Source organism: Strix aluco, chromosome 6 (genome assembly GCF_031877795.1).
Source record: "Strix aluco isolate bStrAlu1 chromosome 6, bStrAlu1.hap1, whole genome shotgun sequence".
Lineage (NCBI taxonomy): Eukaryota > Metazoa > Chordata > Aves > Strigiformes > Strigidae > Strix > Strix aluco.
In genome coordinates, this window is record NC_133936.1 from 30,858,868 (window position 1) to 30,980,763 (window position 121,896).

The 121,896-nt window shown below is 42.2% G+C and overlaps 2 protein-coding genes across 6 annotated transcripts; one reads left to right on the forward strand and one right to left on the reverse strand.

Moving 5' to 3' along the window:
• Positions 1-35,518: 35,518 nt before the first annotated feature.
• Positions 35,519-72,277, reverse strand: CDK15 (cyclin dependent kinase 15). The gene is made up of 11 exons (XM_074829427.1): positions 72,198-72,277; positions 67,721-67,815; positions 66,878-66,940; positions 64,780-64,903; positions 64,095-64,215; positions 58,134-58,227; positions 53,243-53,306; positions 46,182-46,230; positions 43,419-43,558; positions 37,957-38,094; positions 35,519-35,602 (listed from the first exon to the last, which is right to left on the reverse strand). The coding sequence occupies exons 1-10, from the start codon at positions 72,238-72,240 to the stop codon at positions 37,985-37,987; spliced, it is 903 nt and encodes a 300-aa protein (XP_074685528.1). The 5' UTR covers positions 72,241-72,277; the 3' UTR covers positions 35,519-35,602; positions 37,957-37,984.
• A 4,497-nt stretch (positions 72,278-76,774) lies between these two features.
• Positions 76,775-121,303, forward strand: ALS2 (alsin Rho guanine nucleotide exchange factor ALS2). 5 transcript variants are annotated; one of them, XM_074829422.1, is made up of 35 exons: positions 76,852-76,938; positions 80,438-80,496; positions 81,912-82,002; positions 84,399-84,553; positions 85,872-86,791; positions 89,063-89,423; positions 90,277-90,445; positions 90,905-91,001; positions 91,407-91,484; positions 92,411-92,587; positions 94,343-94,514; positions 94,884-95,064; positions 96,826-96,891; positions 99,437-99,599; positions 100,390-100,521; positions 100,757-100,885; positions 101,259-101,329; positions 101,695-101,761; positions 102,046-102,248; positions 102,389-102,454; positions 104,214-104,312; positions 104,917-105,081; positions 109,288-109,399; positions 109,663-109,740; positions 109,849-109,982; positions 112,052-112,219; positions 112,488-112,605; positions 113,152-113,309; positions 113,994-114,116; positions 115,148-115,324; positions 115,721-115,766; positions 117,402-117,463; positions 118,097-118,246; positions 118,538-118,634; positions 120,009-121,303. In XM_074829422.1, exons 3-35 carry the CDS (start codon positions 81,983-81,985, stop codon positions 120,045-120,047), a joined length of 4,953 nt encoding a protein of 1,650 aa, XP_074685523.1. In that variant the 5' UTR covers positions 76,852-76,938; positions 80,438-80,496; positions 81,912-81,982; the 3' UTR covers positions 120,048-121,303. The 5 variants fall into 5 exon arrangements, with proteins under 5 accessions (XP_074685525.1, XP_074685523.1, XP_074685524.1 ...); XM_074829423.1 differs by lacking the exon at positions 76,852-76,938 and adding an exon at positions 77,096-77,266; XM_074829421.1 differs by lacking the exon at positions 76,852-76,938 and adding an exon at positions 77,273-78,071.
• The last annotated feature ends 593 nt before the right edge of the window (positions 121,304-121,896 follow it).

Genomic DNA, 121,896 nt, shown 5'->3' on the forward strand with positions numbered 1-121,896 from the left:
TTGCCATCGGAATACTGCAATCAGCCCAACATCCATCACAAAGTGAGAACCTGTGTTGTTAGAAGGGAAAAGAGTATCAGCTGCTTTGAGGAAGGGAGAACTGGTGAAAATTTATGGTTTGCTCTCAAAGGGCCTGACAAGCATCTTATTGAAAGTGATGGAACAGCTGGCATTGATTATATTGAGTTCAGCTCCAGCATGAAACTCTGAGAGCACTTTGCAGTGTCTGATGATGGCTTCCTACATAACCGCTGCAGAAACCTGATCTACTTTCCTTCCAGCCCCATTCCAGTCCAGGTTGGCTTGTGTTTCTTTGTTCTCTAAAGCTCTTGTTGACTAAATCTTCTGGGACAAACACATAACTGGTGCTTAAATCCCCAGACAAAAGCAAGCACAGATGCCTTTTCTGCTTTGAAATATCCAAGGTCTTTCTCTGCATAGCAGGAATCCATGCCCTGAATGGACTCAGGGAGCGCAGAAAGGGACTTGCTGACTGTGAGGCCTGGTTAATATGCCTCTGACTGGCTGGCTTTGTGCCTTCTCTTTAGCTCCTTGTGAATGAGAATGGCCTGCTGGCAGGTAGCCTGAGGGCTAGCTATGGCTAGCTGTAAAAGGATGAGCTGGGAAACAGGAGCAGGAATAAAAGTAGGGAGTAGCAGACAGAAGAGGGGAAACCATAACCATTGACAAGTGCTTTACTACTGAGACTACATCTGTGTGTAGTGTAGCCTTCTCTCTTATTGTCTCCAGCAGATCCCTACAGCACCTGTCATCCATCTAATTGATTCTCACCTTCCTGAAAGTTGCTCAGAGGGATGTTTGGGAGCCAGTCTTGCCTTGCTGATTATTTTCTCAGCTCTCTCAGCACCCCAGGGCTGAACCACACGTTCTGTATCTGAAGGCAAAGAGTTTTAGCTGCCATGTCACAGTGGCATTGGTGGGACCCTGATCCTTCATATGGGTTGCTGACGTGTTTTCTAGTTTGGGGAGCTCTCAGTTGTTTCATTTGCATGACACACACTGTAGGAAGACTTTTCTGCTCTTTCTGCCCAGCTGTTTGCTGGCAGACTCAGGTTTCTCAGATACTAGCCACAAAAGGTGCTGAAATTTGTTCCAGTGTCAAAGGTAAATGTTATAAGTCAAAAATAGTGTCTTCAAAAGGTGTATATTCTACTTCAGCACAGCAAGTTTGCTTCCAGCTTCTGGAATTTGTGTCATAAGCCCAGTCACTACTGCTATTTTTTTTTTTATTTCTTTACATATTTTTAGTGTGAAGGCAGGATTCTGTGGATTTAGAGAAGCTCAGACTGGTTTGTAAATTAACTACTCAGTTTTCCAGGTGGCTTCTAAACCCATATTTAGGAGCTTCTCTCCTGTCTCACTCTGAAGCCATTAAGCATGTGGAGTATGTTCAGCAGCTGTCAATTATACTGAGATTTGGAAATAACAAGGGTAGAAGAAATCATCCACCAAGATGATGTAGTGAGCTACGTCAAGGTAACATATAGAAACATCCAGTGGTCATTCAGTGTTAAGCATGAAGTCTAGCATGGGTTCAGGCTGATTTAAAAAAAAGAGAAAAGAAAAAAAGAAAAGACAAAATCATTCACTGAAAAGAATGAAACCAGAGGAAATAGGAACTAGATACCATCCAGCGCCCTATGTGCACTGTGAGAGGAAACAAAGTGAGCTGTGCCTGTGTTGGGCTGTCAGAGCCAGGGACAGTGGGAAGCAATGGGGGAGGCCTGTTGTTGGTGTTGATTTATCTGATTGATGGAAAATCAGTGCAACACCTGTAACGTGTAGGAGCTGGCAAGGTAGTACATTTGCCTCAGTAAAATCAAAGGGGTCTTGGTCCCTTGGTAGCTCACAGGAGGCTTGTTCTCCTCTGCTCGGGGCACAGAGCGCTGCAAAGGATTTCTATGGCAGGGCCCCAGTGCTCTTCTTCCAGCTTGCATGTCTGTAGGAAAGAGCTGTGTGGAGAGGGTGGGAAAGTGTCGTTGGAAAGTTCCTTGGTCCTTCTTGTCTGTCGCTGTTATGTTTTTTAGTCTGAGGGGAGGTCCCAGGCATTTCATTTACAAGAAGTGTTTCAGGGAGAATTTTCTGCGCTAATTGCCATGCTGTTTACTGCAAGAGAGATGCAGGGTTTATTACTTCATGCACTTTAAAACTGATGGAGGGTGACAGGGTTTATGACTTAATCTCTAGCAAGTGTCTCTTTCATTGGGGATAGGTGAAATGTTACTATCATCTGTTCAAAGGTGGAGTGACAGTTTTGTACTAGAACTCAACTAACTGCATCCCAGAAAAATGCTGATATAATCACACATGAGAACGGATGAGATGAGACACTTTTCTCCCTGTTTCTGCAGTGCACAGTGGAAGCTGCTGATATTTGATGAGCAGTAACAAGATGCCCTACTGTGACACCCCACCAATGCCAATTGTTTATGCCACATCTGCTGAGCAACCAATGTGCTGAAGAGGCAGAGTCATGTTTAGCACAATGAGACCCAGGGCCTCGGCTACATTGCAGTGTTAATTCCTGATATCATTGTTGCTGATGAGAATTTATCTACTGTTTCAGAGAGGCAGAAAAGCTCACTCCTAAAAAGAGGAGAGTTAGAAATCAATTGTTTCTGCATGAGCTGATCCCATCAGTCTCCACATGCCCCAGGTGTGCAGATCCAGGATGCTAGGTTAGCCTTACCTCAGTGTTGCAAATTACACTTAAATCCCCCTTATCCTCAGTACCTTTATTGTTGATAACTGCTTCCAGAGAGCACCTTCAAGATGCATTACCTTAATTCATGTTTTGCCTTGCCTCTCTCAACCTCTATCTGGTGTGTGCTCTGAAAGACTCCCTGTTCTCTGCTGTGCTCCAGCCTTGCCCGACGCAGTGCAGTCCCTGTACCCCAGCACCTCTCTGCCTGGCCCTTGGCACAGGGGGCCCTGGAGGGTCAGTTCTGGGGTTGGGGACTTTGTCCTGGCACAGCTTTACATTTGGGCACTGTTTGCTTCTTGACAGGTACCTGCACTGGGACATGGCACAGGGATTGCAGATGACTGCAGATGATTCACAAAAATATCATCAGGCTGTTTTTCTGCTGTTGTATGGGAACTCATTATAAAACTCCTAATGTTTTTCCATTAGGCAATTTAAGAGCATAGGTTTCTTGCACTATGCTGAAAAAAACCCTCTGGCTTTGTGAAGAAGGTGAACCTAATGTTCCCAGGCTAAAGCCAGGTTACTGAGACCTTAGCCGTGTGTATTCCTCAGAGGAGGATCAGAGATCTACCTAAATGGAAGCAGCTTTCCTAGCTACATTTAAGGTGTTTGTATAGATCTGCAACAAAGTTGAAGAGGTGTACTTGGTCATGAAAGCACCATGTGCCCTGGAGCCTGTGTCATCTATCTGCCTTTATGGCAGCACATCATCCTTATTGTCTGCATCACACACCTGCTAGGAAGGACTCACCTGCTCTTTCTGGGTCCACACACAGGTGTCTGTATTCTGGTGTCAACCTGGGTTGTCTTTAGGTCCCTCTGGAGTAAAATGGGGTGATATCTGCTGCAGAACTTCTCCTCAGTGTGAGGTTTTTAACACTTTCCAGCTCTTCATACACCGTTTTCTCATCTCTATTTCCCCCCATATCAGGATTACTCATCCCCCTCTGCTTCTTTCTGTCAGTGCTCCATATGCTCTCTTACTCTGCAAGAAAAGGCTCAGTATAGTCTCCATGCTCTCCCTTCCCAAAGCTCTGTCTTTGGTCAGTAGAGAGTGACAAACCTAGTCAAAGCTGATGAGCCAGAAAGCTGGGTGGTAGGGCCCTGTTGTCCCTGTAACGGTTGCAGAAACATCTATACAACTCTATATTCCTCCAACAGATCAGGGGACCCTTCACTGCAAGCCTCAGAAGAACAAATTGACAGATAGCTGATCTGGAAATGGACTGCCCCTGCAAGGGGGCTGGTTACAGTGTTAGAGGAGAAGGGAATTCAGAGTCATTAAATAGGAAGGGATCAACTCATCAGATGCCCTGGACTTTTTAAGCAAACACAGCAGGAGAATAGAGTAACTGTGCCTTCCCTTCCCCCACACAAATAACTAGAGTCCTTATTTCAGCAAGTGCCACACAGCACACAGCTACGTGACTTATTTTCATTTTAAAGGCTTCTTGGTTTTTACTGTGACAAAATTCAGTGCCTGTAAAACTCTTGACTTTTTATTATCACCTTCAGAAAACGGCACACCTCTTCATTTTTTTGTCAGTGGCCTCAGACTTTTCTGCTCGAGAACTTTCTTTCCTAGGACACATTGTAGGATTTAAGGGATGGTCAAACAATCTCCAGATTGCCCAGTCTGTGCAGTCCATGAACTTCAACAGTGCAGATACAATGAATATATTTTACTGTATCAACTTCATGTGTCCTCAACACTGTTAGAAAGGCAAGGAGTGCTTGTTCTAATGCTGTTCTGCACACTTTTGCAAACCAGCCCTGTCCTCAACATACTCTCTTGCCTTAGACTTTCTCAAGGGAGAGCAGAATACTCTTCCTCTACTTCTGTTTGATCCTCATCTGACCAACAGTTCTCTGTCCTTTAGCTCTGATGTGGCTTTACCTTTCCGTAAACTGCAGGTGACCTTGGTTTAGTGTTTATATAAATCCCCCCTCCCCCCCAACCCATTCATACTCTAGGGAATCGGATTTTCTTCACCACGTCTCAAGTCCATGCTGTTCCTCACACTTGGTCTGAGACTGGGGAAGAGTAGCTCTGTCTGCCCTGCACTTGCCATCCAGCCCACAGCTCCCTTCTGAAGTGCCTGGGAGGGGGAAGTTGACCCTGGTCATGGCACAGGGGCTGCTAGTGCGGAGTCTGTCTGTGTAAGACCACACCTGATTGTAAGTACTCACCTGGTACAAAACTTCAGGACACCTGCCTGGTACTGCAGTCAGACCAGTCATTCTCTGGTCTTTAGTTTGTGCAATGAAAACCACTACCATTAGGGTCCAAAGGAGCTTAAGCTTGAAGCTTTGCATTTGTTTTATCATTTTAAGGGGTTACTATTCAATTTGTAGAAGGTTTAGGTGAAACCGGATATTGGGATCAGTCATCCAGGACTGGGAATCCAGCTATGAAGTCCTTATCCAAAGAAGACTCTCACTGACTGTGTAGCTGTCATTTTCTGATGGCCTACCTGTCCCTCCTTTTCTCTAGACATAAGAATGGTTTCAAATAAATCAGTGGATTTTTTTTTTTAGTTTGGTATTGTGGCAAGCAAACAGTAGTGTAGGAAAACTATTATCCCAAAGGAAAAAGTCTCTTTCATCTTCTAGTACACACTTCATTGCTGGAAAATAACTGGGGGGGAGAAAAAGGGTTAATTTTTGCCTAGATCATTCTGTGCCTAATTTGGATCACAGCCTATGAACTCTTCTATTCTGGCACAACTGAGGAGGCAGGGAGCTGCAACATGGCCTGGGAAGAAACAGCAAGAGGTAGAGGGTCAGGAACATCTTAATCCATGTAATTGCCAAGTATATTATGTGAGTACCTCCTAAATTCTCTAATTTGGTGGCGTCTTCAGATATGTCTGATCACAGTGTGACAGCAGAGAGAGGCAGAAACTGGTTTTTAGGAGATTTTAAACAAGCAAGAGTTGCAGAGGGCATGACTAAACTGTAGTTTTCAATCCGTAATCCCCATGAACACAAAGATCATGAGCTTTGGGGATTTCACCATGGTGTCACTGCAGAGGATTTATTCTGCTGAACACCAGAAATACATGCAGGTGGAGAAAACATTACCCTTAGGAGCTCTCAGTGAGCTAAAGCCAAGCTAGCCAGGGATGGGACACAGGTGCTACTCTAACAGAAGTGTTGACACTGGCCTTGCTTTAACTTTAATAAAGGGGATCCTTTTCTGTGACAGATAATTAAAAAGAAAAACCTCAAGGAAACCCAAAGAGCTGAGGGTCATTTTGAGTGCTGTTTTCTGCTCAAGTGCAGCAGAATAACCAGTTGTTGCTTCTGCCTGGCATTTTAGAGAAAAACTTTCTGGAGACTACATATATATATAAGGGGGAGCAGAGAAGCCCCTAGCAAGGGAACAAGCCTCTTTTACCCCAGCAGAAGTTACTGCACTATGGTGTGTGACGCAAGAGCCCATGGAGAGGCTGCCCAGCATCAGCACTGTCAGTGCTGTTCGCTCTCCGCAGCGGGGTCCCCCACCTCAGGCACAGTCCCTATGTCTCCCTCCATGTGCGCAGACAGTGCAAGGGACAGGGTGGCTGTGGTGAAGTGTGTATGTGTTAGGAGTGAGTATAATTTTGCTTTTTCTCCTCTGAAATAAAATTCACACTGTTAACTTCAGTATGAGCAGTTATCCCAGCACCAGAAACATCCACTAGCTTTTTCTCCCCTGCCTCCCTTATTCACTATTTTCACTTCAGAGTCTGTATCCCCCCCATTAACAAAGGAATAAAAATTCATCACTGCAGCTGTCTCACCACTGCTTTGCTGCTCCATGCTTAATATTCAAGCTGGAAAGTTGGTGATTTTAACTTAGAAGCAGGAGGAGAAAGACTTACACTGCAGATTTGGTAAAGCTTCTCTCTTGCCTGTGCTCCTCTCCTTCCACTATGTGCGTGAAAACTGTCTCAGATTTCACAGTGTTAATTTCTGCTCTTAATATCAAATCCTGAAAGGCTCAGCTCCTGAAGTTGTTGCCAAGTCATCACACACCCATGGGAGATTTGGCTGAGATGCGGTCCAGTGGGTGAAAGGGAAGGAGGGGAGAGCGATTATGAAAGTAAATAACAACCTGAGTGTGAGAACTGGTGTAGTTTTCATTTGCTTTCCATCAAATCATACTTATCTTGCCTGTAGAGGCTGTCTCTGGCACTGTCTTGTTTTACTGAGGTTTTTGGTGCCCAAATCACATTGAAATTGGGAACACAGGGCAGAAAATTTGCATCAAAATCTCAATATTACACCTTGGTTCAGCCACATAAATAACATTACACTTAATGTGGTGTTTTCTCTGCAGCAGACACACGTCCCAGGCTGTACGAGTGGGCAGGAAGATGGTATTGCGGCTGTGTCCACCATGGGATCTGGATTGGATCCCTAGGTCAGCCACAATTTAGCTACCTTCAAACAGGGATTACATTCCTCTGTGTCACAGGGCATTGAAGCTCCTGTAATAATTTTTTGTTGCTGATGTAGATTTTTGGTTAGAAACTCCGAGGAGGAGAAGCATTTAAGCTGTAGCACATTGCTATATGTGGAAGGAGTGCCTTAGATTGAGTAGAGGAGCCCATGCTAGGATGCTGTGCTAGCACAGTGGTGTGAGGATAGCTGTGTTTGTTCTGCAGGGCAAAAGGAACATGCCATGACACAGGTCACAGGTGTCCCACTCTGGTGTCACTTGGTCTCGGGCAGTGAGGGGTTGTGTCTTTTAAAATAATGCAGAAAAGTTGGGGGGGATGTTCAGTGAAGACCTGCATTAGTCTCTCCCACTGGTGCTCTGCAGCTTTTAATTAATCAGGTCCAATTATTCAGCCTATATCCGTTTGAATAGTAGATAATACTGGAAGGAATTCACTTTCAGTGGGATTTATGGCCTCCTTCCCTTAAGTAATTTTCAGATAAGAGTTTATAAATGTTATGAAGTCTGCATAGATCAGTGTGATCTGAGAAGCAATAGTTCATTGCTGTAAATACTGTGATGTATTTATTCAGGGAACAAATTGGAAATCAGGAGGAGAGGAGACAGTCTTTTAATTTGCAGGAAAACAATCATTTATAATTATTTTGCCTTTAATTTAGAGAACAAACACACCTATTGTTTGAGGCTCTTAATCTGATTACTGAAGCACTAGCCTTTCAGTCCAGAGTGAGCCAAGGAGACAGGCACTGCCCTGAGCCAACAGAGAGCAGAGCAGTTCTCTTTTGCAAAGGAGACTGAGGTTAGGAAACGACTGGACTTACTTCCAGGTTATGATTAGACCCATGTGCTTCAGCTTGTTTCAAACGTTCTGCTTTCCACCTTCTATTTCATGTATTCCCTGCGTGGCTCACACACCCAAGGTGAACTGGGAACCAGTCAACTGTGGGTTTATGCTGCTGGAGGACTATTTCTGATGTGCTGGGAAAGTTCCCAAAGTCTTTTCTCACCTTGCCTCCACCTCCTGCCTCCTCTGTCAACTGCCAAACATCGCACTTGCTAGTGACAGCAAAGGAGCTGGGGTGGTGTCCCATCTTACGCAGCTGATAGTGGTGCCGGGAGGCTCCAGGCAGGCTCAGGACTTCATCATGTGAAGAGCTGTAAGAACCAGCCCCGCTCATGGGAAACCTTACACTGTTCAGAGACAAGGCACTCCAGGAGAGAGCAAACGCTGCTGTCCCACCTTGCCCCAAATCTCCTCTTCCATCCTGTCCTCCTTGCAGGGGTGAGTGTGTAAAAAGGTTTGATACCCTCACAGGCACTGGGGCAGCACTTTCTGGCTCTTAGAAACACAAGAGCTACTAAAGAATCATTTAAAGACTGTAACTGCCTTTCTGAAATGGGGTGGTATTATATTCCCTTTTATTCTTCTAATGGAAACATTACTGACTGATCTGTTCAAATGAACTTCAATGTATAATGTGTTAATGTAGTTCTATCCCATGGCAGCTGCCAGTTTGGAAAGGATGGAAATACCCTGGCTTTCATTTGTCTGTCTAGGGAAGTTCGCTGGGATTCAGATATTTGCTACTATCCCCCATCCTCTGTAGCAGACAAAGTGGAACAAATGTCCTTGAGTGCTGGTGATAACTTGCAAGGAACAGAGGTGATGAGCAGAAAATAGCGTGATGAAAAGAGACTATAGGGGACGAATAACATATGTCCTATTTTGCTGCAGGGGCCTTTTGTTTAAAGCAAACTCTAGCGTTTGGATGTAGTACTGTTCTACCTATGCAACTGGGGTTTTTTCCCTCTGTGCTTAGTCTTCAACAGCAGAGATCTCTCAGGTTTCAGAGTCTCTCTGTAATTAGAAAGAACAGCTTAAATCCTGACTTCAAACGAGAAGCCACCAATCTGCTGTGTAAACAGAGAGCTTGAGTGAGCTCCCAGCAGGGTTTTTAAAATATGTTCTCCTAAACCCCTGGGGGGCAGGAGCCAAATCATGGAGGGGATGAAGCCCCTCATGGCTACCAAGCAATCACACACACTGGGGACATTAGGGAGAGCAGGGAGGAAGCTGCCCAGTGCAGCAGCACAGCATGTAGATGCTTAGTTTAAGAGCATGGCTGTACTTTCTTTAATGCCAGATCTCTGCTCTCCTGCAGCCTCCTGAGGCTGCATGACTTTCGTCTGCATCAGGAGGGAGCCCAAATGATTTTCTGCCTAGGTAGTTGAATTGCATAGCTCATGGTGCTGGCCTCTGTTAGCTGCAGGGGAGGAGAAGCAGGTTTGGAAAATAATGTAATACCTGATTCAGCATCAACTCTGCAAGGACAAAGTTCCCTCTATCATTTTTTGAGTAAATTCGAGCTGGCAAGTGACATGTCATGTGTTTGAGATATATAGTGCTTCATACTGCCCTGGCCCTGGGCTCCCTCCAGCTGGGCCTGCCTTCCTGTAAAACCGCAGTCCGAGTGGGTCGAGCGTGGTGTGTTTGGATCCTGAAACAGCTTCATGGCACAGCCTGCAGGGGCCTTCCCCCAGGTGCTGCAAACAGCAGGAACACTGTGCTCTGTCTTTGTATGGATATTGACAACAGACTAAAGAGGTAGGCTGAGGTGTGAAAGTCTACCAGACCTTTTGCAGAGGATAAAGGAAATCTATGGAGGAAATCTATTGTTCCACACTACCTGCCTTATCTGTGCTAATTGTTGCTAAGGGGATTTTAATGTTGCTATAAACAGGAATCTCTGGCATTCCTTGGTAAACACATATAGCTGACTTGCTCTGGAAATTGCCAGTATAGCAAGTATAGATGAGGTGCTGCTTAGTTTACAAGAGCTCATGGAGACTTTGGCAGGCCAGGAATGAATGAGATCAATTCCTGCTGGCCCTATCTCTCAGCAAAGACCAAGAAAGCTCCTGACAGCTTAAGAACTGATTAGGGAGTCTATGATGGTGTAAAGGCACCTTTATCCCCACTTGTGCTGCCTTATTCTGGCTTAAATTGTTCATGAAGAGCCAGACCTAGTGTTGTGAACCCACCTGTATGGACTTCTTTATTTACTTTTAAACATAGCAACTCTGAAAATACAGAGTAGACCTGGAGGAGTAAATTTTGCCTGCCTTAGGTCTCTCATTGCAAATCCAGCTTATGTTCTTCCCAGGAACTGTGCAAGTGGTGACCACGGTACCTTCAACCTTCATTTTCAGGGGGAAGAGCCTGCAGGCAGCCTGCCAGGACTCTCAGCCAGGCCCTGCCATCCCTGCAGGTTGCTTGTTTTTCTGACGCTCTGCCTGTCCAGCACTCCCAGAACCCATGTGTTTTGTTAAATCCTCACTGGTTGTTTTGCAACATGGACCCGAAGTTTTGGAGATTGTGGGAACAAGATGGGGTGTTTCTTTAATATAGAGGAGGAAGCATGTCTTTGGCTATTGATACAGGCAGGGAAGGACTCTCTTTTTGCTTCTCAAGGCCAGCATGGTAAGAAGCTGGCTAGATACTTGTCCACTCTGTCTTTCCTCCTTACTCCTTCATACTGCAGCCACCTTTCCATCTGGTTATTACATTGTGTGGCTAGGAGGCTCTACCAAACTTTTCCCTGCAGGTGTGAATGCCAATTCTCCAAAGAGCAAGCAAAAGACCTTCATAACATCCCATCCTCTGTGGGATGAATGGCAACAAAGAGGCAGTCAGCAGCACAGTGAGACAAGTCTCCCACTTCCCTGAAGCCTCCCATTCCTGGTAAGGACATGCAGGCCAAAATCAGTCTTGTTATCTTGGTCTAAATCCTGACAATTCTTGTGTAACATTTTGGGCAGCTGGCAAAAAGGCATGTGCACTGTAGGAGCTGGTTCTGGAAGGGCTTTGTAGGAGCTAGCCCTGATGCATGGGACTGGATGAAATTTGAAACCCGGAAAGCCTGTGACGCAGGCAGCTGCGGGCTGCTGAGCAGCTCTCACAGACCTTGCTGTGGCACTCCTGGGCTCTGCCTGCACGCTGGCGTGGCCGCCACTGAAACCAGAAGTAGAGAAGTGGAAAATCAGGCACAGCTTTGTTTGAACTCATTTCCAGTCATTCTGGAAGGAATTCTCGTACCTGGACTGCTGGCTGGCAGTATACCATATATAGGCTATGTATAAACAGTTGGAAATTAAATGCAATATTCTAGGGGGAAAGTATCCAAAGGTGTATAGTACTTGGTCATCTCATGGTCTGTGCGGGTGGAAATACACAATTGATACCAGAGAATAAAGAGTTGTGACTGTTCTCTTGGAGAAAAATCCCTCAGAGACTGCAGAGTTTAGCAATACAAGCAAGAAGTGATGTGAGATTTGACCTGAACTGAAGAAGGCTGGTTAGCCTAAAGAAGACATGCCATACAAAAGGCCAAGTCTTTCATTGGTGCAAATCATTGAGGTCAGCTGGCCCATAGCGATTTAGTGAAAGGGGGACTTGAAAAGCTGTTATGCTAAAAGAGATGGGAGTGTGCTAGAAGACAGCAAATTGAGTATCATATGTGACTACAGTGTGTTATAGTAGCAAAAGAAAGTAGCTACTGAAAGTCTTATCTATGTATGAAAAGGCATCAGATCACAGCTGAGGGAGGCACTGGTTCCTCTCAATGCTTCTGATGAGATCCCAAGCAAAATATACTGCATTCAGTTCTGGGCTGTATCACAGCACAAAGGTGTAGATAAATCCAGGAGGGTTCAGGGAGAGGCACCAAGATGTACTGTACGACTGAAAAGGCTGATTTGTGAGGAAAGAAAAAAAATTAAATAAATGCAACATAGATAACAAGGAGCCTGAGAAAATGAGATTACATGTGTCCATGTGCTTGCCAGGTGTGAGTTCCACAATGGAGGGGAATAATTTAAGCGTCTTTAACAGGCTATAACCAGGAATAATGAGATAAAATTATAAAACAGGATTGACACTAATATTAGGTTATTCTTCCTCAGCGTACCACACAGACAAGTCTCCTCTGGGAAGAGGGGGAGGAAAGTGCTTTTGCATGGCATACCCAGCTGGAGAAAACATCCTGGGCCCTGATCCCTTCCATGGTAATGGGTCCTGCTGCAGTAAGGTTTGGGGTTTACCTGCTCGGTTTTTTACCTCTCTGTTATGATATTGATAGCCTTGCCCAGAGCATGTCCCTTCTCTGTGCTCCACTTGGATCCTTAGTGTACAAGTTTGGGCCATGCTGGGAAGGGTCTTGCTTCAGCTGATCTCTCTCCCTCTGTTGAGAAGCAGTGGTGCTGGGGAAGGGTAGCAATGGAGGGGACTGTGGGTAGGTAACTGCCATTAGCAGTCTGTTGGGAGAAAGTTGCCAGCAGTAGGGAAATAATGGTGTGTTGTGCATGTGATCCTTTGCCCTTTTGGCTGATGAAGGAGCCTCAATCAGTCCTGCCCCTCTGGGTAGGGGATGGGAGTGCACACTGGGCCCTCTGTTAATAGCTGGGAAGAAATTCAAGCAGTCAGCACCACCTCCAACACAGGCAGCCCCTCAGTCAGTAGAATAAGGCGTGAGTTTCTCGACTGTAATGAGCTTGTTTTTCCATGAGATTGCTGTAATAAGCTGTAATGAACAAAGAGCTTCAGGATACAGAGTGGGTGATAGAATGGCAGATGAAATTCCATGTTGATAAACGTAGAAGTAATATGGGGAAAAACAATGATAAGTGGATGTGTACGTACATTAGCTGTTACCACCCAGAAGGGAGATCTGGAGCCATCCTGGGGAGGAAAACTGTGCAGCATCAGTCAAACTGTATGTGGGGGGAGGGAATGGTTGGGAAAGGAACTGGCAGCAAAACAGAAAACATCATTATACTGCTGTATAAATCCATGGTGCATATGTGTCTTGAATGCTGCATGCAGTTTTGGTCCCCCAGAGAGGATGTAGTGAAATGAGAAAAAGTGTGACAGTGCTGGCAGGAGTCCTGCAGTGTGACAGGGGGCTCTGGCTGAGAGAGAGAGGCAGGGACAGAGCTGGGAGTAGCCACAGGATGAAATTTGGAAGAGCCGTGGGTCAGAAGTGACAAGCATAGAGGCAATAGGTATGAAATGACTCCCTTACAAAGGGAGAATAACCAGGCTCTTCAGCTTGGAAAGGTGACAGCTGAGGGGGTTACACTAGAGATCCATCAAGTTGTGATATGCACAGAGACATGAGTAAGGAATGATTATTCACTGTTTATCACAGCATGGGAGCTAGGTGGCAGGAAGCAAAGTTATTGGACAAAAGTTTTAAAGGGAAGTGAAAATAATTACTTTTTCATCAATGCATGGCCAAACCTGGAACTCATCGCCACAGGACGCAAGTCAGTGATACAATTACAGATTAATTCAAAGGGTTTGGAAAACTCATGAAAGTAAAGTCTAAAAAGGGATGCTAAACTCAGGGATGCAGATGCAACCTCCAGATCAGAAAATTTCCATGCTCCAGATTGCAGGATATTGGGAGAATCTCCATCCTGTTCCTCTCCTGTGTTTTGCTCTAAGCCATCACCTAGGCTACTGCCAGATAAGATGCAGAAGAAGTTGGACCAAGGCAGGTATGGCAGAGGCTGTGTTACAGGTCTAGCTGTGGCTAGATCAGTGCAGACTCCACGTTCTCCAGGCTGCAAGGCCACACTTAGCAATTAATGTACTCGTTCTTGTGACTGATGATCATTCATCGCAGTCCTACTCCAGGGAAGGGTTAGCTGTTCAGGAGCATGTGAGATTAATTCCTAACAAAGAGTTGTCCAACCATTTCCTTTAGGGGAGCAGCCACAAGAAGATAGACATTTGTTCTGCATCACTGACTGCTTTAGGTCATCCCCAGAGATGGATTTAAAGCAAAACCTCTTGAACCCTCTTGAACTTTAAGAAAACTCATTCCTGGATTTTCCATCTGGCTCAAAAGCTCTGCAAGGGGCTGAGATTCAAACACCTCTGAACTGAGGGGAAGTCTAGAGCCAGATCCACAGCTGTAGCTCGAGGCCATCCTGAGCTTTTCATGTCAGCTTTCTTTGAGAGCGCCAGCTCCGTTCTGCACGGTGCAGCTGGGCCACAGGCCGTGCGGCAGATAGAGCGAGAGGAATTCCTCTCACACCACTCACAGAAAATTTACCTTCAGGTAAACTACATTAAGAAGGCTTCATTATATCGGACAGCTGTTTACTCTGCTGAAGAGTGTAAGGAGGCCTTCTTTTCTGCTTTTCCAGGACTTTCATCTCCCCTCTCTTTCAGGAAGAGTAGGTGTAATAAGATTTAAAGCTCTGCCATGTAATTGTCATGAAGTTTATATCCCATGATTCCTGTTTGTGAGCAGAAATAAATTAAGCACCTGGATAAGCCTTCTCTCTCTCCCCTCTCCTGAGCACCCAATGTGATGAGAAAACTGCTGAGAAACAACCACAATTAACGATGGGGTCACATTTAGTTCAGCACCATCGGCTGGTTAATTGGCTGATTCCATTACAGTTCCCCTTATCTGCGTGCCAACATAGCTTCTAACAAGCCACTTGCTGGGTAATTAATCCTGTCCAGGGTTTAGATCCTGGAGCTGGGTCTGCTTTAAGGGACTGTGCCATTACAAAGTGCTTCCTCTTCTAGCAGGGCTGCTTCACTCAGAGCTCCTTGCAGAGTCCGACTGTGGGTCTGGCTGGCAGAGGAGACATGTGGAGACATTGCTTTCCTGGAGGAAAGCTGGCCTTTGGTTTTGTGAAAAGAATCCAGACCCTGTATTCAGTTTCCTCCTTGTGCTTGATGCTGCTTGACAGATCAGTAGTGAGGCAGTGCCTTGAGAAGTTAACCACCCCCCAGCAAATGCAGATCATTTTAATGAATAAAACCATAACAAGATATAATGATCTCTGCTCTAAAATGGAAGTAATACGTTTAGAAAGTAATCAAACAGAGATCTGATCAACAGAAAGAGAGAGGAAAATGGAGAATCATTGTCCACCTGGATACAGGCTTGGTGGGAAGGGCCAGGCTTGAGGGTTCATGCACAGGGAAAAGCAGACACCAGCAGAGTCAGCAAACAAGCAGCTGTCAGGGAGGTCTGTCACTTCTGTTGATGTTGTGCCTCCTGCCACAGGGTAGCCCAGTGGGCTTTTGGGGGTGAGGTGTACCCTTGTTTGTCCTGGTGAATGGACAAGACAGAAGTGCAGATTTTATGTACTCTGATCTAAAAAGGTCCTTTCAGGTTTCTCAGATAAGCTGTAACTGAGGAAGCATTCACCTCAGCCTTCTCCAGGCTGTGACGTGCCGGGGTGTGTGCCAGACAGCCAACAGGAGATATGCACAAGGTGATTAAGGCGAGAAAATAAAACATGGTGGAGGTGAATGATTGGAAACATTCGTTTGTGTAGCCTCTATCTACTGATTTCTCATGTAAATACTTCTAAAAATGAGTGCATGGAAAGTAGGTCACTTTGGAATAACATCCTTGGAAGCAGGGATGTTGGAGATGCACATGGGGAAGGCATAATGCCAGGATTAGCAGGGATGCAGCAGGGATGTAGGCAATTGGATGATTTGAGCTGTGGGCAAAGGGAAGAGGTGCTTGTATTTTTACCACCCATTCTCAATCTGCTCTCACTTTTATGAGGAGATTGGTTACCTCCAGCTTTTCTCATGGAAAACTTTCCTGTATCAGGTGCTCCTAGTCCTTGCTTTAACTTGCATCAGTCAGATGTGAAAGTAGCCCGGCAGTTGTTAACAAAGTCTCCCAAATGTTTTTTACTTCTGAAAGTTGGAAAAGAAAGGAGATGGCCTCAGAGATAACAAGATCTAAATCAAATAGGACTTAATGAGATGAATCTTGAGGTATTCCTCAGAGTGTATTTGCAGCTCAGCCAGCACAGGAACACCATGCTCCTCATGAGCTTGGGCACCTCTGCGTGAGTTCTCTCAGCTGAGCTGGGTTTTGCTTCAGCCAACAGCCTGGTGGGCTTGAAGTGTGCAGAGCAGGTACCTGATCTGAAGCAGACTTCAGATCAGAAAGGAAAAACATCTACCTCCTAGCCAAACAGGACATGAAAGACTTTGTTAGCTGGGTTACCTGGAGCACCAGGAGACAGTGGGGACAATGTCATGATTGTGAAGGTCTGTTGTAGTGTACATCCATGCACAAAAATCCTCATTATCAATAATTTCATAAATCAAATTTGAAAGTTGGTCTGCAAACTTGTCTGCACCTATCAATTCAGGCAGGTGAAATAAACACGAGAGGCATGTGGTAACAGAGAGATATTGGTCATGAGAAAATATTACTTTAAAAAGTGGTGACCCTGGAGGAGCTGGGGAAGGCTTTGTGGCTTTAGAGGGGGTGACTGAGCTGAGGAGGGGAGATCAGCATGATAAAGACAGACCTGAAAGGACACAAAGGGAGCTAGGGAGCAGGAAGGGGAAGGCACTGAACAGGGCATGGGGTCAGCAGTTGAAGTCTTGAAGAGGAAGGACAGATGGAGGAGAGAGAGGGAATTTGTGACACTTGCAATGAAGCATAGGAAGGCAACTTTACTAGTGAGGTTTCAGTGAACTAGAAAGTGGGGAGAGATGAGATTACGTGGCAGTAGTGAAAGGAAGAGGTGGACATGCCTGTTCCGTTCATTCTGCTCACGATCAGTAGCTGAGAAATCACTATTCCTTAACAGCATAAGCAACCCTCAATTAAGAGAACAATGGAGTTATGAAGGAAAGAGGATGCCTTCAGACATTTGTGACCAAGAGAAGTAGTGCCAACTGCTCTATGTCCTTTCTTCCTGTGGGGCTACTGGGAGGCAGGACAGTTGATGAAAATTAGATGATTTTTTTCTCTGTGATCACTGGTGTCAGAAAGGAAAGATGTTAGGAGTTTCATAGCCCATGCCCTGCCAGTGTAGGTTATCATTTTGTTTCTGGTTCCTGACTAACAAGTGGGAATGCTGGAATGTGATGCACTGTCTACCCTTGAAATGTGTGCCCGTTTGACAAGTATCCTTTTGGCCTGCAGAACTTCTCCCCCATTTTCCTGTCCTGCTGCAGTTTAGCTAACCAGCTCCGGACACCTGCAGCTCTCTGATGCGGCCCAACCCCTTAGCATGGGGTTCCCAACTCCACAGCAAGGAGGGGCAGTTCCAGAAGAACTTTGCCAGGTTGCTGCTATCTTCGTTTTTGCTGGCTAACAGTGCCTGCGCACTGATTTTCACCAGAATTAGTGCATTAGGGGGATTCTTCATTTCTGGCTGCACAGCTGTTGCCACTTCGCAGCTTCAGTTATGGCTGTGTTGGGGATATTCCCATTTCATACAACTTTGGAGCTCAGAATTTGTGGGGGCTGAACACTTTTGAAGAAAATTATCTGAGGAAGGCAAGAAGCACTCCAATATGTCAAAGAACAGACTGGGACTATTGATGTATTTGGTGCCATGTTTTCAAACTGCTGCCTGCTGGGAGCCACATCCATCTGTCTTTTGTTTTTCTTCCTCCAGAAGTATGTACTAAGTACCATCTGATTTACTTAGAAAGAATGAAACAACCACTGTTCAAGGGAAAATCTAATGCAGTTCAGGTTCATCCTAATTTCAATGGATAAGACTTTGATATTATTACTAAGAATATTAGAATTAGTGAAGCTTTAAATACAGCATTTAGAGCCTTGGGAAGTTGTTCAGCCTGAGTGGGAATAGGGTTGATGCAGCAAAATCCCGAGAGTATCAAGATAGAAGTTAGGAGTTTATATATATTATTGTTGTTGTTAAAACCAGACTGCCTTTACAGAGGTACCAATGAGAAATCATGCTGGTTTTCCCGTACAACTGTATTGCCCACAACCATCTTGAATATCAAATGCAATCTGTCGAAATCTATAGTCCTGATGCCCTGCCAGAAGGGAATATATGTATATCCTATATAATTTTTTTTTTTTCTTTTTCTTCAGGAGCCCCGTGTTAGCCAATGCAATTCGCCTTGAGAAGCAAGAATTTTAAAGGGCCAAGCTCACGTATTTCTGATACCATCCATAGAAACTAGCATTTCTAACAGACCAGTGTTCAAACCTATTATTTGTATCTGTGAATGCATTGTGGCTTCTGTTTGGTTGTTAGGGTTGGGGTTTTTTTTTGTTTTCTAGTGAACTTAGCTAACATGCAGTTGATCTGCTTATGCTGTGGAAGGTCTGAATTCTGTGGTGTTTCCTGTACATTATAAATAATGTACACACATTTTAACCAGATACTGTGCTGCCTTGTGAGAGTTGGAGAAGTTCCTGACTATCTCAGATGGGATCATCTGTGTTCTGTGGAGTGCAGCACATAACATCCTGTCAGCAGGAAGGTGCATCAAACCTCTTCTGTTTGCCTTTTTCTGTAGGTCTGCTCCGTGCATCCCTTTTGAAATAGTCTAAGTATGGTCTTTATGGATGTGACTTTTTGCTAGCAAAACAGTAATGCTATCACTAGTCATACTTAGATGTGCTGATACTAATAAGACTCATATTGGTAAAAACATATTTTCCTCCAATAAGGAAGATTTTGTCACAAAAAGGGTGCTTTTTAACAGTTTTCACACAAGGAAGGAGAAAGGGATGGAAGAGGGGAGAGATGTGTTGCTTTACCTAAACTGGTCTAGTTAAAGTAGCACCATTTTTGTGTGTAGACAAGAGCTTAGGAAATGTGCAGGTCTTAGTCTGGGGGACAGGACTTTAAAGCAGTCATTGAAGTCTAGTGTCAGTTTTCAAGGCTGAAGAATATTATTTTATTTAGGCTTCCAGACCAGCCTTGCTCCAGGAATGCACTTAGGTTGTTTTTAAAGCAAACATGAAATCAATAGCCTGGTGTTCTGCTCTGCTATTTCTTGCCAGAGCCTAAGGACCACACATGGGTTTTCCCTCCTCTTCGTCACACTGCCAGGCATGCTCTCGGATAACGGCAGGCAGTTCTTGTGGATGAATGCAGAGAGGTTCCAAATGGCCAAACACGCATTGGACATCTGGGCAGTTTTTGCTGCAAAGTATTTTCCGTCAGGCTTCCCTCCAGATATTGCTGTGAAAGGACCAACTCACACAACCCTGTCACAGATTTTATCCAGCCTCTGACTTCAGTGGGAGTTTTATCTGAGTAAAGCTCAAGTAGGAGCCTGTCAACTTACCTCACCATTTATAATGTTCCTGGTGGAACTGAGGGCTGCGGTTTTCATTTTGTCCCTGGTGAATACCAGCCCAGAGAGCAATGGAGCACTGTGCCTTCCTCCAGTGGTGGGCCTCAGCTCACATTTACCTGGACCCTTGCTAGGTGCAAGAAAATTACTTCTGGCCTCCATCCTGTGCTGGTAACAGGGGCCTCACCTGGAGTAGCAGATACTGAAAGCTCGTCCATGAAGGCTTGACTTGCAGCTGGGTACCCACTCCTGACTTCAAGCAGCTGCCATCCTCATGAGGTAAATAACAACCTCTGGCCAGCTACTTACCTCTCTTGAACCAGTGACCCAGAAGGCAAATGTTCCTTCAGCACTCGGCAGCTCCCTGAAGCCAGGTGAGCTCCACTCCTCCTGCAGGGCTTGAAGCTGGACGGTGTGGTATCAAGGCAGGTCTGCAGATAAAAATTAAAATACACATTAGGAAAGAGGAGAGAAACTGGCTGAAATTGGAAGTGACCATTTCGTGTTTGATGTCATTCAGAGGAGCCTGTTCTTCATTTAGGACATTAATAGTTGTAACAGAAGCTGTAATATTTCAACAACAGTGGTGATTAGGAGCAAAGAAGCAGCTAATCTCCATCTAAAAAGAGCTAACTAGCCCGTCCTTTAGCCCCCACTGCACTGTCACATTTAAATACCATGAATATTCACTGCTTGGCACCCAGCTGGCAGCTGAGCTGTTTTGACACAAAAACCTTCAAACTCAAAGAGTTTTTAATCAGTCTGCAAGAGAGAGAAGAAGAAAGTGAGAGAAAGAAATAGGAACAGAGAAAATGAATCAATGAGTTCAACAGAGGGGGGGGGGTACCCGAATCCAGTTAACCCCTTCCCTTCTCTGCAGCCACAAGCGCTGCCTCTCTGCAGCTCTGCAGTCTTCTTCCAGGCTGCCAGTGGATGGAGAAGGGGCACCCCATCCCTCCTGGGTGCCCCATTCCTCCTGGGTGCTCCATCCCATCCAGCATCCCATCCTACCTGACTGCCCATTCCTCCTGGCTGCTCCATTTCCTCCAGTTTCCTCTGGCTGTCCCATTCTCCCTGGCTGCCCCATCCCACCCCCATGCCCCTTGCCCCAGGCACCCCATCCCACCCACCTTCTCAGACTTAGAAAACATCCTCTCTCACTGCCTTTGCTTGTTTCCTGGTGCAGGGCTTTTTTACTCTCACCCTTGGCTGTGTTTGTGAGTGGTTACCGATATGCTTCTATTACAGGCAGTACAGTTTCAGCCACAATATGTGATGTGCTTCACAGCAGTCAGTCTTTGCCTACAGAGTCTGCATCTCAGAAAGAGTTTTGGCTGTGTTAGCAGCTGCCATCTCCAATATCCTTATTGGAGCCTCAGAGTTGCCTACAGCCCACACAAACTCCTTTGCTTCAGTTTTTGCAGCAGGATTAACCATGCAGCTGCAAACATAGAAAATCTTGCCTTGTCCTGGAAGAAAGAACCCTACAATACTCTGATGACCCAAGTTTCACCAGCACTGTGGATCTGGGCATTGATGGATCACCTAGCAGTCCCCATTTAACCTCAATCAGTCCTGTATACACAACTGCATTTCTGTCAAACTAGCCCAAGCACACAACACAGAGTTTATGCAACTTCATGCCATGATGTCATCTTTGGGGTGGTTGTGGTGGACAGTTCATAACTGATTTGACTGGAAAGTCTGGAAAGTGGCATAGTCAGACTGTACCCGGTCTACTGGAGTGCCTTGCCATGTAAAACTGACTCGTCTTAATTTTCTAAATGCATTTAACTTGGTGGAGTGAGTTTATGCTGGATCCATGCTTCATGTCATATGGCTGTGGCATTTTTGATCTAATACTGGGAACCACAAAGACAGATTTATTTTATAATCAAACCGCAGCCTAAGTCTCGAAACTTTGTGGCCCAGACTGCAGACCTCAATCACATGTGGGGAATCTATACTTGCACCTCAGCTGTCTGCATGTTTGGGGCACAGCGGGGACTTTTCAGACCTACTGTGTATTCAGTGAGTCTGTTGTGGGCTTAAAATACATATAAGGTTGTCTCATCTGCCTTCAGGGTCTTTAAAACTGAGATGCACCTCAAAAGCCAATGTCCTGGTTCCCTTAAGGAAAACCCATTGAAGAAATGAAGTATACAAGCCTGGGACTAATTTAGGCAGATTATGGCCACTACAAAGGATACTGGTATCTAGGAGGGGTCTAAATGAGGTGGTATTGTGCAGACCACCAGAGGCAGGCCAGTGCTGAGGGGAGGCATTGCAGATGGAAACAAGAAGGCAGTTGTTGGAAATACGGGCCAGTGAGGAAAATAAGCAGCTAGTACTGGAGGAGTGAAGTGGGTAGCTACATCCTATTGGCGGTGTAACAGAAGATCTGGTGGGTGAATAAAAAAGAGCAGGGTTAGAGAGGATCTTGAAGGCCCTGCTACATGGTGTTGATGGAAAGAGTGCCACAGTGGAGGGACTGAGAGAGAGCAAAGTGGTGGCAATGCTGTGTGAGTCCGATCTGTACTACTCTGATCTGTCTGGACTGGAGGTGGAGCATTATGGATGTCAGGGAAAGACCACAAGGAGAAATTAATGTAACCAAGATGGGAGATGAGAGTTTGGGAGCAGGTTTTTCCTGTGTGGGTTCCCCATATCTGAAGCTAGTGTAAGATTTATTAGGAGTTACTGAAGCTGTGGTGACTTTTACGGAATACAGTCTGGTCTCCTTTGGGAGGAAGAAGTAGAAAGATTTGAGTTCCACATTTCATTAGTGCTCTCAAGATCCTCTGATGCTCTCCAGACTCAGAGATCTCACCCAGCACTTTAAAATTTACAAGCATGCACACAATAGCCAAATGTGCTTTGTAATCTGCTCCCAGGCATCAGCCAAAGTGGGTTTTGCATAGATTGGTACTTAGTCTATTCAAGTTGATAATTATTTTGAATGCAATACTCCCCATGAAGCATGCCTGGAACAGCATCAAACCCTATGGGCTGTGGGAGGCACATCCATCAGCTGTATTCTGGGATGTATTCTGGAAAGGCTCACAGCTGGATAGGAGGATCCATTTTCCTATATACTTAAATGAGAAAATAGCATGCGCTTTTCTTCAGTCTCTTCTTGCCAACATCTGGCCACTTCTTGCAATGAATTTGCACAGTTGTTATGAACTGTATCTGGGCATGCTTCCTTTGCCTGTGGAAAAATGTGGGAATCTAATCATCCAGTACAAAAACAAGGTGTTCCAGCTAATATATGTCTCAAAGACCCTGAGGACATAGGTTTGGAATGTTTTAGAGGAGATGGATCAAAAGTATGTTACTCGACATTCACCTACAGTTTTCTGTTGCCTGACTCCATCATATTTTCATATAGTTAACATGTTCTCTATTAGGTAAGGAAAATCCAGGCTGAGCAGCAGGTAGCAGAGATGTGGAACCAGCAACACCCACTTACCTGCGTCCACCCGCTCCCCAGCCTGTTGTCAGGGGAGCACGGTGCTGCTGTGGTGGGGCTTTGGGGGTGGGAGGCTCAGATTAGACATAAAACAGAAGTTGAGGCCATCTGTGGTCATTAAAATTCCATGACACCTTTCGATACTGAAGCCGTTGGTGCTAAAACTAGCCCACTTGCAATACAAGGCAGACAAGCCTCGTGCAGCCTGGCGACACGCTGCCTTGTGAGGTTTGCCAGGTGTGTTTTCAGCCTGTGGTGGAGCATGGGACAGAGCCCCACGCTGCCTGCCCAAAAGTCACTAATCCCAGAGCCGGGAGCAGACTAGCTGCATCCCTGTGACCAGAAAACATGCTGACAAGGAAAATACTAAGTATGGAGCATGCAGCATGCTAATAACACAGTTCCGTTGTTCCTGTGACTGGATTTACTCTCACTCAGTGGTGCTGGATGGTGGCACATATATAGACAAGCCAATTTGCAGGAGATAGAATCATAGGATTGTTTGAGTTGGAAGGGACCTTTAAAGGTCATCTAGTCCAATCCCGCCCCACGAATTTTTAAAATTTTTGGGGATCCTGAGAATCCTTGCAGCAAGCTGCACTGTGAGATGTAGCCTGACATTCCAAGGCTATTCTGTGAAATAAGAAGGGTCTCAAGCTCTTGTTGTAGGTTGGATCACATCTCTGTGGAGAAATCTAAATTTAGGGTGAAAGTAAAGGCCTTACAGAAAATGAAGTCTAAACCACCACGTAGAGGGATAGGAAGGGATGATGGTGGCAGGGACCTTTACTGACTGACAGCTTACAGACCCCAGCCTCAGCACTTGCTCTCATCCCTGAGTTGCCCTGCTGTGCAGTGACCCAGAGCAGGAACCAACAGCTGAAAAATAAACATTTTTTTTTCCTCAAGTTGTTTTTTATCTGAATCAGTTCTCTGGTCTCATTCGCCATGTGCTACACAGACAGTGTGCTGGCATAGCTGATGGTGCAGAGTAGGGGCAAGGAAGCAATGGGGAGTGGAAGGGGAGCAGAATTGTTTAAAATGATGAAAGCATCCCTGTTGTCAAAAATGCAACCAAGACCTGATACCAGAGCCTGCCTGGAGTGTTCTTCTTGGCATCAGGACTGGCCTGCAGTTTGCACAGAAGTGGGGAGGGGGACAAATGCCTCCCTCAAAAAAGCTGCAGAAATTCTCGCGTAATCAGGGCAAATCACCCCAAAATGCTGCTACTGGGACTCTCTAGTTGATGCATAAGGATGCTGGAACTTTGCAAAACTTCCTGATGTGGCATCCTGACACTGAAAAACAACAGCGGCACTTTATGTCTTGGTTCCTTCCTGTCTATCCTAACTCTCTTGCAGAATCATTTCTTCTCTACCCTTCTCTGGGAGAGGAAAAAAAATCTGACAATTCCCTTTGCTCCTTCCTTGGCACACCCTGTGTGCCAGGGAGCTTGCTCAATGCTCCCGGTATTGCCCTCTGTTAGGAAGGTGTTGTGTCTGCATCCCAAGGGAAGAGCTGCTGGTCTGGTGTTGTTGGTGGAATCCCCATGGCCCCGTCCTGCGCCAGCCGCTGCTCAGGGAGTGAGCGCAGCCGCCCTGGATGGTGCATGCCCTTTCTGTCAACAGTTGCTGTATTTCATCTCTCTCTGCTGCTGCTTCCCAGGCAGCATGTGATCTTCTGCGGTGTGCTCTGGCTTCTATAGGGAATGGGTTAACGCTATAAAATGGTCTTTTTATGGAACCTCTTGGCAACACAGAAAACGTTTCCATTGCCAGGGTGTTCTTTTTATTCAACAATTTGTTCCCAGAAAGCAACCCATTTAACCAGATTTTCTCTATTAAGGGGCTTCAGCTGCATTTGTTGTTTTTTGAGCTTATTCGGTGTGCTGTAAACTGCAAAACAGTGTCCTACAATAGGTTTGTCTGAGGGAACTGAAGTGTGTACTGCTGTGATTCTGCCTGCTGTGGGAGCTCCTTGAAAGCCAGATGTCACATTCAAAGAGTAATCTGTGTTTACAAACACATGGCCACACATACTCCACACTTTCCAGCAGCCACCAAACTGTAGTTCAAAACCTGCAGTTTTGCTTCTCTACCCACCTGCCCTGCATCCAGCCAGAGCAAGAGAAGAAAGTTTCCAGAACTTGGATGGGATCATCTCTTTTATTTAGATGGGGGAAAAAAAATTACTGTTTGCAGAGGGCTGAATTTAACTTCCCAACTGGGGCCTCTCATCTGTAAGTTCTTGCAGACAGAAAAACACCAACTGCTAGCAAGATAATCCAATTTCCCTTCTCTCACACTCTGAGGAAGACTGCCTACCCCCCCACGCCATGCTGGGTTTCAGTCTGGCAGAACTTCTCCAGACCACTATACCCCCGGCAAGATCCATATCAAAGCTTCAGCCCCCCAGGGTTCATTAGAAGGCATTTATTTCTGCATATTCGGGGGATGGGGGGGTGAGGAGGCAGATAACTTTATTCACAATGCAAATAGGCTGCCCTTACTTTCAACCCTTCCTTCAAACCAGGAGATATTAAAAAAACATGAGCTCTTCTAAAATAATAAATACATTAATTCTGCTGGATGTTATATCACTGGTGCCTCCAGAAAAGTGCCCTGACACCATTTGATGGGAAAATCCAATGAAATCTGTTAACTCTGCTCTTGTTCTAACTCCCTGAAATGCTGTTAAAAGTTCAGTAGAGTGGGCTGAACCTGTATTAGAGCACTTGGTTTGTTTAAGAGAGATTGTTAGCAGGTAGTTTTGCACAACAGGACTAAGATGCTTCAAGGAATGAGGGAAAGTCAACCCAATTCTCTCTGCAAATTTGAAGCACTAGTCTGTGATTTACTAATGGGGAGCAGTGAGTTATTAAGCTAATCACAACACAGCGTCCTGCTCCCCTAGTCCAGAGGGAACCAGCTATTAATAAATTAGAACCCACTGCTAAGCTTCAGGGATAAAAGGATCTACATTAATATGAAAATATTAATATCTGGAAGAGCAGATTATCATCTAAATGGGTTAAAAAGAGATAGCACCATTGTTTAGAAGAAATGGCTTGCTTCAAATCTCATTAGAGCTGTAATCATACTAGCAATGGAAGATATCTTCACACACAAAGCGCTTTGGATGCTCTATAAATGCGGCAATTATGCTGGGGGATTCAAACATCTGCCCAAGGTTTGCCTTTCCTCTCAGTGTCAGCTGGAGGATCTGCCTGAAGGAAACAGAGACCCCAGCTACAACTGAAGGGGGATGATACAGCTGTTCCTTCTGAAGGGTGTGCAGCTCGCAGAAGCACTGCACTCCTCACTGAAATGGGCATTGCCCAGAGATCCCCGTGACTGGGGACAAGCTTTTCTGCTCCACTTCCCTCCAAAACTTTATCCAGAGCCACAGCGGGGGTGGGTGGAAATCTGTGAGATGAGGCTATGTTCTCCCTCCCTCACTCGTGCAGACCAAAGGGAACTCTGCATAGCAGTGCCTGCTCTGAAGGGGTAGAACAAGAGGGGTTGGGTTCAGGAGCTGTTTCCTCCCAGGCCAGGGCCCCAGAGCAGCCCCGTCAGGGACATGTCCTCTGCAGTTGCCTCAGGTGCTGTCTGGCATGGAGTGTCCAGCCCTCACTGCTCACAGTATGCTTCCCTCCAGGTCTGGCCATTTTTTCCTCACTTGTACCAAGCTGAGCAGAATCTGCGCCGTCAGGGGCTGTGGTGCAGCCTGGCACATACAGGTGGGTCCCTGTGAAGACACAGGGATGGCTAGTGACCTGCCTGCCTTCATTTGTCACTCCCAGATGATAATGGTCCTTTCTCTGCCAGCTGGGCAGCTGCTTTCCTGGGGTTCTCTCTATCACCTTCAAAGAGTTTATGGTTCTCAGGTTGCCCCCTCATTCAGCCCCCAAGGCAGCCTCATCATTCTACTCACAGAAGCCTCAAACATGGTCCCAAGCATGGGGCCTCACAGCTATTTCCAAGCTTGTCTCCCGGCTCTTTCTGCACAGGATCCACAGTGGGATGATCAGCATCCCTGCTCCCAGGTCTCTTGCAAATAGTCTTCTTTCAACTGAATGAAATCTTTCAGGTCTGTGTCCAGCTGAATGGCTTCTGAGAGGGTTTTGTACAAAACACATCTAATCACATGAGAAGCCTTCAGCACCTACCCAGTGAAGCATGGTATGGTTTGTCTTGCACCTTTTCACCAACTGCAGGATATAGGTTCGTGCAGCTTAGCCCACAGCTCACCAGCATCAGCACAGTGACTACTTGTTTGCCTAGGAGGAGACCTGTGCACAGCATTGTATTTAGCTCACAAGAATTGTTCCCAGACTTCATCATGGGGATAGTTGGCCTTGGCAGTACTGTCACATAGTGATAAACTCAAGAGCTCTGTTCAGTGGCGTAAAATCTTTTCATCCTTTTTATTTCAAATCCAGTCAAAATGTCAAATGGCCTGAGATTTCACTAGCAGAGAAGGTTCTGTAAAGAAAATGCAACCACTATTCCCGATGAGAAGGTCAAAGCCAAAGTCAGACTGTGTTGCTCAGAGCTGTTATTTCCCTTTGGCACCTGTGGCACTTCCAGCTTAGTCACCCAACCAAACTTTCCAGCACATCCTTCAGGGAAGTGCCCAGTCAGGCCAATGGTCTAGCTCATGCTTGCTTCATCACAGACCCAGAAACATGTGTTCATAATGTATGCTTCTGATTTTCACAAATATTGAGACTATTCTTTGCATTAATGATAAAGTGGATTAAATGTGCCCCATTTTCCTAGACAATGCCCTTCTGGAGTTTCACAGGGACCAAAGTGGATCTGGCATTTAAACTAAAGAAATCCCTATTTAGTGTGTAGGAGTCTCTGGAGAGGCCATAGATCTGCATTGCAGCTGTGAAATACGGCATCTCTTCCATTGCTTATCCGAGATCTATGCTTCTCCTGGGAAAATTTTGCCCAAAGGATTCAGCCTTTGCCAAATTTTCAACTGGATTTTGTTTGTTTATTTTAAATTTCTTTTTAAACATCTGAAACCAACAAACTTTAAAAATGCTCTAAATCTATCAACTTGAGTTAATCCCTTAAAATAAAATAATAAAAAAAGTAATTCCTCCAGGCTGCCAACTTCTATTTCTAAGACTTAGTCTAAAATGGATTTAAATGACTGAAATTCTAAACCCTGAAAAAATGGAGTTTAATTGAAAAAAAAAATCAATGTTTTTCTTTCCTCCTTGGTATTGCACTTGTCCATGGCGTCTGATTCACCTGAATTTTAAAATAGTTCATATCAAGCATGCACGTGTGTGTAAACTGCTGCTCTTCAGACATTTGTGCCCACTTTGCAGTAACAAGGAACACAGGTACCCGAGGAGCGAGTCACCCAGAGCCAGCTCTGCCTCATCTCCTCCCCAGTCAGCCTCCAGGAGAGCTTTGCCCACGTCTGTGCTCTCCTCCTTCATGCCTATACTTATTTATCATGCAAAAAAATCAGGCCAGGGATGGAGCCAGATATTTTAGGTCCAGAACAACCTCTTAATTTTTTCCAAGGTTTCTACTATGCTGGAAGGCAGAATTTTGATATGATGCTACATGGACCCTGGAGGTGGTGTCTGGCTATGAATGCAGCTACATCTCCCTCAGCTTCAGGGGTGCTCCAAGCAAGTGGGTGGGCTGGGCTCTATAAATAGTGTGTACTAATTCATACTCCAGTTTACAGAGAGGGATAGTAGAAAACACACAGCTTCAATCTATTCAGGGAATTTGTTAATATTAGAACCTCAGGGAGCAGCTCTGCTTACCTCATAGACATCTGTTTGTTGGAAATAGCAGTTCAATAAACAATTTTCGCAGCCTCACTATCTTAGCAGTACAGGCATTACAGATGAGGATGATGTTACAGACCTTTCCAGTCCTAATGCAGGGTTGTTCTCCTCAGCAGAGAGGTGTAAGTCCACAGTTTTTTTCATAGCTGCACAATACATAGACATCTGCAGCACATGAAACACTTCGGTGTCAGCAATCATAATGAAGCCCCCAAATTGAAACCTCAAAAAGTACACTCCCCCAGTCCTCTGGATAAGACTTATATTGAACTCTAGAGATGTTAGATGGAGATCTCCCAGTATATCTCAGCAGTAAATGTTTGTCCTGGAAATAGCTTCAACTGCATATTTGGAGTTGATTCTCTTTGCTTTGTAGAGAGCTAATGGCCAAGTATCTGTAGGTACTGGTCCCATTTCATCATCTGGGATCTTGCTGAATGGTGGTAACCTACAGAACTTTCCAATGTAATGTATGGCCAAGACTGGAGAATCCCAACTTTCTGCCTGTTTCTGGTGGCTATCCAGGGAATATGGTATTCACCGAGGGGGATGGTGAAGGGGAACAACCCTCTAACATAAAGTGGATTCTGATGTTTGTATCTGTATCCAGACTGTTGCAGAGTATACAATGGCTATTGTCTTTGAAGAGCTTTGTTACCTGTCTCGTTACCCTGGAAAAGACTTTAGGATATTAAATAGAGAACAATCAATCCCACTGTCAGCAAATAACCCTCTAGGAAATAAATACAGTGAAAGAGTTATACTTGTCTTAGCAGATGTTGCTTGTTGCTATAATCTCAAATTCAGAGGTTATTGCATTTGAAGAGCTCTTCTGGAGCTATTCAGAGAATATGCATGTGATGGGGTAAATGGGTGGAATATTATTTGAATTGAAAAAAATCTGGCTCTGTAACAGTATGTATCTCTAAAAAGTGTATTTCATCTTACAACCAGCTGGATGAATGTCTTGCTGTGATACAGCAGCATCACGGTACCGTACATCTTGAAGGCAATGCTAAATTCAGACCCTGGTTCCAGCTAAAAGACTCAGGATGTCATGATGTGCTGTTTGGGCCCAGCTTGATGTAGAGGAAAGCAACATTCACGGCTGGATCCAGACCCAGAGTCCCCATTCTTCTGCTGCTGGGAGCACTAGTTTTGCCCTACTTGTTTCACTAGGAATGAATGGGTCTGTTTTGGTTTTCTTCCAGACTGGTTGTACTTTGCCTCATTATAAACTTCACCATGCACTGTCCTTTCCCCTGCCTTATCTCCCCGTCTCCTTCAAGGGCAACACTGGAATGCAAGAGAGGTGCTTTTGCTGGGAGCTGTTCTGAGCTGAGAGGACAGGCAAAAATGACCCTTTCTCCTGCTTGGTGTTTCAAACAGCTTCCGCCCGCAGGGAGGGGATGTATTGAGAACGTGTGAGAGAAAACATTGAAAAGGGAGAAAAGGCACGAAAAAAGGAGGGGAAAAAAAGTACAGCAAGGAAGCTAGAGACAAACTTCAAGTCGTGGATTATTTCTCACCCAGGCTCTAATTAGGAAGCCTCTTATGGGACTGTGAAGCTGTCAGGCTGCCAAATGTCAGCGTGTTTATCGGAGATCAGGCAAGTCTCCCGTCTGCAGCAGCTACAGTTTGGTGCCATGATCCTCCTGGGTCCTTCCAGCGTGTGCAACTTGCACTCGGCACTGGCACCTCTGGGGACTTTGAAGCACAGTGGAGGGCTTTTCCTTCCTCCTTAAGAATCCAAAAATAAACCTTTTCCTGGGATTTGACCTCTTCATTCTGGTTCTGCGCAGAGAGGGTTAACCATAGGGTGCAGAGCTGCTTAGGCAGTATGTGACTCAGATTCCCAGGGAAATCCCCAGCTTATCTGATGGAGCCTGTTAGTCTGCTAATTGAATAAGCTCCTATTAAAAGTGCAATGTTTTTTAATGACTACTAACAAAGGGCCAGATTCTGATCTGATCTTCTCGCTTGGCATCATTTTTGCTGATGGTCCAGCCCTGCCCCTAATTGCAGCCGTGGGGGTGGGCGGGAGGGAGGCAGCTGCCTCCCCAGCTCCACTGGCCTCCCCACAGCCCAGCCTCCCTCAGGAGGACCGAGCTGAAACCAAGGCACCAGCTCTGGGGCTTTCCTGGTGCAAGTGAGATACCAACTGGGCATCGAAACTTCTGTTTTAATGAGCCAAGACTTCATGAAGTGTAATAGGCAGGAAGCTTTTAATGGGGATCTCTAGGAAGAGGGAGAAGGCTGCAGTGCAGCCAGCAGAGGAAAGCATTTGTTGGGAGACTACCAAGGACTCCATGAAGCATAGTTGCTGCGAATATCTAATACGTGATCCAAGCCGTGCTCTGAGTAATTAGCTTTCCCAGTGTTGAAATCATGTTGATTTGTTGATTCTGCATAGAAGATGTTGTCTATGCATAGGAAAAATGCTGTGTATGCCTCTGCATATGCACATTCAAACCTTAATTTTAATTAAAATTATGTGCATTATATCTGTGTCTCATGTTCTCTATGGGAACTGACTTTGAGAAAGTATTTACCTAATAGGAAAAGAAAAAAAAGTGGTTAGCATTTAAAGTGAACTTAGTTGGGTTCCAGGGTACTTCCGAAGGAGAGCATAACAGCTCTGATTTCAGCCAGGCCCCAGCGCCCCAGGCTGAGGTTGAGCTCTCTTGCATGACCCCGTGACCATATTTGCCTTACTTGTCTCACCTGAAACTCCCAGTGCATTCCCCAAGTCTATGTGACATCAGAGCCATGAAAAGTTTTCTAATATAATTATAAGGAGACTTTTTTTGTTTTTTCTTGATAGCCAGCAATGAGATCTGGCCACCTTTGCCCCCACGTGTCACCACACACACTCAGTTCCTTTATGTGTCCCTTTTGGTTTTCTTGTATGAAATTTTCCATTAAAATGCAGGAGCCTCTTTTAGAAGGTCCCACATAGTCACACTGACACTGAGCTGCTGCTTTAAAAGTTTCATAAGCAATCCATAAGTGGTGTTTTTTTTCCCCACAATAACAATAGCGAAGTGTCAAAAATCTCAAGCTCCTGTTATCAGAGGCAGAGTCTAAAACCCATTTCTCAGCCTGTTTTCTATTCCCCACTCCCAAGTTGTCAGATGCTGTGACATGGCTCCATCACGCCACGACTAGCAGTCCCAACAAACAGAAAATTATTTCCAACTGGCAAACACGCTGTTTACTTTCCAGAAAAATTGCACTTTCCCATCTGACAGCTGATCAAGGGATCTCCTGCTGCTGTCAGCATGAAGAAGTGTTTAAACACAGGGATGGAAGTTTAAACACTTTCTCATTATCACAGAATAAAAAAAAATTAAAAAATAATAAAAAAATAAAGGCATTGAGACTCTCCGACCACCTGCTGTGCCAGTAATGAAGCGGTGTCACATGACCAGCCGGCGAGGACTTTTATCTCTGCCCCAATATCATTACTGAAGTGACACCTGTCACATGACCCACATCAGGGCTTTCATCTGGGCTCCCCAAATGCAGTTCTGGCTTGTGAGGAGGATTTTCCTGGCACTTTTTTCCCCCCTTTAAAGAGCATTGCCCGCTTGCACCATTACAGACAGGGGTTTGCAAGTATTAAAGCCCTCGGATTTTTTTCTTGGGGATATGTAATTTGGCCAACAAACTTGCTCTGCGCTGAAGTAAAACAGAATCTTGGCCTGGGAAATAAGTTATTTCATTTACTTCAAGATGTTTATAAAGCAAATATTTAAGTCTGCTGTTAAACTCTCTTCACATAAAAGAAGATGTTTTTCACATAAAAGAGGATTTTCTCCAAAATCTCAGATTTGTTTTTATTTTTTTATTAGGTGGTGAGAAGAAACAGTTTGATGACCCTTGAGCACAATGATCTCCATTTACATGCACTTCATAAACTCTCACCTGCTTTACCTAGGCATCCTACCCCTGCCAAGAGAAAATCTTTTCTGGAAAAAAGGAAAGGTCAGTCCTGCACACTGCCAATGTCTGGGATTTTTTGTGAGGTCTTCAACAGCAAACACCTCAATTTGAGATGGGCCCACATACGTGATAGAAGTACTGAGCACTTACTCACCAGCACCCATTCAGTTATTACCTCAAAAAAGAGCATCAAACATCTAGATGTGATAGGGGATGACCACCCACATATGTGAACTAGATGTGAGCAGGTTGGAGATAAGTGAGTCTGAACTTCATGGCTTTTTCCTGCTCCTCCTTTCCCACTCCACACTCAGCCATGCACGAAGTCTGGTACTTCTCTGACCCCTTCGTAATCTGATTCAGCTCACTAAAGCAATGAAAAGCTAACTCAGCAAAAGAGTTAATAGTTTTCCACCTGTTTAGTGAGTTAAATCAGCTTGTCAAAGGCTTAGAAAAGTGCCAGAGAGAAAGAGAGAGAAAGACCGTGAAGCTTGAGGCAGGGAGGGAAAAGGGAGAAGCAGGACCACCTTTTTGGGTTGCACTATCTTGATACATGAATTCAAATGTGTTTCTTGTTACCTACTCTTCCTGACTCATTACAATGCTAGGTCCATTTTCCCTGAGTGTTGTTGCCCCTGAGATTGTGCAGGCCAGGGTATGGAAAATCTAATGAGATCAGTAGTCCTGATGTAAATAGTACCCCCTTTAGTTTGGGAGAGGAGTGCTTCTAGGGCAATTTCTCTCTCTGATCTGACATATTTAAGGCATTGGGCCTCCAATGTTGAGTTAATGAACAGAAGAGTGCTGGGTTGCAGCACATCCTTTTGCCAGGGTCTTCCTGGCTTTCCACCCCTCCAGAGACAGAGCTGGAAGGTATCATTCGACCCTTTGGCAATTTAGCATAAAAACTTTGGCCATTATGGGGTAGCAGCTATGTAAAAGAGCACAGCCATTCTCTCTGCTGCTCCAGGGCAGAAGAAATTTACAACTGATGTTCTGGATAGACACATGAGGAAAGTGATTCGGTTCCCATCATTAGATCCCTCACTGCCCATGCATAATATGTCCTTTTATTTAACATATTTTGAGCACTTAGTGGCTCCCAATTAGGAGCAGACATCCAGCCACAACTATTCCATGGCTGGCATTAGGGATTCTGCTTCTTCACTGCTCTTAGTCCAGCCATCTCCAAGAGCGCAAAAGGAACACAGAACACCTCTATTCTAACTTGGGCATCATTTACAGCCTCTCTGAACATGCATATAACAATGCAGCGATAATTCAGAAGTGGAGAGCTATCTTCTACCTATGCAGCCAGTCATCCACTTTAGAAAAGCTTCTCAGTTCTTAGAAGCTTTTACAATGCAACAGCCAGTGCCAGTGTGCTTAAGAACTATTGTTTTTCTTCTAAAAAGGTTCCAAATGCCCTTCTCTCCACAAATAAACCTGCACATGGGAAGCTGACACAGAGATACATGCCTAAGTAGAACTCTATAGGATACTCTAGTCTGATCTTTCTTATACTGCTGTGAGGTCACTGTAATATTATTCCAGATTCATTGCAGAGCAAATGAAAGGCAGAAGGTCCTAATATTGAGACAAATTTCTGTTCAGTATTGCAAAGGGAGGTCAGGCATTCACACTCACTGAGAGTGGCTGGTGTTTGGAAGATCTGGGTCCACACAGTATAGAGGTGGAAGGACTTTTGTGACATAGCTTGCCTTTTCATCAAGGCAGAGAACTTTAAGGACTGTCACGTAACATAAGAAATACCTCTTGTCCTCTTAGCTGAGCAGTGACTGCAAATGGTTTGTGTGCTCTTTTATGTAGCTAATCTATACGTTCCTGCAATTATGTCTATAGCAAGGGCAAAGGGGAACATAAACAGTTGTGCTGCTTCCTGCCCAGATTTGCAGTGTTTGGTTAGCAAACAATGGACTGGGGTGGGGCTGGAGATGTAGCTCTCTTACACTAAAATGTCACCTTCCAGCTCTTTCTATGGCTGCCACCCATTTCTCTGGTGTTTCCCCACAGCTCCATGCCTGGTTTTGTTCCAGTGCCTCAATGCTCTGCATAATTCTTGCTGAGAGAAGTTCTCCCAGTCATGCCAGTGACACTACTCAGGGTTTGCATGCCTGCACCTTAATGATTTATCTTTGTCTTCCTTTTCTTCCCAGATCTGCTGTGAGGTTACACCAAGGCTTCTGGTTTCTGATGTCCCAGAGCTGAGAAAAAGTATCCCAGATAACTGAAACCGAGCAGACTAGTGCATGAACACAGTAAGTTACTTGCTTTCCCAATTCTTCCAGGAAGAATTCTGTAAGAAATTTTAAGTAACTGTAGTTGGGAAAGAGCTCTCTGATTTCCCCGTATACCCTGATCAGCACTCACCTCAGATTAGCTTTCCTTCTCATAGTCTGTCAGCAGCCCTGAGATCAAGGAGATTAAAACACCCTGGTAACTCATTAATGAGCCAGGACTCTCTGCAACAGCTGGACCAAAAATGGCCTGTGTTTGGCTGCATCTTAATTCTTTGCCATCTCCCCTCTGTTCATCAACACCTGCACACATTTGGGACCCAGTATAAGAGGACCCCTGAATTCAGCTCTAAGCAACCAGTCTGCAATGCACATGTCTAATGCTCTGCTGGTGTGGAACCAGTATGCTGGTAATCCTGTTAGTAATGGCAGAAGCTCCCTCTAGGAAATTATAACAAATAGTCTTAAACAATTCCTTTTGTTGACAACTTTATCCAAGAAACCATCTTCCCTGGAGACTTCACTCAACTTTTGACTAATCCCCTCCTTCCCTCAGGAGCTCTTTTGTTGAAAGAGATTGTAGGCAAACCCCAGGAATGACAGGTCTCTGTAAGCCTTGGATCAGCCTCTACATTCTTTCAATTGTCAGTCCCCATCTGTCCTGTTTGTACATCCATCTTCTGGTCCAGGGATCTCTCTATTAAGTGACACATGGCTGAGTTTATTCTGCAAGTCCAGTGTCCAGACTGTGTTGTTACATCTTCGTGGCCAAGTCAATCTTTCTGACATTGCTTTCTGAAAAACAAAAGGCAGGACATCTGCACAATTTCATTCTCTTCTACTGAAAGGTGATTTTTAAAAATACCTCCCCCCACCAACCAAACTTTGCCTTTGTTTTATACTCTCAAAGATTTTGCTTCATTTTGTCAATATCAAGAGTTATTTCAAAGGTTCTTGGTGTAATGGAGGGTAAAATCTGCCCCTGTTGCAAAGGAATTCTGTTAGGATAAAAATCCATGGCCTAAGTCCTGAATCAAAAGGAAAAATAAATCCTAATTACAAATATTCTGCAGGGCTAGTGACTTCAGTTACTCTACTTGTTAACAGTTGATTTAAAACAAGCTCTAATCTTCCTGTAGATTCAACTACACTTAGCTAGTACAGTAGCACATACATATAAGAGGCACTGCATTATTTATCTTCATTTTAAGAGGCAGCATGAGAATGGAAGCAGATTCCAATGATCCATACGTTCCGTTCCTCCTCAGCAGGTAGAGGGAAAGGGGCGGAATAGGGTAGAAAATGGATGGAGTGTTGGCATGGAGTGTGTATCACCCTGGGATAGATGCCTGGCACTATCTCTTCCCTTCCTGAAACCAGAAGGAGAACAAGGAGGAGGCTGTGATGATGTTTTGTCCCTTGCTGTGTTGCTCAGGGCCCATGGATTCATGATTGAACCTGGTATGTTTAGCTTTTTGGTTTTGTCTATTTTTGTAACTTAACTCAGGTTGGCCAGTGAAGGAAGGCTGGCCAGTTTCATTATGTTCCCAGGAAATTCCATTCTCTCATGTGCCAGCTTGATGCTGTTGTGCTTTAGATGCCTATCTACCTCCGATTAGATTTAAAAAAGCATACAGAACCCCCTGCTTTCCATTGGTAGCCTATTAAAGTGACAAAAAAATTACTGTTTCATTTATAACCTTGCTTGCATGTCTGAATCCAGATGCCTTTTTAAAAAAGAGAATTAATAATATGAACACTTTCACTTATAGAATGTTTTCCAGTAATGAAGTGCAGAAGAAAACTTGAGTTGACATTTAAGCTTGCTTAGTATGTTTTGGAAGCAGCTTAAAAAAAGGGACACAATCTCTGTGAGGCCAGGTTAATATAACAAAAAAAAAAAAAAGAAGAACATGTTTAAGAGTATCTCCTACTATTTTCATGGTTTCACTATTTTAAATTATGTATTTGTGAAATACTCTCAAAATCAGTTAAAACTGGCCAAATCCAAGTTCACTGAACACTGAAGCATGAGTGCCCTGCTCAAGTGAGTTGTCCCAGAAACCTTAGTGGAACTGACAACCAGCTTTTTTGGCAGGATTAGCTCCCCTCTGATCACAGAGAGGGAACAGCCGCCCTGTCTGCACTTAGCTGAGCAGGTGAGCAGGCAATGTATTCAGGCTGCCTCCAAAATCCAATCTGGTCACAGGGCTGGCAGTGTCAGGTCCTTCTTGAAAGCACTGGAGGCTGTCCTATCTGCCAGCTGTTGTCTACATGAGGGCAGATGAGGTAGAGAGAGGCTGTGAGACCAAGCACTGAGTGCTGGGGCCTGATCCTGTAACAGGTACATGCCATCTACATGCATTTGAAAGCACAGACGGGTAGCTGAGGTTTGCCCTGCTATCACAGTTAGGTTGCGTCTTGGTTTGGCAGACAATAAGACAGTCAAACTAATTTGGCCTCAAGATCAGTTTCCATGTCTGTCCTGCAAGCACAGACGCAGCTGGTGACACTGACTGGACACATGCTGTTAACAAATGCACGATCTAAACAAGGAGAAAGGATATAATAAAAGGGTATTCTCTGGTAATTTCTGTCAATAACAGTGATTTTAAGTGGTCTTATGGTATTCTGTAACAAAAAGGAGATTAAATACAGTGATGCTGAAGCATCATTTTGAGGTGTGTCATATTAAAATAGTGATTAATTAAACCCAAGGATGTTACGAGCTAAGGAGATTTTGCCTAGCTCTGCTCAGGTTCCATTGCATGTGAAATCAAAACAAGTAACCCTAAAATGTGAACTCAATAGACAAGGACAAAGGCAAACAAAGCAATTTGGTTAATTTAAGCAATGGGGAAATTAAGCAATATTTTGACTGGGGAGGCATCAGAGGAAAGGGCACTGGTCTGAGACTTGGGAATATGACAAACCCAAACCTCCTGTGATACCACTAAGCATTGCGTGTTGGGGACTATTGGCTTGCTGATCTCTTCTGTCTGAATGTGAGATTTCCCACTTTGTCCTCAGCCTGGGATATGGTCATCCAGCCCTCGGTATCAGTTCTGTTTTCCCACCTTCAATACACAAAGGAATTAATGTGCTAAGGATGAGGGCAGCAGCTTTGATAGTGGCAACAATGCACTTACCCAAGAATTAGTCAATCATCCCTGCTTTCTACCAAAACTTGCTTGAACCTCCTGAGAGCTGGCCTTTTCGGTAAGAAGCAAACAGGTCACAGATTTCAGGTTGCAGTCTCACTCCTGGAACTGTGAGCACAGATTGTTCTGGGGAAAAATCAGGTTAAAGAGAAAGCTGCAAAATGGTCCTTTTCCTTCACTGTGCTACTTTCCTAATGCTCTCCTGTGATATTAGCCACAATATAAACTAATTCAGAATCCTATTTCTCACAGCTCCATTTCTTCTGATTTTTTTGGAAAATGATTTCTTTAATCTAGGCACCCTTCTCTAGAAATCTCATCTATGGTTTCTTTTCTTTTTTCTTTTTCTTGGAGCAACCAGCAAAATACTATTTGGTAGAACAGTGGTAGGAATGCAACCCGCTAATCAAAAGGATTCAAATGGATCTACGCACTGCCAAGCTCTCTCCTTCCCACCCAGCAGAGGGAGAAAAAAGAAAAAGAAAAAAGAGATAGAGCGAAGGCACGGAGCTTCTCTCCTTCAGCAATCTCACAAATGCAAAACCTTCCACTCCAGTGACTCCTCATTAACTTACCAAATCTGACAGTCTAATTATCGTAGCTGCTTCACACTTAGAATAAATAAATACTAAAGTGGGTGTTTAAAGAAATTGAGCAGTGAAATTCAGTCATCTAGACAGTCAATAGAGAGAGAGTTTATTTTAAATTTTTATATTCTTATGTATTTATATCATTTTAGGAAAGATAATGAGATAGTTGTCTTTCAGGCTAATTGAGTTCTTAGGCTCATGGTTGCTTGCTGTCACAATCTCAAACTTAGCTTTAACTTTTGTGCCTTAGAAATCTGATCACTATATCCCCACTTTGCTCTTTTCTACTGTTAACTGGGTGAAAGCAGAAGTGCACCTGAGGATGGGAAACGACTACATGGGAGTTCCAGTCCGGATGTCTTTCACAGCAAACAAGACAACTAAATCTTCTTAGATTTGCATTTAAGAGTGTTACAGGGAAAATGGAAGTTAAAGAAACCTCAGATATAACTTGCAATTAGACAAAATACAGAAAAACATCTGCTAACCTCTGATGCAATAGCATCTGCCTCCATGAAGGGTATTAACAGCACTCCCCCCCCAAGAGCAGTTCATCTCCCTGAACAGTAAGACCTTTATAGAGATTCTCTGGCCTGAGATCAATGGGAGTCAAAGCATTTGATCCATGTCTGTAGAACTTTGTTTTCACAAGTCATGTGGGCCAAACTTTGCGCCAGTTGTGCTTTTGCAAGAGCATGAGCTGGGGAGTGAGCAAAGGAAACCTTCCTCCTTTTCCCATCTTCCTCTCTGCCTCGTGCTCCTAAACAGGGCCCAGCACCTGCCAGCAGGATGTCTGCTCCAGGCCAGAGCCCAGGGAAGAGCTTAAGCAGGGCAACAACCCCAGAGGCCTGTGCCCTTGGCACGCATCTGCTGTGATGTTGCAACGGCTCTTTCCTAGGTTGGTGGCTTAATGACAGAATACAAAACCTCAGTATTTACACAAGCAGACCTTCCACCACTGTGGACATCAGGCCAGGTGAAGTGAGCGGTGTTTTTCCTGAGTTCCTTGAAGATTTGCTTTATCACCTCACAGAAGAGACTGCACCTGGTTCAGGAGTGTCAGCTGATTTGCTGCTCAACCCCAGATTTGGTTTATTTCCTTATTAAGACATATTATAAACCAGATTCATACTCCTGGTGGGAACTTCACTTTCTAGGTGTCTGTATCTGATACACAGTGAAGGATACCCAATTACTGTATACAGAGGTGGCATAGCACAGAGGTAAAAAAATATAAGTGACTATATAAACCTTTTAGCTATGTAGGAGAATCTAGGGAAACTAGCCAACCCAAACAAGATGTCCATGAAAGCCAGCTCTTCTTTATACGTGCCCTGTGATAACATCTACCAGCACTGGCTAATCCCAACAGTAATGGGATTTTTGGTAAGCAATGGCTTGCAGCCTTAACCTCCTCATTGCCTACGCTTGCTTTGCATTAGTTTAGATGTGACAGGCATTAAAATGACAGTGCTTTGTCGACATCAAGCCTCCCTCCTCCTCCTTGTCTCTGAAAAGCTGAATAGCGGGCTGTTCTAGGAGAAACAGTACAGCGTCATCACCACCAGGCACACTGGTTTTGAACTGCTGGGGGGACATAACAGAGACCAACTGTACCCAAAAGGAGCAAGTCCCTCCTAGTCAAAGCCAGGATCATCCATGCAACACGCAATCCTTCTCGTGGGGCACAAATTGGACTTGATGACTAACTGCTATGCAGATGGTATGCCCAAGGTCAAATGTCTCCTGAACTGTGAGAAAGGTCTATACTGAGCCTCGACATCAGTCCGGTGGGGACAGGATCTGAGGTGCCAGCTCAAGCCTGCCTGGCCCATGTGCCTGGGCTGTTCAGCCAGAGCTTTTCTTGGGAGCACACTGGTGCTAACCCCAAATCCCACTGCTCACCCTCCCTGCTTGCAAGCCTGCTCTAAAGCATCCGAGGGCAAAAGAGAGGGAAAATAAACCAAATCTATAACTAAGAATAATAAGCTGCAGTTGTTACTGTATCTGACCTGTCTCACAGCAGAGTGAGATACCTTCTCAGAAGACCCTTTGCACTTCAGGACTGACACTGAGTTGAGATCACAGCTCATGCTTTCTTGATTCAGGGATCTCATCTTTCTTCCAGGAGTGATTAATTGGACAGAAAACATTCTGCTTTAGCAGGTGGCAAAGGGTTAGACTGAAGTTTTGTCAGAGCTGCTGCAGTGCAGGGCTGTACTGCACAAAGATAATTGTCTCAGGATTGGCTTAGGCCAGAAAAAGGACAGCAAACGCTCCAGTTTTACAAAAGGTCATCATTGCCACCCCTTAGGCTACTAGCCACAGTGGAAGAAAGATGGAGAATGCCCTGCTCCTCTCCTCTGTTGCTATATCCAGAGGTGCTGGTGGCATGTGTAGAATTAAGACCACTAAGACGATGAGTGGGGTTTGAACCTAGGCCTAGCAGCTCCTTCTAGTGCTAGAGGCACAGGAGCGAGCAGCTGTAGGAGAAGCCCATCAGTGGACCAGCCCCACTCAGGTGACAGAGAGTCCTCCTCTCTTACAGCATGGGCTACTCTTTTTTTTCTAGTACTTTGTATCCAGATGAGCATAAGCAACAGCAACCTGTTCCCGTCTGCAGGAGCTGACCACCAGGAAGCAAAGAGCCCCATGCTCCCTCTAACTCTTCCCATGTGCAGCAGCCAGCCTCTAGCCATTACCATTCCCCTCAGGAATGAGAAACATGCTATTTGGAGGGGTACTTATCTTTGAAACACTGATTTCTCCAATTATTTTTTCCCAGGAATTGACCTTTGAAAAACATCCTCCAGCTTCCAGCTTGTCATAGCAACTTATAAAAAGGACAGTTATGGATACAATTATTTCATAAAAATAGAAAATAATTTCTTATGGGAACCTGTTATTTTTTCAAATGTTTTTTCCATCTTACTCTCTCACACACCTTTGGATCAACCCCCTCCTCCTTTCACCTTTCATCTCCAGCTCATTCTTTGCCCTTCTGCTTTAACTTTCTCCTTCAGAGGATGGGGACTAATAGTCAGCATCCTCCAGAACAAAGTGGCAACAGAATATATTTAAAATCTGCTCTGTGTTATCATAGCAACAAGAATTTTAAAAAGATACAGTCAAATTCTAGAATAGCGTGATGCCAAAGTGACACAAGAGAACAAGTGTCTTGCACCATTATGGCAATAGGGATGGCTACATGGGGAATTATTCAGAATTGCCTAATTTTTACAGGCTTAATGAGTCACTCATGAATATGGTGTTGCATGATCATACTGTACTTGTTTCAGCCCTGTGCACTTTGATTCTGTTCCCAACACATCGGTTGCTATGATAACGCCATGCAGTTTCCTGTCCACAAGGTACTTCTCGCCGCAATATGGAAGATAATAAATACGGGATGGTGCATAAACCCAGGTGAAATGAATCTATCCCCTTTCTGGCAGCATGTCAGAGAGATTGACACATTATGCCAATCTGTTTTCTCATTCCTTCTATTTCCCCTCACTCTCTCCCTTTCTCTCTCAGTGTCTGTCTCTGTACCTGTTTTTTTCCACACTCTCTCTCTCTCTCTTGGCACTGACACTTTCATCTTCTCCCTTGGGGATTGGAGATGTCACTGCGGGAAGTGCTTGTCCGCCTCTCCGGCAGCAGCAGAGCCCTGTGGCTTTGACAAACCTCATTTAATTGGGAGGAAGCCAGGAGGGTTTGAAAGAACTGAAACATCCACGAAACTCCTTTTATCAGGCATAATTTAAACTCTGCATGGAAAAAACCCTATATGTATAAAGAAAAGTCAACTTCCCTCCTGCTGTGTGTGCTCCCCTCCTACCCCCCCGGCACAGGCAGGCTCCTGCGAGATTCCATCTTTTCATTTTTCTAAAAGTGTCAAAGTAGATTTGTGCTCTGTGGCTGGGTGAACAGAAAAGGAATGCAGATGTCTCTCACTCATGCACATACACACACAGAGCACCTTCTGAAGGGCAGCGGTTTGGGAGAGACGCTAGTTGGCTGCTCCTTCACTTGGGATGTGTCGCAGGAGCCAGAAATTAGGTTTTCAAGTAGCTTGACAACACAGTCTAAGAAGGCTTCTTCTTAATTGCCCCTATCTTAAAAAAACCCACCAAACTAACTAGTGCAGTGGGTGCCCAGGAGGCAACAGGGAATGCAAGGGCTCTCTGGCCTGTTGCCTGATAGGAGAGAGCTTTTCCTAGTGAGGAGCAGAACCTGTAGCTTGAGAGACCCTGTATTTATTGTCAGCTCAGGGCAGGAGAGGCAGATCTGTGTGTATGCAGCTGTGTTCTTAAGAGAAGGGAGCAAAGGAAGAAGAAAATAAAGCAGGTAAAACTGAGGGAGAACTGGTGCGATGGGGTACAAGGAACAGCTGTTGTCTCTGAACATCAAAAGGGAGCAGGAGGAGCAGTCCAAGGGAATTGGGGCTAGCACATCATGCTGAGCAGCTGGGAATTCAGGACATCAGGAGGGACCAGCATACGAGTTACACTGAATACACAGTGTGAGGCAAAGCCCTGGGCCCTGGGGTTACAGAATGGGGGAGAAACGACCTGTCAAAGCATATACACCTCTGCTTTGTAAATGAACCATGGTAGCAGCCCATCCAGGTCCCCTTTTAGTATTAACACTGTGGTGAAGTGGAAGAAAACAGAAAAACAAGCTGTCAGACTTGCAATGGGATGAAAACTTCGCAGCATGCGGGAGTGGGGAGGGAGGGCAGGCAAAAAAGAGATGTCTGGGTGAATGGCAGAGACTTTCAAAGTACAGAAGAAACTCGTAATAAATAGCATGTGAAGTAGCTCTTTTTTGGTAAGATGAAATTTGGAGTTAACTTACCAGCAGGAACCTGATAGAGCTGAGGAGGCAGAGGGCTGAAGAAGCCATGAAGAAGCGCATCTTGCGCAGAGATCCGACCTCGAGGAAAGGCTGTAAGCATCCTGGAGGCCAAATCCTCTGCTGCTGGCACCCTGCTCAGCCTAGGAAAACAGGAGAAAAAATAGTATAGGAGATAAGCATAAGCCAGAAAGCTGGAACCAGAACTTGACCCAGCCCTTCTCAGAGCTTGAGGCAGAGATAGTGGAGGGACACAGGGGAGCTGGATAAACCCACCCCAGCTATATAGCTTTCCAGGACATTTGCTTTTCCATGTGAGTTTGATTGTGTTGGAGTATATGCATCCAGGATTTCAGCTCAAACTCATGTTTTCAAAGGAATTTTGAAAATAAGTTGTTATTTTGTAAAAAGAAGGTTACAGGTAAAAGGGAAAATGCTGCTGGGGAGACTATGTTTTACATGTCCTAACTGGAGTATCAGACACTGGTGTTACCAGTTTACAGTGACAATGCAGGTACACAAAATAACCTGACTGGCACGCTGAGCAGACCAGAGGTCAAAACTAAAAAACTAAAGAAAATACCATTTCCCCTTTTCCTACTCTAGTACCAGTAGTGCAGCTGGTTGTAAAATGTGTTGGGGATTCACGGAGATGAATCTGTTTCTCAGGCTGCGTGCTTAAAATAGATATAATACACACACGCTCCATGCCCAGCAAATACCAATGCCAAGTGGCTCTTTCTGGAGCACACAGCTGGGGACAAGGAAGTGGAAGAGTGAAAACAAACCAACAAGGAAACAAATAAAAATAGTAATTTAGTTTTACAGCTTTTACTTTGTTTGTTTGTTCTGATCATGTTTCAGCTTCAGGAGGCCCATCAGAGCATGGCCTGTTGTGCTTCCTCCCTTGGTCCCCACCAGTGCTTCCCCTCCAAGTGACCTCAGGCTCCGGGATCCTCCTGTCCCTGCACTCCCCCTCCCTACACAGGACATTTGACGTGCTGATATTTTTGTTTTGAGGAGATAAAATGTAAAAAAAAGAGAAGGGAAAAAACACATAGAGAGAGATGTATCCCGAGAAATAGATTTATGAAAGGTATCTGGCCTCACTGTGATAGGTAATTGCCGAATTTTCACCTCCAGCAAAACGGTTTGAGCCCCTGCTGCCTTGGGGAGCAGAGACAGGACAGGGAGCCAAAGCATCCAGCCTGAGGTTGCTCGCTAGAGCTGCACCACAGGCTGCCCCTGCCATGGCGGGGACTTACTGGAGACCTTCTGCCCTCTCGGTCCTTGCTGCTGCAGGCTCCCATACTGGGCAGCAGTGTGGTTCAGTGCTTCCCACCATGGCTCAGGCTTCCTGGTGGTGGCTGAGCTCTGCACAGAGCTCCCCTTTGATTTCTTAATTGGCCATGGACAGTCATGGCTGAACGGTCTGTATGAAGCAGCTCTTTCCTTCTCAAGAGCCAAGCATGCCAAAGCAGCCGTTCGGCCATAGCAGCATGAGGACTCTAACGCAGAGTTGGAGCTGCCAGAGCTCTGCCGCAGAGGCGCTGGGCCAGCCCATTGGTATGGGGCTGTAACAGGGCCTGTCAAGGGGATATGGCCAAAAAGCAGAGGAGCAATACAGCAGAGTTGCAAGGAATATAGTTATTTCTTTGTTCAGACTGAGAGAGGATTTGTTCTGTTCCAGGACCTGTGTTATCAGGGTCTGGGACATGCTGAGCTTTGTGTGTTTCTGAAGATATGCGTGACAATGGCTGGCATTTCAGCAACCTGTGCTCTGCTGAAAACTTCAGCATGTTTGTTCAGCTATTCAGAACAGCATCTGGGAAACCCAGCTCTGAAGGGCAGCACACTTCCCTCCAACGAGGGCTGGATCCCAAGCAATGAGCCAAACAGATAATAAACAGCAGCGATGAAACATGTGTTTACATCCTCAAAGAATATTTGATTCTTGACCTGTGCATGAACACAATCCTGAGAACAAATCCTGTCTAGTCTTTTCCTACATATCTATAAAGCCTGTTGTGTGCCTCAAAATACTGATTGGGGGAGGATTCAATTTTAATGACTCTCTGAGGTAGGTTAGGGCACTTTGCCTGATTATAAATTTCTTTCACTGATACATATATACATTATATGCGTGTGTGTGTGTGTGTGTGTGTGTGTATGTATATATGCTTGAAAAATACTCCCTTCTCTTAGCACACTATGGAGTGATTGGGTGGTGTTGCTGTGCCTGGTCAAGCCGAGGTATGTGACCATGGCCCTAGTCTCATAGCTTTTGGCCACTGAAGAATGGGATTTTTCCCCTCCTAACTAATTACAAGATTATTTCATTGTCTCGTGAAAATGCTGTCCTAGCACATCTTCCTTACCACTGTTGAGCAACATTCCTACAGTCTGTTTCCAGAAATGAAAATTGGGACAGTGCAAAGTCTGTCTTCAGTCTGGGCAAGAGAGCCTGGGAAAGTATGACCTTCTGAATCGAACTGTGCCCTGCAAAAAGCTGCTTATAATGTCATTGAATCACTGCTTATCTGAGAATAATCACTAGTCCTCTGAGAATAATAAACCCACTATGTGCCTACCTCTACTGCAATCTCTGGAAATCAGTTGCTTAACTGACGTTAGATCTGCTTGTTACTACAGAGCCACCCTGCTCTTCCTGAGCTTGCCAAAAGAGCTCATTTCAAGTTAAATGATTGCATAAAGAAACAAATAAACCCAGAGGCGATTTTGACATTGCCGTTATAGGTAGCTTACCTGTCACAGATGACTTGGAGTCTCTGAGGTCTCCTGGAAGCAACCAGTTCTAGAAAGAGTAATATGCAATCACAGGATTAAATGAAAATCAAGCCAAAAAAACATTCTTTGAGCCCTTACAAAAAACGTGTCCTCAGAATTTCAAAGGGCCCTATAGAATCTGTCATCTTAGTATTTATAAATATACATTATTCCTATAGGACTTGAATACCGGCATTGATGTTAATAAGGCTGTTCCAGTTCTGTAACCCTTTCCTTTCATACATCTGTGAATGTAGGCCTTGGGCCTCCTTCTGTTACAGTGCGAGTCTTAGCTTTTGAGTTCAATAAAAGCAGTATCAGTCCCTAAAGCCTTCACACGAAGGATGCAGAAAGAGGTTTGCAGGCCCGAATCCCCAGAAATTGTCTTGTCTTACCAAGGGGCTGCCCTGTGGGCACATGGGGCTTTTCTGTGTGGATCTGGCACAAAGACTGGGGATCCAGCAAAGGCACTTGGGTTCCATTCTCTTCTTGCCCACCGCTCTTGCTGTCAATCCCTCACTAAGTTTGTTGTTTACCAAAGTTAACCATTTTCATGCAGGCTTTGTACTTACTGATTCAAACATCTCTACCAGACTGGAACTTTGCAGAGTTTGCAGTTTTGGGAAGGCTGTGTTGTTGTTGCCTTTTTTCCAGGACACATTTCTAAACATTGTCAAAAATGTAGAGGAATACATTCCTCAAATGTTTTCTTACAAAGCATGAATTTTCTCAGGCTTAGATATGAATGAATGGCTTAAGCCTGGAAGATTTCCCCTTAGAGCTGATCAACAGAGACATTTTCTTGCATCAGAAAGGCTGTAATTTCTACTCAGCTACATTTTCCTGAGCACCATTTCTGACAGCTATGAACGGTGCTCTAGCCATGGAAAGGAGAGGAGGAAGGGTGGTGTAGACCTCTCTTCCAGCCTAGCCAGACAAGCATTTCCCACGGCAGTGAGACCACCAGGAGGCAAGCGCCACTGGTCTGTTGCCAGTAGACTCAGAGCTCGGCTGGGGCTTATGCTGCACCTTCTGAGAGCATCTGCCCTCCCTTCCTGCCTGGAAGCCACCAACCACATCATTCAGGGACAGAAGCTGCTGGCCGCAGGCAAAGCAGAAGTCCCCTCCGCCTTCCCATGCGTGGCCATTTCCAGAGTGCCAGGCCCAGGGGCTCAGTCACTCAGTGTCTGACTTGATGCAGGGACAATTTGAAAAAGTGCAAAAGACTGAACTTTCAGCACTTAACCTTTCCAGCAGCAATCTTTCACCATTAAGCCAGGCAAGGAGGTTGTTAAACCTGTCTATCACAGGGTAAGTAACAGTTCACAATTGAACTGTTTTACACCCAAATACTGAGGTAATTGCTAAAGCAGTAAATGGCAATACAATCTGGGATGGGATTCATGACTGAATGAATGCCAGAGCACTGGAATTATCACCAATATATTAAAGCTATATATTAGTATCTTGACTAGCCCCTTCCCAAATCAGTCACTGAGATTAACTCTGGCAGAATGTTCCTTTTGGATCACTAATAACATTTTCTCTGGATCCTCTTTCCTTCATTTTGCCCCCTCAACTGTAATAAAAGTGTAGAAATAAATTGTCCATATCGAGTAAAGATGTAAAGTTTCCAGGCAGAATAGAAAAAAAACAATTTAAAAAATGGTTTGGAAAGGCATAAGATTTTTTTGTATGAGGTAGAAATTTTTACCTCTTCACAGAGCTGGCCAAAACCTTTCAGATGTTGTAACTTTCTGCCAGAAAAATTTATTTGTGAGATGGAAACATTCCATGACAGTATATCAATTTCCTTTAATATTTAATAAAAATGTCAATATGACTTAAATATCGAACTTTACTGAAATCTTTTAACATTATTATTCTTTAATGAGTTTAACATAAAAAAATGCACGTTCAGTTGATAACAGCAAGGCAAAATATTTCAATGATACTGAAGTAAAATGTCACTTTGTTTTTGTAGAGTGCATTTTCAGGATTAACATTCCAAAAAGGAAATAGGGTTTTCTTTACCTTACAGATAGAAGTATCATTTTGCTTACTGGGAACTGGGAAGAATACCTGAATTATAGTCTTCGCTGTCTCAAGCAAGCCTCTTGACTTAAATTTAGCATTTATATAACATGGAGATTAATAATTATCTACAAGGGGTAGTGTAAGACCCAGTGAGCCAACTACTGCTGTCCCTGTCCAAACACATCTCTCAGTGGAGAATTCTGCTTGAGTGAGGACTGCCAAACTTGCCACTTTGAGTATACAGAGCTTTGATTATAAATGGAAGATATGGGTAAGAAAACAGTGTGTCTCTGCTCAAGGATTTAATGCAGTTAACTAATCCACTTTAAATCAGTTCAGATTAATCTCCTGACTGACCCCATGTAGACAAACCCTTAGAGAATGCCGAGGCCCCATTGTATCGAGCAGGGTAAGAACAAAGCAGTAAATATTTTCCCTACTGTAAGATTAAGACCAATCTAAAATTGTAAAACATCTTAAACAGCTACTCCTTAAAGGTAAGAGATATAGAATATTTGGATATCATTCCAAAAAGTGGATGAACTACTGATTTAATTGTCTTACAATGATGACACAGACATAAAATGATGGGATCGTGTAGGGCTGATTGGCTTTTTTAACAATACGAGTAGGTAGCCCTTGGGTTTGTTATTTTCTATCAGTATGCAAGGCAGTGTGTGCTAATGAGGAAATACCTTCCTATATGAAAACCCAGGTGGAAGTGGCTAATGAACTGATAATGAGGCAAGCAAGCCAGAGGACAAAAGTTAAACTTTCCTAATTGATGAAGAGAGAGAAAGAGGATGCCAAGTGCTGCTGGATGAAGGCGCTGGGGTTGCAGGCTCACAGAGAAAATTTATCTCATTAGTGAAATCTCTGTGGCTGCAGGACAGAGGCAGAGCTCTGTCTGTGTGGCAGGCTGGAAACTGAATTCTGTGCCCAGCACCAGACAGATAGGAAGTTTCCCTACAGCCTGGCCAGCAGATACTGCACATTAGTTACAGCGCTGCTCTTCCCTTTGGGATCAAAGCCACATGCAGTTTATTATGACAATAAAAATTTTATCGTTTTAGAATTCCGTTTCCAACCATCCCATTTGTTAAATGAGGCATCAGCATAAAAAGTGAGATTTAAAAAAACGGGGAAAAAAATGCAGTCGGAGTGCAGACTTCATCTGCATTCTCAAAAATGTCATTTGAAGTTTGCATTTCAGAGCCTGCTGCTTGTTGCCTCCATCTGCTGGTGACATTTTGGAAACGCAAATCTACTAAAGATTCTAAAAATCTACTAGGGAGCAGAAGCTGACTCTGGAAAGGTTCTAAATCTCATTCAGTTTAGCAAAGCCTGCAGACATGTGAAAAACTAGGCGTAATTTAAAAGTCATTGCTGGTTCTGAAAGACCCCAGTGTAAACCTGTGTCTACTAAGTGGGATGATACTACCTGCCATAGGAAACTTCATTAGTCAGCCTGTGTGATAAATCAAGCACTCAAGCTCACTTGTAGTGAGTTCATCATGTTATAAACAAATAAGCACTGTTCCCCACTCTTTGGAATCCGAATGTCAGAAAAAGGAAACAAAAACCAACTCAGTACATCCGGCACTCCATATTCCCAGTTTGGCAAAAGCACTAGCTTCATGTCATGGGCTGTGATTCCTAATCCTTTCCTGCCCTTGACCCCTGCTGTCTAGATTCAAACTTGTAACCATTAATGGGGCTGGATCAAAACACTGGCCTTCTGGTGTCACCAATGGTGTTTAGAGGGGATTTAAACTCCCTGCTTTTCAGCGCAGTGAAATGAACACAGCAGTAGATTAATGCAAGGATTTGAGCTCACACAGCATGAGAGCTTTCAAAAATAGTGTTAACAGAGCTACAACTGCCTCTTTCAGGGGAAGCAAAATGAGGGGAACAGAACAAATGAACAAACACAGGGCAAAGCCTTGTCACTATGGGCAGGGCTCCTAAGCCTGGGGAGCCAGGGAGAGGGCCAGTGAACGGGCTGAGACATGGGGCAGGAGCTCTCCCAGCTCTTCATGTTCTGCAGGAACTGGTTCTCAAGCCAGGGCTGAGTTAAAACTGTGCTCTCAGGCCCCATGGCTGCATGTAATTCCCTACCCCAAGTGTCCCTCCTGCAGAGAGAGAGCAAGATCACGAGCTGGCCACAGAAGAGTTGCTCACCCATCCTTCCTGTTCACCTGGGGTGATGCACAGGTTGACATTTTGGCAAACTGTAGGCAATGGGCATGAGGCCTATTTCTGAACTTCTTCATGCAACAAGGCAGGGCATAGGGTGCTTAAATACTCCTTTGCACATTTCATCCCTTGCCAGTTGCCCATAGAGGGAGGGGGCAGGGGAGCTCCTCTTCCTCCAGCTGCCCTGCCTGTCCCTGGCTCACAGACCCCACAGCCCATGCTGTATCTCCTCTTCAGACTCTGCAGCAGGATGTGCTCAAGCCCACAGTAGTGACAGGAAAACATCTAAAGGTTTTCAGCTTTCATTTCAAAGATTCCTACTAACCCACCTGGCCCAGGAACCCTTCCAGTAACAACCTCAGTCTGGGGCTGAGCCTACACTCCTGAATCCAGTGGGAGTTTTGCCATCAACTTCAATGAGAATAGGATCACACCTCAGTGCTTTGTTTTGCCCGTGTTTGTTCCTTGCCTCGGGCAGGAACCTGTTTGTTTGTTTGCTGCCTGCACTCACTGCGAACATCAATAGGACTAGCTAAAAGCATTCAAGCCATCAGATTTGGGGAAGCGCTCCAAAGTTTGTTTGCTTATCTGAACCATCCCAGGCACTGAGATTCGCACGGCTGGAAATAACCTCAAGAGAGAAGGTTTTCTCACGCAGACTGCACAGCTTCCACTTGGGCTGAGCATGTCCTTTTGGGGGGAAAACAGCATTTGTGCTTCAGGGAAGAGAGGGGAAGTGCACAGGAGCATGTGAATGGCAAATAGCTTTAAATAAAGAGACTAATTTGCCTTCTTACCAGCAGCCCCATCAAAAACTGACATGATTTAGTTCATGACTAGGGCGAATAGTCCAACCTTATATGACTAACCTCCTTCTACCCAGACTGGTTTGTATAATCCAGGTGTGAGCCAAGTGCTTGGTTCCAGTACGTGGCTGGAGCAGCTCAGAGCCCCTTAGGTAGGCTCTGAGGAGGGGAAAGGGATGCTGCCTCTCCAGCTGGCACAGCTATTGCCCCAAACACTAGCTCAGCACCCCTCTCCCATGTGTTTGCTAGCATGGTGGGATGCTCCCACATGAAGCTGTCCTCTAACTCCAGCCACAAAAGGCACCAGCATCACAGGATCACAGCACAACACTGGTCGATTCTGCCCTGCTGAAGTCCATTTCAGGCTTCTATGAAGCCTGAAAGCAACTGAGATTTGAAAACTGCTTATGATTACTAGACTTGTCTTTACCGGAGCTATTTCCATGCTGCCTAGGTGCCTGTCCTCTCCTCCCAGCCCTGCCACTGGCACCCTCCACAGCAGCAGAGGACAGCACTGCTACTCAAATTAGAGCTAAGCGGGAGTCACCACTCAGGGCAGTTCTGGGCCCTCACACATTCTCTGTTGTCTAGTTTCTTTGCTAGCATAGCCTTAATGTTTGCACTTTTAGATTGTCCCTCTATATAGCATTGGGATATCTAATCATTGCTGAAGGTTTTTGGCCTTGTATGAGCAGATGATTGGCATAAAAAAATTTCTCTGTAATCAGTTTGTCCACACATGAGCATTTCTTTCCTCCCAGACTACCCTTCCCAACTTGTAGACTGCCCAGCCAAGCAAGCCTTCAACAATTTAACAGAAGAAAGTGTTTCCTCCAGCTGTCTGCTCTGTGCTTGCTCCCTATCCAAATTAAACTTGCTGTGGACAGCGACACATTCCCATTTCACGCTGGTTTGATTAATGTGTCTCAGCTAATTGTGTGAAGGATTCCAGTCCTTTCGACTGTGAGACCAGGTTATTGTTCAGCCAATCGTGGCTACCATGTGAAAATGGGGGCTGTTTAGTGTTCATGCACCAGAATCAAAGGAGGGGCATCTTGGACTGGGTCACAGGGCAACACCCACTTCTTTGAAAAGATGTTACTATGCTCTACTAAACCTGTAAACCTCTTGCTCAAAGCACGTCTTCTCCCTCCTCCTCTCCCCCCTGCTCTTTCTTACCCCCTTCCAGATAGACAGGCTCCCCCCATCACTCTCTTAGGGTACAAGTGAGAGAGAATGGGTAGATTGTAGATGGGTGGATTTCACATTCTAGGGTTTTTAATATTTCACTTTTATATTTCTCTTACAGAATGATCCTGCTGAGAGACTGAGAATCAGTGTTCATCATTTCCCTCTCACTGACACTTGAATATATTTTCCCAAGAGAAAACATTAAACAAAAAGAGAAAGAGAGAAAGAGAGAGAGAGAGGGAGGGAGAGGGAGAGTGACTGAGCTAGCTTTTCAAAGCATACTTCTCAACCTGCCCACATCAAAATAAGAGACAACTGGCCCTTTGAAGTCCAGGACACAGGCTTCTCTACCAGCCCATGTGGAAATAAAAGAAGCCAGCTTTATAAATCACACAGATTTCTCACCTTGCCCACATCAAAATCAGGGACAGTGACCTTTAAAACTGAGGTTTAAAGGCCCCCAAACCAATCTCCATTAAAATAAGGAGAGTTCAGATAAACTGTGTCTCCAGGTACCTGTTAGCTTTTCCAGTCTAAACCAGGAGCATCAGTCCTTTGCACTGAGGATTGGAGGCTACATTGTCATCACTTGCAGCAATGAAATCTTCCATCAGCCTAACATATAAAGCACTCAGTGAGGCAACTTTGCCACGCAGGTACCTTTGCTTGTATACTAGGCCATCATAAGTAGCTCAAAGGATTTAGTAACACTGAAGCACAGGTTTTTTTCATAATGAGAATTGCTGACCCAAAAATTGAGTGGCTAGTGACTCAGAGAAAAAGTTGGCATTCTTGTGAGTTAAATCCTACCTGGGTTATAGTTGGGGAGCTTGGAAAGTCCTGGCCAGGTGTCCTCAGTTGGGACCCCCAATACCTGTGCAAAAGGAGAAAGACAGTGAGAAGAGCAATAACCTCCATCTGCTAGTACTCTGCCTTGGTGTGGAGCTGCAGGAATTGGTCTCGATGGAGAGAGACTGGCCCTTACTGTAAACCAGCACAGATTCACACTGCCCTGGCTGGTGCTGGATCTACCACTGTGCATAAAGGACACTGATATTTCAGCACTTGATTTTATAGCAGAAAGGGTCCTGCTGAGACTGAATGTTGTTGCTGCCAGGAACATCGGTGAAGGCATATACAGCTTCACTGCCAGGTGCCACTCCTGCATGTTTTTGTCAGCCCAGGGGTTACACTGTTGAGCCCCTTTTACCACTGAAGGTGTCCTCCTGTGCCAGAGCTCCACTGGGGACTTATTCTGCCCACTTGCGCTGGCAGCAGCCAATATGCTCAGCGGCAGCACAGGCTGTGAGCTGTGATAGAAACCCCTGCTATTCTGAAGTGAAAAAGAAAAGCTGTCAGATAGGTCTACTGGCAGGTGGTAGAAAACAGTCCAGTGTCTCATCCTGACAGGTCCAGAGCTTCAGCAGTGTCTTTAGCCTTTATTGTGAATTGTGGGCTTCAGAAGTAGGTCCTCACTGAGCAAAGTCTGGGCCAGTAAAGCCTCCTCCAACCTCATTTTAGTTGCTGAAATGTGTGAGATCAAGCATATCTGTATTTCTGTGCCAGTTGCAGATGTTTAGTGTCATTATTATTACTTACTGCATACAAAGTGCATTGTGACTATTGATATGGATGAGTTGTGCTAAAGAGGTAAAGCCACATATTTACGAAGAGTTCACAGCATGTGATACAATATTATAAATCAGTACTGCTAACTCCAAACATTCAAAGCTTATCATCCAGACAACCCCCAAATTATCGATTTCCTTAAAAAATGATGGAATTTTAACATGAAAATTGCCATTTCTTTTTATTGACTTTCTCTTCTCCAACATTAGATTTGTCTCACATTAGCTACACTTCACATGTGATAGACAACTCCTTTTCCTTAAAATGAAAGCAGAGATATATGACATGGGGGACTTAGCCTCAGAAACTTGTGATAAGTTTGCAAGAAAACAGACATCAGTAAAAAAATACATACAAGAAGAAAAAAATATAAAGCCTTGTTGTTGCAGTTGTTATGCATCTGGTAGGCGATTGCTTTTCTCACAGTTGGTAAACAGCTGTGAGGACAAGTACAGCTACCTGGAGACGACAGCCACAAGCAGGGACAGCATCTCACAGCTGGCATATATTAGCATGGTGGTCTGTGGGGGGAAAGCAAATTAGGGTGGCTTGCTGTGGTCCATTTCCAAAGTGCTTATGGACTCAGCCTGCTACAGCAAAGACCAAGGGGTGGGACCCTTGTCTCTGGTCACCTGTAACATCAGTCTTGGAAGCTTGAAAGCTCCCCAAAGAGAAGGTGTCTTGCAGTGTTCAGCCATGTGAGGATGTTAGAAGGTGGCTCACACTGAGGATAATTTGACAACTCTGGATGAGGATGCATTCTTGACCGGTGTGTGTATCATGTAAGTAGGGCAGGTCTGCCCAAAGCAAACTCTCTGTGCACAGGAAAGAGATAGTTAGAATCTGAACCTGAATCCAGAATTTGCTCTCTTTTGCTACCCTCTTAGCTTTCCAGGAAGCCACAGCAAAACCTCTAAAATATTCTGCATTGAAAATCCAGGTGTGTGTTCTGAAGTGCCATCCCTGCCTTCATCTGGGCCCTCATTCTTCAAGGTTTCTTGTGAGCCATCAGGCATCAATCCTAAAGACATCAGAGTGAGCTGGAGAAGTTCAGTGTATAGTAAAATCATACTCTCCAGGGTCAGCCTAGCATTCTGCCTCTCCTTGGTGAAGAATTCAAGAAAATAGTTATTTGTACTTTGCTACATAAGATTTTCAACAAACACTTAAATTTAGCTGATTTGAGGTATGAAAGCATTCAGAGCACCAATCACTGAATGCCATGTGAATATGGCTTTAAATTTATCTTTTCTGAATCCTTTCTTTACAAAAGATGCTATTCCAACCCATGAATTTAGATCTATTTTTGAATTTCCAAGGCAATAAGCCAGGTGGGTTTTTTGTGGGTTTTTTTTCCCTCTTTATTCCCTCTGGACCTTTAGTGAGACTCCTAGCCAAATCAGACAATGAGTTATATTAAATTAATTACACTCTGGGGATTGTTTTCTGTTGTGTATCCACCCTAAATCTAGCTGTTAACTCTCTGGTCCATGCCATCAGCCAAAGCAAAACAGCTTCTCTATACTTGCTACTCTGCCATGCTTCTCCAAGCAGGCGCTTTTTACTGTAGTGAAAGGTCTTGGTGCAGCTCAGTTCTGTCCACTTTGGAAGAGGCATAGTTTCAGCCAGAAATAAATTTACAATGCCCATATTTCAGCAAGCACTTTAAGTTGGTGTAAATCATTGTCCTCTCTCTCTGGTCTGTAACTGCTTGCTTCTCCTGTGATGAACCAGCTGAAGGAATCAACCTAGCTGATTTTTCTTAGTTTTGTTGGGGAGTTATATTTTATGTTTTATGTAGAGAAGCCTTGTAGTCATTTATTTGGCACTTGTCACATGTTTGGCTCAGCCACAGAAGCACACTGGTGGCATGCTGCAGCCTAGTCCAGCCCACATGAAGTCCTTCTCAGCACAATATTAATAAGATGGAGTTTCTGAATACAAAACCTATGCCTGATCTCTTGAAATCTGATTTATTTTAAGTTTGTCAGGTTTGCTTACTCTCCATGCCATGAGAGAACTGGAAACACTGCAGTTCGCATTCACTGAGGCCATACTACCGTAACTAGCACTGTCGGCCTAAGTAGCTCCTCCCCCTTTGTCCCCTTCCCATTTGGTCCTGGTCCTGCTCCTGTGTCATCCCTTTGGGAGTACTACTGGTCATTAGTGTTACTGTCTCTGCAGCCAGATGATGAACTGGGTAAATAAACTGTTCTCACTTAGAGAAACCCAGGGAGAAAACCAAGTTATAGGTTCCCCAGTTCAGGTAGCCCCACATGTGAGCAGTGACACAGGAGCAGGAATGAGCAGCCGGCGATAGAGATGGGGGATGGAGACTGCTTAAGGTGGCAGTTGCCTCTAGAAGAAATGTTGGTGAAATGACAGCCTGTCAGCCCTGATGATTCAACAGGACAAACACATTTCACAGAACGGGGATTTTCCAGCCATATATCTATACAGTGTTTGAACCAACAGTCCTACATGGAGATAAGCATGCTGGGTGATATAGACTCATGCACACAAATGCAGATGGTCTCTAAACCAGTGCAGGGTGCCTCTATTATTAGTACATGAAAGGAACTGACTATTAGAAAACAGTAGGAATCCCCATTCTGAACCTCACATTCAGCAAAATATCTCAAGTTAGGCATCGAAAGCCTCTAAGGAGCTTTGAAATCTTGGCCTAACACAAAGCTTCATTCCAGACTGTATAATAACATAAAACCTTCTGTGAAAGGCACTAATTATTTCATGGCTCTTAAAGATTCCTCATGATTTTTAAATAAGTTTTTTTTTGCCTTCTATAGCACAAATCCTATTAATCACGGTATTAGTTATAATACCAGAGAAATGACGATAGGGCTATAACCCTCCAACTGCAAAACCACAGGAAATGTATCCAGAGATTTCAGAGCTGTAAGTGGAAGGATACCCTTCATTCACACTCCGGGAAACTGGGCCCTGCCCTGGCTTTGAACCCTGTTAATTGGCCAAATATGGAATTTTTTTTCTCAAGAATTATTTTTTTTCCCCTCTCTACGAAAGAGAAATTCAGCATTTATTTAAATGGCCTGAACTCAAGTCTAAGAACTGGACCCACTTGTCTGACTTTTATCACATTCTAGCTAAAAGCAGAGAGGAAAACCCTACCAGACAGGAGTGTTTCTCGATGAAGGGCTTAAGAAGGAAAAATCTGACTTACACAGAGTTGAGGCTATAAAGGCCTTTCTCACCACTTTCCAAATTTCAGTTTCTGTACTTTCTCTGAAAACCCACATTTGGGAAACACTCTATGTGGAAGAGTAAATCCCTGGGAGGAGATGTGGAAGGGCAGACACCTACAGCAAAACCCAATAGGAATCTATAGGTTGACCTTCCTGCCGAGTCAGTAACAGGGTCAGCAATGAGCAGTCAGGAACATACAGAATCTGTTAGTGCTGGTAACTGCCTCAATTCTACCAAGCCGCACTAAGGACGTGGCTCTGTGTTTTAGTTTCCCAAGCAGAAAAAACAGCTTAAGAGTCTCCTGAATATGTCTACTCTCACTCACTGCTGCCTTTATAAAGTAATTTCACACTTTCCATTATGCCAAAACGGTCTCTAGGGCTGCACCATAAACTGGATGATACAAAATGTTCCAAGTTAAAATGAAGAAGGATCTCTGAAAAACCTCAGGGTCTTGCCATTTTCAAGGTAGTTTAAGAGCAGTATTAGAGCTCCTTTGTGAGAATATGGTGTGCTGTATCCTACAGTAAGGAAAGGATTTAATAAGAAGGAATAGAATTTGTAGTACCTGCACACCTTTTTTGCCTTCTTCAATTTGATGTCACTTTAATTGGGTTTAAATTTTTGATGAGATGACAAACATCAAAGGAAAGTCATTTGATTTACTCCTGTGTCTGTAAGAAAGTTGCCATATATAAAATGGATTACAAAGTCTGCTATGAACTTGGCAGATTGGACCAAGTTATTTCTGGTATTCACAGGACCTATGCTCAGGACTTTAAAATTAAATAGGGGGCTGGAGCAACAGATTCTTTTTCTCTCCCATTTCAGGGTATATTTTACTCACCGCCCAGATCTTCACCAGCTGTTCATGAGTACCAGAAGTTCCTGCAAATATTGGCTGGCCCTGGATCATTTCAACAAATATACAGCCTGCACTCCTGCAAGAAACCCAAGGTATTAACTCATTCATGTTTGCAACATATACAGTATGATTGTTGGGATGGGCAGGGGAGAGAGGAAGAGAGATAATTGTTGGAATGGAAATTTAGAAATCCTCATTTATAAATGCAGAAATCTTGATATAAGCTGTAAACCCTATATATATTGCAGCTCATCTCTGAAAAGTACCAGTCTGATACATAGGTATTGTATACCCACCTCATGTCATCTAGTGAGAGTGTTTGTGTGAAGCAAAGCAGGATGTGGGGGGTCTGTACATATGTAAATAAATATAGGCTTCAGTGAAGACTGATACACCTCTACAGTATGGAGATAGGCAGGATGTAGCATTATAAAAAACCCTACCGATTGCGGGAAGTCAGGAAGGTTTCCTTTGGGAAGGGCCATCTTATATATCCCTGGTCTTGCAGCACTGTTCTAAGCACTTGCAACTGTCCCTTGTTGCAAGTTGTATGTAGTATCATTAACCTCATCCAAGTCCTACAAACTGAAACACTTGAATTAAAAAGCTGACAAGTCAAATAGAATGGGTGCAGACCAGAGATACGTCACATTCACATCCCTCCAGGATTTTAGAAAAAAATAAAGCAAAGTTCCATACAAGTCTGTTCCCATCTCCTTTTTCTCATCAGCACCATCCACTAAAAACATCCCCCATCCTTTACCAGCAAGACAAGACAGGTGATACCCTTGGAAAAGAAGCCCACTAGCACCATCTTTTTTTCCAGCACCAAACAATTTGTTTCAGGTCTCTTTCAATTTATCCTGTAACAAACCCATCTAAAAAGATGGTTGTGGCAGAAGTCTCTGGAATACTACATTGTTTTCCATGAGAAAAAGGTGCAAAACTGGAATGACAACAGTAGGAAAGATAAACAGGGAACTACTACACACTATATTGGCTTGAAGGATACATTAGACACAGAAAGAACCCAGAGGCACTAATCACTAGAGTGATTTTTTTCCTTCAGAAGCAATTAGCTCTTCACTGGAAAACTGAGGGCAAGATTTCACAGCATAAAGAACTCGGTGACAACTGCACGTTGAAATATTCTTATTTTTATGCCATCTCCTGCTCTGCACTTTTGCCAAAGCAAACCAGCCAGCTTAAAAAAACCCCAACATACTAAACCCTGCAAAAAATGCTTCATTTTACTAAGGTAGATTAGTCTTGCTGATAGTTGTGGTCAGGGTAGACTTACCTATTTGCAACTATTTCCATCTCTTATTGTATGGGGTAAAACTCTGGTCATTTACTTTTTAATCTTTTTCCTCCAAACTTTTTCTAGGTTTCCCATCTTTTCACTAAGCCCCAGCCCAACCTTTCAGGGTTCAGTCTTAATCTTCTTTGGTTATAGCAAATTTGAGTCCTTTATGCTCAAATGTTGAACACCCAGCTTTGTCTAACAGGTGCTGAAAGTATTATTTTTACTTGCTGAGCAACAACTGGTAATCTCTTCTGGTCATCTGTACTCCCGTGTTACCCCTTGCACCTTGCTTTTGCAAGACTGTAGATGCTTTTCCCACCTTGCTGTTGTCAGTTGAAAACCCGACATACAACTCATCTGTGGTATTAATTTTGGTCATCCTTGCATATCAGGTGATGCCAAGCCTGTTTGCAGATCCATATCTAATGCTGTTTTCACAAACATCTCTGCTGCACTTTCCATTAGCTTCCTATACCCTAACCTTGGGTCTTGTGAGCTTAGCTCCCTGCTTGTCTAATATGCTTTTACAGCATCCAGGCATCATGAAACTTAACCCACAGCTTTTGTGACATAGATTTTTTGTGTTTCATAGCACTACCACATCACTAGATATTATTTTGGAGACCACAGATTGATTCTACTGAGACCAGTGTCATACCAACCCTCTGTTTTCACAGCTGATGTACATGCCCAAATGGTTCACCCTATTTTGCAACCACAGGGGCTGCTGTAATCCACTGTTTCCATTGCACAAGTTTAACTGTATATGGTCAAAGCAATTGAGTTGTAGGGAGAAGAGAATCAGCTCTATGTGTTTTTGGAGCAAATGATCCTGATGTTCACCCACGTTTGGGTTCTGATATCCTAGCTAGAAATGGCCATTAGACTGGCAACAGCAGGAACTATTTTTCCTAGATTCAGCTAGCGTTTGCTAAGAATTACTCATGAGCAAAGACTTCAAAAATTCAATTCTAATGAAACAGTCTTTTCACTAATAGGCAAGCTGTCAGTCTAAGGAGAGGAACAACTTGTGGGTTGTTAGAAATGCACCTTCTGGTAGAGCTCTCTTTTATATTCCCGGTTTATTCCCATTACCTCTGGAAGCCTTTAAACCTTAGTGTCTCTAATAAAGACAAAACTATCAGAGTAACCACAACTGCTGGAAAGGAAGGGCTTTGTGTTTCCTGTAGCAAGACTCAGCCGACAAGCTGCCTTTAATGCCTGCTTGATACTGTATTGATTCATCAGTGGCAATTATGACTGTTTATATCTCTGTTTGTTTCCAGATGAAATACGCTTGTCTTTACAAAAAAAGGCCAGAGGTATCTAGAACAACTGATGTATAGGCACCCCTCTCTTCTCCCAGGTATTTTTGTCTATCTGTTAAAGTAGGACTTTGGAAACTAGTGCTAGTCATCACATTAGCCTTTCAAGTAGAGACCTCAACTTTCCTTCTGAGATACGGGATTTACAGTTACTGCTCTGACAGCATTATGAGGATCCTTCTGTTCATAAGGATGATTCAAAAACATTTACTTTTAAATATTTCTAAAGATTTAGACCTAGTGTTATTTTGTTTTTTCCCTTTTCCTTCTTACCCCTCTGATATTAATTTCCAAGGTCCTCTTACCCCTTCCAGTCTACAAGTTTCTCAAAGGATCTCAGTCCCATACAGCTGCCTTGGGAAGAGCTAGGGCAAAAGGAGGGGTCTTTCGGGAAGAAGCCTAGACATGATGTTTCAGCATGTGCCAGATGTGCATGTGAACCAAGACAGTGACTGCTAAAGTAATAGGAGAGGTATAACTGGTTATAGGGATATTTAGTGAGCATAAACAGAGCTGGTTCAGACAGCACAGTGGCATCTGCCTGCAATCCCTGGGGCAGGTTTGAACACTGCACTTACTCCTCAGCCTGCAGTGCTACATCACACAGTGGAGATGACTTCATCAGGATTAAGATCTAAGATATCTCTGTGGCATCCCAGAGTTCCCTCTCCACAGTTCTTCTGGTACTGGGAGATTGCAATTTTATATTGAACCAGAAATATATCCTTTCTCTTGTTCCTCACTGAGTGTGGTCTGTACAGTGGAGCCCTTAGCCTATATCTCCCAGTTTGGCATAGCAGGGCAATGCGAACCAGGCTGAGGAGAAGGCTGTAGTGGGCCTGGCAGGTCCACGTTAAACTCCTGTTCTACATGAATCTACCTGGGAAGATTCCTGTGATTTTTTTTTTTTTTTTAATTCTTTTTAATGGAAGGTTTCAATACAGGGAAAGCCTAACTGAAAAGAAGACATGACTTAAGGCACGAATGATGTTAGCAGTTACTAGTGCAGCACGTGCATAAAGCACTTGGTGTTTAAAAAAAAAAGAGAAAAAGTCTTTCTGATATGCAGTGTAATCTCCCTGAAATGTTAGTCTCTCTGAAATCCCTTAATTGAATCTTCTAAAGTCCTAAAGAGATAGTGAGGGGGAAAGAGAGAGAAAAAAGATACAGAGAGATTAAAGCAGCTTTTCTAGTTAGTCCAGGAGTGAGTGAGTCTCCTTCTATATCTCTTTCTTCATCTATTCAAGGCCTCATTCACTTCCCATGTGCCTCCCACTGACAGTATTGCTGCTCAAGCACACTATGCATGAATTGCCATAATGTTTTATTTTGTTATAATTGGTTTCTTTAAACCAAGGCTTTAACACCCACTGTCTCATGCCATTACCAAGGGCATTCTGACCTGCCTTCATGTAAATTGCAGCATCCAAAAGACATAGGGCTTTTTTTTCCCTTTCTTCCCAATAGACAAGTAACATCTGTGTGAATTCACATTATTTCCTAATAGACAAAAATTGAACTTAAATGCAGTGTACATCAAGATAATAAATGACTCTTGTTAGAGGAAGTTACTGAATGGAGCTCACTGAAGTACTCTCTATTCTCTCAGCGTGACATCTTTCTTTAGGGCAAACACTTTGAATGTTGTTATTATAAGGAGGCATTATAACAAAGGTGCCTATAGTGTGAATGTAGTTCAGTGGGACTGAGAGTACTGTGCTGTTAGAGCTGGTCAGAGTGCTGGATGGGATCTTTGTATACCACTCCTATGTTGCTATTCATTACACTAGAGCAGTTATGTAGTGGGGATGTTGGTTTTGCACAGGCAGAAATGCCAGGCTTTCTGTGCATAGCCAGGGCTTTGGACTTTCAGTAAAAAATCATCCCAGGCTTATACCAGCATCTGCCTAATACAAACCCTCCAATCTGCTAGGCAGGCATCTTCTTCAAACTCAGCAGATGTTCCTGAGAGACTGTCTGGAGGGGAGAGGTGACAGGTAGTGGCGGAGAGAAGACAGGACTATTTAGACTGGCTCAGCAGCTGGAAGCCATTAGAATTTAGCAAGGTCTTCCTCCTTGGAGAAATCTTTAAGCAATTAAATTAGCAACAGGCCTAGGGAAGTGAACAAACTAAAAACTCCTGTTTTCCTGAACTGCCTTCCAGACTTAGGCTATCAGAGTCTCTGATAAGCTGCAGATCTCTGGAGGGGGATAGAGCCTGAGAAGACCTGGAGTTTTGCTGTTTGTAAACTTACCCAGCCCTCTTCTTGCACATTCTTCAGCCTGCTGTGCTCCCACCCTTTCCTAGCCTTTGACTCTGCAGAGCAGTTAAGAAAAGTCCCGGTGTGACAGGCACAGGCAGAAAATTAACTGGTCTGAAGAAAGGGTGAAACAGCAATACTACCTACAGATGTAAAATTACCCAGAATAAGGGTGGTCTCCTGCAACTTCATGAGCCGCATGTTGTCCATGAGTAAGTCAGGACTGTGTCACTGGAAGCAGGCTCAGGCTGGTGCAGAAGTGAGCCGGAAGGTGGATGAACCCTAGGCCCAGCTACACAGCCAGGCCAGCCCAAAAGGACCAGTGAGACCCCTTATGAATCCCTCATCCTCTCCTGCTTTCTGCCTGCTCTCAGAGACCACCCTCCCTTCAGCTCCACTAACATGCAGTTTGTTTCCTGTGATTCCCAGCCACGTTAAGATTTTGGGATAGAGCTCATAAGGTAAGAAGTCTTTAACAGAACACAGCCTTTCTCCTGTATGAAATGCATCTGAGACATGTTATTTGAGAAGAAGGACAAAGTATCACAGAAATAGCGAAAGTCTCAGACACCTTTCGATCTCCAGACCCATTCAGAAAACCTTTAATGCCACCTTTTGTTACCAAGGCCAAAGTCACTGTTGGTGCAGTTGTGACTGGATCCATTGTTTCTTCACAAAGCCATTACTGTAGAGAGCTACCACTGACTCAGCCAACCACATAGATACAAAACAGTAGGTTTTGTATAAGCAAAGGTGTTCTGTTGCAAGACCTGAAAATGGTTCATAAATGCTACCAAATGAGATGTACATATCTCATAAATATTATCAGATGAGATTTATATAAATCCATAGCTGAGATGTAGTGACATAATTCCCCAAAACTTATATGAACCCAGCAATACAAAACTCCCCACTGCTCACACATTTTCTGCTCACAGGTGTTAATTTCTTTACTTATGACTGTATCTGCTGTCACTTGGTTGACTTAATTTAATTCAGATAAGGATGATTTTTCCCAAGGGACCCCAGATGCTTTGGAATAGGTCAGTACCAGATATCTAGATCAGAAGAATAATCTGTAGCTCCAAGCAACACATCAGGAGGACGGTACCAGAGTGTCACCACTTCAGAGGAGTATGTCTGTCTGGGGATGGTCTTGGCACGAGCAAGGCCTGCAAAAAAAAACCCACCAAAAAACAAACCAAAAAACCCTGCTATGTTAGGACAGTTCGTCTACCTGTACAACGCATAGATGATGATAACTGGAAACAGGACATTATTTTCTCTTGGATCTTTAAACACAAGATACTGACAAAGAAAGTGTGTCTGGAATATACCTCCGGGGCAGATGAGATCAAGCAATATGCTGCATTTTGCAGGGCTTTACCATTTCTGACTGAAGTAGCCATCCCAAACCAATGCCAAGAAAGCCTTTTGGTTCACAGCACACTGCGGTGGACTCTACATGTTACATTATTTTCTGAAGGGAGGGGGGTTGATTCTCAGTTCTTCTGAACCGGTTTTATGTGGCAATAATTACTCTGACTTAAATAAGGTTATTCCCTGCACCTATCAGTATAAAGGCAAGAAAGGCTAGACTGACCACAGAAATAGTTTCCTAAAGTTCAGTAAGAGGTTTTGCTTTTATGCGTTAATTGGGTGTGGATACAGATCTATACGCATGCTAAAGCTTCGGTTTGAGCAGATATATTAGCAGTATCCAAACTGTGACTCACCAAAGTCGGCTACTTTGAGCTCACCAAGGCAACTGATGAGCAAGTTCTGGGGTTTCAGATCACGGTGAAGAATGTGTTGTTGGTGGATGTAAGCCAGGCCGCGCAAAAGCTGGAACATGAAAAGCTAGAAAAAGCCAGAAAAACACTGAAATGGTTTTGTGTGACCTTGCATTGATACATTAACTCTGAACTTCAGGAGAACTCCTGGAACAAAGCAGAGACAAAGCAAGTAAGAAAGCAGTAAAAATCCCCAAAATTAGTAGAGCTGGCTGAGGAAGAGAAAACTGTGGTGGGGTATGACTGCCCTGCAGCTTTCTGACGTTTTTGGGGTGGAATATTTGGCCATGAGGGCAGTTACAGTGGAGTCCTTAAGTGCATGTTTTGGAAATTTCATTTTTCTTTGGAAATGGACTATTGATTGAAGAAGCAAGTGCAACTTGCCAAAGCACAGACCCAGGTTTCAGAACATCAGATACTCTGATTTCAGTGTTCAAGACAAAGACATACAGCCAAGCAAAATGGAGGTTTAAGGAGCTGGAAGTTTTGCCCATTTGAGCCAGCTGACACCAGCAGAGGGAGTTCTGTGGCCGCTGTACACATCACCCCAGTATAAACGACCAGTGAACTGACTTCGTTGACAATGTAAACTGTTATCTTCAAGCTGGGAGAAAACACAAGGACTTGATTTGAACAGGTATGGCAAATAAGGTATGATGAAGCAAGCAAGCAGAAGAACAAGCAAGCAAGCAAGAAATATCTAACTCTCACCACTGTGGCAGTGTAAATAAACCTGGGGTAAAATAAGTTGGGCTGAAACAAGGTGTGAAGTGGGACAGTTGTGTAGAAACAAAACACAGTAAAAGTAATTAGACTTCACCGGAGAAAAGATATTTTTCACCAGAAGTTTAATCTGAAGAGGAGGAAAAACAGTGACACCCATAGGTCATTTTTGTACCACAAAAGTGTCCCTGTAATATTCTGCGTGCTTGCATTATATTTGGTAGGAATCACTCAGAGAAAAAACAAACAATACTTGCCAGCAAAAATGAAGCAAGCTAGGTGACCCTCCTAAAGGAGCAGTAAATAGTTTTGCTTTTCAGTTCTTGCTGACAATGAGGATTTTGGACAGGAAAGCAGAGCAGCTGGCTAGTGTTTACTCACAGAAATGCCAGTGAGTACGTGTTACAGCCGTGTACTTTACAAGCCCGCCTGGTGGCAGAGCCCTTGAGATCTGTGCCAAAAGTACAACACTGCATTTTGGATATATCTGAGCTTTAAGAATGTTTAAAATCTGAGGCCCCAAGAAACTTCATTAGAATTCGTGTTGCTTAACAACTATCTGGAAAAAGATGTGAACAAGGTGGCAACATTTGAAGATGACAGAAGTATTTAGATTAGCTGTGATAAGAAGTGACAGTGAGGAACTTCAGAGAGATCTGACAAAGTCAGATGAATAGGCAGTTTGATAAGATACGACGTTATTGTTGACAGCTGTAAGATAAATGAACTGAAGCTGCTCAGGAAAAGGACCCAGGCAGTTACTGAGGACATCTGCACTTAAACCTTAAGTCAGTGTGCAGCAACAATCCTGAAAGTTAATTAAATGTGAAGATGCTTACAAAGGAGAGTAGGAGACTATTATAACCTCAATCTATAAAGTAAGGGTACATCTTCAGCTGTGCTCAGGTCCAGTCAACTGATTTAAGGGATTTAAATGGCTGTAAATATGAAGATAGTTCCAGATAGTTCCAGGAGAGAGTGAGATTTGAGAGTTTTTAATTAGAGATGAATAGTGTGTTCTAATGATAAGGGGATACAAATTTGTGTAGAAACAGAGTTCCTTGCCACAAGATGTCATTGTTCACAAAAGCTGAATGTCCTCTTGCAGGATCAGAAAATTGAAAAAGGGGCTAAACTGAAAAAAGGCTTTGGAGTCTGAGAAGCAGGTTGATACATCTTTATCAAAGGCAGCTTTTCTGCAAAGTTTTTGTCATATATGGAACAAATAAATACAAGTAAGCAATTTACAGTGATCATACATAGTGGAAAATAACACCTCCTCATGCTCTAGAGGATACTAGTCTTCTAAGGAACTCACCATAGCATTGCACGAATGAAGTCCTCCAGGATGTTGGCCCATGTACTGTGCTAGATCTGTGTGCTAAATAAAAGAGGAGAACTTGAGGCAAAGCTACTGGTGTAAAATGCTTCTACCAACAATGCCTCTTCTATAAATGGAAAAAATATGCAACAGCTACAAAGGTGTCTCACCTTGGTGAACATCTGATCTGATGCAGCACATAAGGACGTTCTTAAGTGCTGGGTCAAATCAGGGTCCTGGCTGACCTTGTTATCTCACTCTAGTGGTTTATGACCTGAAGCTGATAGTTAACAGAATTCATACTTGTGCCAGAATTAATCATAAAGCTGCAGTAAGAAGACATAGTCCCCGTGCTTTCCTTATAATTTGGCTGATAGCTATCAGCAAAAGCAACAGAAGTAGCAAGACGCATGTGGAGAACTTTTTTATTGGCATCCCACCCTCCCCATGAGAGCAACTGCAGCTTGGTCACGGTGAGCTACTGGGGTCAGTGCCAAATCTGACCCCAACTGGGATGTGAGCTCATATCGTTATTTCCTATCGTTGCTGTGGCTCAAGAACAGTACTTTTATTGTGTTGTCAAGGCAGAAATGGAGGTAAACAGTGTCTGCCATCCTCGTAGAGACAAGATGTGGAATCATTTTTGCATACAGCTGTCGCATATACAGAAAGAAAAGAGTAAGGCTGTGGCTGGAAAGCAGGAGATCAAGAAGGAAAATCAATCATTGCACTAAAGGACTACAACTTGTTTCTTTGTATATGTCTCATAATGCAGTAAACTCATTATGCAGCCACTTCCCAGTACTAGCTCCACAGGAGGCTAGAAAAACATCAACTCACCATGTATTCAAAGACAAATGTTAGTGTCTCCTTGGTCTGGATAATGTCATGAAGCAGTACAATGTTGGCATGCTTCAAACGTTTGAGAAGAGAAGCTGGGAAAACACAAAAGGAAGATCAACTTAACCACTGCTGCTGAATGTGGAAGGAGATAATGCACACAGCAAGGCAGTAGAAAGAAAAAACTAGGGAGAAATAGTCCAAACTTGGCAATTCTGTAAGAAGCAGCAGCTACTGAGTCTGGAGAACAGCTCCTTAAGGAAGTAAGCATCAGTGCTCCGGGCTTGGCAGGAACCCGTCCATCTCTCAGAGGTGGGATCTTGCCTCTGTCAGAAATAGCAGTTTACAGTTCCCAGCTGTCAGGTTCTCAGCTGAGGAGAAAGTATTTCTTCAAGGAAAACACCAAGAGTCAGGGGCTAGGAGCTCCCACAGCCAGAATGCAGCAGCCCCTGGCCTGTCACTGAGTTTCTCATCCTTTTCCCATCTGCCTCCTGGCATGTGGCCTCAGCAGGGACCTTAGGAGACTTCTGGGCAAAGCTGAGTTTCTACCAGCTTCCAGCCTCACAATATCAGGGTGTAAAAATCTGCCAAAAGAAATTACTCTAGATGCTAAGCTGAAATACGAATTTAGCTTTGTGCTTTTAGCTTGGAAAAAGCATATTGGTTACTTTCTCTGGTTTAAAACTCAAAGAGCAGAGATGAAGTTACTGAGTGAACAGTAACTTGTTTGCATTTATACAACTTTGGTACATTTTTTTCTCTCATCATAACCATCTAAAAGCATCGTTCCAACTGTGTGGCCCTGGTCCTTAGATGCTGACATGCCTCTGTCAAGCCTCAGCACATCTAGGGTTTGCTGATGGTGTGGGCAGCGCATGGAAGAGTCTTTGCCTCCATTTAGACCGTAGAGCACTGATTGATGCTAAGACAAAAGCTTGAGGCTTGCTTCTGAGCCTTCCAGACATGCATGAGGTTTCTCTTGATAGAGCAGGCTCCAGATGACACACTGATGAAGGCAGCTTCTCAGTAGAAAGTCTCAAAGATAGTCTTTATGGGGGAAGAGCATGCACAGCTTCATCATTTGCTACCATAGGTTTGAGACAGTAGTTGCTGTAGCTCTGTACAAAGGAGGGATGCAAGGAAGTGGTGGAGCTGGGATCACTCTGCCTGTAGATCCCTGGCACTACTGAAGAATCCAAACCAGCTGTTATACCAAAACTGTGCAGACAAAAGCCCCAAAGCTCTACAAAAAGAGGGGTCCCTGACTCCAGATTTTAGTTCAGCTTCTGACATAGCACATTAGCCTCAGAGCTTCTCCAGACTCACCCTTTCCTGCTGATTAAAACCAGATTAATTTACTGTCAGACCATGCTGCAGTGCTACAAATTTCACCCAGATAAGGCATGGGCATACAAGCTCATTTCTGCTGAATTAGCCGAAGCACACAATACAGAGCTTGGGCCGGCTGTGGGAGGCCTGGATAAAAGCTGCTTTTTGTTTTTCAAGCAATCTACAAAAGATATTTGAAGAGTTTCATGCTGGCAAAGCAAATTTATACTGGATTAGCACTTTGCCTTTTGTGACCGTAACAATTTCACCTGGTTCTAAAAGCCCTACAGCCAGATATACTGTATTACACAGCTGTGGCCTAAGCATATGTCAATAGTGAGATTTCTGAGCAGTAAGGGATGCCTGATTCAACATAACTGCTGGAAACAGCACAGATTGTAAATAGTTCTTGCACAGAGCTTGATACTGCTGCAGCTAAACTGCCTCTAGTAGCGATGCTAGTCCATTTAGCTGCCAACAGTGCTTCCAGTGTATGGCGGTGTGAACCTTAAACATGCTCCACGTTGCACCTAATTGCCTATGAACCCAGTAAAGATACTCTGGCTAGATCCCATCTGCTATGGAAAGGGGCTGCTAACCTGGCTCTGTGATACATCAGAAATCCCACGTGATCAGAGCTGTTGCTCCAGAGGAGCAGTACAGAGGGCCCACAGTAATATGGAGAATTCAGCCCCTGAGCCTGAATCAGGCCTCTGGGAACTGCTCCTCACTTGGTTGCTTCTACAACCCCGTGCTGGGGTGTCAGGTGCTACAGCCAGAACTGAGCTTTAAACGCATTTTGCCTCTGTGGGGCTTCTGGGGTGAAGCAGCTCTTTGAGAGGGGAGTGCCATTCCTCCAGGGTAGCAGAGAATGCACCGTGTTAATAAATCTCGTGCTTTGTTTGCACTACTGACTTACATTGTAAATTTGAGGTGTCAGATGCTGCAAAGCTCAGCAGTACACAAAAGATCTATTTAAAGTAGACCCTTCGTAGGATCACCCTTGTTTTCTCCCATAATGAATGAAGTTAAGGCTCTGAGCCTGTCCAGTAGAGCATGTTAAAGGGGTGCTGATCTTTATAGCATCATTAGTTCTATGTAGATAAAGCTTTTAAGGCTTATTTTACTGGTGGGCTACAAGTGTAAATGCAGAGCAAAAGCACCACAGCAAATGAGTGTATAGGAAACTGTAACACAAGCCATTCAGTAAATAGGCATATTTAGGTAACTCTCTGCTTTCACCCAGAATTGGACTAAAGACTTTGTAAACTTTGTTATCTTAATTACACTGTTATAAACCTGGAGTGAGTCCACTGACCTCTCTAGTTATTCAGAGTTGACTGCTATGAGAGTCATTCTGTGCTAGGGCTGCTCTGTGAAAGCTGGCACATCTGGTCCCTGACACTCCGTCCCCACGCTGACAAGATCAACCCTAGTTTTGAACTGCAGTAAGAAGTAAAAAACAAGATATGCGTGACCTCTTACATTGATAGCTCTCACTAATACCAGACAACAGACTGGCATAAGGGTTATTTCTGTGTAAGGAAGAAACCAGATTATGATCCTCTTGGGATTGTAGGGCAGACGAAAATAGAAGCCTTAATCAACCAGGCAGTTTGTGAACTTGGTCTGCAGGGACATGTAAATACATTCAGCCAAAATCAAGCACTTAAAACAAAAGCATTTCTTCGTCAAAGAAATTGAGAAAGCTGCAGACATTTTGCCCAGTGGTCTACGAATTTGACCGACAGAAAGAATTTCTCACCAGGTTATTAAACACCAATTTTACCGAAAGCATTTCTCTTCAGGCTGGGATGTGTGATGATCTAGGTATCAGCTGCCATCACACAGAAAAGTGGCACCATTTGTGATAACAGCAAGCAGAGACCCTGGCGCAAAGGGCACTTCCAGTCCACAACTGCGCAGTGCAATAGTGTCAAAAACTGCTGTGCAGTGCTAGTGTACAGAAATGGGAGTGAGAAAGCAACTACGGAGCAGGTAGCACACAGGAGGTGTAAGAGGCCCCCTACACTGCTAGAGAGGACATACTCTGGCTGCAGCCAGCACTTTCCCTACCACAAGCTCGGATGCATCTGTCATGAGGGAATACACTGTCCAGCAGGTTCCCTCTCTGTCCATCACATGCTCACCCAGGCCAGCACAAAGACCTCCTTCAAGGGGGGATAAGGAAACCAAGAGTTTTGGGAGAAGGACAGTCAGCACATTAGGCAAGAAAGGACTTAGGAAGATGTCACATGGAGCTTTTTCAGGTTAAAACAAAAGCTCTTGAAGGGTGCACCCTCAGCAAGTTTGCCAACAACCCCAAGCTGTGTGGTGTGGTCGACACGCGGGAGGGAAGGGATGTGCCAGCCAGAGGGACCTGGACAGGCTGGAGAGGTGGGACCGTGCAAACCTCATGAAGTTCAACAAGGCCAAGGGCAAGGTCCTGCACATGGGTCGGGGCAATCCCAAGCACAAATACAGGCTGGGTGAAGATTGGATTGAGAGCAGCTCTGAGGAGAAGGACTTGGGGGTATTAGTGGATGGAAAACTGACTGTGAGCCAGCAATGTGCGCTCACAGCCCAGAAAGCCAACCGTGTCCTGGGCTGCATCAAGAGAAGTGTGGCCAGCAGGTCGAGGGAGGGGATTCTCCCCCTCTACTCCACTCTTGTGAGACCCCCACCTGCAGTGCTGTGTCCAGCTCTGGGGCCCCCAACATAAGAAGGACATGGACCTGCTTGAGCGGGTCCAGAGGAGGCCACAGAGATGATCAGGGGGCTGGAGCTGTGAGTACAGGCTGAGAGAGTTGGGGTTGTTCAGCCCAGAGAAGAGAAGGCTCCAGGGAGACCCTATAGCGGCCTTCCAGTACTTAAAGTGGGCTACAGGAAAGATGGGGAGGGACTCTGCATCAGGGGGTGTAGGGATAGGATGAGGGGTAACGGTTTTAAACTGAAAGAGGGTAGACTTAGATTAGATGTAAGGAAGAAACTCTTTACTGTGAGGGTGGTGAGACACTGGAACAGGTTGCCCAGACAAGCTGTGGCTGCCCCTTTAAGTTTCTTTGCAACCCAAACCAGTCTATCATTCTATGATTCTATAATGTCCCTCACTCTTCACCAATGTTTGAAGAAGCTCTTTATGTCTTACCTTCCCGAATGGCTGTAAAAGGCACTCCCTCCTCTGCCTGCATCCTGATCACTTTCAATGCCACCAACTGGCCGTTGATCCTGTCATGTCAGAGTGGAAGCTCACATGAAGCACCTCCGTGCTTGGCATGGCAACATTAATAGTCCCCTGAGGTGCTCCACATTTACCCAAGCAAAATTTCTAGGGCTCACTCCCCCACCTAGGCCAAGCTCAGAAAGGTATTGCAAACCACTTCCATCTTGTCCTCAATAGCAGCAAAACAGGAGCCAGTCCACCTGGGTAGAGTAGCACCATTCTGCTGACCTCCTGCTAGAGCATGGATTTGGGCAGTGTTCCCACTCTGCCTTCTCACAGCTTTTCTGCCTCCGTGTGATGGCAGCACGGCCTCACCTCCAATTTTTCCATCATGCAGGGATCCCTCATTCCAAGGAAAACCCACACTCCCTCCCTGGTGCAGCCAGACAATCTCCTGGCATACTGCTGCAGAACAATATGTCTTTGTGGAGCCTCCGTGGCTGTAGTGGAGGAGTTCCCTGAAAAACTGGGATGGGGCTTTGCAAATATCCTGGTTAAAAGCAAAGCTGGACTTTTGATTTCTCTTTAACTTCCTGCAAGTACTCTGAATTGCCCAGCTTCAAGCTTGTTCTTACAGATTCCTGTAATGCATGTTTTCAGCAGGCACTGAGAAGGCAATAATGGCACTGGTGGTCCTTGCTCACCTGCTGATCCCCTTGTACACAGTTGCACAGGATCCTTCACACAGCTTCTCTAGATGTACATAGGATGTGGCAGCTCCAAACAGGATGCCTTGTCTCTGCTTCATGAAGAAATTGGTATGTGTTTTAGATCACTGGGTAATACAAGAAGCTACTAGCATGTATTCAGTAATTAAATACTGATTCATGGCTGGAATAATTATAGGATGTAATATCTCCTGTTTGGTTCTATGGATGCTGCACACTCACCCATGTGAACCTCTCCACAACATCCTGTTCCTGGGAAGGATCAGTGTAACTCCAAGGCCTCTGCGTCCTGCACCTCCAACTCCGGAGGGTGTGAAGCCGTGGGGGCTGCAGCTGTCACAGGAAAAAAAGGCAAACTATATCACTGGAAAACCACCATTTTACTGATGTGAGTTTTTCTTTTCTCCTTGACTGCACTAGCTTTGAGCACTTCACATAATTTTCATCTCCCTCCCACCAGTCACAGATCTCCAGTACAGTTTCTCAGCTCCGTCTGTAAGGGGAGCAACTGTCTGTATGTTCCTGTCTTGGTAAATGGTAGCGCTCACTCTGAGAACACACAAAGATAAAACTGCCTTAACTGCAGAGGACGCTTCTACTGGTATCATTCTAAATGCATGTTATTCTCTCTTACCTTTGATTTATTCATCTCTAGATAGCAATCTGTTAGGGCAGGGACTAAAAACCAGATGCAGGAGTGAAATTTCAGGAAGTTTAAATTTATGTCTTCTTGTCCTCCTTAACCCCTGCCACCCCCCGCCACCCCAGCCCCCCCCGCCATGTTGAACCTTTCTCATCACTGTATAATTTACACAGCCTGTTAATTTGGCCCATATAGCATAACAGTGCCATAAACTATAAAACTATAAAAATAGTGGTAATGAATGGCAGGCAGCCTCCAAGCTCCTCTTGAGCCGCTACATTGGATGGGTGCCTGCATTATCATTTGACTCAAATATAACAGGATTTGTAATCTATGGCATGCTGCCTCCTCCAGAACTGTAGGTTGTTGGCTCCTTCCCTGTTTTACAATCCCTAATTGGCACAGAGCTCACTGGAGTGCAGTCTTCTCCCTGTTCATCACATCAAAGACATTTATTGTCATTTAAGGCACGGAGTCCTCTTTCAGTAGTCTCACAAGCCTGAAGCTGCAAAGTTTGATGCTGTATGATAAGAAGCAAACGTGAATGTTTTGCACTCCCACAACAAGTGGAAGAACCCAAGCTTAACCTAGCTCAATACAGAAGTACCATGGTGTGATATTAAATACCTCTGCTGTAGATGCTGCTTCCATGTGCTGAAGGTCTTGGTTATGTTGGGGGCCCCTTCTCTCTGAACAGCAGCTGCAGCATCCTGGTCTGACAGCACTTACACACAACATGTCTCCCATGTTGTCCTCTTTCAATTAAAATGTCTCTCTTTTTTTCTCCTTTGCTCCTCCTCATCCCTCCGTCTGTAATGTAATAACAGTTCATATGACTTGCATGAGGTCTCTGTCTCAAGCAGTCTTGTGATTTCTGCAGTTTTTCTTGAAAAGTCCAACGCATAGTGATCCAAATTCACCCCTGGAGTAGCTCCATTGATTTCAGCTCATTTGGCACGTGCCCTCCAAAAACAGCCAACATTTTTTTATACCTAAAGATGGAGAATTAAGCAATAAATCCAAACTTTCTGCTTGTACAAATTTCTTACAGTTAAGCAACTCTCAGTGTAACATGTTAGGTAATGAAGTGATAGGTTGACTTCCCTCCGTGTCTATAGCAGTTACTATTCTATATGCCATTAGGCTTTAAGTTGAGCTATCTGAGCAGTGTAGCCAAGTTGTGCTTTCTGCAGGAGCTGCACATTGACCACCCTTGCTTTGGTATTTACGTTCTTAGCCACGATGTGGTGGCGATGTCAGCACAGGGAGCTGTCTGTCCCTGCTGGATCACTTGTCTAAGGAATGGAACAAGTTGTAGCTGACAGAAGAGAGTCTGGTCCACATGTCAAAATAGCCAGAGCAAATTGATTAATCCAGCCCAAAATCGATTTCATCAATTATGTACTGAGCAGGCAACGCACAGTGGACTTAGCTGGATGTGGACAGACAAAAGTCCCCTTCTTTCAGTCCCCCATGAGTAGGAGTCGCTGTGCAGCTTCCTAGGACTAACACCCCACCCACACTGAGAAAATGCTGGCAAGGAGTGAGGGAGAAGGCATCATACTGTGGAGTTTTTATGCTGACCCCTTAGGTCCTTCAGTTTTCATTTGAATGCATGATGTGAAATCTTTCCTTTGCTTCACTCTTTTGATGTCTAAGAATAACGCTCTTTCATTGAGCAAAAGGAATTTTTTTTAAGCAAAAATGTCCAGGGAAGGCAGGAACAATTTCTGTGTCTCATTGCAACCAAACTACCTCGCCTTTGCATGGCAAGAAGGAGCTAACACAACTGGAAGGCTTGATTTCTTTCACATTATTTTCTTTTGCACTCCCCAGTTAGCCATAATTTGCTAAATATCCATCATCACAGACTTCTATCTATCATCAATAGTCTTCTATTTATTTTCCACGTATTCTTTGAGCCGATTACAGCAGTAATTTGGATGTGCTGTCCAAGCATGAGAAAGGTTGTCTAGATGCAACATACTCAGTAATAAACTGGTTATGCAAGCATCGTTTGCACATCTGTACAAAGTTTCTTGTTCTATTTTTTATCGTTATGACCATATTTATACAAAGGGACTTTTAAAATACACTTAAGCATACATAATACTTGCATTTTAAAGAAATGGAAAGATAAATGCACAAAAAGTGGACAATACAAAAATTAATTATATTAATTCAGATGAAGATTATTCATTTTAATCTTAGGTAATTTTGTGTCAGGGTGTAGAGGGGAATGACTCTGTTACAAACTGTTACAACTTTTGCCAGTTAGCAAGAGCTGGTAAATGAAGAAAGCACGGTAATAGCTGGTGGTTCTGGTTATTGAGAAAAACCCCAAAACGGAATATTCATTTCAGTTAGCAGAGGAAACGGTCTAATAGAAATGTTTAATAGTTATCCTTAGAAAATGTAAGAGTTTATAAAGGAGACCCTATACCTGTCTTCAGAACCATGGATTTTAAAGGAAAGCTTCAGGCAAGGTAAGAAATAGTCTACTAAGTGCTGGCATAACATAAAAAGTACATTTAACAAAACTTGTTCAAGTAGAAACATATATATAGTATGTATATACATATCTAAGTGTATCTATATATTTTAAACATTCTGTAAAATTTATGTATAAACACATACATAAAATGCGTGTGCACAATTTTGTACATGCACACATACACATACACCTGCACGTACATCTGCATGTACATATATGTAACTATTTGGAGGCAGCTTGTCCTGTAGGAAGACGCTAGATCAGCATCCCAGCAAACTGTGGTGCAGGCCTGCTCCCATTAAACCAGTAGCTAAGCTCAGGGGGTTTATGGAGCAGCACGGGACGGCCGGGTATGATTGCTAGTTATTGATCAGGTTTGGTATGTAGGTTATAGCTTTGTTCTTTATTTATGCCTCTAACATTTTAAGACACACGTCCCAGTGTCTTTCCCACACTCTTGGCGCTAACACCGTCATGGTGGCACTGCAGAACCAACTTCACCACCCGCCTCTTTACGGGTCTAAACGCGCCGGGAACAGCAACACCAGCTGAGCGTGCTTTCGGTTAATGCTGGAGACAGACGCGAGGAGACCGGGCCGGGACGGGCGCTCCCTTCCGGCGGGTCCCTGCCTGGTTTGTCCCGGACAGGGACCCGTCGGCGCGGGCGCCGGGCGTAGGGCCCCGCCCCGCCCCACTCCGCGCTGCGGCCTCTTTACCCAAGGCCCCTGCGCGCGCGCAGGTGGACGCTGGGCTCCACCCCCTGCGCGGCGGAGGCGCCGCCCCGCGCCCCCGCGTGAATCAGCTGATCTGCGCCCCGGGAGCCGGCGGCGAGGCCGGCGGTCGGAGCGAGCGCGGCGCCGGGTGAGGCGGCTGTTGGCGCGAGGGCGGGCGGGCGGGAGGGGGTGCGGGGGCAGCGCGCGCCCTGCCGCGGGGAGGAGTGGAGCCCGAGTCACGTGGGGCGCCGGCCGGTGCGGGTGTGCGCGCGGGGGGACGTCCCCCCGCCGTGCCCCCGCGGCTCCGCCCTGCCGCTACTCACCCGCGCGCTCCCGCGCCGCGCCAGCCGCCTCCCGCCGCTGGCTGCCCCGCCGCTGTGCTCCCGCTGGGGGCATCGCCCACCCCACCGCCCGCCAGGCCTCTCCCCGGGAGCCGCTCTGGCAGGGCAGGTGCTGCTCTGGCCGCAGGGCAACAGGTGGGGAAAGTTTAGGGGGGTTGTGAGGAGCGGCGAGGGAAATGGCTGCCCTCGCCTGAAGGGAAACGGGGAGCGCAGCGGTGTCACGGGAGCCTGCTTGGCCGAAGCGCCGTGCGCCGGCCCGCCGCGCTCGCTGCGCCTCCCACGCCTCGACGTTAGGACAGGAGGTGGTGTGCTGCACCGGTGAGGAGGGTACAGGCCCCCACTCAGCCGGGGCCTGGGCTTGAGGAGCTGGGGGAGAGGCCAAAGAACAGCTCTGACTGAAGATGCGGGCTAGCCAACTCCTCTGGCTCTCTGGGAGGCTGGTAGAGCAGAGATCTCCTTCTGTAGGTTCCTAAAGGATCCCTCCCTTCTGATGGGAAGAGATCACCTAAACTTTAAATAGTATGCCCTTTATCTCCTCCCGTTTTCGTTCCAAAGTCCTCTCTCTCTGCATGACTTGGTTGCCTGGGAGTGAATGCTGTTTCAACTTTGAGAGTCTGTTGAGTGATAGTCCTAGCGTGGCTGCAGTATTGTGTACAGATGACGTAGCATGTTGTCACTCTCACAGACATCCTCTTCCAGCACAAAAATATTTTGGTGAGACACCGGGGAGCAGCTAGAGAAGTTGTAGATGATTGGTAGATGATCATTGCTGTTATAGTGCATCAACTCATAAAAATTAGCTATACTTACCACCTTTCAGTTTTTGCGGAGTTAACTGTTTTCAGAAGGGAAAGCACCTGAACACATGCTAAATTAAGGTGTAATTTCAAAAGGAAAAGATGAGGAAGGGAAATTCAGAAATTTTTGAGTCTCTTATGAGGTAGGTAAATTTTTAATTATTAATTGTGTGTTATAGCAGATAGTTTTCAGCTGTGTTTTTACCTGATACTAGGCCCTTTCTTTGTGTTTTTTTTTCCCCCTGACTCCTATCCTGTTATTTCCGATTTGCTTCCCCTATACTCCTCTTATATCCTGTTTGCTATCATCCCTCATTCACTGGAACTGGCATTAAAAGCTTTGAGCCCTCCTCTGAAGGGATCGCTGCTGTCTTTTAGTAGCAAGTTGGTTGTTTTGCTCTGAGTAGATCTTTATCACACACTGTTAAAAAGGGTGGTTGTGCCTAATCAGTGCTGACCAGAACATAAGGGCTTCTTAAACTGATAACACATTATATGTGAACCACAGTTAGCAATAATAAATTATATATTTATTGATACATAGTCATATATCAGTATAGTCATATATGACTAATGTTGACAACCTTTTTAAATTAGGAAGCTTAGAGGTAACCTTCAGAACCTGAGTAGATAATTTTGTATAACAAACTTGCAATCTTGGTAGTGTGAGTTACCGCTAAATAAGATGCAACAAATTTATTAAAAATGTGTTTGTAAATAAGTAAACATGTCTGAAAGTTGTAGAAATATTTGTAGTATTTATTAACTGTAGCAGATAAACAAGCACGAGAGGCTGATGGGAGTTCTAGTATTTCTGAAAGTCAGGGGCATGCCAGTTGTTCCTGTTCAGCGTTGAATGTAAGATTACTTTTATACCTGTGATGCTTATTAAAGACTGGTCAATGCCCAGTGAAGGATGCAGTCCCACAATAATGAGTAATGTTTACTCCATGTCATTCCCTGCTATAGCAGTTGTTATGGTGTGGTAGTGTTTGATTTCTGGAGAATTTCAATTAGCCTTCCAATCAGTAAGTGGAAAGTGACATCAGTGTCATGCTAGTGACCATCTGTCTGTAACACAAATCCATTTCATAATTTGGCACTATTTGGTGCTTTGTTTTTTTCCTCTTGCAGTGCTGCAGCTAAAATGCAGACAGTAAATGTGTGGGCAGAGCAGTGCAGGTGCAGGTATTATACTGATCTTCCATATCATGAGAAAGGTGTATTGTGCTTGGCTGTTCATTTCTATAAACATTAAACCTAATAACAGTTCAGGTAGTATTAGTGGAAAAGAAACAATGTATATGTAATGCTACAACATAATATATAAATATGAAAATCAGCAAAGAAAATTGCATATTCCTATTGGGAGGAAGAAACTTTATGTAGTTTGTAGCTGTGACCAAATGACATGTGTTTTGTGTTAGCTGTGAAATGGGGATAACGTGCTGTCCTAGGAGTGAATGAAAACCTGCACTGAACTTCAACATTATTTTAAAATGTTTTAAAGATGTCTCATTTGTGGAAAGAAAACAGTTTGACTATCATTTTCCCTAATATGCATAAATGCTTAATAATGCAACCTTAAGTGTGAGCATTTGTAAGGAAAATAAAATGTATCGCCACCATCATATGTTCCATTTCTAGTTCACCAGTATTGCAGATTTCTTAATAATTACATAAATCATTTTTCAGTTGAGTCTTGAAGAGACATCTTAAAATACAGCTAATCAGATGCCTGGCTTTAACTTTTTGTTGCAATCAGAAGTTTTCATGAGAATTACAGTGAAATTTTGTATAGTTGAAGCTCATGAAAATGAAAATTTTTTGAGCCCTAAAAAAAAAAAAAAATTAAAATCCCTAAATTATAGAAGCCAAGAGTATTAAGCCTTATTTCCCTGATCTTGAATAAGTATATATGGTGTAAATGATACAGTTGTTGATACTTTGATGACTCTATCAAAGCTCCCATCTCTTCATCTGATTCATTGATCCATTGGATATTTGTATGTGAAGCTAGAGTTCTTCACAGGGGAGAAGTGCCAGCATTTTAAAAAAAATGAATTGTAGGGTTAGGTGGTTTTGAGTAGGCTAGAGAAAACCCCAAATGTACTTAACTCTGAGTAAGAACACATCACAAAGTTAGAAGGTCCAAAGATGCTTTTCCATTTTCCTTTGATATTTCATCAACACCTCTGTTTCTGAAGTATTGCATGCCAGTTTCTTTATATTTGTGAGACTTCCTCTGTTACTATTTTAAAAGTTAACTTTTACAGTTGTGGGTGGGTTTTTTTGGTTTTTTTTCTTTTTTTTTTTTTTGTTGAGGAAGGAGAGACAGAAGTGTCTTGAAAGCAGTACCTTTCTGGTGGCAAGTGTGGCTTTCTGTTCCTAGAAAGTATGCTCTGATTTTTTTTTTTTCTTGAGTAAGGTGCATATGACTTATCACAATACTATTCTATCATATTTGATTTAATATTTTTGTGGCTCATTATATTGTTCCTTTTGAAAGAGGAATGATTTGGTGGTGATGGAGTGCTGCCACTGACAGATGGACTCACAGGAAAGAAGGTGAGAATGAGCAGCTAGGTGAAGTCACAGAGGCTCCCTGAAATATGCCAGTTTATGATCATCCTGTAAAATTAAGTGATGTCAGCGTACTCTTTATGTAACTTTTGCTAAAGGGAAGAAGAGGAGTAACTTGGCTTTAACTCTGCCAACCCTGAAGCCCAAATCACTATTTTTAGTGTCCTGTATTTGGAAAACTGGAAATGTTTGGTATGATGTCTTGCTGTTTCTGTCTATAAAGGTCTGCTTGGTACTTCATTAGAGGAGTCTAGTGAAAGTGTTGCAATTTGTGTTAGTTATTTCAATTATTTATCAAGTTCATGATTACTATTTTGAAGTGTGGACTGAAACTTCTGAATGCAAGTTACAGGTTTGCCTATATTGTCTCTTGTAATCAAGAGACTGGCCATATTTTATTTCTATTTTCTGTACGTAAGAGCTTCAGACTACTCATTCTGGATCTGTTTTTGGAGATGTGTTGTCTTAAAAGACCATTATGTTAAGTAATTTATTTTCTGGTTTTGTTACAGTGGGTATCAGACAACAACTATAATAAAACAAAAGGTGTAAAGAATTTCTGTATGAAACTTATTTTATTTGAATAAATATGATTACACACATGTATTAATGTAACTAAAAATTTTAATACTCCATTTAGTAAGGCAGTAGATCAAGGAAAATTGCAATGCTTTCAATTAAAAAGACAGATTGTAAGAAGCAAAGATTAACTGTAGCTTTGTTTTATTACAAGAAAAGTAATACAAAGGTATCTTCATGAAGATGGAAAGGTGTGAGGGTGAACTTGCAAAATTCAAAATCTGAAAGGATAAAAGTGTAAATAGAGCAGCCACTTTTTTTCTCATCTCCTGTGATCTTACATCTTTGCAGGTACTCAGCTACCAGTTTGCATGAAGAAATGTAAACTCTTAATTGGCTTTCTGTGTTTCTGCACAGGCTTTAATAGAACTCTACTTTTTAATAGTAATATGTGCTTTGGTTCAGGAATACAGTTATGAGTTCATCTCAACCATTTTCTGCTCATACAAATCTGTTTACCTTATAAATTTAGCTTGAGCATAGAATTCTATCTTGCATTAGACTGAAAATGGATGCATTTGATGTTTGAGTGGTATAATGAGAATTATAGAGAAAGGTTGATGTTAATTTCTGCCTTTGAAACTAGGTTTTGTTCAGTCTGTCCTTGCAATAGACCTATTGTGAGATGGGTAGGTAGGACAAGTCTGGCTGTTTAGCCTTTGTCTGCCAACTCAGTGTGAGTGAACTAAATACTTCAGCCATCCTAGTGTTGTGGAAGTCCTTACTTATTTAACACAGGATCTAAAGCTTTGCTTCTTGGTTTGGGTTTTTTTAGGTTAAAAATTATTTGCAATTAAATAGCTTGTTTTTATGTTTTACAGTTTGTGGCTCATTATATTGTTCCTGTTGAAAGAGGAATGATTTGGTGGTGATGGAGTGCTGCCACTGACAGATGGACTCACAGGAAAGAAGGTGAGAATGAGCAGCTAGGTGCAGTCACAGAGGCTCCCTGAAATATGCCAGTTTATGATCATCTTGTAAAATTAAGTGATGTCAGCGTACTCTTTATGTAACTTTTGCTAAAGGGAGGAAGAGGAGTAACTTGGCTTTAGTTTCAGTTATGTCTGGAACACTCAATTTATTACAACAGCAACTTCTTTTTTAATTTGATTGTTGTAACTTGGAGGGATAGCCATAGGCTAGAAACTTGCAAGTAACAGTGTCTGGTGACCAGTAAATCATAACTGTTACCTGCACCTGTGAATTTTGAGTCTGGATCAATAGCCCTGCAGTAGACTATTCTTTTGCTCTTGTTTCTTCTGCTAAGATGCTGACAGAGGTCAGATGGTTTTGGGATGGAAAATTAGTGTCTTGTATTAAATCCTTGTATGTGAATGTCCAAATTTGTCTTATACTGTTCTCTGAAGACTTATTAAATGGATAAAAGCCCAAATACGAGGCTTTGGACTGAATTTAATGCAGGGTATGTTGATGAAAACTCTATATTATCATGTTGTGTTCTTTGGTGTGCTTTGAGTAAAATTTGTATTTTGATTTTAGGTAAATGACCTAACTATGATGATGTATTTTTCTAACCTTTTTTCCTGGCCTATATATTACTCGATTGGTTCCTTTTTAATTTACTTCTATTCTAAACACAAGTCCTGTGAATTTAAAATGCAGGATGTACTCTGCATTTTAATACTATATGTGTTGCTTGGATTAAATTCCTTACCTGAATTTTAAGAGTTCTTGACCATCACATTTTCTTTATTTTCTCATTTTTCTGTTATGTGGAAAAAGAAGAGAGATTGGAGATGGGCACAGGAGCTAAGAGAGATAATTCCATCTCTTATTTGTTCTCATCTTGAATGTTTCAGAGGCAGATTGTGCAAAGGTATTGTTCATCCTATGCACCACAGTTAGCAGAATTTTTAGTTTAAAAAAATTAGTAGTAAGCACGAATAGGGCCTTACAGTTTTTGAATGTGCTACTTGCGTAAGCTGTCCGCAACGTGGCCTATCAGAGTAGCTTTTTCTGGGTTTGCTTCAGTTTTGGAATACATTTGATTTTTTTGTGCCCTCTCTTCTCTTCTAGAGATTGCCATTCTGTTGAAGCGTTTCTTGCTGCCTTATATATTTAACTTCACAAGTTCATGCAAAGCTGCAAGAACTGATTTATGTGGGGAGTAAATGAGTTGACGTGGCAAATAAAGAGCTAAACCTACTTTGTCCTGCAGGGTGGAGAACAGTCTATCCTATATATAGTTTTAAATACATTTAAAGAAAACTCTTAATTTAACTTGAAATGCTGTCAGTCTATATTGATGTTTAAAATTACTTTTTGTGTTTGTTTAAATCAAGTGATTCCACAAACCTTTAAAACTGTGTGCTTGTTGTCAAAGTTCTGAAGAATTTCTTTCTGCTGAATGGAAGAAGTTGCTGACTGAGCTTTCAAGCCAGCATGTGTTGAAGTGTTAAACCAGCTTTGGATAGTTCCAGTCACTCCTGCAAGCCCAGATACTTCCATTGTGTTTCAGGATCTTTTTTTTTTTCTTGGTTCAGTTGGTTTGAATGACTGGCTCATTTGAATCTGAGAAACTCATTAAGAATTAAGAGGAAAAAAAAAACACCCAACCAAAACCTCATTTTTCTCTCAAACAGTAGAAATGGAAGTATATAAAGGATGAGCTCTTATGTTTTGAATACACTGAATGGGAGCAATCAGTTCACAGTAAAATCCGCACACAATACATCCTTTGCTTAATTACTTACTTTTACAGTGAATGTTATTTGAGACGTTTATATGTATTTCCAGCACACTTGATGTTCTTTGTAACTGCTAAAACAGCCTTATGACCAGGTTTTTTACTGCATTTTGATTTCTAAAAGCTGAATAATACAAAATATCAATAAAACCTAATAAACCAGAAATGTTCCTTCTGCTTTCTAACATAGAAAGAGTTAACATTATAAATGTCACTGTTCAGGTAGGAACAGAGTTGTTTACATGTGGGTAGAACTGATTCAATGATCTCTTTGCTGTAAGCAACAAATACAATATATAATATAAAGACTATGTCAGTTGTGAATAAATGTATCTTTAAGTTTACTAGTGACAAGATCAGCTGCTTTTCAGGTACAAATAGAAAAGAAAGCTAATGATTTCAAGTAGAAGATTCTTGTTTTTCATTTAAATAACATTTAAATTAAGATTACCAAATTGTAAATTAAATATGCTGACTTGCTGAAATGAAAACTAATGGCTGAATTACTAAGCCTTTCCTACGTATGTGAAAAGTAAACTATGCATTTCTGAACCACAGAAAACTTCAAGTTGATTCTGTATTTCCTCTAATCTTTTTGTAGCTCAGAAGAGGCAGAAGGAGCCAAAGAGAGAGGCCTGGTCTATGTTTGGAAGGCTGGTTCCTGCTCTGTAACTCCAGAAAGGCTTCCAGGCCTGAGTGGAAAGACTGTGTTGCAGGCAGCCCTTGGAATACATCATGGGCTACTTCTAACAGAAGGTAATAAACATCTTAGTTGCAATGATTTGTGGTGATAACAAACTTCACTTATTGTCAAGTTTTCTTCTTTTAGATTTTTTTCATTCTGTCTGTATTGTACACAACTGTTAAATGCCTAAACATTGCCAGTATTTCGGTCTTGTTATAAGTTACTTAAAACTGTGTTGGAATAGAAATTATATGCATAGTCTTCTTTCATACTTTTTTTTTCTTTTAACAATGGCTCTGGATTTCCTGTTTAAAGGTGGTAATGTAATCTGAGCCATGTTAACTCAACATGACATTTCTTGTGATGTCATTCATTCAAAAAAGACATTACAGCAAGAGGCTCTCTTGATGTGTAAGAGCTTTGGTTTCTGTGTATTTCTGGAAAAGTGTGTAGCTAGTAGATGCATTAGAGTGAGTCTTGGTTTGTGAGCAGTTTGGCATTGTGAATCAAAGTGTTTCTAAAAGCCAGGCCCTTTATGTGTTTGCATAGCTTGTACTGATCAGAGAGTATACAGTTGTAAGACTAAACTGGAAGTTGCTTCTTTGATTTTTCTCTGATGTTTTTGAAGGAAAGATTCCAGGTTATTGGGGAGCCTGCTATGAGCACCTCTCCTCTGAGGGAGTTGTTCTGGAGCTCCAGTGGATTTTTTAGAACATGTTTCTTTCATAATTAAAAGGACTTTTTGCGGGTGTGTTCTTGCCTTATGAAGGATGTTGTTCGTGGATGTGATTTACCATTTTTCTATCACTGAAAACATCTGTTCATTTTAAAAATAGATTTCTTCTTTTCTTTAGAATTAGCAAAGTAACTTGAACTGGCATTGCTGCAGTCTTTTCAGGTAAAGGTAATGGAGTTTTGGAGAGGCTGCGGTACAGCATCAAACCAGTGGCAAGATACATTTATCCACCACACCCCCCCTTGCCACCTGATAGGGCAATCTTATTTTACTGTAGGGTGGCAAACGGTACAGTTTAGTGATGCTAGATCTCCCTATGGAAAGATGAGCTCTGTTCTTTGTTGTATGTCCTTAATATGTTGTGTGTTCTTAAAATAGAAAGGACCAGTAAATACACTTGAGTAGAGTTTTTAGCAGAAAAGCGATACTCAGTTGAACAGTACATGCATGCACAGGGTAACATTAACATGAGATACAGAACTTAACAGCAGCAAGAGCAGAGAGCAACCAGCAGTCTTCAAATATCAATAGCCATAGTTTTGCTGAGCCTGGAATAAGCTAAAATTTGATATCTGTTTATCTGAATCTCTCTTCAAATGTTTGTATTGTTCTAACTTCATTAGACTCATGCTGTGTTGTTTTTTTTCTCCCAGGTGGAGAGGTCTACAGTTTTGGAAGACTGCCCTGGAGATCAGGACCGGAGGAGTCATGTGCTAATAGTCCTATCTTAGAAAATACTTTGCTTGGGCATCATGTTATTACAGTGGCAGCGGGCAGCTTCCATAATGGAGCTGTGACAGAAAGTGGTGTGGTGTACATGTGGGGGAACAATTCTGCTGGCCAGTGTGCAGTTGCCAATCAGCTGTGTGTGCCAGAGCCACAACCCATCAGTATTTCTGATTCTGAAACCAGTCCTCTGTTATCAGTAAGGATTTTGCAGCTAGCATGTGGAGAGGAACACACACTGGCACTATCACTAAGCAGAGAGATATGGGCTTGGGGGAGTGGCTGCCAGCTCGGTCTCATAACAACAACTTTCCCAGTGACAAAGCCACAGAAGGTAGAGCACCTGGCAGGACGTGTTGTGCTCCAGATTGCTTGTGGAGCCTACCACAGCCTGGCTCTGGTACAATGTCTCCCTGTGCAGGAAATGAAGCCTATCCCAGAGAGGTGCAATCATTGCAGTCAACTCCTCATTACCATGACGGACAAGGAAGATCATGTAATCATTTCAGATAGTCACTGTTGCCCACTGGGTGTAGCACTGTCCGATAACCAACCAGAGAACCACGTCTTCGGTCCCTCATTGGAGACCCTAGAAGGAAAAAGTGTAACAGGTAGCCACAGTGAAGATTGTCAGAAACCGCTTGCGGAAGAACGTATGCTTGTTGCTTTAGAATCTGATGGAGCAAGTGTGCTTGCCAGCAGCGATGGGCAGGAAGACAGTGGAATTTCTAGTCCTGGAAATATTCTGTTCCCAGACAAAAAAGAAGTGAAAGAGTACTTAATCAGTTTATCAGATCAGTCATTTCATGAGAAGGTGGAGAAAAACATCTGCAGGGAATCTGAGCAGGTTGGTACCTAGTAACTAGCTCTTAATTTGCTACAACTCCACTTTTATATGTGACAATGTTACTCTTTCACAAATGACAAATTCTGTTAGTTTAATATAGCTGTGGTGTTCCCATAGCTTCAAAATGTTTCTTCTCTGGGATGGTTCTCAACTTTTAAGTGGAAGATTTTTTTTTTGTCCTCCATCCTTCAGTTGTAAGCCTTTAATGTGAGCAGCCTTGACAGTGCTGTAGTCTCTCCTCTTCATGGTCCACAGTACCAGACCACATAAGCCAATTTCCCCTTTAGATGTTTTATAATGCGTGGGTTTCCCATTTGTGTGGGACAGTAAGCGTGGAACAGATGCCTCACAAATCTGTCTAATTTCTCAATCGGTTAAAGATTCTAGATTGCAAGTAAAGACCGTAAAGTTAATGTTAAAGTGTTGGCCAAAAGGCTTCTAATGTTTATCATGTAGGGGTGGCATAAACTTATAAACAGGGATGGGAGATACATAAGTACTACTCCATGTGATGTGGGAAATAGTTCAACAAAACTGTTTTGATGCTATAGCAGAACAGTAAAGTAATTTCTTAGTAGGCATCAGAAAATGCTTGATATGAAGGTTCAAGAGCTGTTCCCATCACCTGCCAAAATACTATGTTTTCCACTCTTTTGAAAAAAGTCTTGGAGTGGGGGGAAGAAGATACAACCCAAAAGCTATTAGAAAACTAATCCAAAAATCTTGCAGTGCACTCTGGCATTCCCTATGTAAGTACTGTCCTGCTGGATGGTTTATGGTAAAGCTAACATCTGTAAGGAAAACTGTCACTCTGTGGCCCCAATACACAAAATTCATAGCAGAATTCTGAAAATTTCTTTTGTCATTTCAAGTGTTGTGTAGACATCGATATCTTAATGTTTTTATAGTTACAGTAAGAAATTTTTCACAGTGGTTCTGGGAGATAAATTTCACAGTGCTTAATAGTTGATTTTTGTTATCACCTCTGACTAAAAAAAAAAAGTACTAAAACCACGTCCAACTGCCCAGTAACTTGGTGATTCAGCAAGTTGTGTTTTCCTATTCTGAGGGAAACTTATTTCAGAGAAATAAACATTGTGTGAACACAGTTGTCCATCCTTTTGCTTTTTTACTAATACAAATGCATTCTGCCAGTTGTGGGCCCCTCAGATTCCTACAAGAACTCCTGCTGTTAGGAAATTACTGAAACATGTAGTTTCATGCTCCTTTTCTCAACTCCTTGTTCCTGGAATATTTCCAGAGTACTGTTTCCCTCTGACAGTTCCAGGAATAAACAAGCCTGGAATTGATTCACTGAATCTTAACACAATAAAGCATACATGTGAAGAGCAGACATGAGGACTAATGTAATGTTTCAGCATTAGTAAAATCCTTTGTTTCTCTTTGCTTTCCTACACAAGTCGAGTTTGCTTTTCTGTATAGCTGGGCATGCCTTTTGTAAATAGGAGCAAAGTACAAGTAAATAGGACCAATCCTTTAGCCTAACTTTTCATTAAAAAGAAGTCAAAGGTTGTTTTCCTTCTGGCAGAATAAAACAAGCTATAATATTTATAATAATATTATTTCCCATTATGTATTAGGTGAGAAAATAGAATTTTGCTGTCTTTATTTTAACATTCAAATTATTTGGCAAATATCATCTTGTGCATTATTTCTTATTCGGTGGGTAGATTCATTGCTATTATAGTAATCATGTGCTGGTACTAATAATTGCCTTCAGTCAGTTTGTCCCTAGTGTGACTTGATGATTATTAACTAAGCTTTATATGGATACAACAGTAGCCTAAGGGGACACGTAGCCCAGACTGGTCTTAAGATAGACCTTGCAAAATGAATCCATGAATCACTGTTTTAACATATCAGAGAGAGAACTTATCTCTCTGTAAATAGAGCATGCTCACTGATGCCCTTTAATTGGTGACAAAGAAGGTAGTAGTAAGCCTAAAATTAAATCCCTCTTATATTTGTTTGCAAAGATCCTTTTTTTTATTAAAAAAAAAAGACCCACAGGCTTTTATGGATGAGCTACAAAACGAGTGTAACAGACAAAACCCAGTCCATGCCAGAATAGTGCTTGGTCCTACCTTAAAAAATATAATTCTGAGGAATAGATGTACACCTAGGTATAAAAATCTTCCTCATAATGTCTTGTTCAGTATAGCACATAGTTTGAATAGTGAATGTGTATATCGTCATCCTACTGTTACGTGCTGTCTGGTATGATAGTCTTCAATTTTTTATTGGTTTTAGCCTTCTCAAGAAGAACAACTCGGTGCTTGTATCCCTGGCCCTCCAGGTACCAGCACATCTGCCTTGAACAGCTTAGTGGCTTCTTGTGCATCAGCAGTTGGTGTGAGAGTAGCTGCTACATATGAAGCTGGAGCATTGTCTCTGAAGAAAGTAATGAACTTCTATGGCACACCTTCAAGTGAACCAGGATCTCAATCTGGCAGCGGTTCCCCAGGGCCTGAAGCTCTGAAAGACAGTCGAGAAGAGCAGGTTAGACTGGAATCCATGCAGGGGAAGAAGAGTTCCAGTTTAGTAGATATTAGAGAGGAAGAATCTGAAGGAGGGAGTCGAAGACTTTCGCTACCTGGCTTGTTGTCACAAGGTAACATGTTGGAAAAAACAGCTGGAAAAGTTACAGTAATGTGGAGGTTTGTAACTGAAAATAAAACGTGTTTGTTGAACACAAATTAATCAACTACTAAAGGTCTTTATGAATTATAAACTATATCTTAGGACTTAAAAGCAGTGGAGAGTGTGAAGACTAGCAGATACTGCATAGTAAGAAAACCAAAAGCACAGTGGTTTAGGAATGTTTTTTATTGGTGAAGTAAGGTAAAGCAGGCACATTGTGGTAGTCTGGGCATCATATTGCAAAATGACAGCAAACTGCCTTTCACGTAAGTTGCATAGCAGATAAAAATCTGTGTGGTTTGTAATCTCTGCTGCACTGAGCTGGTTTTGAGCCAGGGACCTAGAAATACTCCAGTTCCCACTGCCAAACTTCAAAGTTAATGACCTTTTTCCCCTCATACATTTTAGCGTTGTTAATTGCTCTAAATAGGTACATGATTTAGTTCTATATTGATCTTGGATCTGAGGGGAGATTTTAGGAAGTATTGAAATGTTTTGTTCACTATGAGGATATATTTTCTTTTAAAGCATACTTTTTTAAATGTATAGGGGTTTTTGGTTCATTTGTGTCATTATAACTGCATAGTTCTCATATGCCTGTTATCCTTTAATAGCTGGTAGAAATTAATTGGGATCAATCTACTTCTGTGTATCAGTAACCCATCTTCTTATGTGTCAGCGTTTGCTTGCAATCTTAATTAAGACCTCTTTAAGAAGTCTTGATCAGTTATCTCAAATGGTACTGTGACTGTGTAACACACAGTCTGAGTGATATATTTACTGAAAATGATGAGCATTTTTTCTATCTCTTCATCTGTTTTCAGTTTCTCCTAGGCTCTTACGGAAGGTAGGGCGGGCAAAAATGAGGACTGTAGCTCTGACTCCAACCTACAGTGGTGAGGCTGATGCTCTTTTACCCTCTCTAAGAACGGAGGTATGGAGCTGGGGAAAGGGCAAGGAAGGACAGCTAGGGCATGGCGATGTTCTGCCAAGGTGAGATTTCTTTGATGAAATTTTATTTTTATTCAGTAGGTCACTAGCAAATTTTGTGTTCAACTTTATCAAATTCTCAGATTTGGTCAGCTGCCTTGCTTTGTCATCTTGTTCTTTCAAGTGGTGTGATCTAAGTTCCTCCAAGTAACGTGTGTTATGCTGTATTGTTACTGAACGTCAATCACCTATGACTTCTCCCTTTGTAATCACTAGGAGTTTTGGTGATATTTTGACTTTGTCCAAATTTGGGTGAGGTTTATCATCAACTTTTGTCCTTCATGACCTTTTTGACTAAGCTGATTTATTGCCAAAAGACTCCCATGTATGTTTGTTTTCTCTAATTTGTTTTGGGGAAAAAAAACCCTTGGAATTTATTTTTGTGTTAAGAATACCTCTGATAACATTTTCTTCTTCTTCCCTGCCTCACCCCACCCCTTTATGGGTTCTGGGGATTGACAGGCTTCAGCCACTATGTGTGAAAAGCCTAGATGGTAAAGAAGTGATTCACCTCTCTGCTGGTGGCCATCATTCCTTAGCACTCACTGCCAAGTCCCAGGTACAAGTGATTGTTAAAGTTTATTGTTTATCTATCATGTAATTGTCATGTTTGGTGTTTTCTAGGTTGTTGTTTCTTTTACTTCTAAACTTTTGTTCCTGTTTGGGGGGCAACTTGGAAGCAGTGTGGAAATCTTAATTTTATTTCTGTCGAAGTTCTACATGTACCATCAACATCATGTTTGAAGATTACCATGACTTGATTTGGTACATTCTGTTTCTGAATCTGAGAAGACAATTTGAGCGTATAGGAAGGCAGTGGAAATTAGGGAAGTGCTTCTTGGTTCATGAATCTTACACTCTTGACTTGTGTGTGTTTGCACACTTTACGTGTTGTACCACTACAGTTCAGTATGTTTCCCATGTATATAACTTACGTTCTGATGTTTAGCTATGTTTCTTACAGGTGTATACATGGGGCAGTAATATCTCTGGCCAGCTTGGTCACTTGAACTCCCCAACAACAGTCCCTCGTCTTGCAAAGGTACTTCGTTTTCTTTATTTTTCTTTGTTTAGGGTCTCTTCTTATACAAGTGAGTGCCAAGTAGTGTCTAAAAACTGACCTTGTTTATGGGTCTGTGTGCTATATAGTAATAGAGCCCTTGATTTCTTTTGCTTATATTGTGAATATGATCCATGGATGAACTTGTGAAAGTCTGCCCAAGAAGTTCTTACAAAGACTTTCACTGGTTTTTGACCACTTTGAAGTTCTAAAACTGAGAAATGTGATTGGTTCTATCTTCTTATCAAATTTCACTTCTATCTTGTATTTGGTTTCTCTATCGATGTTGCAGTGCTGAAACTTAAATACTTTGGAACGCTGTTTTTATTCTAAACAACTGCTTCTAGTGTTTTTAGCTTTGCTAGACCATGACCATATTTGTTGTTTACTTCTGTACTTTCAGAGCTGTCTTGGCAGTGGGTTTTCTGTTTGTTTTGAACTTTTAATTACATCAAGTGAATAGCCAAATAATGATGATTGGGTTAGACCAGACCCTTTCGTATGTTTCCTGGTGCTTATCTTGGTTGAAAACTAGCTGCAGACACTTCCTGCTTAGGTTTTCTGCAAATTAATGTACAGCATGTTAACTGTCTCCCAAATTTATAGATTAACCAGTTAAATGTAGAGGAGAGAATAGGGTCCCAACTTTAATCAAGCTTACCTGATGCCCATTTGAAAATAAAACTGATTTATAATTTAAAGGCAAAAAGTCAGCCATTAGAAAGAAGACTGAAAAGAAGGATAATTTTCAGTATTAATGCAAGAAATGTATTTGATATGAGATGCTGAAGTTGAAAAATAACCCGTTATTCCAGTACTTTTTTGGCAAATGTATAGCTAGAAGAGTGAAGTACTCTCCTTCTAGTTTCAGGTGATGATTTCTAATGTCTTTTCCTTGTGAATTTCAGGTGTGTGGTGATGGTGTTTGGAGTACAGCAGCGGGACTAGATTATTCCCTCTTCTTAGCAGATGAGGAAGACTTCCAGCCTGGATTATATTATAGTGGCCAGGAGACAACAACAGAAAATAATTTGTATGAAAATAGCTGTACTAAGACTCCAGTTTTATTACTATCGTGTAGTAAGGTGAGTGGTATTTCCTTTAAGTTAGGGTAAATCATACTGATGCTTTTTGGAAATAGCACAGTGCTGGTTGTTCAGTTAGCTTTAAGGATGTCAAGTATCTGATTCCTAGCAGTCAAATCAGGAGCACAGCTTATGGAGGGCAGAGAGGAGGCCTGATAAGTATTGTTCTCTTCCCCGCCTGTTTCTTGGCCTTTCCTTCTGTTTGAAGGACAAGGATGTGTTTCCAGCATGTCTAATCCATTTCCTTCTATGTGTGCATGCTGCAGCAGTGCACCCTTACATTGTGCTCTGCTTTCACTGCAGTCTTCATGGGTTTATTCTTTGCCGCTATTGCTCTTCATTTTCCAGTTGTTTCTCAAGCGATTGAGGGCACTGTCTGCTCTATTCCTTTCTGCTTCTTATACATCATCTTTGCGAGAGGGCAGAAGGTCCCCCTGAGTTCTGCACCATCTCCTTCCCTTCCCCTCCCTTTCTCATGGGTGTAAAGGGGGAACTGAGCAAAGGCACCAAAAAGTGCATTTACATGTTTATGGGAGAAAGGAAGTGCCCCTATGCAATTTTCCTTATCAAGCTGAATCTCATGTCTGCCTTGAAGTTGACATGAGGTAGAGGAGGGTGTACTCTGACTGCATGTCCTTTTCCAAGTTGTTGGTATGATTTCAGACCAACCTGAGTTTAAGGTAAGAAAAAGAAGGTGGCGAGGGTAGAAAGCAGCTCTTTCTCTCAGCTCTTCTGGGTCTCGTTGCTACTTCACTTGACTGAGTAGAATCGCAGTTGGAGAGGGGCTCTGAGAAGGGACAGGGATTTAGACATTGGGTCCATGCATATGTGTGTGTGCGTGTACACGCATGTATGTGTGTGCAGACACACACATGTGTGTTCCTTCTGTAAGATTGTTGCTAGCCATTCCCTTCCCTTCTCTTGTAGGGTGACTTGTAGGCTTGTGCATATCAGACTTGGCCCCTGGGTTGCTTGTTGAACAACTCTAGCTCAGTGTGTCTAAGGAATCCTCTATTTAACAACAAAGGAAATAAAAGTAGAGCTCAAACACTGAATTACTATATGGTATTGCATGTGAACCAGAACTAGTGAGAAGCTGCAGTGTGTCGGTGGCACTTGTGCTGACCTTTGAGAAGAATTTTGCTTCCAACTACTCTGGAAAGCAAATACCTACTAATACATACACTAATGCCACTTGTGGTGTTAGTGTAGTTATTAGTATTAGTCTAGTTTATTGATATTGTAATATTAGTCTTATCAATAAGTTGATATTTCAGGGACAGAAAGGACTAGTTCAGAGCACAGTCATAATATTAAAGCCTCGTTATTCTCACTTCCTAATTAATAGGATAAACAGTGGATGTAATTATACTATTTTAATATCAACATCGTTGATACAGCATGAAGTATATTGCAGTTCTAAAAGTGACTGAACTTAAGGTCACTGTCTCTTAAACATGCCATGGATGTATGAGTCACCATAAAAGATGGTCTATTTTGTTGTCTTTGAGGCTTTGTCAATACCAGGAAAATAAACAGCATTGACTATAAATGTTTCTATGTTTCTTCTACTTTTATCATTAATGTATTAAGCCAGTATTGAATGGATTGTTTGTCACTGTAGGTAATTAATGCTTATTATAACTTAGTGCTCCTTAAGATATGCTTTATTCTGCATTGCCCTGTTTTAAATTGGAGTGTAAAAAGAAAAATATTAAAGCTGCTCTCTTTTCTTTTCTCTTTTTCATCTTTCAGATAGGGTACATAAGCAATGTGATAGCTGGTGGTGACAACTGTTTGGTCTTAGTAGACAAAAACGTAATGGGATATATTGCCAGTTTGCATGAGTTGGCTTCTACTGAGAGAAGGTTTTATTTCAAACTGAGTGAGATCAAATCTCAGGTTCTTAGACCTCTTTTAGGTTTAGGTAAGAACTTTAATATTTTCTTTGATTTTATTTCCCCTATGTTCCACAACAAATTTCTTTATGCAAAATTGAAAAGTAATTATATATTTTTAAGATAAAGCTAAGGTCTTACTCTTCCCCTCCCTGTTTGGATGTACTGGTGAAATACATCTGCATTATGTTACTAGTATTTGTGTTTTCCTGACTGTTTTACCTGAAATAACTTAATTAGTATTTAGTTTAATATTGTTGAATTCCCGATTCTGGATAACGTAGCCATGAGGTGAAATTGCTGATAAAACTTCTAAGCAGTACCTTGTGGTAATTCTCTTTATTAATGGGTGCTGCTCTTTTGTAAGGTAAGCTAAATTGCTTTCTGGTCTGTTACAGATAACTTGGGCAATGCAAATACAATCCAGTTGTTGCAGGAAATGGCGAGCAGGTTCAGCAAGCTATGCTATCTCATTGGTCAACATGGAGCTTCTTTAAGTAGCTTTCTTCATGGAGTAAAAGAAGCCAGGAGCTTGGCCATCCTGAAGCATTCCAGTCTCTTTTTGGATAGTTACACTGAGCAAGTATCCAATTCCCTCTCATCTTGAGTCTCTGCAGGCTTAATCTACTGACCACAATGAGCCCTGAGTTAGGGGAAACTAGATCATTAAGGAAAACTACATAAGTAACTGTTGTGCAAATTGTATTCTTGCAATTTAAAATGTATGGAGAGTTTTACACAAACTAATTCATTTTGTAATGAGCTATGTATTTCAAAGTCTTTGCCAGTGAAGCACACTGGACAGCTTCAGTTTTCCTAATGTAAAACTCTCCATACAAACTCTTCTTTGGTTGCTGTGTATATACCTGTAAAAGTGACATGTTTGTTACTTAATAGTAAGAAACTTGTAATATAATGTAATAGAGTTACCATGGTTAGGCTACTAAGTAAAGCTACCTTTGGGAGTTTATTGTGGTTACAAAATGCCTTTTCAGTAGTCATTCGCGAAAAAATTGTCTCCCGGAAGGACAATTCTTCTGTCCTGATATCTGCGAAATAGCTAGCACTGCACTTATAACCCAAAAGACAGAGCTGCTTTAGTGCTCAGAATTAAGTCTGAATTATCCTGGTTATGATGTTTATTAGCTGTATGCTTTTGGGAGAGGAAGCCTATGCAGTCACGCTGTTTGCTGTCTTTCTCAATAACTTTTGTAATTGCTGGATAACTTCATCCAAATGTAGCAGAAGTCTCATCATACTTAATACCTACAGGCCTTTGTGAAAAATACTGGCTTGATAGAGGGGGGGAGAGTCTAAAAATGTCCTCTCTGAATGTAGTCTTGGTTACCAGACATCTCTCTTACGGGAACAAAATTTCAAGATCACTAACTTCAGTTGTTATGCAGTAGCATTTTGAATGTGCAGCTAGTTGTTGTGTTTATGTTAGGAAAAAAGTACAGTTACTACTTTTACTGGGTCAGTGATAAACTTGCACCATATCACCCTAAAAGAAGATTTCTTCTCTGTTTATCAAATTGGTTGTTTATAATTATAAATATATTTTTTTTCCCTTTATTAGTCTTTGACTTCAGTTTTTCTTGTAACCTGGATTTCCAGAATTGGTCTTCATTACTAAAATTACAAGGGTTTCTTAATTTTTTCTTCCTCCCTGTCAAAGACTGAAATGCCTAATTTCTGTTCTTGTTGTTAATTGCCTGTCTTCTGCTCTCCCCCTTTGCTTTCTAATGCTTTACACATTTTTCTGTGTATGGCATCAGAACCTGTGCATGCTCCTCAGCACAGTGCTTTGAGCATCTTCCAAGGATCTGTCAGGCAACATATTATCTGTTAATTGAGCTAAGCTGAGGTCTCTTCCCTCACAGAAAGGTGGGTTTTAAAATTATTTTCTTTTTTGGTAGGGGAGAAGTGAAAGGTAGAATGCTGAATAGCAGGAAAAGATAATTCCCATCTTGAAATTTCCATCTTGAATATAATTAGAAGGTAGCAGTATTATACTGTTGAAACAGATGGCCTATTCTATACATGCCCAAATTTGAGAGAAACAAAAAAAGTTCATTTGCAAAGTAAGCCCTCTGCATTGTGTTAATGGCAGCAGAAATGTGGAATAGTAATGCATGTTCTATTCTCCATGTGGAAAGTGAATACTAAGTGTTCCGGTAAGATTGAGTGTTTCACTGTTTAATATTTTCAAGTAATTAGATTACTTGTATAGTAAAACATATTACAGATCTCATTGGTAACTGTTGGAAATTACAACAGTTGCTATTTCCAGGGATGTTCTTGTTTTGTAACTGAAGCTCTTTTTCTTCCTTATTTTAGGTATTGTACTTCAGTAACAAACTTCCTTGTAATGGGAGGATTTATGCTCCTTGCAAAGCCAGCAATGTAAGCAAATCTTTACTGTTTTCTGGAGTTCCTGATCAACTAGCAAAGAACAGTAGTTTAAAGAATTATGTATGTGTGTAGTAATGAGCATCCAGAGAGTTGGTCTTAGTTTTTTTGAGTACGCTAATTCCTTTTCCATCAAATGAAGAAAAAGATACTTCCTCTCAACTGTGATAAAAATCTAGGTTAAATACTGCTGAATGAATTCAGTTACTTTATCTTGAAGGTGGAGAAAGAAGGAAAAAGGCATAAATTATTGTAAATTCCTTGAAAGAAACATAAATAGATTTCAGGTAATGATTTCTCTGAAAGCTTAGTCTTGAGGTTAAATTTTCATCATCTATTCATTGTTAATATTTTATTCTTTCAAATATTGCTGTCAAGAAAATATAGAACAGCAAACTTTAAGAATTAGTAAGAGTAGATAATGTGAATTCACTTTCATTGGAGTCCTTTAAGTTTATGGAAGCCCTTTAAAATGGTGCAAAAATAACATCATTTCTGCACATGTATCTCCTCTGCCTCTTAAGGTTGCTTTACTCTATTTCATGCATAGATGCTCTTAAATGTGAGGAAGGAATTGTACCTTGAGACAGTATATTTGAAGTTTATAGATCATAAACTAAAGCTTTTTTTCTCAGTTCAATTGTATTTTTGTCCAGGAAATAAAGTAATGACACTGCATCTTTCACTCTAGTGCTATGAAGGAGTTGTTGCAGTGAGGGTATTTTTTAACTCGTCTGAGGAACTGCCAGCTTTCCTTCCTTCCTAAATTCTGTAATCTGGGAGTAATTCTGTTACAGCTTTTATGGAGCACTTTGAATGCAGTGTAAATGATGGGATTGGAAGTTCTTTGAAACACCAGGATACCTAATGCAAGGAATCTTCTGCACCTGAGGACCAGTGCCAAAAACTAAATACAAAATCCCACTGTGGAGAGACACTGAAAATCTTTCTGCATTGGTCAAGATTTTTAGGGTGATTTACAGAAATCTTAGTTCAAGTATAAACTTATTTATAATTAGTACTGAAAAATTCTGGATGCTGAAATTGTACTGAGTTCATCATATCAGTTGTCACTGTCAGGTGTCACACCTTCTCCAGCTGCAACCAGGGTCTCATTATGTGAATAACACTTTTTCAGGTTCTGAAACTTCAGGGAGGAGCTGTCTTAGAAGTTTTGTCCTGTTACTTGCAAAGGGAAGTCAAGAGTATTTTTGCTGATAATGATGAATTTCCCCCTACCCTCTCCCCAAGGGATACTATCTTAAATCAGTGGTTAACGATGTCAGCCTGTCTTTTATGGATATTCTGCAGTACGAATGCATTAGAAGTAGTCCCAGCTTTCAAAAAGTGCTAGCTTCAATAGAAGTCTCCGTCGTTGGCAGGCTTTTGAGCGTGTCCTCTGAAAGAGAAGATGAGCTATACTCAGCATTATGAATCTGTTATTATTTGTCACTTCTCTACAGAGAGACCTTCTTGTGAGGATCTCAAAGCACTTTAAAAATGGAAGCCATCCAGATGGTTAAATGTAAAATTAAGAAATATGGTCTTCTCTCTAAAGAAGACTTTATTCCTAGGGCTTGTTGAACAAGAGAGTTCTGAAATACCATTAGCAGACCTAGACAAGGTATGCTATTTTGGTGTGTGAAATGGCATCTCGCTGATCATGTAGAACTCTTAGGGACCCTGCTGTGCAATTCTCTGATCTGTTTCGCTGTCCCTGGGGCCTGCTTTCTCAGCCTCACCTGATTGTTGCAGCTTGTGGTTTAAATGCTTCCCAGCTGGATGTGTTTTAATGCAGATGTGTCATGTGCCAGCACATGTGTGCACACAGATATGGTGAAGGAGAGGGAAAAGTAGGTTTGTTTTCCTTTTAATGAAGAAATCCTGGGTTTGTGTGCTAATGCATTGTCTTCAGAATCATTTCCCTCTTCTTCTCTGAACTAGATTAGTTCTCCCTCTTGGAAATCAGACTGAGGATTGAACAGATTTCCTGCCTTTCTTTGAGGTAGGATGTAACTTTTCTAGTTAGGGGAAAAACTGGTCAGTTGCCTTGAACAGCAGGGGTGGGGAAGAGGTTGTTTGGATATATTTTTAGGGAAGTGCACTGGAGCAAAGTTAAGATTCTTTCAGGTCTTCTCGTATGAATCAAGTGTTAGCAACTTACTGTTCTAACAGTAGTGGGGAAGTCATTCCACCTGTTGGCTCTTCTACTAATCAAGTCAAGGGGAAAAAAGCAATTAGTTACTCTCCAAGTGGGGCAACTTAACTTTCTTCAACCAATTTAATGACTGAGCATGTGAGAGTAGAAGTAAAAGTCCTGTGTTGCAGCTGTTAGAGCTACATGTCTGTATTACTGTACTTCCTTAAAGTAAATTGGGAATAGATTAATAAGCAGCATGCGTTTGCCTTTGTAATTTTTGTTGGTTTATGATAATCCAAAAAGGGGCATTCTGAGCTCATTTATACAAAATATCACTGATGTCTTGCTGTCTTTTTTTCTTCTCTCCTCCGTCTGTTCCCCAATGGTCCCATCATTTAGAGACTTCTTGAGTAAACACCAGGAGCTGTTACAGAAACTGTCTGAGAAGAATGAGGAAAACCTCCAGCTAGTGGAAGTTCTGAACGCTCTGTTTTTCATGCCATTTGGACGACTCCATAATTATGCTAGAACTTTGCTGAAGCTTGCCACATGTTTTGAAGTGGTAAGCTGGCTTTGTTACCTATGTCTGAATAAACACGCACATGAAACTTATGGCTCGGAAGTAACTGTGTGAAGTAAATCCCAAGTCATTAGAAATAGCTTAGTCCTCAGAGAAGCTACCTTAGACTTGTATTTGCTCCAGGGTAGATCATGCACATTTATTTGTGGAATCTTTTATACCGTACCTGCACAGACCACATGACAGGTAGAAACTTGTTACCCTGCCAGAACTTGTTTATGTGCCTGCGTGCTTAATTGCAAACATAATATTCTGATGTTTGCCTGTTGCTTTTTCGGTACCATCTGGCATCATTAGCTATGCTTGGCTGTAATATTCTACTAAAAATACTACATGTATATTAGGCAGACTTTTACCACCCATTTAGATGTATATAATTGCATTCTTTTGAAATAAAAGATGACTAAACAGGAACAATAACTACTTGTACCTTTATCCTAATATCGTCATTTAAAGTATTATTCCTGCAATTATTAGCACTACTTCTGCTACAGCTTGTTAAGATGCAAGAAGGCAGATCATGTAATTGCATATTAATCATTCTCCTCTTAACATTCGTAGAACTTTTGTGATTTTAAAAGCTCCCAGCACGCCAACAGAACATCTGACCAAGAAAATAACTTAGCCTTCACTGTTATGTTATTAACCAGACCAACTGTCATGCATTTGGTGCTGATTTAATAAAATGAACAGTTGCGTTGCAACTTGGTTGTTGTTGTTGGTACAAGTGCTCAGAAACACTCTCAGGTTTCTCTTACCTTATGCCCTATAGGCATCTCCAGAATACCAGAAGCTACAGGATTCTAGTTCTTGTTATGAGAGCCTTGCTGTCCATCTTAGCAGAAAAAGGAAAGAAGCAGAATACACACTTGGCTTCTGGAAGACCTTTCCTGGGAAAATGACGGTATACTAAGTTGTCCATCCATTAGCAGCTTGAATAGCTTGCTGTTAACTTTATACTCTGGGTCTATTACTGATGCTACTGTCCCAGTTGCACTTCTCTTTTCTCTAATTTGTGTTGCTGTAGTGTTCTTAACTTTAGAAAGGTTGGACCTTTACTGTGGAAGACAAATAGCACTGACCTTAAGTCACAATCAGTGAGAAGTAAGCTTCTGTAATGTTTTTAACCCTACCCGTAGGATTCCTTACGGAAACCAGAGCGTCGTTTAATATGTGAAAGCAGCAATCGGGGTTTGTCCCTACAGCATGCTGGAAGGTTCTCTGTAAACTGGTTCATCCTCTTCAACGATGCTCTGGTACATGCTCAGGTAAGCCAGCTTGTATCCAGGAACCAAACCATTTCTCTGCTTCAAACGGTATGACTTGTTGTTCATATAGTGAAGATAATTTTTTGCACTGTTCACTGTAATGTTGCTTGAACACTTAAAAGTGATTTTTTTTTTTAATGTTTACAGATAAATTTGAAATTATGTACTTTTTCTAATGTTTGATTGCTGTTGCCCTGTGGCTGGCATGGTTTCTGTTGGCTGTTTCTCGGAGCAAGGTGCATATAAGGAGGCTGTAATGCTCAGTTTTCCCTAGTCCTCAAAGAAAGGATAAAAACTGTTCAGAAAAAGCATGGGGCAGGGGTAATGGATCAGTACCTGGTGAAGTTTCCCTTCTCCTTCTCCTTGCCTACAGTTCTCAACGCACCATATTTTTCCCTTGTCCACACTGTGGGTAGAAGCTCTTTCAGAAGAAGCTGGTAATGTGTGAGTATTCTTGCTTGTGATGCTGAAATAGTCAGATATCTTGGGAGGGAGGACGAGCATTTTATAACCAATTACTGTAAAGTAGGAGTGGAATAAACTGGATGTAGTCGTGTCTACTCCTCTTTCTTGTTTCAGAAAACTTGCTGTATTTCTATGTCTTAAAAAAGGTTGTATAAACATCAGAAAGAATAAGGTAGTCAAGAGGGAAGCAAGTAGTCGTTCCTGCTGCTTCTTTTCACTGCTAACTTAATATTGAAGTGAACGCTAGCTGGAGTGGAAGAGGGAAGATAGAGTATTCATGCTCTAAGAAACCTTGCCTTTTTCAGCATGAAATTTCACTAGATTAAAATACTTCCCCCATGTAGGAATGGACTGAAGATTACAACACCAGAAGAACAGCTTGTTCTTGTTTCTTCAACACCCCAGGAAAAGGTAAGCATATCTGCAAATTTTGCATGGATTCAGTGCTATGTATGAGTTTCTCCTACTGTGAAACTAAATAGGGAGAAGTATTGCTTAAGCATCCACCAAGAATGAAGTCTTCCTACGACCTGATATGCAGGTTGACTGTACGCTGTGCTTGACTGTAGCATTGCTCCAATTTACAGCACTGTACTGAGGAGCGCAAAAGAGATTATTGCAGTTGCTGTGAAGGTGAGATTCAGTGCCAAGACAGATGTTAGCTAAATTCTGTGATGAAACACTTTCTTTTTCAGACCAAGTGGCTGAGGGCAATAAGTCAAGCAGTGGATCAGGCTCTTAAAGGGACTTCTGACTTGATGCTGTATGGAGCAGGTGGGAACGTGCCAAGACAGGAGCCTCCTATTTCTCGCAGTGCCAAATACACCTTCTATAAGGACCCGCGGTTTAAGGATGCTATTTATGATGGGAGATGGCTTTCGGGAAAACCTCATGGCAGGTAAAAGCATTTGAATGTAACAGTTGAAAACAAAAGGAGGTGGTTGCTGTATCAATAAGCAGGCTCACTCACAGAAGTTATTTGGGAAGTGTGAAGTGAACTGGTTGTCTTATAGACGTGTATGGCTTTGTATTTTCCAGAGGGATGCTAAAGTGGGCAGATGGAAGAATGTACTCTGGGACTTTCCGGACAGGGCTGGAGGATGGGTAAGACCCTCTCACTACTTGTGGAGCCAGAGGGCAAGAAATACCTTCTGTTGTAGGAGACAATAAGAAAAACCTTTTAATTAAAGGTTTTGCAGTGAATCTTACTGACTTGGGGTTATGTACATTGTACATACCATTAACAAGGTATATGTACATGTTGATATACAAATGATCTCTCTTTTATCCAGAGGTATGCTGGTTGTCTTCACAACAGACTGCAACTGCACGATTAAAAACTTGCTCTTTAATAAAAACTGCATCTAACTGGGGTAATCAGCTGTAGTATGGAGGAGGGAAATGGTAAAACAGCCGAGGAGAAAGCATGGGTGGGAGCTAAGCAGGGGAGGACGATTGAAAAGCCTGTAGTCAACTTTCTGCTCTATAGGTAACGATTAATTTCTGTGTTGCAAGGTTCTTTCAAAAGTTCTGGTATTGTTATTTTTATCCTTCTAGAAAATACAGTGTCTTTCATAGAACGTCGTATGTTTTCCTTGCTCTATTTCTGATAGAAGGGTTTAATAATTCAAGAAGGAAACGACAAAATCTTTAATCGAGACTTCAGGGTTTGGGTGATGAAAACAAAACTAATGAGGGTATGTGATCCTGATGATTAAGATAACTAGTACAGAGGATTTTGAACACAGGATGAATGGAAGTTCTAGATATTATCAAATTACCTGGTGAAACAAGTAAGACCCCTTGAAAGTAACTTACTACACAGCTTTGAATTAATATGTGGATTTCATTGCTAAGAATCTGCTTAGGGCACTACTGAGGCAAGAGGTTAACTTCCTTCCAAAGGCATTATTGTATGGATTGTGTGAGCAGACATGTCTGTACTGGGCAGGATAAAAATATATGAAGAGTCCTATTGGCTTTGAGATGTATTTTCAAAGTATTGAGTTGGAGAGGAAATTGAAATGTGGTCTGGCTGCAGACAGCTTTTTAAAATGCACCTTAGCTTTTGGTATAATGACAAACTATAAAGCCAGATTAGAGTGTTGGTCATTTGCAACTGATAGTAAGTGTAACTAACCCTGGTGATTTTAGGTTTGCTGGAGAGGGAAATACTGCAAACAAATCCCCACCAGAAATAAATGGATTGGTATTTAGCTATAATTGCTAGGAATAGCAAATGCATATATTTGTATTTCAGCATGCCTGCTATAGTCTCAACACTTAACAATAATAATGTCTTGTTGGGGTAGACATGCTCTTGGGAGAACCTTCATAACTGGATTTTAATCTTCTCAGAAGATTAAAATCAAAAGAAGTTGTGCATTAGGCATACTGAAATTGTGAATGATTCTGTGCCACTGTTTGAGTATAACTGGAAGTTAGCATCTTTTCTTAAAAGCTATAGAGGTAGCAATATATGTTCTTATCTTTCCCTGGAGTAAAGGTGTGCTTGAATTATCAAGACCTGAAGAAGACAACAAAGGTAGAAGCAGTCTTAGGATGTGAGAAGAGTTACAGCCTTTAGAAAGCTGAGAAAAATGCTACAGTGTGATAGAGGGGAATACTTATGACACGCCACAATCAAACAGGGGAAAAGTGTTATGGACTAAATTGACCTAGTGATGCTCGAATTACTGCTTTTTCTTTAGAGAAAAAAAAAATCTGTAGCTGCTGTAGCTGAAGAGATGCACTAAAAATGATATAGAGCATTCTGATTTTAGAAGGGTCTGTGACATATCTGCTCCTGTTTTTAATATGTTAGCATTATAGCTGCTTGTGTTCCATTTCTGTGCATTGACAGGTATGGTGAATACAGAGTGCCAAACAAAGCATTGAATAAGGATGACCATTATGTGGGGTACTGGAAAGAAGGCAAAATGTGTGGGCATGGAGTCTACAGGTAACATGTAGCACCTGTGGTGCTGTCATTGCAGAAGGAAGAGCAGAGCTGATGCTCTGGCACACTGCTTACCAAGCCTCTGCATGTAGCTTTCTTGTTACATTTCAGACTTGTGATTATAGTGAGCTTGGCTTATTTTCTGCTTTGCTTTTGGTAGATTACTCACAATGCTTGCTTGTACAGTAATATCTATTATCTATTCTAATGTTGCTACCACATTTCAATAAGAGAGGACTCTTCTGAGAGATAAATATAACCTATAATGGCCTAACTTGTTGGGGAGAGGGCAGCTTTAAAACAGCAAAGCACCAAAAGACTTGTATTAAAGGCTCACTTCTATCCCAAATATACTTTTACTATAGTTCTTGGTTGGTGTGACTGTAGTGTAATTCCTGGAAGGAAAAAAGAGAGTTGATCTATTCTGGGGAAAAAATCAAAACAAAGCGAAAAACACTCAACACTACACACACACCACCCCACTTCCCCCCCACCCCCCCACCCCCCCAAAAGAAAAAACCCTAAAATCAACCCAAAAAACCCACAATAAATCCCACAACAGAAAGGTAGATTATGGGAATCTTACTTATTCTCTTTTTCATTATAGCTATGCTACTGGTGAGGTGTATGAAGGGTGTTTTCAGGATAATATGCGTCATGGGCATGGTCTGCTACGCAGTGGGAAGCTGACCTCTTCCTCTCCCAGTATGTTCATTGGACAGTGGACAATGGATAAGAAGAGTGGTTATGGAGTTTTTGATGATATCACAAGGTAATGCTTCAATTCCACAAATCCTTAAAGCACTGGTATGACGCGCTGGTAACAGTGTCACAGATGAAAATATTAACACTAATGATTTGGCAGCAAATCAAGAATTATTAATGACTAGCAGCACTTAATCATTAACCAATGTAAGGATTTACAAAGTAATTCAATAAAATGTTATGATTAGAACAGTGACTTAACTACAGATTCAAAAATGACAAGATTCATAGTAACTTACTGTAAGGTATCCTAAATCAATACACGTATATATGCACGTTCACAAACACAGGACGTACAAGCACACAGACAGACAAAAGCATTTGGATTCAGTGAAATAAGTATGTACCCACACTGGTGAAAACAACTGCGTATGCCCAAACACATCAGTAGATAGAGTGGGTGAAAGAGAAGCTAGCTCAAAGTTAAAATTTCCCTCTTGTTGAGTTTCGAGTAAATACTCACAGTGCATCGACATTCCTCAACGGGTGATAATTGAGACTTGAGAGGGTTGAATTCACCCTGGCTTCCTGCTTGCTCTAACGGTGAACAGTACCTTGAGGAGTTGATACCTGAAAGGTGTCCCAGCTCAGGGTTGATGCTGGCCACAGGCCCGCTGTGATCCAGGAGAGCTCGAAGGGTCTCACTTGGGGTTGCTGTTTATAGGGTCCAAGATAATTGACTTCTGTCAGGTGCTTCTTCGCTCCAGCCCAGCTTGAACAATGAGATATTCTGGTGTCTTCTACCAGTTCACAGGCCAAGAACTTGATGGATGTGCAATTCTGTTATTGTTCTCCCTCAACCACACCCCAGGTACAGGCTGTCAGGAGGTGATGGACTGTTACAACCGTTCCCAAGTGATAGGGAGAGAAGGAGCCAGGCATGTCAAGGGGGTGCCTTAACGCTCTGGTTCACTCCTTCGCAGTCCTTACCGTCTTAGGTTGGTATGTGGGGGGGTTGGAATCACACCAAGCGTGGAGCGACCCAGCAAGAAGTGAGGGGGAGGAATTGCACCACCACACACTGGTACAATTGCAGAAAGAGTAGGAAAGGATTTGATTTGTTAGTAGCAGTAGTAGTGAATGTCTCTTTCCCCCCCCCCCTTTTTTTCTTTCCTTCTTTATACTAGGCTTTCTGAGTTGATGTTCTAAAGAATTGGGTCTAGAGACCACTTTGTGGTGCTGCTTCTGGAGTAAATGTGGGGGTTTTTTTCTTTGTTTTTCTGCCTTGCTTTCCTAGCATACTCCTACCTAAAAACTAGCACTGAATGTGGTGTCTTATTGAGGTATCTTGTGTGAGTGCTGAAAGTTCTGTGAATGTCATGTGAGGAGTATTTAATCTCTGGCCTATAAGACCAGATTTTTCAGTGCCTGGATATATGGGACTAGTACATTTCAGCTTGTGCTCAGTTTTTCTGTTGACTTACTCTGTCAATGCAGCAGAGGGAAGATTCTTGCTCAGGGCAGATTAGTGAAATGGTGGTCTTAGAAGCGGAATTGCACTAAATATGTGCACTAAATGAATACTGTCTGAGCACAGATCAATATAGTCTGTTTTTTCAGTCACCAATTTAATGCTGTTTTTTCCTGAAAAGAGAACTTTTGGTGAGAACCCAAGAAAATTGGTTTTGATTTAACTGAACTGAAAGTCCATTTTAAAAAGCAGAATTGTAAAAAGTCTGGAGGTGAATGGGGTGTGTGGGAGTGTGTATGTGGAGATTTTTCCAAAACAGCTACTTTAGCTTCTCTGGGTATTTCTGATGTCAATTTTGCATCTAGTCTTGCTCAGTGGTGGTGTGTGTTCTTATACTCTAGTGTCAAGATGTCTCCACATACTTTATGTAGTCATTTATTTACCTAGGAAAAACTAAAGAGATGACAGCTTTCCTCGCAGATCCTCTCATCTCCAGAACTTGTAAATGCAGTGGCAGTTCATGGTGGGGGAGGAGTGTGGTATTGGCTTTCTATTTCAGAGTTACTCAAATATGAGTTGATCTCATAGTAGTTTTCTTTCTGTTCTTAGGGAAAGATATGTGCATATGTTTGTGGCCTAAGTATTCATCACTTCTTATTCTGCAGCCCAGAGAAATAAGGAATAGCTGCAGACACTTGCTGTCATTATTGCAAACCAGTCATTTGAGCAAGGGGGACTTCTAATCTGTGATGTTTCCATCCTGGTAACTGAGAATGCTGCATCTGTCTCTTCAAGAAGCCTTCACCCAGCAGAGACCCCTGTAGCTTGGCATGATGAATCAGACCAGCATCCTGCTAGGTTATGGGTCCAGTCAGCTGTAAGATACCCCTAAGTTTAGATTAATGGCTGGGTTTACTCTTTTTGCTATGAGCATATTTTTTCCTGAGTACTAGAAGGAAAATGCTCTGTAATAAGTAGAGTTCTATTAAATCAAATCACTAGTTGCCCTCTAAAAGCAAACAAAAAAGTACTTGGTAAGTTAATTTTTTATTACTTGCATGGTGAAAACATCATGATGTTTTTCAGAACAACTGGAAAAATAGATTGTTTCAAAATATTTGGGATTTGCACTTAGTTTCAAAACTAGCCTAACTCTAGCCTGACCTCTGTGGACTAATACTCGCAAAAAAGTATTTTAAATAGTCTGAAAGAGGCTGATATTTACTTGTGAGCAATCTTTTAATAGTCTAATTTTTTTTATGGCATCATCTTTGTTAAGCTATTATCTTACAATTTTTGCACTCCAGTATTTTCAAAATATCATGTTGTGGTGCTGCAATTCTATCCCCCCACTCTCTACTTGCTGTACTGCTCAGTGCTTGGTGTGATTCCAACTCTCTCCTGGGTCACACCAGCCTGGGGAGGTAAAGACTACTAATGGTCAGGAACCAGATGAGTCTGGCTCCTGCTCTCTTTTGAAGTGGTTATAACAGTCCATCACAAAGGAAAACAATAGCACAATTGCACATCTGTCAAGCTCTAGCATACCTGGTGAGAACACCAGAACACCTCATTGTCCAAGCTAGGCGGGAGTGATAAGTATCTGACAAGGGTCAGTTATCTTGAACCCTATAAATTGTGACCCTAAGTGAGACCCTTTGAGCTCTCCTGGATCGCAGTGGGCCTGTGATCAGCATCTCCCCTGAGCTGGGACACCTCTCAGGTATTAAACCTTAAGGTGTCATCCACTGTCAGAGCTGACAGGAGGTCAGGGTGAAGTCAACCATCTCGAGTCTCAACCATCGTGTGCTGAGGAATGCCAATGCACTGTGAGTATTTACTCGAAACTCAGGAAGAGGGAAATTTTAACTTTGAGCTAGCTTCTCTTTCACCCACTCTCTCTGCTAAAGTGTTTGGGCATACACAGTTGTTTTCACTAGTGTGGGTACATAGTTATTTTACTGGATCCAGGTATTTTTGCCTGTACATTTTGTGTTTGTGAATATGCATGTGTGTATTGATTTAAGGTACTGTATAGTAAGTAGAGTAAATCTTGTCCATCTTTGAATCTGTAGTTAAGTCGCTAATTATAACATATTTTACTGAATTATTTTGTAAATCTTTAGATTAGTTAATGATTAAGTGCTGCTAGTCATTATTAAATCTTGATTTGCTGCTAAAACCATTACCATGTTGACACTTTCATCTGTGACACATATATGACTTTGTAGGTCACTCTCCTATCCCACAGGCAGAAAGCTTGGTCTTTCATTTATCCCCTCAATTTGAGTCATCTGAATTTAGGTAATCAAAAGCTTTGGCAAAAAAAAATTGTCTAAAATAAACTTCTTGCATCTTTTCTAAATAACTGTTAAATACATCAGGTAGATGCTTGATGAAGCCAAAGACCCTTTTCATATGCAACTTAGATCTTGGATAAAGCTGATCCAGATCAGCTAACAAGTTTCCCTGTTTCTGATGGGCTGTAGCTACTGCTCAGATTCCTTTTGGATAGGAATTGGGTTTAACAGGGCTTCAGCATTGTTTCAGATCATCAGGAACAGTTTGTAAATTGGCCACATACAAGCAATGTGAATTGTTTCATTATAGTTCATTATAGTTTATTTCTATCAAAAAGTCTTTGTTTCCATGAAGCTAGTGAAACTAGATGGACAGACCCGAAGCAAGTGCTCTGTGACTCTTCTAATTGTTTCTGTAATGGTCAAATACTACAATAAAGCCAAAGAAAGGATATAAATGTACTACTTAAGACTGTATTCTTTCTACTTCATTTTTCTTCAGAGGGGAAAAGTACATGGGAATGTGGCAAGATGATCTTTGCCAAGGCAATGGTGTTGTGGTTACTCAGTTTGGACTGTATTACGAAGGAGCCTTCAGCACCAACAAAATGATGGTGAGTTGAACACTGGACTCTGTATGGTGACTTTTCCTCTTAAGTGTGGTAGCTTTCAGGGGTATGTGAGTGTATGTTAGGCTGTGTAAACTTTCTATTGTCTTTATAATCCCTGCTCTGTTTTACCTAGGACTGCTCCAGAAACTGCTTTTTAAAAAATTATTTGCTAAGAATTAGTAACAGGTTTTTCAGTCTATCTTTAGATCTTCAGTCTGGCCTTCTGTTACAATCACTACTTTGTGTTCTTTATGATTCTCTTTTAGGGGACTGGAATTCTGCTTTCTGAGGATGATACAGTCTATGAGGGGGAATTTTCAGATAACTGGACTCTGAGTGGAAAGGTTGGCATTACAGTTGTCACTTGTAAACTGTTACCATCTAAAAAAATCCTTCCTTGTAATTTGGTTCTCAATGTCTTTCAGTTAAATTTTTTGTTATCTTCTCTCAAGGGAACACTGACCTTGCCAAATGGAGATTATATTGAAGGTCTGTTCAGTGGAGAATGGGGATCTGGAATAAAAATCACAGGAACCTACTTCAAGCCTAGCTTGTATGAGAATGAGAAGGACAAACCTAAAGCATTGTGAGTGTTGAGTAAGAAATGATTTCTCATATGGTTCAGTAATACTTCGGAACATAAGTATTGTCTTTTTTCAAAGGCCAGTTAAAAATATTTTTTCCAAAGAAACAGTGAGACTATGAAAACACTTTTTACTTTTTTTATTCCTCTTCCCTCCTGCTTAAGAAAGAAGATAAACATCTTCATAGCTCTTCTTGCTTTAATTACTACTTGAATGCACAAGTAACAGCATGAAATTACAGGATAGCTGACGTGCTGCTACTGTCCTGTAGCAGTCTCTGAATTTTTTTTATTTATATCTGAATGGGCTGTTAGAACTTGAGTTCACAGCTGTTGCTGACTTTTGAGGTACCGAGAATGACTTAATCACTCAAATGTAACTTAGTCTATCATGGACCTCTCTGCCTTCTGCCAATTATTCTGTTGGTAAATTAATTCAGAACAGAATTAGCTAGTTACTACAGCTCTTCCAAACAATGTGTAAGAAAATAGTAGAAAAATCTGCTGAATTGCAAAAGAGAGCATTTTAACACCTTGACAAAGATAACTTTGAGAAGTATCCGTGTAACCCTATTTATAGCAGGTGCATTAGGTCAATTTGCTTAGTTATCTCTGGGGAAAAAACACATTTAAGTCATAACTGAGATATCTTTGAGGAAAAGAAATTTAGGTAAATTTAAAGAGTTAGTGAAATTTCAGTATTTGGTAGCACTGTGTACTGGTTTACAATAGTAGTAATTGTTGTACAGGATTCAGTATCTTTGAAGCACGCTCTCAAATTTTGGATTAAAATGGGAAACACAACTCTAATGTTTTTACATAGATTACTTCTCAGTATGCTTCCTGAAGCATTCCCTAGTAATTTCTTTTGACAGTGCTGACACCCTACAACAGGATGCAAAGTTAAGCACGCCTCCCTGCTGAACTGAACACTTGCAACCTTAGCAGCTGTCTGCTTTTTACCCCAGTAGGGAGTCTATGAATAAATGTATGTACGTATTTGTGAAGATTGCTCGTGAAATAAAGGTTTCATCTACCCTTTTCAGGCTCTCTTGAAGTTGAAAATCTGGTATAATCTGTGAAAAGGCTTTAGAGCCTCCTTTTTCTGCTTTCTGAAGCTGGAAGCATGGAGAAATGCCAGTGTTACTAATTCATCTCAAGCATTGATGGAAAAAATATTAATGACAGGTCTGACTATTTGTGACACTTGATTTAAATCAAGATAGAACCGTTAATCATGACAGCATTTATTTGCTTTACGAAAGCTTTTCAAAGCCCTGAATTCCATTATATGTCTGAAGTGTGTATATATATATATATATAGGGAGAACAACAGTTCTTGGTTTTCTTTTGGCTATAGAGGATCCCTGAGCATCGGCTGTCAGTGAAGAGGCCCGAGCTGGTTTTACTCTCTTATCAGCACATCCCTAACACGTCATGCAGCATCATATGCAGATCCTACTTTAGGGGCGGAAGCCATATATCCCATCCTTGGTATTTATCTGTGTAGCTGTGCTATTTGTACATTCCAGGGCAGGGAGATATTTGGGACATATTTGTACTGTGTCCTTGCTATGTGAATGTGGCCTGAGCATTCTGAATGAATACCAGTGGTGAAGCTAAGCCCAGTCAAGTGCAGCGTGTCCTGTTTTCTTGGAGATTGAACCAGTCCTTTTTGTGTTTAAACAAACTGTTTTCTGGAAGACTACAAGAAAAAGAGTAAGATTGACTTGTCTAATAAGGTTTGTAGTTGTTTCCACATGGAGGTATTAAAAACATTTTAATGTTGTCACATTAATCTACATAACATAATGTATGTTAGCAAGGAAAAAAATATAAGGATAAGTGTAACTGTTGTAAGTTCTTTTTAATAAAAGGTATTGAAAGGCAACATATTAATTGAATAGTAGGGTCTGGGTTTATTCTTAATGATATACTTGGTTTACAGTAGAGACTAAGTGTATCAGCTTTCAGTAAAATAGTATTAGATTGACATTAGCCATAGGTGGTTTTCGTAGCCAAATGTGGCATTTCATGACTGATTTTAACAGACTAATTGGTCATTTTATTAGGCGGAAGCTCGGGATCCTGGCGGTGCCTCCTGATGAGAAATGGAAGGCAGTATTTGAAGAATGCTGGAACCAGCTTGGTTGTGAGAGCCCGGGCCAGGGGGACAGATGGAAGGCTTGGGACAACATTGCAGTGGCCCTGACCACCAACAGACGGCAACACAAGGACAGGTTGGTTCCTAGAGAATGTAGTTAGCAAAGCAAAGTATTGAGAGAGAAACCGGAATGACACTAAACTCCAGACTAGAAACTAACTGTACAAATTCAGTTAAAACAACAAATCCTAAACAGAATTGGAACTCTTAATACTCTGCACTGTAAACCCTTTCAGGGACACACTGATGTTTAGAATTAGTTCAGTTGTTAGCTTCAGGTTTTTTCCCTACTGTATGCCTCATAAATAATCTGTCCAATGTCTTTGTCCTTTTTGTAACTGCAGCCCAGAATTACTGAGCCGCTCACATACTCAGACACTGGAAAGTTTGGAGTTCATTCCACAACACATTGGTGCCTTCACCCTGGAAAAATATGAAAATATTAAAAAATATTTAATAAAGGTATTGTGACTCTCAGATGCTCACATAACTTGTTGGTAAGGCATGACATCAAGCTCACTCTGTAATAGCATTCCTTAACTTCTTTCACATTTGCACTCTTGTAATCCATGTTTTATTCATTCATGTTTGCTCATAACTTCCTAATTTATTGAATTAAAATCCACAACTAAGACTAAAATCATTGTATAACTGATGGATACTGCCTTAAAGTCAGTTTCTGCTCAGTTACTGTTTTAATTCTTATACATTGGATCCAGCAAAGCATCTTGAAATACTTGCTAATTATTACATGTTAATTTAAATAGTACTGGACAAATGACTAGTCCAAGAAGTAGCACAAGTTCTTGCATTGTCTCTATTCCTCTGTGAGCTGTATTCAGCTAATACATAAATTTTATAATCCAAATGTCAGTTTGTTAAATATAGTTCACTTTTTGATTTATTTGTAATTTTTTTTTTTCAAAGCCTGTTGTTGGATCTCTGACCCATCTCTCTTGAATTCCTTTTTTTATGTAACTTGTCTGGCCAATTAATCTTTCACCTCAGGCTTGTGATACTCCTCTCCATCCACTGGGCAAGCTGGTGGAAACACTAGTAGCTGTCTACAGAATGACATATGTTGGAGTAGGAGCTAATCGACGATTACTGCAGGAGGCTGTGAGAGAGATAAAGTCCTACCTCAAACGCATCTTCCAACTGGTTAGGTAATGAGACTCTAATTTTCAGATCAAACTACTGCTGAACTAGATATCTCGTGTACTGAAACTGTCTAGTATTTATGCAGGCCAAGTGTGCCAGTATCTTTACTCTGTTGTGGGGGTTGCTTACATTTCCTTAATCTTTTTAAGGAGTCTTGAATATTCTGTGAAAATAGAAAAACTAAAATCTTCACAGTGTATTACATCCTACATTTACTTCAAAACATGCTGTGAGAAGCTGGTCATGAATGTGGATTTCCAATTTAGCATCTCCGGATATCCATGCTGTGAAAAGACAGTGTTCAAAGGGTATCGAAGAATAGCGAGGACAGGGACTCGCAGTGTATTCCATTAAAGTTCTTACCAACATGGATGAGCAATGTTCCTGTGAAGTGTTTGCTTAGATTCTTGAGAGCAATAATGGCTTGGGTCCTGACAGTCCGAGCAGAAATACTCCAAATTATTAACTATTAGAAGCTTTGTCTGGAGGGAAGGGATCTGGCACTGGAGGGGTTGATCTTCCTAAGTTCTCTTCCAGGTAGATGGTACTGTTCATCTGTTAGCTACGCTGTCTTAGTCCACCATTTGTTATTTCAGCTGACTTGTCTGTTCTCTCCAATCTTGCTTTCTAATGCTGTGATTTGTGGTAATTTCTTGAAATGAAATCGTGTGTTATGTGTTGTCATTTAGGTTCTTGTTTCCTGATCTTCCGGAAGAGGGCAGCACAATTCCATTTATGGCGACAGAGCCAAGAGGAAGGCGATCCTTTTGCAGTGGGAAATCTGACTCCAGATCAGAATCTCCTGAGCCAGGGTACATAAAGAAAAGAAAAACAAACAACAAACAAACAAAAACTAATGAAGGCTTAATTTTATTTCTGTTCGCAGTTTTTTCTCGGGTGGGGGAAGAAAGATGAGCACATGTTTAATTTATGGGTATAAACAGATTTTTTCCCTTTTTTTTTCTTGTGACAGATTCTGATAAGCAAACTTCCATGTGATGGTTGTAATAAGCATTTCATCCTTGTTCTGTGCAATAGTTCTTTACTTAAGCCCAAAATCGCTTTTGTCTGTTGTGGGTAAAACAGTTCAGGCTTCGGCCTGGGCTTCGGCAAACTGTTTGGGGTATGAGCACTGGGGGTAATGCAGGTCCAGTGCACGTATACAGCATCACAAATAGCCAGTCACATGGAGTGCACCCTTGAGTCTGTCGTTGTCCTGTCCACAGCAGCCTCAGGTGTGGTCAAAACAAGAGGGATCAGTGGAGACAGCCTTCTGAGAGGTTCCAGTGCAGGTGCTATTAGTAGGCACCTGGACTTCAGCTTTCCCTGTTAGGATTACAGCTTGATGCCAAGCAGCTGCTGACTTTATGAAGCCTGGAGTGTGAGTGTGTGGAGCTAGGTCAGGTCACTTAATGGGTTTTAGCCTATTTTCTAGCTTTTGCTTTGAAGGTAAAGTTCAGCTGTCAGCAGAGTGGCTCAGAATGGGGGCTAAGTCATTAGCATGAAGATACAGGTAAAGCTTGAATATAGTACAGTATTCAGCTTTTATGTTATACAAAGAAGAAAGCCACTCTCCTGTTTAAAACACCTAAATTGCAAAAAACCTGCAGCACAACCAAACCCACCTGTATGTGGACTGTAAAGGAAAATTGCTCCTAAGTATTTCTTAGCACAGATACTATTTGATGGATTTGTATTTACTTTATTATTCTTATCCCTCATATAATAGGCTCATGTTAAATAAAAGATTTGTTCCAATGATTTCTTTTTCATTGAATTTTTATAGATAATTAGGTTTTTAAAATGTCTTCCTCTTCAAACCACTTCCCTCTTTGTTTTGTAGCTATGTGGTAACCAGTTTTGGCTTGCTGCTCCCTGTGTTACTGCCACGACTCTATCCTCCTCTATTTATGTTGTATGCCTTGGACAACGAGCGTGAGGAAGATATTTACTGGGAATGTGTTTTACGTCTAAACAAACAAACTGATATGGCTCTTCTAAGTTTTCTTGGAGTGCAAGTGTGAGTGCCTCAGCAATAACACAGATCTTAGAAAAAGATTATGGTGTGTAATTAGAGACAGCAACTAAATAAAACCCCTGTTGTCTAAAGTCTTTTCTTTGTTTAAAATGCATCTAAACATATTTTCAAGCTAATTGGTATGGTTGAGAGAGTGAATCAAAACTTCCAGCTTCCAAAAAGGGTGGGGGTGGTGGGGGAGGGCAGGAATTACCAGTATTACTACAAGACCAGAGCAAGGCATGTCAAATTAGGCTGTTTTACAGCTATTTGTGCTAGGTGTAGTTGATCCTGTAGAAAGAGCTCTTGTATCTCATAGTATAACATGACTTCATTTTCATAAGGTGAAAATGCTTTAAGACCATGCTCTCTCAATAGACTGTGTTGGGTTTCTTGCAGGAAATTTTGGCCAGGAACTGTATCCATCCTTGGAGAGAGTAGAAAGGTATGTTCACTGAGCCTTGACTTACAGTATGCCTTGCCCAGTGCTGCTTTCAAGAAGCTGAGATCGTGAAAAAGTGGTGAAAGAATTTTTGACCAGACTTTTTGCTTAAGAGATGCTATGCTGCCTCGTTTCATTAAAATTTGACTGCTACTTAAAAGCTACACTAGTGATTTCTTACAACAGCTTTGTCACTGTCTTACTCTGTGATGAGTTCTAATTCAGGAAGACATTTGCTTGGTCTCCAATTATAAAAGTGTGAGAATAAAAATCTAGCAAGGAAATTTTAAAGCTGCTTGATTGAGAGTTATACCATTGTATACTTTCTGATTGGGGGAAGAAATATATAGTTTTTATTCTTAATCATTATCTTGCTGAAGGTGCTTAAGCAATGGTCTTTGATGGTAATGGTGTAGTACTCAATTTCTGTGCTCCAGTAAGACTGGTTTAATAATCAAACTTTGAACAGTTCCAGTGTTTACAGTATACTTTAAATCATGTCTGCTTATGAATCAGTATACTTTTATTTGAAAGTTTCAATTTCTTATAGTCATTTAGATAACGCCTGCCTTCAGATCACCTCTCCCCTATTTAGAACTGTGGCTTGCGCAAAGTCTGTAACAGTAGGAAGCGTGGCTTTCGTCATAGTAGTTCCTGCACACAGACAAGCTGATATTCCTTGATAGAGATTGTTACTAGTCTGTAATAACAACCAAAGCTGCAGCTGAACCCCACCCCTGGGGCTATGGGTTCCCAGCAAGACAAGTCCCCTTTTCCCAAATCATGAAGTTGAAGATTCACCTGAGAAAACATGACACAAACCTCCACTCAGACTTTTATATATTACAAAATCCAGCAATAACATGTTTATTGAGTTACTTCAGGTCTTCTGTATTTTTAGGTACCAGGCACAATTCTTACCAGCTGTCTGAATCCTTCACACTTCTGACTGGTTCTTTGGTTATAGAGCTGAGCCCCTCCACTATGAAGCACTATGTGGCATGTGTCTTCTCTGAATTACGCAGTATCTGATGCTCTCTGCAGCCATTTACCTTATTTGCTGGGTCATTCCTTCAATTAAACAGGATGTTTTTAGCCAAGACATCATGTTTACCTGCTTCTCTCCTCTGTCCAGTTTCCTCATTTCTGTGAATTTCTTTAGGTCTTTTTGTATCCATCCATTCTCTACCTGCTGTATTCTGAAAGACTCAGGCTGAGCTGCATATTAAGAGCTAACATTTATATTTCTTCTTTCCTGTTTGCTCCAAACCTGAATCTGATTACTGACTGATGACTTTTCTAGGTTTCAGCTGTTCCAATCTTATGGTTCCCTCCTAATTGTTTAACCATTAAGATTTAATGATTCTCAGTCTTACTTGACCTGGAAGATGTCCAAAACCCGATTCCCATACCAAGGAATTCAGTACAGGCCTTTCTGAATTTTAAATGAAACTCACAAATTATAGATAGGCAGATTTCCTGGATGACTTTAGCATCAAGGCACATTCCCCTTTCTTTGCACTGGAAAACTGAAAAAAATGTCTTTTACGCCAGTGTTGCGTGATACTCTGCTTTGCTGCTGATGATGAATAGTGGGGTGGTTAAACCTGCATGATAAATCTTCTCATGATTACACAGGTATCATCAAATACAAAAGATGCCTGCTTTGCCTCTGCAGTTGAATGTTTACAGCAAATCAGGTAATTCTTTGAAATGTGTCTTTTAGTGGTTTACTGCTTCTGCTATAGCAGTATGTAGTTTACTTGATTATGATCCTTGTCATGTTTCTTTGTTCACCTTTGTAAGAGAGGTCATCAAGAAGTTTCAGAGTTCCTGCTAAAAATGTTAGTAAATTCTCCCAGTGGGGAATGAAATAGTTTCATAAATGTGACTGAGATGTGTCCGTAGGACACCATTTAGAATCAAAAACATGAGGATGTCTAGGTAAATACACATGGGAATTTCTAAACAGTTATGCCAAAATGACCTGTGCATGGGCAGCTTTTCTGTGTCTGTTAGCTGACATAAGGAATTCTGCTGTAAGAATGTAAGTAGAAATTAAAAGGGTTTTAGAAAGGAATTTTTCCCCTTTTACCACTGTGTTAAAACATCTTAAAACTGTGAAGACGGTCTCCCTTGCAGTGGTGTGCCTTGATGCAGTAATTATAGCCTGGGTACTGCACAGCCTTGGCAGCCATGGCTGTTGTGCTGTGAATGATCTGGCTTATCTTCTTGGGCACAGGGGCATGCTGGCTAGCAAACTGTCTTCCTAATTTAGACATAGATATGTAACTTCTTACTGATATCCTGTTTTGCTTTTGCTCTTCAAATAGTACCACGTTTACCCCAGCTGACAAGTTGAAGGTGATCCAGCAGACTTTTGAAGAGATCTCTCAGAATGTGCTTGAGACTCTTCAGGAAGATTTTCTGTGGTCCATGGATGACTTATTTCCTGTTTTTCTCTATGTGGTGCTACGAGCCAGGTAGGCACCAAGAGTGGCATCAGTCATAAGCTGAGCATAGGCAGTGTGAGTACTTTCACCCTGCTTCCTGTTATAGAACTAATTGCTAGCTTTTGGTACCTTAGTAAATTTTCCATTTTGGTTGTTTGCTTTTGGCCTGAAAAAATTTGAACAGGTAACTGTGAAATGGTGGTGACTTCAGAATGAGGTTAGGGAAAAGCATGTTTTTTGCACAACACCATGTACAAAGAGTAAAAAACATTATAATGGTACCTTTTCACCTGTTCTCTTTCCCTCTCCCCCATGTGACAGGATAAGGAATTTGGGGTCTGAGGTGCACTTAATTGAAGACCTGATGGATCCTTATCTGCAGCATGGGGAGCAAGGCATCATGTTCACTACCTTGAAGGTATGAAAACTATTCAGGGTTCTTAAAAGCTTTCTTTGGAAATTAATCAGCTTTGAGCAATGATAATCAGCTTAGGACAATTGTATGAACATTAGGTTGTAACTTCTTTGGCATTTTTATTGAATTTTCTAGCTAGGACGAGCAAGGAAACTTAAAGCCTAAGATAACATAACAATTGTAGGTACTGCTAATAAAATGGTGCAATGTGCAAATGTACTTTATTCAAATGTAGTATTGGTTGCTGTTGGCTGTTCCGAATGCTCACTTGGAGCCTGTCATTCCCCTGGAACTTAACAAACTTCATTCCATTTATAAAAATTGAAATGAAGTGCTGCTTTGGAAATTAGCTATTCCAATAACATTTAAGTCACGTTACATCAAGATGCTTCAGGAATTCAAGTTTGAAAAAAAAAATACTGTGTCACTCTCCACATTCTATTTGCTATTCTTCTCTTTTTTTTAAGTATGAAAAAGGAAGAGAATCTGTTTTGATGAATATCGTATTGTACACTAGGGCCTCCGTAATGCAAATAAGTTGGTTTGGTACCTCAAAACTGTGCAAACAAGTGGGTCTTGTGACAATTCAGCTGTGTGGAGCTTTTTTTTGTGGGTTGTTTTGGAGGGAGGCTGTTAACCTGAAACTTAAAAATCTTAAGGTGAGCTGCTAGGTGAATATGATTGTGTTTTCTGTCAGTGCAAACTGGAAGTAGTTGGGTGCAGAGGTTTTTTCATATCAGTCATTTTTATAGTGCTGCAGAAAGGGAAGATTTGAGTTGGTTAAAATTTATCAAGGAATCTATGTAGTAGAAGCAGAATCTTATTTTCCATGAGTGCAAGTGTTGTCTGAGAAATTTATAGTAAGTTTCTGGTCATGGCTGACCCAATGCGTATTTGAATTAGCATTAAGGAGTGAAGAGCTACCAGCAGTGGTCAGAGTATTTATCTAGGTGATAGAAACCTATGCTTTTCAGTCTGAGAGCTTTTGAAACACTTAATCCCTGCATTCTTGTCCTGTAAGAAAATATTTTCTTTTCTGGGGCCTTCTGTCAGAGGGCAAAGAAAGACTTGTGAGCAAAAAAAAATGTCCCTCATCTTGGCAAAGCTGGGAGCTGTGAAAGTACTGAGTCTCAAATCATGCTATCTTGCTTCATTAGGAGGTGGACATAATTTGTAACTTAAAATGTCTTGTTGTTCTTTTTGCTAGTTTATATATCAGAAGATTCTCATGCGTTGAGTGTCACTGTCGTCACTGTTTGTAGAAAGCCTAGTCCTTTGTTTTCTTGGATAGAGAAAAAAAAACCTTTTTGTGTATGATGCTTTATCAGCTTGCTGAGAACTGGTGTGTATGCTAAACTGAACTTTGTTTTAATTCAGGCATGTTACTACCAGATTCAACACGAAAAGCTTACATAGATCATCATTTACGACCTGGCTCTGTGGGATAATCTACTCAATGGAACTTCACTAATACCTACTTTCTTCCCTGAAATGGCACTTAGAGAACACTCTGTTACAGTTCTGTTGTTACAGATGAAAATATTCAGTTGTTTCTTCTGAACTTTCAGTTTTAAGATTGGAGAACTGCAGCCAGAAGCTATCTATGAAGTGGTGATAAAGCTAGAGACTTGGTGTGTCAAGTACTTCCCAAGAAGAAATAATTTCCTATTCTAACAGAAAGATTATTTACTCCTTTTTAATTAACAATGCTGCAAAAAGGCATGGCATCTACATAGAGTACATGTGAAAGTCTGGGCCGCATGGCTTCTAAAGCAGTGGGTTTGTTTTTATTATTCCTGATTTGTCAACAGAGACATTTAAAGAGAATTAATTGCACCACAGAACTGTTCAGTCTTCCTGAATTAAGCTATTATGTTTGTTTATTTAAAAATAGAAATATGTTAGTATTTATAATGGGTAGCCTCTAGTGTGTTTGGCTGTAAAGGTTTTGAGGCATCTGTGTTGAACAGCATTGCTGAATGCAGTGTTAACGTGCTGCTGTGGAACTACCACACTGTTATGGACTTCCCTGTTTACTAGAATTATAAATATACAGGCATTCACCATTCTTTCTGTTTATGAAATAAATAAAAGGCACTGACCACTTCAGATTTTGGCACTGAATTAAATACTTGAAATCTGTAGTGTTCAATTTCATTACCCTGGGGTCAGAGGACGAATGCTTTCTCTGGAAGCCCATGTGATAGGAGAATGGGAACATGCTCTTGAACAAGCTGACAATGGACTAGGTTTGAGACTGTTGCCTGTTAACTTATGTGTCAGAGTGAAAAAAAGCTAACTTTGTTGCATTTTTGAACACATAGAGAACAAGTAATTTCCCTGGGAGATTTTTGTGTGTGTGTGTTCCTCTGTGGTTTATGGTTAACTTTATTTATAACCAATAACACTAGTGGATAACTTGGGTATTGTAGGTGCTGTTTCTTACCATGGCTGACTCAAAAAAGGGGGAGGGAGGAATACATTATAGAATGTTATGATGGCTTAAGTTATATCAAACTACCACAGATAATGCTATTCATATTTTTGAAATAATAATCATGGCTTGTGTATGGCACCTAAATGGAAAGAAACCATGTCAAAATACTGTTTTGAACAGTGACTGTAATGTAGCAATTTTAATAATAAAGTAAAAATGATTGGTCTTTCTGAAATTATTTTTAGTTTTATCAGAGAAGGGGAAAGAGTAATTCTGGCAAGATGATGTTTAAAAATATTGCTATACTTGTTATACTTGCAACAGACTTAAATGATAACAGATTATAGAGGTAATAGACTTCATGTTTGCAAACAATTTTTTGTTAGCTTAATCTTGTTTTTAAATTATACTGAATAATTTGATGAGAGATAAGCAATAATATGAATAAAAGGAAAAAAATAAAAGGAAAGCTATAAAAAGAAGTTAATGTGAGAAGGGGGGTGGGGAAGGTATCCAACTAAGTGGGGAGTATAATGAAGTATAAGGCAGGAGTTCAAACACTTGCTCTTTTGTGCTAGATGCTGTCTTTCCATGCAACCTTCTCTTAGAACTCAACGTACAAAAAATATTTAACTGAAACCTGTAGGAGCAAAACTGCTCTTCGAAAAGGAGCTGTGTTGAACAGCTGAGTAAATCAATGGCAATAATTTTCATCTGCAAAGATCTGAATTCAGGATGTATTTCACCTTTCGTAGGAGTGTAATCATTAAAACAGGTTGGTGGGGTTATTTTCCCCCCTGTAACTATTCATTGTTAGTGTTTGTTGTC

Bases quoted from the DNA above. Each gene is read 5' to 3' on its own strand.
- CDK15 (XM_074829427.1), bottom strand. From the start codon at position 72,240: ATGCAGGCAGAGGAGGGAGTGCCTTTTACAGCCATTCGGGAAG. The intron at 64,216-64,779 runs GTGAGTCACAGT...TTTTTTTTGCAG, and splicing joins GCTCAAAGTAGCCGACTTTG to GCCTTGCTCGTGCCAAGACC. The intron at 46,231-53,242 runs GTAGGATTTAAC...TACTCTTTCTAG, and splicing joins GCTCCCCAACTATAACCCAG to AACTGGTTGCTTCCAGGAGA.
- ALS2 (XM_074829424.1), top strand. From the start codon at position 81,983: ATGGACTCACAGGAAAGAAG. The intron at 84,554-85,871 runs GTAATAAACATC...TTTTTCTCCCAG, and splicing joins TGGGCTACTTCTAACAGAAG to GTGGAGAGGTCTACAGTTTT. The intron at 99,600-100,389 runs GTAAGCTGGCTT...TATGCCCTATAG, and splicing joins TTGCCACATGTTTTGAAGTG to GCATCTCCAGAATACCAGAA.